Consider the following 144179-nt stretch of genomic DNA (forward strand, 5'->3'; position numbering starts at 1 on the left):
ACATTTCGTCCATCCATAGATCAAATACTCTATGCTTCCATGTTATTGCTTTGTTTTCTGCCATACTTTTCCGGAATTTAATGTCGTAGTTGAGCCAGGCCCATCCCCCGTATTTCTTGTGCGCACGGATAATTGTGTCCAAATATCTGATTAAGTAGGGGGATATCTCTGGCTCTCTTTCTACTACTACACTCATGTATATGTGGAAGGCGGATATCCAGTTAGTTAAGGATTTATAGATTTTAGGTTTTCTCTCTCTCTCTAACTGTATGTATATCCTATCCGTCTCTATGTAGTTGTCCTCCTCAGGTTCTCTCTGTAATAAGGAAAACATGTCTACATAGTCTCTCTTCCATATTTTCTCTTTCACTGCTCTAGGGACTCCCGAAGCGAGAGTGGTTACACCACATGTGATGTCATCCCCTCCTCTGCTAACTATGGGGTCTGTTTGAACTGAAGGCCCTGCGTTAATAGGTTCAGAAGGGGGTATAGCCCTAGCCTGTTCGAAGCTCAACAGTGCCTCACGCATACTACGTGCTAGCGTAAGCTGGTCCTCCGCCTGCCCATTAGCCAACCTGTGTGAAGAGAGAGCATCCCGTGTAACGGGCGCAATCTCATGTGCTAGAGGTGAGTATGTTGGTGTTAGTGGCTCACCTGGGACCAACAGCGGCTGTGCTGGTAACATCGGCTGTGCTGGAGGTGGGTATGTCGGTGTTGGTGCAGCTTGCGGTGGGGGTGGTGCAGCTGGTGGTGTTGACTGGCCACCAATAAGTCGTTGGCGCACAGTTTGAACCCCGTGCTGGAGTATCTGCCTCTGGAACTCGGCCATTAAGTCGACTAGATCTTGCTGAGATAGTGCTGCCGTCGAAGCTGCCGCTGCAGTTGAGGCCGTGAAAGCCTCTGCTGTTCGAGCCGCTGATGTTGTGGCACGCGTAGTAGAAGCTGCCGCTGCAGTTGAGGCCGTGGAAGCCTCTGCTGTTCGAGCCGCTGATGTTGTGGCACGCGTAGTAGAAGCTGCCGCTGCAGTTGAGGCCGTGGAAGCCTCTGCTGTTCGAGCCGCTGATGTTGTGGCACGCGTAGTAGAAGCTGCCGCTGCAGTTGAGGCCGTGGAAGCCTCTGCTGTTCGAGCCGCTGATGTTGTGGCACGCGTAGTCCTAGTCTTTTTTTGACTAGTAGCTGAGGGCTTTTTCTGAGCTGCTGGTTTTGATCGTGGCTTACGTTGAGCCGGCATGTCTATAATAATTACTAAAAGAATAGCGACAGTGAGGTTGGCTCTATAACTAAGCATAAGATGCAATATAGGATTAAAGACATCAGTAACAAAAGCCTTCCGGAGAACCCGCTGGAGACCAGCGCGTTGGTGCCAAGTTGTTGTATAGCATATACAAATAGCACAATAGCATATAATGGCCAATCACATATAATAGCCAGACATAGCATTTAAATAGCATACCGTAGACAAACGCGTTGGTGCCAGAAATAGCATTTAAATAGCATACCGTAGACAAACGCGTTGGTGCCAAGTTGTTGTTGTTGAAGTTGTTGTATAGCATAAACAAATAGCCCACAATAGCATATAATGGCCCATCGCATATAATAGCCTGCAATAGCATTGAAATAGCACACAATAGCTTTCCGTAGCATAAAATGGCACATAGCATAAAATGGCACATAGCATAAAATAAAAGTAATGCAGTAATAAGCTTATAATGTTCTAGCCTAAAGTAAAAGCAAATTAATAGCATCTAAAAGCGTATGCTGGTCACAGACATGCATAAAATGGCCGCTAAGCCTATAGCATATAACATCTTACCTTATTCGGGCCACCAGCACAGGCTAGAGAGGGGCCAAGTGGGTGGTCAACCTTCTGCTGGGCCACTGCGGACGATCAAGCGGGGACCGCCGTGGATGCGCAACACCCCAAACGGCCACAGTCCCGCTGGGCAGGGGGGGGAAGGTGCAGCGCCTCAGTGGCTGGTCCGCCGCACACGCGGCCAGGGGGCGTGCCGCCCCGGAGCACCGGTCGGACTCGATCTGTGCCGAAGGGAGTCGCTGGCCCCGAACGCCGGCACCCCACAGCGCCGACCAAATGCGCTTGGAGCCGCGAGCCACCAACCCCAACGCGGCCCACGAGGAGGGGAGCGCTGGTCTGGTGCGGTCGGCCACATGCTATTGGTGCCGCGCCCAGCGCGGCCCGCGCCGGTCTGGTGCGGTCGTTGCCGCGAGCTGAAAGCCCCCCAGAGGCCAGGGGGGAGGGGAGCGCCGGTCCGTGCGTTCTGCGCCGCGAGCCGCTGGCCATAACGCGGCCCGCGGCCTGGTAGGAGGGGAGCGCCGGTCTGGTGAGGTCGGTGCGGATTCGTTGGCTTTGAACGCCGGCGCCGATGCTGCACTTTTCTTTAGGCACACGCGGGGAGAAAAACCAGCCGAGGGCAGGAAGCCGAGTAGATTTTTTTTTTTTTTTTTTTGGAAGGCGCGACGCTCCCGGACCAGCACGCACGTGCGAGGCGGCCCGCCCCCTTCCACCCCCCCCCAGGTCCGAGGCCTGCAACCCGCGTGCGAGGGAGTGCATGGCTAAGTAGACCTCGAGAAGAGAACCGGCAGAGACCAGCAGGGGCGACGCACCCCTTTTCCCTTCCCGCCTGGGAGAAATTACCGAGAGCAGACGGACCAGCATGACTGTTTGGGGCAGCCCGCCCCCTTTTCGCTTGCAATCCGCGTGCGAGGGAGAGGATGAAAGAACTGTCGCGAAGTTACCGCGAACGGATGGGCAGGCCATAGTATGGCGCGGCGGTTCGCGGCGGCTCGTAGGGCTGCCGACTAGCATCGGGCCTGCCTCGGTACCTATGGGCCTGCATCCGCGAGGCAGAAAAATCTTACCTGGCGAATTGGACGGTTAGTAATCTGTTTATATTTTGTTTTGGTTGTATATTCTTTTGAGGATTGCAAAAGCAGAAGGGTGGCGGTGGAGCTATATGGAGGTGGAAATGCTGCCTCCTTCTCCTAGCTCTGGCGTCGCCGAAAAGGGTGCGTCCCCCTTCCCACTCCTCTTTTATCTACCCCCCCCCCCCCCCCCCCCCCCCCCCCCCCCTGCTAGTGGCAACGGCTTCGGCCGATTTGCCATCGCTCCTCCCTATGGGGATCGGAGCTGATTCTAAACCTCTACTGCATTTTTGTAAAAGGCAGCATTAGCTAGCCATGTTGAAATTCTGCACAGGACAGCTGAGTTTATAGTGGTAAAAGATAGACCAGTTATTTAAGCAGCCTGATTTGGCTGCTTGACTTGGCTGGCCAGCGGTCTGAATTTTGCAGCTAAGTCATGTGACGCGTAGATCTAATCATTCATATACATTGATGTTTTCCTTCCTTAAGGGCATTCATTCTAAAAATTCAATTGGACATTCATTTTCTTATGTGGCAACTTCTCTATGAAATGATATATTTTTCCTATTTGGGAGATTAATTCTTATCAATTATTTCATAGTAACAGTAAATGATGGGTCATCCAGTCTACTACCACTAATCATTTCTATAGTCTGCTCAGCAGTCTCACATGCATCATCTAGTAATTATTTGTGTCATAATCCAAGAAAAAGGGACCAAGTCTTAGAAATTGGCTAAGTAATCAAGAAGAAGATGATTCAAATGCAACAAACCGCATCTTTCTGTCACTTCATTTGCCAGAGATATACCATTCCAATTAACAAAAGGTTTTGTTATAAATGGAATCCAGCCAACATTGTTGCCTCATTTCTCATGTAAGCGTGCACTAAGACTTGGAACCTTTTTTTATATTGTGACACACTACTTGCTAAGTTCCTCTCTAAAATATCCTCCCCTCTCCCCCACAATAAGCAAGACCTGCACTCGAATGATATGAATCTGATATAAAATATGCATTTATTTCTTTATTGTTCTCCCAGGGGAGTACAGAATGGTTTCATGAATTTATTCAGGTACTCAAGCATTTTTTCCCTGTCTGTCCCACAATCTATCTAATGGCACCAAGGCCAAGAGGGGGATTGAGGGACTTGCCCAGCATCACAAGGAGCAGTGTGGGTTTGAACCCACAACCTCAGGGTGCTGAGGCTGTAGCTTTAATCACTGTGCCACACACTCCCTTGCTCCCATGCTCCTGATCCATCTTGCCATATACAGGACACCTTAAGACTTCACTGTTCCAAAAATCCATGGAATGCTTATCTTCGAGTCATTTCTGAACCGCATTAAACTGAATATTTTTAGACTAGTTATAGCTGGCTATCCGCTAGCCACTAACTGTTAATATTCAGCAGTTATCTTGCACTAAATATTAGTGCTTAGTTGACCAGGAGTCACTCCTGGCCAGCTAAATAGTGCTGAATATCAGGTGGACTGTGTCTAAAACTTTACCATCCTTTAGTAAAGGGGCCCCTATATTTTATTTCAGGTTCTTTTAGCTTTAACCTGTATTTATCCAATTCCTAGAAACTCTACTTCGTCCCAACATCGCTTATTAAGACCCTTAATTGGCTCATTAACCACTTAGATTGGCTGCCTAAAGCACACCTAACTTTAGGCATGACTTAAGCACCCTTTATAGAATCGGGGCCATGGACTTTATATGAAGGCATGTGCTGCCGAAACACAGACCACGTTGGGTCCTAACATATCTCCTCACATTGTCTACCATTGATTACAGCTCCTGAGCAATTAGGCCTTCTATATACTTCCTCATCTCATCTACAGTTGATTACAGCTGCAAAACAACCATTGTTCTCATATCCATCCAGACACTGGCTCCTTTGTTCTGCTGTTTTTGTTCTGCGTTCCAAAACATTGCATGTGTTGTTACAGAGTACTGCCTCAACGTACCTCACTTATCCATCAGCATTTACAGCAGATGTCAGCAGGCGTAAGTCTGGCACCTAAATTTAGGCATAGGAGTCAGTGCTATGCATGATTCTGTAAAAAAAAAAAACGCACAACCTTTATAGAATTGTGCTTAAAACCAATTCTTTTCTGGCACTGAAATTAGAGCACTTTGTACTAAATCTGGCCCATAACTGATGCATAAATGATATCACCTGCTTTAAAGAATTACCCCATGTGCTAACATTTATGCCTGCTCCTGAACATGTGTAAATATCTGCACCTTCAATCTAGCTGAGATTTCTGTCAGTTTACACCTAGTAATTTAGAAAAACCATTAGGCTAGAAATAGATACCAATGTGACCCTCATACATAAGCAACCTATTAAATTAATCCCATATTCAGTGGTGCCATTTAAATGGTCTGCACCAATGGACATAAACATAAAGTTAAGTGCTTGCACTAAATGGTCTGGCTCAATATTTGGGCACAACTTTTTCTACATTTTGCAGAGCAGATGTTCATAATTATCCTTGGCAATAGTATCAATAGTTCTAGCTATTCTTTCTGAATATAAGCTCATTTGTATAGACAACATATTACCACGTTGTAGATTGCTAACCAGATGTGGTCTTCAATGAGCAAAAGAGCACTGCCTGAAATGCTGAGTTTCCTGCATTCATTTAAATCGTTTCCAACCTTAGAAGAGGCAGAATAGAGGGTAAGAATACCAGAGGTATTATTTTCAATGTTTGCAAGCCTATGAAAATATCTTCATAATTCCCAGATCAAAACCCAGTGCTCATTCTGCTCTCACAAAACTGTTTTCAGTTAGAGATTGTGCCTTACAGAACCAGCTTCAGCTGAAGAGGTAGTTTGCAGAAGCAGACGACGAGCAACTGCCTTTCTATAAGTTATTGTGTCTATCTATTTGGTTTATATCCACCCATTCAATGAGACTAAGGAATGGCCTCTTTCTTCAGTGTATATAATACATAATTTTTGGATATTAATTACTAAGGCCCGGATTTTCTAAATAATGCCATTGTCGGCAGCCACCTTAAAAGTGGATTAAAATAATTGGTGGAATATTGTGTGTTTATATGCAAAATATGAAAAAAAAAAAATACTTGCAGTTCAGTGTGGCAATTTGAGGAGATATTTGGCAGTAAAGATTTTATGCTAAGAAATGTTTAGTTTTTATTGAATTAGCTTTGATCATTTTTCTGTGTATATTATGTATTTTTGATGATTTAATAAAAATATATGGGGGAAAAAAGTGTCTGCTGATCGCGTGTCAATCACGTTTAGAGAATCATTTCTCTGGCAAAGGTAAGTGCTAGAAATGTAGGCCAGGGTGTTCAAGGCCTACATTTCCGGTGCCTATCTTTGACATGAATTGCACTACCGGAGGTGCCTACTGGCAACTAACACCACTTCTGGCATTAGCCACACCTACAGTGGCATTAGGAGCCAGTGGGCGTGATTCAGCTTCCATTTGTTTAGACACCAGTCGGCACTTTGAAATTTTACTTAAATACTGTTTGAAATGGCATTTCCCTCTTAACTTAGGCACCGGTAGGGTGCCTAGTGGTGCTTAAATTAAGGCACCATTTACAGAATTTCCCCCTAAGGGTCTTCTCCTGGATTCTATATATGGTGCCAAATTTGAGTGCCCAAGATGCCTGTAATTGGGTGCTAACCTTAATCTGACCATTTTTGGTTTGCTTAAAGTCTTCAAGAATTTGAAGATCCTTTAAATCGTTTTTCTGAGGTGGTGCTGTTCCTTGATGCTTTCACTGAATCATTCATTTCAAGCAAGTAACATGTGGCAATCTGGTGAAGCTAAAGAAATGCGATTCAAAGAATTATTAACTACAAGTTGTGTTGCATTTTGGATGTTTTCAGCCTGTTGTCTAATATTATCAACTGCTTTGAAAACCTCTATATGAGTGGCGTCAGGCTGATGAGAATTATCATATTTAATGATCACTGTAGAACCATCTGTCACATTGATATCAAGGTGAGCTCTAGCCTTTTATATCTTATCACCTGGATCTGCTTTTATATCTTATCACCTGGATCTGCTTTATGACTGTAAGCATAACCGTGAAAAATTAGTTTCTGTTTTTTATAAAATTCAAGCTGGTATTAATGACACTGGCTTTTTTTCAAAAAGAATTTAAGTTCAGTGTACTTAAATCAAACGCCACTATTTTTTACACCTGAACACAAAAGGCTTATAAACCACTTTGGTATATAGTTTAGGACGCCTCAGCCCCACCACTCCACCGCTGTAATTAAATTTAGTATTACACCGGGAAGGCTGTGTGGTGCCTCATCATCGGCAGTCCTTTTTTGATATATTTTATTCAATTTTAATTTTGTGAATGTTTCTTAATCAAAATATTTGTGTTTAATACTAAATTTACTAAAAGTATAAATATTGACTTATCTCAGCCGCCTTGGGAGCCAGACCCGACATGTTTCGCACTACTTGAGTGCTGTTTCAAGGGTCTCCCTGCGAGAGTAAAAGGAGAAAAAACCAAGTCAAGAAAGTTCATACTTAGTCTCCCCCCCAGAAAATTTGTTAAAAAGTGTATCAAAAGAACTTTTATCATAGACTAAACCAAAAAACTAAACCAAAAAGGGACTCACCGGGGCTGCCGCTGTCATCCGACTCCTGCTATAAACTTTTTTTCTTTGATGGCGGCGGCGTCTCCCGGGTCCATTTAAATATCTGCTGTAATATCATCTTTAGCCCTCCTACTTGATGACGAACCTCCACACCTCAGCCTATCAGCGTACCCCATTTTCTTGACTTGGTTTTTTCTCCTTTTACTCTCGCAGGGAGACCCTTGAAACAGCACTCAAGTAGTGCGAAACATGTCGGGTCTGGCTCCCAAGGCGGCTGAGATAAGTCAATATTTATACTTTTAGTAAATTTAGTATTAAACACAAATATTTTGATTAAGAAACATTCACAAAATTAAAATTGAATAAAATATATCAAAAAAGGACTGCCGATGATGAGGCACCACACAGCCTTCCCGGTGTAATACTAAATTTAATTACAGCGGTGGAGTGGTGGGGCTGAGGCGTCCTAAACTATATACCAAAGTGGTTTATAAGCCTTTTGTGTTCAGGTGTAAAAAATAGTGGCGTTTTATAAAATTCAGCCATATTGCAGGGACTCTCCAGCATCACAGGGAAGGATTCTGGGCCAGCCACTGCCCAAGGATTTGTGAAGTACACTTGGAAGGAAGAAGAAGGATGAAGACAAGGAGTAGGCCTATGTAAGAAGGAGGAAGAGAAGGATTAGGCTTATGAGAACCATAGGTACATACCCGTTCCAACACCTTCTGACAATTAGTAGATGTAGGACAATTGAGTATGACAATTGTTAGGATGACAGTTGGTAGGAAGATCCTACCAATTGTCATCCTACCAATTCCTATATCCTATGAATTGTCTCCCTATCAATTATCACCCTACCTATTGTCATTCTACTAATTATCTCCCTATCAACAAAGCAATGAGGCTGAACGGTGTATATCCAAGGGTACTGAAGGAACTTAGGGAAGTTCTGGTGACTCTGCTGGCTGACTTTTTCAATGCTTCTCTAGAGTCAGGAATAGTACTAGAGGACTGAAGAAGGGTGGATGTGATCCCTCTCCACATAAGTTGAAGGAAGAAGTAGGGAACTATAAACCTCTAAGCCTGCCTTCTGTAGTAAGTAAATTAATGGAAATACTTTTAAAATAGGATTCAACGCAACATGGATTCATTAGAGGCAGGTCTTATCAGACAAATCTGATCAATTTATTTGAGTGGGTGGCCAGAGAATTGGAGAGAGTGCGCACTAGAAGTGGTGTATTTAGATTTTATCAAAGAATTTGACAATTTTCCACACAGGCATCTAATAAATAGAGTACCTTTGGTATGGGCCCGGAAGTGACTGACCGATTGATTGGAAGGTAACAGAGGTCAATGGCGATTGCTCTGAAGAAAGGGATGTTACCAGTGGTGTGCCTCAAGGTTTGGTTCTTGTGCCTGTTCTTTTTAACATTTTTGTAAGTCATATTGCTGAAGGGCTCTCTGGTAAGATTTACCTCTTTGCAGATTATACTAAAATCTGAAGTACAGTAGAGACCCCTGATTGTGTGGATAACATGAGGAAGGACTTAGTGATGCTTGATGAATGGTCAGAAATTTGGCAGCTAAGATTGTATTCTAAGAAATGCATTTGGTCTGACAAAACCTGAAGGAACGGTAAATTTAGGAGGTGAAGAACTTTTGCGCATTAAAGAGGAGAAGGGCTTTGGTGTGATAGTATGTGATAACAGTTTTATCATGGTTTACCTCATATCTTACAGATAGACAATTTTAAGTATCAATACCCTCTACATCTTTATCCTCTTTAATTTCTTTAGATTGTAGAGTCCCAAATGCTCTAATCTGAGTCCACTTTTAAATATTTTTCTTAGTCCACTTGCTAATTTGATTCAAGATCATAATATTAAGGCTTTTATTTATGCAGATGATATTTTACTCATATCCCCAGTTTCACCATTTAATTTTGACAACTACTCTTCAAAATTGTACAACTTAAATAGCAAAATGATCATCAAATGGTTTAGTTCTTAACCCAGCAAAGACTACAATTTGTTAGATCGCTAGAATGTTTTTACCACCAATGCAAAAAATTAGATTATTTGAGACTGATCTTATTCCTGTTAATTTAGTTTATCTTGGTGTTTTATTCAATTCTTTATTATCTTTTGATAAACAGGTCTCACAAGTGCTTAAAAAAGGATTGTATTGATTGGAATGATTATGATCCATTAGTTCTTTTTTAGATTTTCAGGTCTTACATACTCTTTTGGATGCATTTGTTTTGTCTCGGATTATTGTAATTCAATATACTGTGGTATTTCTTCTGTTAACTTGCATTGTCTTCAAATATTATAAAATTCTGCAGCAAGATTTTTGTGTAAGGCCAAACTTTTTGATCATGTCACTCCATATTTATTCAGTTGCATTGGCTTCCAGTACAGTATAGGTATATTTTTTTAAATATTCTGTCTTACCTTAAAAGCTTTGAATGCAGGTCAACCACTGTATTTAGCCTCTATTATGATTCTTTGCACTCCATCACGAGCACTGCTTCTCTTGAGTCTAATAGATTAGTTTTACCATCACCTAAATTAGCTCATTACAAACCTACTCGTACTGCTGCCTATATTTTTATTTCACCACTGCATTGGAATAATCTTCCCCAGTATATTTGTGGAGAGCTCTCTTAACCAAGATTTAAATCTTTATTGAAGGCATTTTATTTTCAAAAAGCTTTCAATGTTTGCATAAATTGATAACCTATGTAGGTCTAGTTTGAGGTATCGTTTGAGGAACTGGAATTGTGATAATATTTTAGAACATAGAATTTTAGGAAATAGTTAATTAGATTTGTAATTTAAATACATATCCAAATTCCATTAAAATTTTAAATAATTTTAATTTGTTGTTTGTAATTATTTGCTTTATCTTGTTTTGTAAGCCATTGTGCTTTTTAACATTCAGCAGGGTATCAAGTATAATAAATATAAATATAACACTAGGGGGGGGAGCATAATCAAACCTTAAAAACATTCAAAAACCAGCCTAAGTCGGCACTTGGACATCCTAATAGCAAGGACATCAAAGTGCCGATAATCAAAACCAACTTTCTGGACGTGCAGCAGCACTTCTAAGCTCCTGTGCTCCAGAGTTCAAAGGGGGGGAGGAGTGTTACGTGCAGGAATCGGGGGGGGGGGAGGAGTTCAACCCCAGCCATAATCAAAGCTTTCCTAGAGAGAACTTAGATGCTGGCAGTTAGACCTGTTTTAGTTTCGTCTAAGTGCTCCAAAGCTGCCCAATCTGACCAGATGACCACTGTAGGGATTAAGGCATGATCCCCACTTTCTCCCCCAGTGGTCACTGACCCCCTTCCCACCACCCAGAGATAGGGTAAGAAAAAACACATTGAAAGCTTGCCATCAGCTGATTGCAGCAGAGGAATCACCATCAGCTGAGCTGGTTTCAGGGATTCCTGTCGGCTCAACAGAAGGGGATTTCCCTTGCCAGGATCAGCTGGAGCCCTACACTCCTCCCCCGATGCCCTCCAAAATCCCCCCACATTTCCCAACATTCCTGACCCCTCCCACACACACACACACACACACACACACATCACCCAACACCAACCGACATCATTGTAAATTATGTAATCTTTGTCCTGTCTCGATTATATTGTGGATGTACTTTGTAACCCGTCCTTTGGGAGGACGGGCTAAATAATTGAGCAAATAAAATAAATAAATATTTATTTATTTCTTATTTCTCAGTTCTATTGGACTGAAAATGTTCAAATATTTAAATAAAATGTTACCTATCTCTAATAGTAAGGGAAAAAGATGAAAATAGTCTGAGTTTATTTTCATATTTCTGTATTGCAAAATAAACAAAATCCCTGAGTACTCTTCACTGCTGTTTGAGATTTATTTATACCTTTATTATAGAACATTGTATGCAGCCTACAGAGTTGAATGTTGTTTTTCTCTGTGGGTGAAACAGTCTACTTTCCATTCATGGAACATTAGAAATATATAGTTCTGTTGCTATTTCTTTAGAAGACTTCTCTTTTTTTCCCCAAAAAAAATAATTTAAGCATACAGAACCACACAGCAAGCACAGTGAATCTCCCTTAAAAAAAAAAAACGCTCACGAGAATGCATTTTTATGTTCTATTATTTGTGCAAAAAATATTCTGGAAGCCTCCCACTAACAGTGGCAAAGGCAATTAAATATTACTGTAATATTCAGAGTAGTACTAACAAACTTGGAGATGTGGCTGAAGATCCACAAAGTTATTTGAATTTAATTACAAAATTTAGAGTTTTAATCTTTGCAAATCCTTTTGTCCCCCTCACACTTCTTTTATTTTTTTAATGTACATTAGAGTCAATTTTCAAAAGTTTGCATTCTCCTTAGTTCAAACTTTTAGTACAAACCTGAGGGAAAATCATCAAGGTAAAAAACAATCCTCAAACTTCAAATTATCCCTCATCTATTTTATCAAGCTACACTGCCGAGCAGCGTGAGCTAAATGCTGAGCTGCCCATAAAAATGAAATGGGTGGCTCAGCATTTAGCTCGCACTGCAGCTTGATAAAAAGGGGGGAGGGGCTTATATTTTATTGGGATGAGGGAGGGAGGAAGAAAGAGACCTTGGATATCAAAGGTGTAACATCCCCTGATTCAACACAGATGGAAAACATTCCGTTGTTATTGCCACCACCCTAGAACTAGGCAGAATTTTGTTTTACAAATTAAATTCCTTAAAGAAAAATATTCAAATCCTACCACACTCTGCACAGGCTGCACAGTACAGCTCATCTTATCACCCACTGGAGACTTAGAAATATTGATAGGGCTGGTTGCACAGTATACTTAAATTTGATGTCACAACTCATTAGTTCTCACTCTCCACCTGCTGGCGGGAGCACATAAATTCAAGAGTCTGGACTGATCTGTAGAGATAAGGAATACAATATTCTTCTTCATAGCGATCAAAAAGACTATTTCTAAATAAAATAGGACTTTTGGGAAATAAATGCATGATAAATTAGCTCATTTTCAGTAATATTGGACTACTTTCCTGAAATATTTGACTATTTTTCTGAAAATTTTATTTCTTTAACTTCTCGGTACTTTATTTGCACTTTTTTCTAGTAGAAAGGAAGTTTAAGCCATAAAGCAAATTTCAAGTTGATCCATTAGACCTGGAAACATTTCTATGCAAGAATAAATGATGTTTTGCTTTATTGCCGTTCTGTTTAACTTCAATTCAGCAAGAATCTAGGTAAATATGATGGCTGGACTGACTGTCACTGCTCTCAATTTGTTTTATATGCAGCAGCATATCTATTTATTCAAAAAAGGGGAAAAAAAATTGTTCTTAGAATAAATCAGCTTTTTCCAAACTCAGCCCTGGAACTTCTCTGAATAGGTCTACTTTTCATGTTGTGCATACACCCTTGGAAATCTATTGCATGTGAGCATTTAGACTAGAACAATACCAGAACTGTTATGGTAACTTGGGAATCATTACAGGAAACAGAGTGGTACACTGTCTCCTCCCCTGCAAAGAACAGCACCAGAAAAGCCCTAAAAATATGGCATCTGGGGCAATGTACCAGTTGAGCACTACAGGCACTTTGAAAGAAAATAATTATCCAATCTACAGTATACAATGCTCCCCCAACCTTATTTTTATCTCTGTTCTTGAACTGCTGAATAATCCTTTTATTGTGTATAATGGGTGAGAAAATCAAGCTCTCATTGTTCAAATTCAGGACCAGCACATTCATACTGCCCAGAGTGCATTCGAGTTAATAGGAGGAAAACCCTCAGATCCCCATTTATTGCCAGTCACAAACTGCCAGCAAATGAAAGGGAAAATCTTCATTGGTTGAAAAAACTTCCACTCTCCTATTGTCATATTTGTACTACTTCAATACTCTTACTCTTCTAATGTTCATAAATAAGAAGAAAGTGATGTGTCTTGTGGATTCTAAACGTGAAAATCGTGGAGAAGGGAATACTAAACAGTAGTGCTGTCCAATTCAGGAAAAAAATTTTGATTTGATTCGATTCAGTCTATTGAATCAATTTTTTGATTCGATTCAATTTTCCTGCCCAATTGGGTGGTTTTTTCCAAACATCCTGGTGGGTTTATTTTATAGCTTCTTCATCTCCTTTGCCCTCTCCTATCCACACTGGTCCTGTGGTATAAACAAAATAAACAAACAAAAAATACTTTTCCTCTCTCTGTTAATTTCTAGCTCACGTTCGCAGTCCAAAACCAGCTCTGGAAGGATACATATTTCAAATCTGACATATTGTAATCACAAAACAGAAAATAAAATTATTTTTCCTGTCTTTTCTTGTCTAGTTATTTTTCAAATCATGTTGGTCTCATGTTGGTCTGGTTGTCTTCTGATCAGGTTTTCCTTCTTTCTCTGTGATAACCATCCATCTTCCCCCTCTGACCTCCCCTTCTGTTTCCCTTTCCTTCCCCGGAGGTCTGGCATCTTTCTTTTTTTTCATCTCCATTCCCCCACAGCTGCAGCGATGGACTCCACCATCCCCAGATCCACCATCTCTCCTTTTCTCAACTACCCTTTCATCGAGCATTTCTCTTCTGTGTCCCTGTCCATATTCTCCTCTCCAGTACTGTCCCCCTTGTGTCCCTGTTCCTATGTTCCCTCCATGCCCAGCATCTTATCTCTCCCCATATCCAGCTTCTTCTTTCTTCCTTACCTCTTGTATCCCCTTCCCCAGGTACAGGCTTTCACCTTCTATCTCTCCTGCCATCCTACACCCTGCCCACCTTCTTTGGAGCAGTATCTGTCCCTCTTGTACCCTTCCCCTTGTGGTCTTGCATTTCTTCTCCCTCTCTCCTGTAGTCCAGCACCTCTCTTTTGCTTTCCTCCCCCTCTTTATGGTTTGGTCTCTGTCTTCCGTTCACCCCAGGTCTGGCATCTCCCCTCCCCTCTCTTGTTCCTTCCTCCTCCTCCCTCTGCACAGGTCTGCCTCCCCACCAAGAAGGAACTCTTCCTCCTCTTCCCTTTGCACAGGCCTGCCTTCCTGCCATGAAGGCCTGCTCTCCACCGTGAAGACTTGCTCCCCCTCGCAAAGGCCTGCCCCCTTGCAGTGAAGGCACTCTTTGGCCTGCTCCATGCTGCAAACTCCTGCTCCCCCCCCCCCCGCAAGCCTGTATCTTCCCCCAGCTTCCCCGCTCTTACCTTTAGGCTAACACGGCAGCGTACAGGTTCGTTGGTGTTGTAGTGATCCCTGCAGCTGCCCGTCGTCCTCAGCAGCACATTCTCCCTGTGCGATCCTGTCCATGATGTCAGAGCAGGGGCAGGATGTAGCAGAGAGAACGTGCCACTGAGCATGACGGGCAGCTGCAGGGATCGCTATAACACCAAACAGCCTTCAGGCTGCCGTGTTAGCCTTAAGGAGCTAAGAGTGGGGAAGCTGGGGGAGGCCTTTCTGACTGACCCTCCCCCCTCAAGCAGGAGCGGCAGCGGATGGCCAGCAAGAGGCAGCGCTGTAGCTTCTGCTTTAGGAAGGCACGGGGGAAGGGTCGGTCATTGAATCGGGAGGCAAATTTTTTTGAAAACTGAATCGATTTGAATCAATTCACCTGATTCTAATCAGTGAATCTATTTGAATCGTGAATCGGGCAGCACTACTAAACAGTGATTGTTTAATGAGAGGATTATCTGAGATGGTGTGTGTGGTATGGTCAAGGAATTAAGGTAGTCAGTAAGTACAAATTTAATAGCTTTGGTGGTAAGTAAAAGGATTTTGTATTTAAGTTTGATTCAATTGGAAGCCAGTAGTGGTCTTTAATTGGGGAACCTGAGTATATCTGTTAACTTGACAGAGAAGCCAGATTGCACAGTTTTGTAAAGTCTGAAGTTAACGTATAAAACCGTGTGATATTCCAGAATATACTATGTTACAATAGTCTAACTTGGTTATGAATAAAGAGAGAATGAGAGTAGAAAATATAGTGAGATTTGGTAGGTTTCTTATTGTACATAGTTGTCAAAGTGTGATAAAACAGGATTTAGTCAGTCCTGAGATCTCTGGGGTCAAAGGATGAGAATGAAAAAGTATGCCTAGGTAGTGGAAGGTGTTTCCTAGAGTAATGTTAGTGTTTAGGAGGAAAAGATCACCCTCAGGATGTGGTAAGTGGCCTGATAGCCAACAAATGAATGTCATTTTATAGTTTAAGACTAGACGATGATTGAATAGCCAATCTACAATTTTGTTTAGACAATTTTGAAGTGGCTGGAGATAGGATTTGTGAATGTGGTAGGATATAAAAGGAGAATGTCATCTACATAGATGTGAAATCTAAATATTGGCTTTAAGATCTTTACTAATATTTGAGCTTCAGAACTGAGCACTGTATGACACAATAGATACATCCAGATCAAACAGATTAAAGGCAGATATGCATCAGATAATGTCAGACTTACAATAGACTGGAGAATTCATGTTTTAGTACTGCTTAGGGAGTAAGAAAGAGATTGAACTGCATGGGTGAGAGGATAGATCCCTGTGGTATGCCACAGTTTAATTTTTTCGTTAAAAAGGCATACAGGGACTCAATATAAATACCAGTCAGAAAAGGAATTATGTTGATGAATGAGAGACTGACTGTAATAGCATTAAATACCAGTGGGGAGAGAGCAAATGACTCCTAAAAACGCTCAGAAAAGTGAAACTCTGAAAGGGAGGTGGATACCTTCCCTTGAGGCAAGAGTTTACCGTCCAATCATTGCATTTGCTTTGTAGAACATCACTTTCTGACCACTGGTAAAAACTAGTATTGTTTAAATAAACTCTGTTAGATTGACTAAAAAGTTCAAAACAATTATGCACAACTCTTGCTTGGAACGATGATACCATTCACTTATCTGTACCAACTTTAAAGTTTGTAGTTGTAAGGGCTCTTGAGGGTCTCAACGCGGCCCCGTTTCGAAAATTCTGCTTCAGGAGACCCAATGCTACAATGCTACACACTGTTAAATGTATCTGTCCAAGAGGTGATCGTTTGTAAAACTTCAAAAACTTTCTTGAAGGAATGAGGAAAATGAGGAGATGACTCAGAAACAATCTAAGAAAATACTTTTTTTATTTTAAAGAAAGGGTGGTAGATGCATGGAATAGTCTTCTGGCAGAGGTGGTGGAGCCAAAGAGTATGAATGAGTTCAAAAAAGCATGGGACAGACATATAGGATCTCTTATGGAGAGGAGAAGATAGTGGATGTTCTTGATGTGCAGACTGGATGGGCCATTTGGACTTTATCTGCCTTTTTGTTTCTAAGTTTCAATGGAAATACTTTTAAAACAAATAGAAGGATATATGTTTTTCACTCAAAGAATAATTAAGCTCTAGAACTAATTGCCAGATGATGTGGTAGCAGTGGTTAGCACAGCTGCTTTTAGAAATGGTTTGTTCAAGTTCCTAGAGGAAAAGTCCATACTCTGTCACTGAAACACACTTGGGGAAAGCCACCATTTGCCTTGGGATTGGTAGCATGGAATGTTGCTACTATTTGGATTTCTACCAAGTATTTGTAGCCTGAATTGGCCACTGTAGGAACAAGTGACCAGTGACCATAACATGGTATGGTTTAACCTTAAGAAAGGCTTCCCTAGGTCACAAACAAAAACAAGGGTACTCAATTTCCGGGGCACAGACTTCGCACGCATGGGAGATTTCGTCCATCAGACGCTGCAGGTTCAAGAAGTAACTGATAATGGGGAAGCTATGTGGTCAACCTTGAAATCGACCCTTCATGAGGCAACTAAACGCTACATAAAATCGGTAACCAAACAGCAAAGAAAAAAGAAACCCCAATGGTTCACTGATGAGGTCTCGTACCTCGTCAAAGAGAAGAAAAGAGCATTTCTCTCATACAAACGCACGGGGGAAAAAGAAGCAAACATTGAATACAGGACAAAGTCTGCAGCGGTCAAAACAGCTGTCAAGGAGGCCAAACTTCGAATGGAAGAAACTCTAGCGAAGAACATTAAGAAAGGGGACAAATCCTTCTTCAGGTACATTAGCGACAGGAAAAAAAACGCAAACGGGATAGTACGCCTTAGAACGCCGGAAGGGAACTATATGGAAACAGATTCCGATAAGGCCAAACTACTGAATGATTACTTTTGTTCAGTCTTTACCTGCGAGGCACCAGGGCACGGGCCACGGCTGGAAGCAAAGCAAAGCATGGAAGACCCATTTCAGAATTTTGAGTTCACACCAGCTGATGTTTACAGAGAACTATCAAGACTCAAGGTGAACAAAGCAATGGGACCGGACAATTTGCACCCAAGAGTGCTCAGAGAGCTATGCGATGTTCTGGCGAAACCGTTAGCCATGCTCTTCAATCTCTCCCTAAGTACGGGGAGAGTCCCCCTGGACTGGAAAACAGCCAACGTTGTTCCTCTGCACAAAAAGGGTTGCAGAGCGGAGGCTGCGAATTACAGGCCAGTGAGTCTCACATCAATAGTGTGTAAACTCATGGAAACTCTACTTAAAGGTAAATTAGACACGATATTGGACGAGGGAAATCTGAGGGATCCCTGTCAGCATGGATTCACTAGGGGCAGGTCATGCCAATCCAATCTTATCAGCTTCTTTGACTGGTGACAGGAAAGCTAGACTCGGGAGAGTCTCTGGACATAGTGTACTTGGATTTCAGTAAAGCTTTTGACAGTGTCCCGCACCGTAGACTATTAAACAAGATGAAATCGATGGGGTTAGGTGAGAAACTAACTGCATGGGTCAAGGATTGGCTGAGTGGAAGACTTCAGAGGGTGGTGGTCAAAGGCACCCTCTCTGAGACATCGGAGGTGACTAGCGGAGTGCCGCAGGGATCGGTCCTGGGACCATCCCTTTACAACATATTCATAAGGGACTTGACCCGGGGGTTTCAGGGTAAAGTAGCACTGTTCGCCGACTACGCCAAACTGTGTAATATAGTAAGTGAAAGCAATCTCAAGGATAGTATGACGCAGGATCTGATCACGTTGGAAAACTGGTCCTCGACATGGCAGCTGGGCTTCAACGCTAAGAAGTGTAAAGACATGCATCTTGGCAGCAGAAATCCATGCAGAACATACACCTGGAATGGAGAAGCACTAGCTAGGACTTCAGAAGAACGAGACTTGGGAGTAATCATCAGTGCAGACATGAAGGCTGCCAAACAAGTAGAGAAGGCCTCATCCAAGGCAAGGCAAATGATGGGATGTATCAAGAGAAGCTTCGTCAGCCGCAAACCTGAAGTCATAATGCCACTTTACAGAACCATGGTGAGACCTGTGTGCAATTCTGGAGGCCACATTACTGTAAAGATGTGCTTCGAGCCGAGCAAGTTCAGCGGATGGCCACTAGAATGGTCTCCGGACTCAAGGGTCTCTCATACGAAGAAAGACTGGGCAGATTGCAGCTCTATACTCTAGAGGAGCGCAGGGAAAGGGGTGACATGATTGAGACATTTAAATACGTCACAGGTCGTGTCGAGGTGGAAAACGATATATTCGTTCCAAAGGGACCCTCGGTCACAAGGGGGCACCCGCTCAAACTCAGAGGAGGGAAATTTAGTGGTGATACCAGGAAGTACTTCTTCACAGAAAGGGTGGTGGATCACTGGAACAAACTTCCGGCGCAGGTGATCAAGGCCACCAGCGTACTCGACTTTAAGAATAAATGGGACATCCACGTGGGATCCCTACGAGGGTTGAGCTAAGGAACTGAGTCATCAGCACTCAGACTTAATGGGGTGGGTCAGTAGAGTGGGCAGACTTGATGGGCTCTAGCCCTTTTCTGCCATCATCTTTCTATGTTTCTATGTTTCCATTGGTATGACTCAGGAGTATTAGTGACTATTCTTTTGTTCAAAATTCTATGGCTCTTGAGCATGGGGAAAGCTACACTCCTCTGCCCAATAGAAGTTCCCCATATCAAGAATTTGTACAAATATATGCATTTTCAATTGAAAATATGTATTAAAAGCCAACTAATTACAAATACAGCCTTTCCATAAAGTTCCAATAAAAATATACCCCCCCTTTTACAAAAGTGTAGAAAAGGTTTTTAGTGCTAGCTGGCATGCTATGTGCTGTTCTAATGGTCATAGAGTTCTTATGAGCATTGGAGCAGCGTAAAACATTCAGTGCACTGGCTGGTGCTAAAACCTTTTTCGCACTTTCATACAAAACAGTTTCTCTCTATGAGTTTGAATCACCAGAGCATGCTAAAATCTTTACACATGCTTTACAATTAAAAACCAAAACCTATTTTTTTTTAAAAAGGCATGAAATAAAATGAAGGAACATTAGATGTACATTAGACTTTATCATTTGTGTGTGAAATATATGTGATAGGTTTTCTTTTGGGTGCAATTTAGCATGCATTTGTTAAGGCCTATAGTTTATCACCTATATCCAAACATTTCTTGTCATGCATGAAATTCAAACTAGCAGCAAACATTTTGCTTAAAATACAAAGGTGATATACATGATATTATATTGACAAAGTTTATCCACTGGCCCCCAAGAAGTAATACATCATGTTATGCATCTCTTTTGAAAGGAAAATAGACTATCTCTCCTTTTTTACACCTTTCTGCACAAATTCACATTTATTGACAAACTGTCTTTAACAGCAAAAGGTTGCCATATGACAAGTGATTTTTAACTGTTGTATACTACATAGTGTATTAAAAAACTATGATAATGTAATCTCTAACAAAAACAGAGATGAAGTTGCATAAAATGATAAATAGACACTTTGAGTACTTAATCAATTCTGCTTTTTAATGTTGTCTATTAACAAAAATTTCTCATAGATAGAGTCAAAAAGGGAAGCTCATACTTTGCTACTCATGTTAACTCAACTGAGGTCAATTAGAACAGTGTTCTTCAATCGCCTGTGGACCGGTGCCGGTCCGTAAAAATTTCCTGCCAGTCCATAAAGGATTCGGGTCCCCTCCACAAAGTGCACACTAGGCTGGAAGAGATGCTCCGTTGCTGGCATCAGCAGACTTGCAACTTCCTGTTGCTGTCGTATATTCCGGGACTCCTGCCGCATATGCCTTCTGCCTTCACCGGGATTCCTGCTGCTTATGCCTCCTGCCTTTGCTGTGTATGCCGGGCCTCCTGCCTTTATCTTGTCTCCTCACTCCCGGACCAACAGCGGCAGCTCTGTGTGCTTTTAACTTCAGCACACAGCTACCGCTTGCAGTAGTTTAGCTGTGATTTCATGAGGCAGCCTTGGGGCCTTTGCTAGGTCGGTCCACCTTGAATCATTGAAGTGGACCGGTCTAGCAAAGGCCCTGAGGCTGCTTGATAAAACCACATCTAAACTACTGTTAGCGGAAGCTAAAAGTACACAGAGCTGACGCTAGGCTAGAGAGAGGAAAAATTTGCTGGAGAGGGAAGGAGAGAAGGGAGAAGGGGTACTGCTGGACAGGGGAGGAGAGAAAGGGAAGGTAAGAGAGTTACTATTGGATAAGAGGGAGGAGGGAAGGGATAAGGGGTACTACTGGACAGGGGAGGAGGAAAATAGGAAGGAAACAGCTGGCAGGGAGATTAGAGGAGGGGAAGGGGTCAGGATGGAATGGAGAGATCAGATGAAGGAAAAGGGAGAGACAGAGGAATGAGAAAGTAGAGAGAGATTGATGCTGGGAAGGGGGTCAACAGAGAAATAAGGAGAGAGGAACAAAGATGATAGATCTGGTGTAGGAGAGATAAAAATGAAGAGAGCAGAATGAATTGTGTAAAAAGGAAAGAGGGGGCTGGATGAAAAGAGGAGAGAGGCATAGAAAGGCAGATACCATATGGAAGGGGGAGAGGGAAGACAGATGGATGGGGCAGATGCTGGATTGAAGAGCCAGAGGACAGACGCTGGAAGGAAGAGTATGAAAAGATGATGAAAGCAGAAAACAGAAATGACAAAAAGTAGAAAAAAAATAATTTTATTTCTATTTTGTGATTAGAATATATCAGATTTGAAATATGCATCCTGCTAGAGCTGGTGTTCTACATAACTGGGGACTGCAAAGCTCAGGCAGTGCTTCTTTAGCTTCCAACTGGCTTAGGGCTCTCTCTGACCATGGGGCAGTTTCCTAGTTGCACTCCCCTAACACTATTCCTGTCATGTGTGACAGCGCTATTCTGTTAGCATGATATTTCTGTGTACCATTCTGTAATAATTTGGCTTATTCAGTTTTCTTGATAGTAGGAATGGGAGGGGAGAGGAAACAGAAGGTTTGTTGATCCTCGCTCTGTATTATTTGTATTTATAAAATGGCAATTGTATAGAATATTGTTTCTTTTTATATTTTAATAAAATACGTTCAATATAAAATCATAACTATTTGTGAGGCTTGTGCGGATGGGATCAGATGGTTTGTGGGGACTGAGCTCGTGGGGATGGGGCGGAGATGGTTTTTTTAAAATTTCAGTCTTAATAGTTTACCGGTCCACAAGATAATTATTTTATTTCCGCCAGGCCATTGGTGTAAAAAGATTGAAGAACACTGAATTAGAACATAAGAATAGCCTTACTCGGTCAGACCAATGGTCTATCAAGCCCAGTAGCCCGTTCTCACGGTGGCAAATTCAGATCCCTAGTACCTGGCCAAAACTCAAGGAGTCACAACATTACATGCTACTGATGCAGGGCAAGCAGTGGTTTCCCCTATGTCTTTCTCAATAGTAGACTATGGACTTTTCCTCCAGGAAATTGTGCAAACCTTTCTTAAAACCAGCTACGCTATTTGCTCTTACCACAACCTCTGGCAATGCATTCCAGAGTTTAACTATTCTGCATGTACAGTATGTTTTGTATGTACAGTATGTTTTATTAAAGGTTTGATTATCCTAGCAGGACATCAAAGTCCTAAGCCCACCCTAAGCTCGCCCAAAATATGCCTCCAACACACATCCTTAAGATTTAGATGCACTGGAGAGAAATAGATTAGAAAGATGTCTGGAAATTCTGTTTTGAGAATGCCCACTTGGACGTTTTAACTAATAAGACATCCAAGTGCTGGTTTATGCTGTCTTTTAAATGTATGACTTTTTTAAAAATGAGCCTGAATGCATGCAAATCGCTATTTTGCATGAAGTCTGCCCAAACTCAACTCCTGAATATGCCTTTATGTGTATCAGGTAAAAGTATACATGAACCCTGGGGTAAATTTGCATGTCATTTTCTGTACTGTATATTAAAAAAAACATTTATATATGATGAAATTACGGTAACTCCTCATTGTTTTTAACAAATTATAAGCACGTGAGTCATGTTATGTTATTTCATTATGGCAAATGTATGTACCCAATGACAGTGTTGCCCTTTTTTAATGGACCATCTTTGTTCAGCTTAAATATTATGACAATAGGCCTATATGTAATTTCAGCTGTACTTTATTTCACTCAGACAGGTCTGAAAATAAGCTTCCCAATAGACTGGGCACCAAGATACTACAGTCCTATATGAAGGAAGTTGGGTTGATTAAATACTTGGCACACTTCATTCAGAGGAGCGGGACTACACCTATTACTCTGCAGATCTTATTCCCATATTGATCTTTTGTTTCACTCTTGAGATTTACTCTGCACTTTACAGATTGTGACATAGGTCCCATTTCACTTTTTGATCATGCTATACTATCTTAACAGATGACAAAACAGAGAAGGCTCCTCTTAACCATGAATAGAAACTTTCTCAGAGATTCTACATTTTTAGAACAATAAATAACAGCGAGGGAAGAGTTTCTATAGGTCGATAATACTTCTGACATTTCTTTACTTATGTTCCAGGATATAGCTAAAGCTGTTTGGTGTATGTATCACTGTCATGTATGCCTAGAAATTCATGTGATTGGTGGTGTTCCATATAGAGGAAATAGAGGATTCTATTTTTTTTTTTTAATTCTTTATTAGTTTTCCAAACTTACCATTTTTAAAAAAGTGGACTGGTGCATGTGGTAAACTGAATGAATTGAATATAGTCCCTATCAAGGGACGTTTTTATGAACATTCTAATAAATCAAACAGGCTCTTTCTATGGAAAACAGAAAGACTGAGCATTAAAAAATACATCTTAAAGAACAGAATGAAGTGGCGTATAAATATTAAATAGCTTTCTGTTTTACTGAGTATTTGAAAAGCCTCTAGAAACTTCCAGAAATTGGGCCTTTATAACTTATATTAAGCATTCATTTACCTTAACTGAAGTAGAGTGATCACCAGCTTAAAAAATAATATAGCAGCTGGGCCTGATCACCTTACATGCGTTTACAGAACCAGGTGGGCCCTCTGCTGGTGCAAGTCTTTAATGATATTACAATATGATTTCCTGGCTACTTCCTTTTATAAGGCTATAATTTCAGTAAGTCATATGTAGGGTATGGGCACCTTACTACATAGTAATTACAGACCTATCTCCCAACTAAATATTGGCTTTAAGATCTTTACTAATATTTGAGCTTCAGAACTGAACACTGTATGACACAATAGATACATCCAGATCAAACAGATTAAAGGCAGATATGCATCAGATAATGTCAGACATACAATGCAAACCCCAGTTGGCTTTCCTGAGCATACTGCCTTATTGTTTCCTGCCTAGATGCAACACTTCATCTAGTAGGAGGAAAAAGGCTTCAGAAGCCACGGGGGAAAAGAGCTGTGAAAGAAGAAGCTACATCTATACACAAGCTCCCTTGAATGCTTCTATCATTGGCCCCTGGAAAAACCAACTTTTTATATTGGGCATAGATTTCATAGAAACATAGAAAGATGACGGCAGATAAGGGCTACAGCCCATCAAGTCTGCCCACACCATCGACCCTCCCTTTCAAACATGAATTTTATGTGCAAGCATCACATGTACTGAAATTTGAAAAAATATGAAAGATATAGAAAATGCTTACCTTAATGCTGGTCTTTAATGAGGTTCTGCCAGATTTCTGTCTCCTCTCACTGTCACCACAGACTCACCCCCTGTTTTACTAAGGTGTGCTAACTGATTGCACTAATGCGTGCATGTTAGTCTATAGACACATTAGAGTTTAAACTTCAGCTGGCAGGGCTTGAGCATCCATGCCCCACAATCCCACCCGAGGATCTTGTGTGGATTCTCCCCACTACTACCCCTTACAGCAACAAAGTCCCCTCCAAATAGAAAAAGGCAAAAGTAAAAATGTTCAAAAAACACACTTCCTTCAATGTCCCACAAATAAGGCTCCAAATCCAGCCGTGAGCCTAGCACTGCTCACCCTTGTGCTTTCAGACAGTTCAAAAAAAATAACTTCACAATTCAAACGCACACAGTCAGGAAATTCACTTAGCTCTCGTCCATGTGGATTTCATCAGGTTCCATGGAGGTATCCATCAGCTCTATGGCATCCTGGCTGGCTGGCTGGTTTGCCTCAGGGACAGTAGTTGCATCCAGCATTTCAATATCCTGATTCTGTGGGGATTCAGGAGCCCAGTCCCTCGAGCCTCCTTCCTGGGCTGACCCAGGGTAGACTGAATTGTTCCTCCTCAGCTCAGCTTCTAAAGCCCTGAGCTGGACACGCCCTAACCTGTGAGGGGGAAGGGCAACCTGCTGCTTCTGCTGAGTCTTCTGTTTAGCCTTAATTAGGCTTAACAGCTGTGAATTCTCTGAGCTAGGAGCCTGCCTCCTAGGCTGTCCCTTTTTGCAAGGCACCTCCTGTTGCTCCTGGCTGTTGTCCCAATATTCCTCCCCTCCCCAGGGTTCTGGATCATGCTGGTTCAATTTGAACTCAGAACCTCCTTGTTTGTCTGAGTAGAACCTGTTACACTGATCAGCCCTTTTAAGGGTAAGGCCTGGGTTTTGAGGAGATTTACCTGGCACAAGCTTAGCCTTAAGACTGGGGTTGTGACATACCCTCACCTTTAAGGGTTGCCCGTCCCTAGCTTTCAAAGCTATCTCCTTACTCTCCTGCATTCTAGACAGGCTATCCACGTTAGTGCTAAGCTTACCTGGGCGATGCAAAACCTTGAACCGGAAGGTCTGCAGAGCTAAATACCACCGTGTTAACCGAGCATTATTATTTCTCATGGTGTTGAGCCATTTGAGCGCAGCATGGTCCGTAACCAAAGTGAATTCCCGCTCTTGCAGATAATGTTCCAGGGTTTGTATCGCCCACTTGGCGGCCAAGCATCCAGTTCTGTTTCTTAGCTATAAGCTACATCCCAACGAAAGGAAATATGCCACGGTTGAACTGGAATGCTTGGCCGCCAAGTGGGCGATGCAAACCCTGGAGCATTATTTTTGAACTGTCTGAAAGCACAAGGGTGAGCAGTGCTAGGCTCACGGCTGGATTTGGAGCTTTATTTGTGGAACATTGAAGGAAGTGTGTTTTTTGAACATTTTTACTTTTGCCTTTTTCTATTTGGAGGGGACTTTGTTGCTGACCGTATGTAAGGGACCGTATGTAAGGGACTGTATGTAAGGGACCGTATGTAGTGGGGAGAATCCACACAAGATCCTCGGGTGGGATTGTGGGACCAGTTTTGGCAAGCTTTAAATAAAGTGGATTCAGCTACTCCCCTCCCCCACCAGCTGCTTGTTAAGTTGGCTGGGGAAGGCCTGTTAAAAACCGGGCCTAGGCAGCATGTTCTAGACTGTTGAAAAACAGAATGAAGAACCAGTATAAAGGCTGAGTAGTGCTTGTAGCCTGATTTTGCCCTTTTGAACTGTGGGACTGTTAGGGCAGAACTACAACTCAGCCACTGGGGCACTTACCTGCAAGAAAGGTGTGGGCTATGTTTTTGGTAAGCCCGGATTTTCTGTTTGTTTGAATTCAAAGACTAAACTGTAGCAGGTGCTACTTGGGAAAATAAAGTTGGACTCAAGTTTATTGAAAAACTTTAGTGTTCCTGACCTTTTGCTTTATTTTATTCTTAAGAACCAGCAGGAATTTCAACTTCCTTTGAAGGCACGTCGAGTTCGGTGTTTGTTGAGCCCTGGTCCATGGCCATTTGCAAAACCCGGCACCGGTAGGCTCACAAGTGGTGTCAGGAGTGTGATCTTTAGTGCCTCCTGCTGGACATTGTAAGGAACTTTTTTGGAAAAAAAAAAAAAAAGTTTAGCTTTTGTGTTTTTTTGTTAGTTTGTTTTGCTTGTTCCTGCGCTGGAGCGGCTGGTTCAATTTGAACTCAGAACCTCCTTGTTTGTCTGAGTAGAACCTGTTACACTGATCAGCCCTTTTAAGGGTAAGGCCTGGGTTTTGAGGAGATTTACCTGGCATAAGCTTAGCCTTAAGACTGGGGTTGTGACATGGGTCAGATCAGAGGTCCATCATGCCCAGTAGCTCGCTCACGCGGTCCGGAGGGGGGGGGGGGGTTTGAACATCAGCCATAGTTGGCCTAGACATGGAAAAGGCCTTTGATAGTATTTCGTGGGAGTACTTATTTTAGGTCCTGGGGCAATATCGGATTTGGGGCATGTTTTTGGGATAGGTTCGGACCTTAGAGTCCTGGGCCATGATAGAAACCTCTACCATGGCTTAGTAAAAGAGGGCCATAATTAGTTATTGTAACCTGCTACTTCCCCAAGGTGAAATTCTCAACATTGTAGTTGCGTTAGCCGAGATTATAATTTAATTTCCTTAGGGAAGTAACAGATTAACATTTAAAATTTCCTTATCCCAAAATTTTAATACCAATCAATACTGCTAACGGACGTATTCAAATACAAATCTTCCCCTATTTTTTGTTTAACCACATAACATACATTTAGAAGAAGAGAAAAACTAATACATATATGCACACAACATTAATAATTTATTAATCAACCTTACTTTTTTCATAAATATTATAAATATATTAAATATACCACTCTCTGACTTATAACAAACACCTATTTCAACAGACAACCCAGGCAAATGCCTTTGTTGCCCCAAAAACCTGAATAATCAGTTCCACATTGTCCAGTGTTTTATTAAAAATGTCTTTGCCAAACTGCTTCATGGATTCAACTCCTGCTTTCATGATAAGATCTTGTTCTCTCTTGAATAACAACTGACAAAATGTTCAAGCCAGACCAACACAATCTTGCGTTTCGCCACACAGGAGCTGAAGCCACTTCAGGTTTTCACTGTATTTTTCTCTCTACAAGATAAACATCATTCCACTATCATGCTGACCTTAACTTATATATCAAATACCACTCTTTCTTTTCAAAATTATATCAGTATAACACATACCTGTAATCAAATTTGTTAATCATACAGCAACTGCAGCTTAGGCTCAAAAACCACGTCACCCCTCTGGAAGGAATAAACCGAACTACAAGACCAGACAACCTAACAAGCTCTTATGCTGCTTAATCCCTCCTCCCAGTTCCTAGTTAATCCTATCAGTGCACTCACAAGGAGTGGCACTTTTCCTCTTTATTCTTTTTTTTTTTTTTTTATTCTTTATTCATTTTGAAAACTTACAGCAAGCGTACAGGAATATATCATTAGTAACAACAATAACATTTGTAATTCTCATATAATTCTACAAACATAAAAATTATATCCCGTCCCACCCGTCCCACCTTCTTTCAAATATTATAATCAATTATATCATAAATATAATATAAACACATAATTTAGTGAAATTTCCAGGAAAACTCCCACTCACCCCCCCATTGTAAATCCTCTACTCTATGTTGAGCTGCCTGCCAGTGGGTAACCAGTGGGGTCTCCTGTTTTACCAACCTAATATTGCTCAAATGCTGGGCAATACGTAATTTGATTTTTCTTTTTGTGTGGCCAATGTACCACTGCCCACATGGGCATTTAATCCCATAGACTACTTGAGACGTGTTGCAATCTGCATAAGATTTTAACCAAAATTCTCTCCCAGTAGATGGGACAACTACCCGATCACAAATCAGCATATAATCACAATAAATGCATCCACTGCATTTAAATTGACCAACCCTGGCATACCTAGCAGTAGCACTGCGTCTATAAGTGGAGAAAGTCTCCGCTAGATTGCGTCCACGAGTGAATGCAAACCGAGGCAGATCACATATACCCATGTTATGTGGTTAAACAAAAAAATAGGGGAAGATTTGTATTTGAATACATCCGTTAGTAGTATTGATTGGTATTAAAATTTTGGGATAAGGAAATTTTAAATTTTAATCTGTTACTTCCCTAAGGAAATTAAATTATAATCTCGGCTAATGCGACTACATTGTTGAGAATTTCACCTTGGGGAAGTAGCAGGTTACAATAACTAATTATGGCCCTCTTTTACTAAGCCGTGATAGAGATTTCTATCATGGCCCAGGACACTAAGGTCTATAAACGGTGTCCCGAATGTAGGCATCAGTAGGCGTCCAACTGCTGTCTAACTAGCCAATCGGGATGCACATTTTTTAAAAAAAAGCTCCCGGGGCAGGTTGCCTAAATTGGAGGTACCTCAGGGAGCATAGGGAGGTACGCAAGCCCACCTAAGCTCTCCTAAGGCTGGGTTGGGGCATGGTTTTGCCCAGAAGTAGCCTTAGGCAGACCTAGGTGGCTTTACGCGTCTCCCTAGACTTATGGGAAATGTGTACAATGTAGGCCATTGTAAGTAGACGTGGCCGCTAAGCTTATCGCAGCAAGGGATAAAATAAATAAATAAAAGAAAACTATCCACACACATGATAAGTGTAATATAATTTTTAATGTATCTTTGCACTTAATTTTGAAAACACTAGTTTTAAAATGATGTTGTATACAATAGTAACATAATTATTTTATTATTGTTTTAGAACTATTTTAGGATTTTCAATTTCAAGAACTATTTATCAGATAAGTATTTAAAGTTTCTGTTCTCAATTAAATTTATTTCAAAATTTAGTTCCAACTAAACAGTCTCTATGGGAATTGATACTTTGTTTTTCCTTTTGTTTCTTCTCTTACAGGTTTTCTGCCAAATGAATCCAGGGGTGTAGGGGTGATGAAGAAATCCTGCTGCTGCACAGGGAAATGGAGGGAGAGGGAATGCTGTGGCTGCTGCACAGTGAAGTGGGGGGGAGGGGAAAAATGCTGCTGCACAGGGAAATGAAGAGGGAGGGAATGCTGCTTTGGCTTTTGCACAGGGAAGTGGGGGGAGGGAAAAAATGCTGCTGCACAAGGACATGGAGGGGGAGGGAAATGGAGGGGGAGGGAATGCTGCTTCGGCTACTGCACAGGGAAGTGGGGGGGGGAGGGAATGCTACTTTGGCTTCTGCACAGGGAAGTAGGGAGGGAGACAGAAAGAAAGGAAGAAAGACACAGGGGCAGGGAGAGAGACAGAAAGACAGACAGGCAAAGGGGGCCAGGGAGTGAGACAGATAGAAAGAAAGACAGCAGGAGGGAGAGAGACAGAAAGAAACAGACAGGGGTAGGGAGAGAGACAGAAAGAAAGGCAGACATATATTCTAGCACCCGTTAATGTAACGGGCTTAAAGACTAGTGTTTAATATTTATGTTGTTCCAGTCTATAGCAGAAAATGACATTTATCTATTGATGAAATTCAGGTTTCTGCAGTCTCAAAGTGAAATGTGAGTCTAATTTCTGACTGCTTAAACTCCCAATTAGAGTTGCCCTGAATTAATGAAAAATAATAGATATTAACCCATTTCACCAATATATTAGGAATCACTTGAAAGTCAAAAAAGATCATAACAGTTTGATAATAAAATTTGATTTGCTCCTTGGGTGTAATCTGTACTATATAAAACATTAATATGTCTGTGCCAAATTCCCCAGTTTTATGATGTACTTGGAATGGAAGTGTACACAAAAACATAGTTACTATCCACTGTCCACAGGGTATAGGAATACTATGAGAAAATGGAATAAAGGACAAGTAACAACCATGGGGATGATGCTGGAGGACCTTACTGGACTGGCACAAAACTGATTTCTTTTTAAATCTGTAATTCATCAAGTCGCTAGGACTCGAGCATGAGTCGATGGCACCTAAGAAGAAGAACAAACTACAATTTTATAACCAATATCTTCAATACAGGATAGTAAATTTTAAAAACTAGTTAGGTAGAACATTATTACTGAATAAAAGTTGGGACTGTATGTTAATTGTGATTAATGTGCTATAAAAAAAATTTTTTTATTAAATTAATTATGTTGCATAGCATTTCCCCCTTCTCCCTTTCAGCCCAGTGCATGCTCCAGCATTTTTCCCCTTCCTGTCCCACCCCACATATGATTCCCTAAAACTCTCTCAATTTTCTCCCTTCCAGTGTACCATAAAATCAATCTTCGCTTTGACAATGCCAGTGACAGCAATACTTATAAGCTACCTGCAGCCTACACCAGGAGGTTCACTCTAATTGACTCTATCCCTTCTAATGCAACTTCCCATTTTTGCAAGGGTGGAATGGGTCAAAAGGAAAGCCCTGGTATAGGCTGAAACAGCCTATGGGGCTCATAATCGAAAGAGAAAAAATGTCCAAAAACCAGCCTAAGTCGGCACTTGGACGATCAGAAACTAAAGACGTCCAAGTGCCAATAATTAAACTGTGTTTTGGACGTATTTCTAAACAAACTAGGCCTTCATAGTGCCGCTGAACGACCATAGCTAAATGGGGTGTTTCAGGAGGAGTGTCGAGGGCGGGATTTGGGTATGACTTGGGCAGGCTTAGACTTAGTCGTACAGCATGTGTAACCGAAAATTATACACCACAGAATTGACGGAACTTGGACGTTGTGACTTAGACCATTTAAAACATAGTCTAAGTCACCAAAACCCACCTAAAGTGACCAAATTAGCACTGCAAACACATAATACAGACCCCCACACACTACCCCAGTGATCACCAACCCCCCCCCTAAAAATATTAATCACAATTTGAAAATTGTGCCTCCAGAACATCATCACCTGGCAGCCTGTCATAGGAAAGCCTAGTCATGCTGCACAGAGGCATTTTAAACCATCTTGGGGGTGGATTAGGGGCCCATAGAAAGGTGGACCCATGCCCATAAGCCCCTGTAATCACTGCATTGATATTGAAACGTGCACTCCCCTAAACACCCCCAAAACCCTTACTAGCATATAAGTGACTCCTGCAGCCATAAGGGCTATTGGGGTGGTAGATAAGTGGGTCTAGGGGATTCTGGAGGTGGTTTGGGGAGCTCACCATGACCTATAAGGGAGCTGTAGTGAGATGAAGACATGGCACCCTTTTTGTGAAGTTCACAGCAGTGCCCTGTAAGGTATACCACTATTTAGATGCCATGTCTGGGTGTTCAGTCCATCACTTTGCAGACCCCTCCCACATCCAACAGGTCTTGTTCTAGGTGTTTTTAACTTGGACGAAAAGTTGGACGAAAATGTGGTATAAAGATGGATGATTTAGCGACTTGGACGATCAGATCAGCAGGACGTATAGTTAGACGATTTTCGAAACGAAAAAAAATTTGAACGTATTTTTCGAAAATGTGTCCTAAGCTATTTTTTACTTTGGACGACTTGCGACTTGGACGAAAATAGACTTAGACGTTCCTTTTGATTATGCCCCTCCACGTGTATTGCTGCTTCTGGCACTGTTGGAGCAAAGACTTGATTTTAAGGTACACCAAGGAGGAAAGGAGAAGGTGGGATTTGAAAGAGTTGTAGGGAACAGTAAGTGAGGTAGGCCAGGGCAGGGAAGAGAATAAAAGAAGATGGATGATGCATTGGTGGAAGAGGAAAAAAAGGGAAAGCTGCTGAACCATGAGAGGGAGGGAAGGGAGAAGTATAGAGAGAGATATATGTTGGACTCAGAGGGAGAGAGGGAAGAGAGAGAGATAATGAGTCTGGGAGTGGAGAAAGTGGAGGGAAGGACAGAGAGATCATGGACCTGTGTGTGGAGAGGAGAAGGAAGTAAGAAAGAGAAAGATGGACTCTGGGTGGATGGGAAAGAGGGAGAAATAATGCACTTTTGGTGGAGGAAATAAAGGGAGAGATGCTGGAAAATAGTAGGGAGGAAAGAGAGGGAGAATTGGACCTGGGGACAGGAGTGAGGAAAATATTGTGGTCCGAAAGCTGCAGTACCTGTTCAATGGCTGGCGTTGTTGCCATAACCCTGCCAACCAAAAAAAATCACTGCCCGAGCCTAGGACTGCCAGATTTCCTCTATGAAAAAGAAGACACCTGGTCCCGTCCAATTCCGTTCCAGCCCCGCCCTGTTCCACCTCTAGCTCTGTTCCGCCATGTTCTGCCCCCACCCCATCCTCACATGAACTTCCCAAAGCTTGGGACTATGTCTGTGCATGCAAAGACATCGACATGATGATGCCACACACATGTACGCATGCATATGATGTCTTCATGTCATCAGTGCATGTGCCAGATGATCTCCAGATGCGGCCCTGAGGTCAGGGAATTCCAAACTCCGGACAAACTACCAGGGTTTGGAAATCTCTCCAGGCACCCGGACATCTGGTAACCCTGCCCTAGCCTCCCCCTGCCTGCTTCAGCAGCAGAGATATTAGTGATGTGCTGCCAACACTGGTACTTCCTCAAGCAAGCCCATTTAGCGTCAGCATTCTCACCAGAAAAGGTACACCTATTCTGGCAGGAAAGAAAAGGAAATATGTGCATACACAAACATACACACCTCCAATCTTCCCCTGTGCCCTCCCAAAGAGACTGCTGGTTATGCCTCTGCCCAGTGGCGTACCAAGGGGGGAGGCGGGGGGGCGGTCCGCCCCGGGTGCCAGCCCTGAGAGGGTGTTCCTGGCCTTGCTGCTCAGTCCCCCCCCCACGCCCGAAGGACCGCTCGCCCCACTGACCTTCCAGCACACCTATGAAGCAGCCCGCAGCAGGATCGCGACGTCAGCAATCCCTGAGCTGCTTGGGCGCTGCTTCCTGCGCCGTGGTCCCGTCCCGTCCCTCCTCTGACGTCAGAGGAGGGGGCGGGACCGTGGCGCAGGAAGCAGCTCCTAAGCAGCGCAGGGATAGCTGACGTCGCGATCCTGCTGCGGCTGCTTCATAGGTAGTGCGGGGAGGCCAGGGGGGCGAACGGTCCTTCGGGGTGGGTCGGGGCATCAGGCCTTCAGGGTGGGGCGGGCGGGCAGGCAGGCAGGCAGGCTTTCAAGGGGGAAGGGGGTGATAGGCAGGCAGGCCTTCAAGGGGGGACAGGCCTTCAAGGGGAGGACAGGCAGGCAGGCCTTCAAGGGAGGGACAGGCCTACAAGGGGGGGGGACAGGCCTACAAGGGGGTGGGACAGGCCTTCAAGGGGGTGCAGGCCTTCAAGGGGGGTCAGGCCTTCAAAGGGGGGACAGGCAGGCAGGCCTTCAAGTGGGGGACAGGCCTTCGGGGGGGTGCAGGCCTTCGGGGGGTACAGACCTTCAAGGGGGTGCAGGCCTTCAAGGGAGGGGACAGGCCTTCAAGGGGGGGGACAGGCAGGCAGGCCTTCAAGGGGGGGTCAGGCCTTCAAGGGGGGGACAGGCCTTCAAGGGGGGGACAGGCAGGCAGGCCTTCAAGGGGGGGTTAGGCCTTCAAGGGGGGGGACAGGCCTTCGGGGGGTGCAGGCCTTCGGGGCGGTGCAGACCTTCAAGGGGGGACAGGCCTACAAGGGGGTGGGACAAGCCTTCAAGGGGGGTGCAGGCATTCAAGGGGGGATAGGCAGACCTTTAAGGGGGGACAGGCCTTCAAGAGGGGACAGGCAGGCAGGCCTTCAAGGGGGGGTCAGGCCTTCAAGGGGGGGACAGGCCTTCAGGGGGGTGCAGGCCTTTGGGGGGGTGCCAGCCTTCAAGGGGGTGCAGGCCTTCAAGGGGGGAGATAAGCCTTCAAGGGGGGACAGGCAGGCAGGCCTTCAAGGGGGGGTCAGGCCTTCAAGGGGGGGACAGGCCTTCGGGGGGTGCAGGCCTTCGGGGAGGTGCAGACCTTCAAGGGGGGGACAGGCCTACAAGGGGGTGGGACAGGCCTTCAAGGGGGGTGCAGGCCTTCAAGGGGGGGACAGGCAGACCTTTAAGGGGGGACAGGCCTTTGGGGGGACCCTTGTTTAGAAGTACACAGAGGGAAGGGGGTGTTCAAAGAGACGTGCATATGCCAAACTTTGGGGGGGAAAGAAATAATGGGTCTGAAAATAGAGGAGAGAGAGAGAGATGATGGATCATGGGATTTAGGGAGGGAAGGAACAGAAAGGGAGAGAAATTGGTCACAAGGGAGGAGGGATAGAGATACTGGATAGAAGGGTAATTGGGAAAAGAAAGGGAGAGATGGTGGACTCTGGGGTGGTGGGGAAAGAGGGAGAGATGCCGGATGGAAGGGTAGTTAAGAAAAGGTGGATCTATGGAGGGAGATGAAAAAAAGGAAAGATACCAGACTTCCTGGGGAGGGAAGGGAAATGGAAAGGGAGGACAGAGTTGGCAGATGGATGGTTAGCATGCAGAAAGAAGAAAGAAGGAGACCCTGGCAAGCAAGTTATCGGAAGAAAACCAGAGCCTTGGACCAACAAGATTTGAAATATAACCAGACAACAAAAGGTAGAAAAATTAATTTTATTTTCTGTTTTGTGATTATAATATGTCAGATTTGAAATGTGTATCCTGCCAGAGCTGGTGTTGGACTGCAAACGTGAGCTAGGATTTAACAGAGAGAGGAAAAGTCCTTTTTGTTTCTTTATTTTATTTACACCATAGCGCCAGTGTGGTTAGGAGAAGCCAAAGAGGGTGAAAAAGCTATAAAACCCACCAGGAGTTTTGAAAAAAATCACCCAACTGGGCAGGAAAATCGAATTGAAAAACCAATTCAATAGGCTGAATCGAATCAAAATTTTTTTTTCCTGAATCTGGCAGCATTAGTTTGCGCTACTGTCTTAGACTTTAGGACCTGGGATTGGGGAGAGATGCATCCTCAGTACTTTATAATGCAAGTGAAACGAGGATTTGGTCAGACTTTTGAAGGGTCTGCAGAAAAAAAATATTGTATAGGCCGGGGACATGAGACAACAGGAAATGGGAACTTTTCTTCCTTCTATTTTTGTGAATGGAAAGGCTGAGGATGTCAGAGAGTTCAGTTAAAATATGTGCTTTATAAGAAAATATAATAATGTGTTTTATAAAGTTTATAGCATAGCTGGCCTACCCAGTGAGGTGTTCCTAGTGGTGGTGGTGGCAGCGTGTCAATGTGTTGAGAGGAAGAGGTGGTCTGGGAAATTCTGCTGAGCAAACTCCGGGCCCATTTCCACCCCCCAGTTAGTCCACTCCACTCAACTGGTTCACACACTGAGTGGGTCTTTGGGTGTTGTTTTGGAATATCTTCCAGTGGTTTATCAGTATCTCCTTCTGGTCCAAGGAAGGAAACTTTGTTATCCTTAGCATTGACCTACAGAATATGTTTGTACAGCACTGCTTGTGTGGCATTAGGCTATGTAGTGATTGAAAGAAATAAACAGACCTTTGCACATTTTTGCACTATATGGTGGGTGTATGAGGAGATTCACATTTCCTGCACAGCTAAGTCCATGTGAAGTTACCTTGTGCTGTATTTGACATCTAGCAAGGTCTCTGTTTGAAAGGAAAGATCTAAACTTAAAAATGAAGTGGCCAGAAGTTATGGTAAAAGCAGATAGTGTAGCTGGTTTTAAGAAAGATTTGGACAAATTTCTGGAGGAAAAGTCCATAATCTGTTACTAAGACATGGGGGAAGTGTCTGCTTGCCCTGGATCGGTAGCATGGAATGTTGCTACTCTTTGGGTTTTGACCAGGTATTAGTGTCCTGGATTGGCTACCATGAGAATGGGCTACTGGGCATGATTGACCATTGGTCAGACCCAGTTAGGCTATTCTTATGTTATGTTGTCATCTGTAGGGGCCTTTGTTTTCACTTTTTATTTTAATGTATTTTTTTTCTGGGAACTTATCAATGTTTTTTTTATAATGGAAGAGAATTAATGTGTGTGGGATGAGGGGGTAACTAATTTCTTCAGCTAAATAATTCAATCCACCTCAAACAGACATAGGAGAACTCACGCACCATTCACACACCCTCCAACCAAAAACGTCGAAAGAAAAAAACTGTTCGACAACCTCCTAGCCATTCGAGCTGCAACACTCGACCCCCAACTCTACAACCCATTGACATCGACCATAGACTGCAAAACCTTCAAAAAAAAATAAAAACCTTTCTATTCAAAAAACACATAAAACCGAACTAACACAATCAGAACTGTCCCAAGCATCACCTGCAACTACTCCATATGTACTTCTGATGTCATGACAATTCAGACATAATTTATGTTATGTTATGTTTGGAATATAAGAAAATTTTCACTGCCTGTTCTATTCTGACCATTTATTACGTTTCTTGGTCATTACAAAAAATATTTTTTTCCATGGGGGGGGTGTCAAAAAATGATGGGCCCCGGGTGCCACATATCCTAGGTATGCCACTGCCTCTGCCATAATTGAAACTGAAACTGAAATTTGGTCAGCCTCTAGACCCCTTTCTTAATAATATCTTCCCATGGAAACACTATTTTGACCTTTTACTAAGGCACACTAATAGATTTAGCATGCAGTGAGGATTAGCCATCCTATACCTATGGACTTCTTAACATTTAGCATGTACTATTTGTTTGCATGCACTAAATCTATTAATGCACCTTACTAAAAGGACCATTTAATGACTTTTTTCTCAGACTTATCCAATGTGATAAACACCTGAAATTTCAGATACCTATTAGCACAATAAAGACCCCACATCCGGATATCCTTATTAAGAAAAAGCCCAAGAGTATTGACACTACCATTCTTCAAAAACCAACTGATTGTTACATTATAGCCTTAAAGATAATCATCCAGTGAATCAGTGCTCCAGATAAAAAAGGATTCTCACTGCAAGAGAAGACTAATTTAACAAACATGCAGGTGATACGAAAGCAAGATTTATAGAATGGATGCCCAGAGAAGCGTAGAGATGCAGTGGCGTAGCGAGGGTGAGAGGCGCCCATTCCCCAACCCTCATCTCTGCCCCCCTGCTCCTTCCCCGACTCCCCCTGCCATGTGTGCACCCTCCTTCCCTTTCCCCTTACCTCTAGTTTACCGTGCGAGCAACAACTTCAACGCGCTCCTCGCAACCATGCCGGCTCTCCCTCTGTTACTTCCTATGCGTGGCACCCAGAAGTGATGCCAGCGGGAGCTCAAGCAGTCGCGAGGAGCACGCTGAAGTCGTTGCTCATGGTGGTGGACAATTAGAGGTACAGGAAAAGGAAAGGAGGGTGCGGGTGTGGTGGGGGAAGGAGTGGGAAGAGGCGTGGGTGGAAAAGGAGGAGGGGTGCCAGCCCCCCCCTTCTTATTACGCCACTATAGAGAATACTTATCACAGAGCCAGAAGAGCAAACAGAAGATGTCTTTTAAAGGAGATATCTAACCATGAAGATTCAAGAACAGTATGTATGGTTTATTTTTCTTAAATTTGCTAATGACATTAAAAATTAAGAAACCCCCCATCCCACATACAATTTTAAGCTGGCCTTAGAACTTACTACTTACCCCCCTCTTTTACGAAACTGCGATAGCAGTTTTTAGCGCGGGGAGCCGCGCTGCTCCTGACGCTCATAGGAACTCAATGAGCCTCGGGAGCAGTGCAGGCCATTCAGCGCGGCTCTCCGCGCTACAAACTGCCATCGGAGTTTCGTAAAAGGAGGCCTTAGACTTGGGGCTCCTTTTACTAAGGTGCGCTAGCGTTTTTAGCGCGTGCTGCGTTGCCGCGCACGCTAACCCCGCGCTACGCGCCAAGAACTAACGCCAGCTCAATGCTGGCGTTAGCGTCTAGCATGCGCTAAAACTGCTAGCGCAGCTTAGTAAAAGGAGCCCTTGGTGTTTGGTTTGGTTTAGTTTTATTGGTGACTGAGGGAACCATAACATAGCTCCATTTGTGTCTTCTGATACTGTAAACTGCTCTGCTGTAAGTACAAAAAGAGTAGTATAGCAAATTGTGACATAATCATAAAAATATATGTTATCAACAAGTGAAAATTGTAAGACTCTCTCAGCAGCTGCCACTAACAACCTCATCGTTGACATCAGAAAAAAAAAACAAAAACAAATCTCTTCTGGAGTTGTTTTGCTCAGTTCCATGAGTTCAGAGGAAGCAAGCTATTTGATTTTCAAGAAAAAAAATATGGGTCTTTTAATATGAAGAAATGTTTACTACATCATCAAGCCTCAGCTTGGCTGGGAATTTTGATGTTTAAGGGCCCTTTTTATAAAGCCACTGTAATGATTTCCCCCACAGCAAATGCACTGAAGACCATTCAGTTCCTATGGGCTTCAGTGCTTTGCTGCAGAAGTATTGCTACTGCAGCTTTGTAAAGGTTCATAGACAACCCCGCGAAAGACAAAGGCGCTCGCCGACAACTGAGCGCAAGACGGAGGCGTGCGCCGAAGAAAATTACAGTTTTTAGGGGATCCGACGGGGGGGTTTTGTTGGGGAGCCCCCCCCAGTTTACTTAATAGAGATCGCGCCGGCGTTATGGGGGGTTTGGGGGGTTGTAACCATCCACATTTTACTGTAAACTTAACTTTTTCCCTAAAAACAGGGAAAAAGTGAAGTTTTCAGTAAAATGTGGGGGGTTGTAACCCCCCACAACGCCCCCACAACGCGGCGCGATCTCTATTAAGTAAAGTGGGGGGTTCCCACCCCACGCCCCCCCCGTCGGAGCCCTAAAAACAATAATTTTGTGCGGCGCGCACCCCCGCGCTGCGCTCGATTGTCTGGGCGCGCCTTTGTCCCGGCGCGCTTTTGACCTGATACCCTTTGTAAAATGGGTCCTAAATGTAAAGACTGAAGGAGCACAACAGGTAAAATGAATGAACTAGGCAGTATTTTATAAGGTTACCAGATTTTACTCCCGTAAAATCCAGACCCAGAGCCCCGCCCCATTACACCCATGCTCACCCTCCAAGCCCCACCCTCTCAATCTGTTCTCGTCCTCGGGACCGCGACGGCAGGGCATCTGCGCATGTGCTGATGCAATGCATTGATGTCACATGCATGTGTGGATGTGCATGATGTCACCGCATTACATCCAGATGCCCTCTCGGCGTGGTCCTGAGGTGGAAGCTTTTCAAAACCCAAAGTGCCAGGTTTTTAAAAGCCATCCGGACACCCAGGCATGTCCAGGAAAATCTAGACATCTGGTAACCCTAGTATTTTATTTAGAAGTTATTTAACAAAGGGGCTCTTTTACTAAGATGTGCTAAGAAATGAGCTTAGCTTATTTTAGCACAGGACTTTTGCATGTGCTAAGCTCATTTCTTTCTTTTTTCTTTATAATGTTTTATTAATTTTATAAGTTTAGTGAACAAAATATACAAATATTAAGTAAAACAAAAAAAATCATATGTACAAAGCAATAAATATAAATACAAATCATATATACAAATCATTGTGTGCATATAAATCTATATAATTACATAAAATGTAAATAGCAAATGAATATGGGAGGACCAGCACATATATCGTCAGCACATGGTAAGCAGCAATCATATTAAAATGTAATGAAACTTTCAAGAGGCATCACCAGCTAAATAAGTTAAGGATAGTAATATATTCTTAACCTCTGTTTTTCAATAGTCTAAAGCACAATAGGTTTGAACAGGGCTCCATATTTTGAGAAATGTGCTAGTAGCATGATGCTTCCCTGCGATTACACTTAAATATTTGTTAGGGATACATACAGTGTTCCACCATACCATGAATTCTACCTTAGATAAACTCTTCCAATAGTGCAGGATATTTTTGATGGCCAAAAACAATAATATGTTAAGCACGCGAGCATTAGGCTCCGAAAAGGGTTGTATGAGGTCTTGTTGACCTAAAACAATCATTTTGAGATTTAGCAGCTCTTGGATCATTAAAATAGAGGAGATGGTATTCCAAACACTTTTCCAATAGATTTTGAGCTGAGGACATTGGAATATCATATGAGGCAATGTACCCACAGAACTCTCACACGACCAGCATGAATTAGAGACTTTTTGTAAGAATTTAGCAATCTTCTGGGGGGTCCAATGACCGATGTAAAAAGAAGTATATTGATTGGAGTACTGAAGCAGAACGAATTGATTTAAATAATCTTGTCCACACTACTTGCCATACTTCATCATTAGTTAATATATCTAAGTCAGATTTCCAGGGACTCATAAAATTTGATACAGATACCGATAGTGCTCAACACAGTAGTCCATACTATTTGGAGGCAACTATTTCTCCTTTGAGGGGAGAAATAGTAATACTTTGAAGCAGAAGGTCAGGTGTAGACTTTAATTTATTCAAGTCTGGAAATGTTACACTAGCATATTGCTTTAGTTGTATCCATTTAATATACTGGTTAATTTGTAGACTACAGTAAATTTATTACAAATTTCCTCAAAAGACATCCAGTTATTATGGGTAAGAAGATCTTGAAGAGTGTAGATCTCATGCTTCTGCAATACAGACCAGTTCAAGGTGGTATTTTGAATTTTAAAGATGTTATTGTCCCATAATGAGATCAATGAAGTGTCCATCCATTTAGTTTCCATCACACTGTCAAAATGTTGTAGTACACTTTTTGTTGATCGAATGATGAAATTTAACTGTTTTTGTTGGTTTAATGGAAAGGATATTGATGGAGTAAGTGCGAGCATGTTGGCGCCAAGTATACTTTTCTTCAGAAGGGGATTAAGAATGGTTTTATTGAGAATCCATAAGGCACCCTGGCGCATGATAAAAGCCTGGAGGTATTTTAAAAAATCCGTGAAGTTAACGCCGCCATTTGACTTTACATTTTTAAGTTTATGTAAAGCGATTTGTGGTTGTTTGTTATTCCATAGAAATTTACTTAGGACTTGTTCTATATTATTATATATTCTTTTGTTTAAAAGATAGGGCAGCATGCTTAGCACATAATTAACCTTTGGTTGGATCATCATTTTAATGGTGGCAAATCGACCCCACCAGGTAATTTTAAGAGGTAACCATCTATGTGTTAGGTCTTTTATCAGAGTTAATAAATACAGTGTTCCCCCGGTCATTCACGGTTCGCGGTTCCAGTCATTCACGGTATTTTCCGACTGCGACCACTGACCAGAAGAGGACAGCTGGAGAGGCAGGAGAGAGCAGCCAGAGCACTGGCGAGTGAAGGAAATCACTCGCTCTATGCTCCGACCGCCTCTTCCTGCATTAAAGTCAGGCCTTACCAATCAGGAGCTGCGTGTCAAAGCAGCTCCTGATTGGTAAGGCCCGACTTTAGTGCAGGAAGAGGCGGTCGGAGCATATAGCGAGTGATTTCCTTCACTCACTGGTGCTCTGGCTGCTCTCTCCTGCCTCTCCCGCTGCCCTCTTCAGTCTCCCCCATGAAAAAACGTATTCGCGGTTTTTCAAGATTCGCGGGGGTTCCTGGAACGGAACCCCTGTGAATTTCGGGGGAGTACTGTACTCTGTGTTTAATCATTCAGTATCCTTTAATGTTGGACCTATAATAAAACCTAAATATTTCAATTTGCATATCTTCCAGATGAATCCAAAGGGTACAATAGTTTGTCTTCAGTGCAGTTTAAAGGCATTAACTCAGATTTGTTGGTGTTCAATTTGTATCCAGACAGTAAATAAGTTGAATTCAGAAGTGGAGCAGTGGCCTAGTGGATAGAACCCCTTTCTCAGAACAGAGAATGACATGGGGACAAATTTGTTCCTATCCCCACAGAAACTCAATTTCCCCATCCCATCCCCGCATATTTGGTCACTCTTCCTGTCCCTGCCCCTTTCCTGTAAGCTTTTCCTTAACCATACAAGCCTCGAACACTTATGATTTTAAAGTGTTTGAGGCTTGTGCAGATGAGGACGGAGCTTGCAAGAATGGGGCAGAGACAGGAAATGTACTCTCTGGGACAGGTTTGGAAAATGAGTTCTTCTGTGGATAGGGAAAACTTTGCCACCGTGTCATTCTTTACCTCAGAACCCTGAGGTGGTAAGTTTATTCCCTGTATCAATTCCTGTGCCCCAGGTACTGTAGTTAGATTGTAAGCCTGCCAGGACAGGTAGAAATACTTAGAGTACCTGAATGTAAACCACTTTAAATAGAAGTGATATATAAGAAATGTAAATAAAAAAACTAAAATAAAATTAAAATACAGTACACTACTGAACTAAGCCATGTTCAAAACCAGTGCAAACAATGCTAAATATTGTCATCACACTGTACACAATTTTAGAAACAAATGGCAAAAATATAGTAAATCAGTTGAAAGTATTCAGTTTAATTGCAAAAGTTCTCAGCCTTACCAAGAAAAGAATGACGTGGATGTGTTTCAATGAATGATCTGAAACAATGTCAAAACATAGAATTTTGTTCCTGCAAATTGGCACTTAATGAAATAAGATAACACTCTTTTCAGCTACAGTGGCAAAATAATGCTCAGAATTTTTCAGCATCCTCTCGTACGATGCTTGCAACGTATCTCTGAAATACCTATATATCCTGTTTCAATTCAAGAGTTCCATTGAGAGTATTACTTCCTTTCTTTGCTAGAGGCATAGACTAGAATATTCCCTTATGAAAGCAGTCCAAGATATATCACCCATGAAGCCCTTGATGAATGCATCGATATGAGTTAATGATTTTATATTCTGTCATTTTCCATTTCATTACAACTTTTGTCAACTTCATGAGAACATAGTGTTGTCAAGTCATTTTTTTGCCACCTATTCATGATTCTTATAACAATTATTGTTACTTGAATGAAGTATCAGAATTTTAATGTCTCATTTATTCTCCTGATATCCGCTGTGTACAATATTAGAATAACCTTTTCAGTATTCAATGTTTGAACTGACTGACCATTCCATTCTTTGCACTAAGTTTTAATAACGTGAGAGGAAAATTGAATGACCTTAATTTCAATAGCACAACAGGATTAGAAAAGCCTCAAGATCTAACTTCAATAATGCCTTTTGGAGGGATCCAGAGAATAAATATAATAATGGAAATAATGTCTACTTACAATCCAGTTCATTTTCCAGAGAAAAGAGAATACAGTAAAGGATAATAAGAGGAAGAAAATTTGGTTCATCCAGGTTGGTCCTCATAATCATGTCTAAAAAAAATGCATACCATTAGTTATAGCAGGGGTTCTCAACTCAGTCAAGGTTTCAGGATATCCATAATGAATATGCATTAGACAGATTTTCAAGCAGTGGCTACATTATATGCAAAACTATCTCATATTCATTGTGGATATCCTGAAAACCTGACTGACTTCGTGTGTCCTGAGGACTGGGCTGAGAACTGGGAAAGGCTTGAGTGGTCCAGGAGCAGGAGCAACAGAAGACGAAGGGATGAATTAGGGATTACAGTTATTGTTCTCTACTTTGCTCCAACCTACTCTCTAAAGCAGGGGTGTCCAATGTCGGTCCTCGAGGGCCGCAATCCAGTCGGGTTTTCAGGATTTCCCCAATGAATATGCATTGAAAGCAGTGCATGCAAATAGATCTCATGCATATTCATTGGGGAAATCCTGAAAACCCGACTGGACTGCGGTCCTCGAGGACCGACATTGGACACCCCTGCTCTAAAGGATGACACAGGGACAATTTTTTCCCATTTCATCCCCACAAGTTTTGTCACTATCCCTGTCCCTGACCCATTCCTGTAAACTCTGCCTTAACCACACAAGCCTTGAACACTTATGATTTTAAAGTGTGTGAGGCTTGTGCAGATGAGAATAGAGCTTTCAGGAATGGGGAAGGGACAGGAAAAAAATTTGCAGGGACAGATAAATGAGTTCCTGTGGGGGTAAGGCTTCTGGGCCGGCGGCATGCAATGGCTGTACCCACCTGGCCCTTTCCTTCCTCTACTTGCAGCAAGCATCCTTTCCTCTACTTGCAGTGGGCAACCAGTAGCAACAGTGGTGGCAGTGGGCGAGAGGTGGGTGCCAATCTAAATAAGGTAACGGGCCGGGGGGGGGGGGTTTCCAAAGGACGCACCCTTTTTTTCACCCACCTTTTGGAGAGAAAAAAGTGTGTCTTATGGAGCAAAAAATACAGTAGCTTGCCGGACCTATGTTTCCAGACAGATATGCAAAGGCACCAGGCCGCTAAGTGGTACAAACTAATATCTGAATATTTGACTAAAAGACATAAAACAAGCCTAAAAGACATTTGGAGCATTGAAACGAAGCAGCATATTTCTGCTACGCAATGGCCACGGATTTGGACTTGGCGAATAAGATGTACAGCGTCAGCATCTATGAGACAAACTTGGGTTTTTTTGTTATATAGAATTTTTTGGACCCCCAGTTCGTTTACAAAAGTTGGATAGTTCAGAGTCTAATAGATGCTGACACTGTCATCTTGATGTAGGGACACTGGATCACTTGTTATTCTACTGTCCATTGATACTCAACTTTTGGAAATCAATTTGGGGTAAAATCAACAGGATATTGGAAGCTTCTATTCCACTGTCTTATGACACTGTTTTATTTGGGATTTTATTGAAACCTAAGAGTCCAATTGATGAAAAAAAAGCAACCCAGACTTATTATTATTATGACGGGGGTGGCCATGCAGTTAATAATGAGAAATTGGAAGAACTGGGACAGATCGAACATTACTTTTTGGTGGGAAACTCTTTGTCAATATTATAGAAATGAAAGAATGAATGCTGAACAATTGGCACATAATAAAAAGTTTAAAGAAACATGGGGTCCATTAGCGGCATGTGTTAAAACTGATTAATCAAATAAACCTTTAATTCATAGTTGATTTCTACACACATCCAGAGAGGGAGGGGGGGGGAGGAAAGGTACTTTGTATTAATATTTGTTTGGCTTTAAGTGCTGTTTAATGTATTATTTGATTGTATATTGTTTGCACTTGTATTTGATCTGAAAATCAATAAAGATTAAAAAAAATATATTATATCCCGCTACATGCAACAATTCTGAATGAGTAACAACAAAACATACATAATAAAGTAACTGACAAAAACATATAACATAAAACCACTGATAACATTTCAATTTAAAACATAATTCAATACACCTCACAGTAATACTAAAAATAAAATAATAAAATAATTTGAAAATATTAGTTGGGAAAAATACATATTTTGTAAATGGGTCTCTGCCAGAGACTCTAATGTAAATGTAAAATATAAATACTCTAGCTGATGATGATCCTCAAGCTATGCCAGCTGATGTCTTCCTCCAAAGGTTGCCACAATGGGGCAGACAGCCAAAGCATTCACACCAACAAGCTAATCTACACTCATTCAATTCATCTGCTCTCATTTTATCTGGGAACTCAGAACTCCTAGCTCTCTGGTCTGAGAGAAATCTTTCTCTACCTCATCCTTTCTTTGGGGACAAAACTTCTGGAAAGTATATGACATACCTTGCAAGATAGTCTCCACAGCCACACTATGCACTCCACCCCTAGGATCACTTCACATATATACATCCTCTACCTGCTTCCCAACCTAAAGAGACTAAAGATAACAAAATTATACAGGTAATGTACTAGCTGAAATGTTTTACCACCTTAAACTTGTAACAGTCTGCCCCATCATGTGCTTGCTATCCCAATCATCATGGGTCAGGGCAGATATGGTGACCTAAAAAAACTGCCCCCCCCCTCCCAGGAAAAAAACCACCACAACCCCCCAAAATCTAACATCAATCCCCACTTTCCCAATCACTCCTACAACAAAAAACCTATCTATCGCCCTCATAAATACCAGATCAGTAAATAAGAAAGACATCATACAAAACAACCTCCTCACAGAGAAAACCAAAACTCTCAATTGCCTTGAACTGGCATCTCATGAAGACCTAGCAAAAACAATCACCACCCTTCGACCCTCTGGATCCATCCTTAACCCGTGCCCTCTGAACCTCCAGATGGCCACAAAAGATTATTTCATTGAATTGAATCTACCTCTAATAAATTCCTCCCTACATTTGAGAATGGTACCACAAAGCTGGAAATTGGCAATCATCAGACCGTTCTTTTATAAAACTAACCCTGGATCTGAATGAACCCAGCCACTTGAAAAGACTGTACTTTCACAACTCCTGGCCTTTGTCAACAGACAAAACACCATCTCCCTTTATCAATCTGTGTTCAGGAAATTCCTTAGCACGGAAACAGTCTTAGCAGACATTATTGATGACTGCTGGAACATATTAGACAAAGGGAATGATGGGCTACTGGTCCTTCTAGACCTCAGTGTCACCTTTGATATCATTGATCACCCTTGCCTCCTCACCAGACTCTCAAATATTAGAATAAATGATCGAGCACTCCAGAGGTTCTTATCGCTCCTGAGCCAAAGGACCCAAAGTGTCCTACTAAGATATACTCCATCGTGACCTAAACCAATATGGAGTACTGCAGGGCTCCCTCCTGTCCCTTTTGATTTTTAACCTCTATATCAGACTGGTGATAGATATCACCTTAAAATGCCAAATAAAGATCAATTAGTTTGCTAATGATATTCAACTGTACCTACCACTAAACTTAAATCGGGACACTGAAATCTCCAAACCACATAATTGCCTCTCAGAAATAAAGAGCTGTATGACCCAAAACAAGCTGTAACTAACCATGGTGAAAAACAAACTTCTCTGGATAAGAAGAGATGATCCCAAACTCATACAGCCATCGATCTCCTGGGAACCTGACACCCAAAGTACACAGCCTTAAGGGTGATCCTTAATGATGAACTTTTACTCTCTGACCATATCTCCCAAGTAGTATCCACCTTGTTCTACTACCTCTGGCAGCTATGGAAAATCAGATGATACTTCTCGGAGCTGGACTTTGCTCAACTACTACATATTCTCGTCCTCTCCTGTACGGACTTTTGCAACATGTTCTTAAATGGACTCACTACAAAAAACATTCATTGACTACAATGAGCACAAAATGCTGCTATCCAACTCCTGAAGAATCTTCACATATGAGACCCAATCACCCCGACGCTGTGTGCTGCCCACTGGCTAACGCTCAAGAAACAATGTATATTCAAAGGCCTAATAATGGCCTACAAACTCTTCCATGACATGGTACCAGCCTATTTGGTCACCAAACTATTACCTTATGCCCCAAATCAACTACTCTTCCCACAAGAAGAAAACCAATTACAAAAACCCTCAGGATGCAACCTCCGCTTTGAGACCACCCAAAAAAGATCTTACAAGCACTACCTATCGTGCCTCTGGAACAAGCTACCTAACCATATAAGATCATTACAAGCACCATATAAGATCTTACAAGCACTACCTATTGTGCCTCTGGAACAAGCTACCTAACCATATAAGATCATTAGAAGGTCTGCTGAACTTCAGGAAGGCAATAAAAGCCCATCTCTTCCCTTGACCCTCTATGAGAGTGCACAACCCAAATTCCCAAACCTTACAAAGAAGAGCACCAGCCCTCTGCTGTCATGAATCTCAAATGCTGATACATTTCACCCACCGTACATAAGAACATAAGAATAGCCTTACTGGATCAGACCAATGGTCCATCAAGCTCAGTAGCCAATCTTCACAGTGGTCTGATCCAGGTCAATAGAACCTGGCAAAAACCAAAGAGTAGCAATATTCCATGCTACCAATCCAGGGCAAGCAGTGGCTTCCCCAATATCTGTCTCAATAACAGACTATGGACTTTCCCTCCAGGAAATTGTCCAAACCTTTCTTAAAAACAGCTATGCTATCTGCTCTTACCACAACCTCTGGCAATGCATTCCAGAGCTTAACTATTCTCTGAGTGAAAAAATATTTCCTCTTATTAGTTTTAAAATGATTTCCCTGCAACTTCATCGAATGTCCCCTAGTCTTTGTAATCTTTTACAGAGTGAAAAATTGATCCACTTGAACCCATTATACTCTACTCAGGATTTTATAGACTTTAATCATCTCTCTCCTCAGCCATCTCTTTTCCAAGCTGACAAGCCCTAACCTTTTTAGTATTTCCTCATACGAGAGGAATTCCATCCCCTTTATCATCTTGGTGCTCTTCTTTGCACCTTTTCTAGTGCCGCTATATCTTTCTTGAGATAAGGAGACCATAATTGAACGCAATACTCCAGATGAAGTCATGCCATAAATATAGAGGCTTTATAACATTCTTAGTCTTGTTAACCATTCCTTTTTAATCATTCCTAGCATCTTGCTTGCTTTTTTGACCGCCACCGTACATTGGGCAGAAGACTTCATCGTATTGACTACAATGACACCTAGATCCTTTTATTGGGCGCTAACCCCCAAGGTGGACCTTAGCATTCGGTAACTGTGATTTGGGTTATACTTCCCAATGTGCATCACTTTGCATTTGTCCACATTAAATTTAATCTGCCACTTGGACGCCCAGGTTTCCAATTTCCTAAGGTCTGCCTGCAATTTTTCACAATCTGCATGCGTTTTAACAACTTTGAACAGTTTAGTGTTATCTGCAAATTTAATCACCATGAATTGCCACTTTATATTGCCCATCATATAATGTTCTACTCTACCAACTCACCACCTGTGGCAAAATATGTCGAGGGGCATAATCGAAAGGGACATCTAAGTCCGTTTACGTCTATTTCGCAAGTCGTCCAAAGTTAAAAAGAGCCTAAGACACATTTTCGAAAGAGACGTCCAACTTTTTTTTACTTTCAAACATCGTCTAATTATACGTCCTGCTGATCTGATCATCCAAGCCGCTAAATCGTCCATCTTTATACCACATTTCCGTCAACTTTCCGTCCAAGTCCAAAATGCCTAGAACAAGCCCTGTTGGACATGGGAGGGGTCTGCAAAGTGATGGATTGAACACCCAAACATGCCACCTAAATAGCGGGGTACCTTACAGGGCACTGCTGTGAACTTCACAAAAAGGGTGCCATGGCTTCTCCTCACTACAGCTCCCTTATAGGTCATCTTAAGCCCCCCAAACCACCTCCAGAATCCCCTAGACCCACTTATCTACTACCCAAATAGCCCTTATGGCTGCAGGAGCCACGTATATGCCAGTACAAAAGGGTTTTGGGGGTGTATAGGGCAGTGCACATGTTTAAATATCAATGCAGTGATTACAGGGGCTTATGGGCATGGGTCCTCTTCTCTATGGGTCCCTAACCCACCCCCAAGATGATTTAAGCTGCCTCTGGGCTGGACGACTAGGCTTTCCTATGCCAGGCGGCCAGGTGATGATGGTCTGGAGGCTGAAATTTAAAGTTGTGAATAAAATTTTTATGGGAGTGGGGGGGTTGGTGATCACTGGGGTAGTGTGTGGGGGTCTGTGTTATGTGTTTACAGTGTTTATCTGGTGACTTTAGGTGGGTTTTTGTGACTTAGACCATGTTTTACATGGTCTAAGTCACAACGTCCAAGTTCCGTCGATCCTGCGCTGTATAACTTTCGGTTATACATTCTGTACGACTAAGTCTAAGCCAGCCCACGTCCCACCCTCAACACGCCTCCCGAAACGCCCCATTTAGCTTTGGATGTTGAGCGGCACAATGAAGGCCTAGGTCGTTTAGAATTACGTCCAAAACCCGTTTTTATTTTCGGCGCTTGGACGTTTTTGAGAAATGTTCATCCAAGTGCCGACTAAGGCCGGTTTTTGGACGTTTTTCTCTTTCGATTATGAGCCCCAAAACCTCCACTATGTAAGATCCCACCATACTATCTGCTATATACTATGCCCGACCACACCATGCTTTTGTCATATAATGCTTTGCCACTTTTGTCATACTGTCACCTTTTCTCACTCACTCTACAATGTATAGTATATAATCTTTCATACTATATTTGCCACACTGTCTACCGTGCTACAAATTCTCATGCTATGCCCACTTATTGACATGACATTATCTGGCCTATACAATTCTCACAAAATTGCTCAGTGCAAGGAGCATGATAACCTGCTGTAATGTCACATAATGAATTTAAAATACATGATCAGGGCAATTAAGTGCTCTCTCTCTCTCTACTCTTTTCTTTTAGCAGGAGATATTGATTTCTGGTTTTCCACTGTCAATTATAAACAGTACTAGCAAAAATGGAAGAAACAAATGGGTTAAATTCATCAGGGACCTTTTTAAAGAGTTTTATCAGAACCCAGAGCATAGAATATTGAAAAGGAGCATTATCCATTAATGTAAAACTATTACTATGGTACTGAAGTAATAAACATTAAGCCATACACCCCCTATGTATTATTCCTATGGGATGCCTTTGAACATCTCTTTTATAACACATAATCAGTTAATTATTCAAAGAGGATAGAATGATCTTAGCCTTTAAGAACAGTGCTCAGCTTTACTTTGAGGGTTTTGCTGACAGATTTAATAATTTCAACTCATTCTTCAGTTTTATGGAACAGCATTTTAGAATAGAACATCTTACTATGAATAAGGATTGCTAGGTTGGAATAATGCTGCTGTTACTAATTTTTCAGGAAAGGATATGCCAACACAGGCTGTTATAAAATATGTTAAAAATGAATGCCCATTTGCTAGCTGTGTCCATTTTATATATCAAAACATTCAACCCATGAATTGGGCATAAGAAGGGACATAGTAATAATCCACCCAATAGTCACATTCATTTTCAGTTCATGATTAAACTAGAAATATTGCTGTGGTTCAAAAGGGGTATTATGTGCTGTGGAAGTTATGCACTATTAAACCATACTTTGAAATGTCTGCATTCGTAGTTTTAGTCCAGTCATTATTATTAAGCCATCTGGACTACTGTAACATCGTTTATATCACTAGTACTAAGAAAAATAGGGCCAGATTGAGACTTATTCAGAATACTGCGGTGAGACTTATCTATGGTCTTCAGACTTCTTCAGAAGTTCAACCATATAACCCCTTTCTATCATGAACTGCTTTGGCTTCCTGTGGAGGCTCGTATAATCTTTAAATTGGCTGCATTTATTATAAAGTCGCCTCTGGTCCAGCCCCACTTTATCTAGTTGATAGATTTTCAATAGCTTCTCAAAGGAACAGTAGAAGATCTGAAGCCCTTTTTGTATTTCCCTCTGACAAGGGTTATAAAAGTAAGAAATATCTTAGTCATACTCTCTCATTTCAGGCATCTTTCTATGATAAGAATTTCCGACATTGTTATTTACATCTTATTTTTATGCATATTTTAGAAACAATTGAAAACTTATCTTTTTTTCAAAATATTTGGTTGATTAGATCCTGTGGTTTTCTTCCTTTGCCATTATTTAACTTTTTGTAAACCGCATTAAACGTCAAGGTTATGCGGTCTAGAAACCAAATTTTATGTTATGTTAAATACATGTGCTATAAATATATTGATCCTGGTCTTTCTTTGCCTGCTCAGTATAGTCCTTATGTTCTAACTACTGGAGTTGTTGTTATCAAAGTCCTATCCAGCCCATCCTATTCTGAGAGACAGACCATAGAAGTCTGCCTGGAACTGGTCTTTGGTTATCACAGCCAGAGTTACTCTCTAAGCACCACTCAACACATCAACACAAATCCAGTCATTTAAGTTTGTTTTTTTCTTTCTTTCTTTTTTTAGACCATTCATTTTCTATTTAGGGATCTTTGTGTTCATTATTCAAAATACATATTCCACAAAACATGATTGAAAAGGAATCTTATCATCCACAGACAATTAAGGTATCACACAGTCAGAAGATTAGGAGGAAAAGCCTCAGAGCATGGACTGGGACTAAGTCCTCATAGACCTTGATGTGCCACCTCAAAGGCATAAAAACTTCCTAATCACATTCTTATATCATGATACCTTAAGAGTACCTGTATGGGAGAAAATTCAAGATGGCATCTTTTACAGGATGGACGCTGTGAGGCTCCAAGTTCGGGGAACTTTCCTTCCAAAAATTTACATTTTGAAACAGCGATTAGATGGGTAAGAGGAAGGGGAAAGTCAGGACTTACCCATCTGAGTCCTCTCCGATTCCCCTTTCTACCATCGACCGATTTGTGACCCGTATGGCATGTCCCCCCTGATTGGGTGCTGGCAAAGAGGTGGCCTTTCCCGTGCTCGATGTTACACTTAGCCTGGAGGAGAGACTTCCGCCCTTGGATCCAGGCATTGAGCCGTGCACTGAGCTCTCAATGAGCCTGCAGGGAGAGGGAAACCCTGTGGATTTCTCATCACCACAGGGGAGTGCTCGAGGCTTGAGAAGAGACGCTGATGCATTGAGCACTAGTATGGGAGCAGAGTTTGAGCTCCCCTTGGATATCGAAGGTGCTGTGGGATGTGCACAGCCCAGAGAAAATGCCAGGTCTGGTGAGCACAGCATATCTCCAGTGGTAAAACTGCTCATGTCGCTCTCGATTCCATCTGGGCTTGCTGTTGTGCGCTTGCAGAAGATTTTTACTGGTAAAGTTTTGGTAGATAATTCTTTGCAAGATATAAAAACCAGAATTACCATCCAGGAAGTGAAATTTACTGAGTTAGAGAAAAAAAATGGAGGACACCCAGCAAGATCTTAAAGAGTGTAAGACTAACTCACTGATTTTTAGTCAGGGGTTAGTGGGACTGAGAAATAAAGTTGAGAAAATAGAGAATTATACCTGCAGGTTAAATCTACGTTTTGTTAACTTTCCTCAGTCAAAGAATATAGCTCCCATTGAAATGCTTAAGAAATATCTGATGGAAGTTCTTGGGGTTCCTAAGGAAGCGGTACCTCCATTTTCCAGAGTTTACTTTGTTCTGGCGAAAATACGACAACCTCATGTCCAGGGAGATAACATAAGAACATAAGAATTGCCGCTGCTGGGTCAGAACAGTGGTCCATCATGCCCAGCAGTCTGCTCATGTGGCAGCTCCCAGATCAAAGACCAGTGCTCTAAATGAGTCCAGCCTCACCTGCATCAGTTCCAGTTTAGCAGGAACTTGTCCAACTTTGTCTTGAATCCCTGGAGGGTGTTTTCCCCTATAACAGACTCCGGAAGAGCGTTCCAGTTTTCTACCGTTCTCTGGGTGAAGAAGAACTTCCTTACTGGAAACATCTTTAGAGGAAGAGAGTATAAGATCTACGCTGTTGGTGACATTTGTTTTTGAGTCTGACAAAGACTGGGTGATGAGGCTGTATTTTCATAATAATGATAAATTATTTTTGGGAGGAAAAGTATGGGTATTTCCTGATGTCTTGTTAGATACACAAGAGAAAAGAAAACAGATTTTGTTATTGCGTTATCCCTGGGAGCCCATTTCTTCTTACATTTTCCCTGTAAATGTTTAATTTTATATGAATCAAATAGATATCTTTTCTTTGATCCCAAACAATTAAAGGCTTTTCTTGAAAATAAGCACAAGATAGAGGTCCAGGTTAGGGACCCAAAGGAAGAAAAATGAGATTAGCTAAAAGAGGAAGGATGTTTAGTCCTATTTGAGATATTGTCAGTTGTTTAGTATTTCTTAATTTTGTTGTGCCTCTTTTTCGTGACAATTTTCTCCCCCTTTATATAGTGGGCTTATAGGGGATTTAGCTATATGACCATTTTTGATAAATGATTTTCATGATTATATATTTGTATTTTAAAAAGTTTGTATGCAGTAGCTATTTTTTGTTCTTGAGGCATGTAATATGTTGAATAAATAAAGAATTTTTTTAAAAAAAGAGTTTGTGTATGATGACTCATTTTCAGACTTTTGTTGTGGAATGCATATTTTGGATATGCAGTACCCTTTATGTTCATCTCACACCTTTTTGAATTCTCTCACTATTCTCAAGAGAGAGTTCCAGGCATCAGCCACCCTCTCCTTGAAAAATAATATCCTGGCATGCCTCTTCAGTCTACCACCCTATAACCTCAATTAATGTCCTCCATTTTATCATTTCTAAATTTCTAGAAAATATTTGTGTCTATATTAATATCCTTCAAGAATGTCAGTATCATAGTTCCTCCCCTAACCTTCCTTTCCTCTAGGATATACCTATTCAGGTCATCCAATCTCTTCTCTTAAATCTTTTGGCACAAATCCCATATCATTTTCACCTTCCTTTGAAAAGCTTCAAGTCTTTTTACATCCTTAGCAAGAATACAATACTTCAAGTAGGGCCCTGTAGTTAGAACTGAAGTCTCAGTACTCTGAGATTCTGGGTTCAAATCCCGCACTACTTCTTGTGACCCTGGGCAAGTCACCTAATCCTCCATTGCCCCTGGGCAAGTCACCTAATCCTCCATTGCCCCAGGTACATTAGATAGATTGTGAGCCCACTGGGACAGATAGGGAAAATGCTTGAGTACCTGTATGTAAACTGCTTTGAATGTGGGTGTGTAATACCAAAAAGGCAGTAAACAAGTCTCTATCTCTCACCAATCCTGGATGTTTTGCCCTAAGCATTTTTTTTACCATGCAAACCAGGCAAGAGGCTCTCCTGCCCAGTTAAATCACTTTGTGTGTAAGGAAGGCCAATGGATACCAGGTCTATAGATATCATAGTGCTTTCCTAGCCTGTATAAGTCAGTGAGTGATCCAGGAATATACAGGTAACAGTAGCAGTAACATGTAACTAGTCAGTACCACAAAGCTTCTGCTAGAGACCATAGTGAAAAAGGAGACAAAACAGGAAGGAGCAAGTGGGCATCACTTCTTCCTGTAGGACTTGCAAGACCACTAGGGGGGGGGTCCTATGGAGATAGGGGACCCAGTCCTGAGCTTCTAGTCATCAAGGGTGAGAGAGAAGAGAGGGAAACATAAACTCTGTATTGTAACACCTTTACAGAAGCTCAATTGTTGTAACACCATTACAAAGCTCACATAAAGCACTCTGAATTTACTCCCCCAGTCATTAGCAGCAATATAGAAGTTTTCAATAAACAAACAACATGCTTTAACGTATGCAGGTCCTGGCCAATATTTATTTTGGATTGATCCTGACTCAATATCTGCTGGGACTGGATATAGTTACCAGATTTTCTCTTTAAAACAAGAGGAAATCTGGCCCTACCCTATTCTGCCCTAGCCCTGTCCCATTCCACCCCCAATCCCACCCCCACACAGATCTCATATTTCCTTCCCCAAGCCTGGGGCTGTGTCTGGAGGACCTCTGCGCGTGCACAGATATCAGTGTTGATGTCCATGCATGCGCGGCTTTCCAGATGTGGCCTCAAACTCAGGGCCTTCCAAAATCTGGACATACTGACATGTTTTTGGAAATCCCTCAGGGCACCTGGACAGTTCTCTAAAAAGAGGACATGTCTGGGTTTTCTCAGACATCTGATAACATAGGACTGGCATAAACACTGACAGCCAGCACATGGTGGCAAGGCTCTAGATATTCAATGCTGGTGTCCAGACATGGCCTGGTTTATAATATCTGGGACTGATTTTGCCCTCTGTTCTTAGGATTTTAAAAAATGGTAGCTGAATATTGACAGGTATATGTCTAAGATTTTATGTAGAGAATGACATGGTGACTGTTACCCGCGGTGAGGAGTAGTGGCTCTTGGCCAGCAGGGGGTGATGTTTATGGGACGGTAATGGAATGGATGTCAGAACATGATAAGTGCAATATTTTTTGTGGAGTTTTTCTACAAAAGTGCCTGTTTTTCGTATGATTCTGGGTAATTCTAGTTAGATACAAACATCTGTGTCAGTTAAGGACCACGCCCAAATAGAAGCGTACAAAAAACGGGTGAATAAAAATCTGAATAATATGTAGCTAAGGCCAGAAGAAAAACACACTATAGATTAAAATAAGGGAAAGAATGGTGTTCTTTTTATGCACTTTGATGCTAGGCTAGATCATGGAAGAAATCATGGGGGTTACATGGAATCCATTTTGGGTTCTCTGTTTGTACTATATCTGTCCTGTCTTTGGACACCATCTTGTGCCAGTGACTAGTTTTCTGTCTTCTTTGTCCTCTCTGAGTTTTCCCGCTCCCAGCAGCGTGGTGTTAATTAATACCACATGTGCTTGCTTTAGATTGGTAAGGAAAGATGACGTGTCCCAAACTGAATTAGATATAGTTTTGAATGAAAATGATGATTTATTGAATGGAGGCTTGGCCAAGCAAAGAGTGAATGAACAAATATGATTGGAGTGTGTGTATGGCTGTGTATTTTGAACAAAAGGAATAAGTTTTGAAAAACATAATATATATTTGCAACCTAAAGAAATCCTAAACCAGCATCTGGAAGTAATTTAGTCAGAGACTACTCCTGCTCTTTGTGTGTGAGACTGTCAGCTCAGGCTGCCCCTCCCCCTCCTGTAGGCTAAGGCTATATCATTTGAACCTGTCAGATTATTTTCTTTTCCTCCAAGGCTTAGAACTTTTCAGCATCTTTTTAACAAATAATTTCTCTTAATATTTATATTCAGAAACGACTATAAGCAAACAAATGTACTGTTCTAAAACTTTGTCTAACTTTTAAACGTGGAGGAATTTGTCTTTGTCCAACTTTTAAGACCACCCATAGAATTGTTATTGGTTGTTATGATGATGATGTCACGAAAAGCCAACAGTATATAATAGAAAATCTGGTGCTATTAATACGAGAGCATTATTAGAAGGCCAGCATTTGGCCACTATAACGATCTCCCATTAGCGTAACTGTTAAGCAATTATGCTTGATTCTTTTGATCTCATAATGGAAAAATAGAAACAATAACTCAATAAATCTTAATTAATTTTTAAAACCTTGCGCTGGTGTCATTATGCATGTTTTATTATTTTTCAAACCTGAAGCTTTCAAAGAGGCGTCGATGTCCCTTGCTCAGCGGGTAATTTGCAGGAATGAGCGGGGGGGGAAAGACTTGTCGTAGGTATGGAGACAAGGCCATTCACCGTCTTGTGGAGTGGTGAATAGCCTTGTCCCCGCAGTAAAGTATCTTCCGTGACTTGCCTCCTGATTCCTTCCCACCTCTCCTGGTCAGCAGCCCTCCTCGGCGTGATCATATGTCCAGCAGCTCCCTACCCCTTTCACGGGTGCAACAACACCCCCCCCCCTCATGAGTCCAGCAGCCCCTCTCCCTCTCTCTCATGAGTCCAACAGCATCCCCCACCTTGCATCCTCCTGATGGTGGGCATTGCACTTCCTGGGCTGGGCCTACCACTCTGCTTCCTGCATGTAGGGCTGCTCCAATTAGAACCTTCTTGGCACTGACATAATGAAGGGAGGGAGGAAAGTGAGAGTGTGAGAGACACATTGATGTAAGAGAGGAGAAAAGCTGGATAGGGAGATATACAAAATGAGGGAATGGTGGGCATGGATGTGAGCATAAGAACAGGGACAAAAAGGGGACTACTGCATCTGCATGGGAGTGGTATATGGTATATTCAAGTTTGGACTATTATGTTACAAGGTGCTGTTTGGTCTTACGACAAATTATTTAAAGGATCACTTTGAATTGGTAATACCAAAACGGTATATAATAGCTCAATGCCTGGTAATACCAAAATGGTCTATCTTATTTCATGTTCCCTTCTGTTAAGGAATGTCAATATAAATTTTTTTTTTTTATAAACTACTTTCATACCAGGCTATAATCAAAGAAAAGGAATTTAGTCAGCTAATAGCTAACGCTACATCATATAAACATTTCAGGAAACCTTTGAAAACCTATTTATTATATAAACTTCTACACCATATACCTAACCATGACATATTAATTTTTGTTTGTAGTTCCTGAGATTGTCTCAGAATCTTAAAGTTGTGAGCCGCATTGAACTATATTAGGTTATGCGATATATAAATGAATGTAATACTAGACAGGGGAGGGTATATGGACACAGAGAGATGGCTAGACATGGGGAGAATAAGAACATAGAAGAAAGATGCTGGACAGGCGAGGCATAGGGAAATAGAGGAGTGATACTGTACACAGGAGGAGGGGATCATAAAATGGTGAGATGATAAAGGCAAGGAGATGGGCACAGAAAAATACTAGAAAGAAAAGTATAGGAAACAGAAAAGGGAAATGCTTGCTGAACATGGGGGAGAAACATACTCAGAGATAGAAGATGAATGGCGAGCATGGAGAAAGAAGACATGTCAGTGAGTTAAGAATAGACAGATGGAAACAGAAACCAGAGCCTGAAACCAATGTGATGTGAAGAATAAAATGACCTGACAACAAAAAGGTAGAAAAAATGTATTTTCTGTTTTGTGATTAGAATATATCAGATTTGAAATATGTATCCTGCTGGAGCTGGTGTTAGACATAACTGGGGACTGCAAAGCCCAGGCTGTGCTGCTTTGACTTCCAGCTGGCTTTGGGCTCTCTCTGACCAGGGTAGTTGCCCTAGTTCCACTCCCCTAACACTATTCCTGTCATGTGTGACTGTGGTATTCTGTTAGCGTGATTTTTCTGTATAGCATTCTGTAATAATACGGCTTATTCAGTTTTCTCGATAGTGGAGAGGATATTTGTGAAGGGGAGGAGAGAAAAGGATTTTGTTGATCTTTGTTCTGTATTATTTGTGTTTATAAAATGGCAATTATACAGAATATTGTTTCTTTTTATACGTTAATAAAATAAGTTCAATATAAAATCATAATTATTCAAGGCTTGTACGGATGGGATCAGACAGTTTGCGGAGGCGGGGCGGTGACAGGGAACGAGCTCGTGGGGATGAGACAGGGACAAATTTTTTCCCCATGTCATTCTCTAGTTTTATGCTTAAAGGGCTCTTGCTAATGTGTACTGTATGGTCACAGGCAGGAAAGGCAGAAAGCTCTAGACAGTAGATCAAAGATGCCTGTAAATCGGGGGTTTTATACCTGAGGGAGTTTCCTTTGAAACACAGCTCCCTCCCTCGAATTCTCACATTACATTCAGAAATATTCTCCTTTTCTGAAAGAAGCCAGAATGTCCAAGTATATAGCAGTGCTCTGCCGAATAACTACTGGTCAAACAAGGAGGAAATTGTACTGTTTTCAGTAGTGTCTTTGAAAATCTGGGCAGGAACCTTAGTGCCAGATTTTCAACTGCCTTACAGTTGAAAACATATTGTACAGAGAAAAGGACGAAAAGAACTACTGTGAAATGTTTTCTATAAAAGTGAGCAAGTTATTAATAAACACAATAATAATGTCTTTTTTACAGTTAGACATGTTGAAATCTCATTTAGAAATGTCAAATCTCACTGTTCTACTCGAGCAGAAAAATATACAGAACAATATTTGAATGCAAGGCATTTAGGGAAAAGGGTTACTGTTCCTCTGTTCTTTCTGCTCTTTCACCCTTTTGCTTTTTGCATATTGGTAATTTATGCAAATGTGTTCGCCTGCATTAGCAGAGTGATTAAAAAGGTTTTCCCTTTTGTCACAGAATTATTCATGGAGATTAGGTAAATGTAACTTCTTATTGTTTTTGCATTGAAAATACTTTGACATGGCGTTAGCTAGATTTCTCCTTAAATAAAGTAATATCACACTTGTCATCTGTTGCCGAGATTGAATTTGTTTATCTTTCACAATTTGTATGCCCGATGTCCTCTGCCAGACAATTACTGTTCAGGAGAAAATGTCCGCAGTGATGTTCAGGAATCTGATTACATACTTCACTGTGGCTTTTCATCCATGGTAATTTATAGCTGTTCCCCATGGTACGTAAACATTTAAAGTGGTAAGATGATTTTTTTTTTTAAACTTGTACAACATACTGGTACACAGATTAAGTATTTGGACATCATAAATCTATTAGATTGTATATTAAATTAAATAGAAGATAAGGGTTGTCATAATCTACTTTCTCCATGTTTCTCCATTTTGTAGTGACTAAAAGAAACAAGAAATTATGAGTGCCACCCAACTGCATTCTTTCTCATGAGTATTTATACAGGATAAATAAAGGACATATAGTGGTTCAAATTTTATTAGTTTGAGATTAAAAAACAAAACAAACACCATTTTACTAACCAAAAACAGGGTTCTGATGCAACACTTGCTTCAATATTTTTTGTGTGTGTTTCTTTTTTCTTTTTTTTAAATGATAGACTTTTTCCAGCAGGTTTATTTATATTATATCTCAAGGCATCAGGTGAGACAAAACCACTCATTCTATTATGAAAATTATTTTACAGCAGTCACAAAAGAGTCATCTATATAAGGTACATGGTTCAAAGTAATTTCTGTAGGCAAATGAAAAAAAAAAAGGTAGTATTGAAGGCAGGCCAAAAAAAGCAAATACTTGGATTTTATTTTGAATTATTGAGGGCATCACTGGTGAACACTGACAAACATTGCTGCCTGATCACTTTGTTCCTGATAGACCTTCTGGAATCCTGGTGATTGCAGTGTTTCTTGTTACTATTTCTGGTCAGTGCTAGGCAGCTAATATTTCTGAAGCCATGATGGGCAAGAATATTAAATCACAGGTCAGGTACTCCCAACAACCAGTGACAAAGAGGCAAATACAAGATCCACCATCATCAACAAAGATGGATGCCAGCAGACTCTGAAATCACTTTGCAAACTATCTAATATAATAAAATGCTAGGCCGCGCATGCGCAGTTCCTAAGTGTGTGCCGCTTTTCCGTGAGCTGTAGCAACACATAGGAAGTGCGCATGCACGGCTTCTGGTCCGTCCTGCTCCTGCGTGTTCGCGCATCATAAAAGCTTCCCTGCTCTCCACCTACCGGCCGAAGCGCGAGCGAGTTGCGGAAGTGGTGGTGGTGGTGGCCGGCCTCAGGTATCAGTTTCACGTTAGGATGGTGGGGTGGGGAGGCCTGAGGAGCCCAGCAACTTTCCGTTGCCCGGGACCCGAGTCATTTGCCGCCGCCCCCCCTTTCCGTTCCCGCAGGCCCGACTGGCGATTTAAGCAGCGTATGCATCAGTCTTCACACGCTGCTTCGGGCCCTTCCACTGCCCTGATTTGCTCCGGACGTGCCTGAGTAAATCAGGGCAGTAGAAGGACCCGAAGCAGCGTGTGAACACTGATGCACACGCTGCTTAAATTGCCAGTCAGGCCCGCGGGAACGGAAGGGGAGGGGCGGCAAATGATTCGGACCCGCGTTTGTAGTCGCCACTGTGGGAAGGGAAAGAGGGTAGAAGAAACGCTAATGCTGCTGTACAGGGAACTGGTGTGGGGGAGGGAAATGGAAGGGGGAGGGAATGCTGCTTTGCACAGACAGAGGGAGGAAGGGAGACAGAAAGACAAGAAGAAAGACACAGGGGCAGGTGCACAGGGAACTGGTGTGGGGGGAGGGAAATAGAGGGGGAGGGAATGCTGCTTTTGACAGACAGACAGAGGGAGGAAGGGAGATAGAAAGAAAAGAAGAAAGACACAGGGCCAGGGAGATATACAGAAAGACAAACAGACAAAGGGGGCCAGGGACAGAGACAGACAGAAAGAAAGACAGTGGGAGTCGCGTCAGGAGGGGTGCGGGATGGTAGTGGACAGCCAAGGAAAAAGAAAGACAGAAATACAGAAAGTGGCTAAGGAGAGAGAGAGAAAGAAATAAAGACAGACACACACACATATATTCTAGCACCCATTAATGTAACGGGCTATAAGACTAGTAATGGATAAAATTCTTGTTCTGAAAGGTCCAGAAATCATGATGCACTTGCTGATCTCCAGGAAGGCCACAAAGACAAGAGAAGAAGGCACATAGGGAACAAGGTGACTAGAAAATAAATTGCCAGATAACAAAGTTAGGGAAAATGTTTTTATTTTCAGTTTCGTGATTGAAACCTGTTAATTTTGAAAATTTACATCTGTTGTTTTTATATTTTGAACCGTTCAGGAAGAAATGTTCTTTCTATTTCTTTTGTAGTGTACTGTATGCAGAGTCTAGCATATTAAGGTTTAATTTTGTAAATAGTACATGGGTTTGTATTTGAAAAAGCTATTTTTTTGTTTCTGTTTCCTGCATGTGTGACTGAGGCTAGTTGTTCTGGTGGGGATGGAAGACCAGCAACTATGGTTGGTGTTGTGGCCTCAAGTAGGAAGATATTTGTCAGCTTTCCTTCAGTTTTTTTGGACTCGAAACAGCCCCAACTTAAAAATTAGTGAAAACCACTGTCCTACTGCCTATTGTATTTTTGCAGTGATTTGTGTTGAGAGTGGGCACAGATGGACGAAATGGACAGAGATTTAATAGTAGACAATGAGAATATATCTAAAAAAGGGAAAGTTTTACTAATAGGTGATTTTAACATGCTAGATATTGATTGAAGTATCCCTATTGCAGGGTCTTCTAGAAGTAGGGAGATCCTGGATTCTCTACATGAATAACTGTTCCATCAGTTGGTAAAGGAACCCACTCGGGATGGGATCATACTGGACTTAGTGCTTTCAAACGGGGAATGTGTTTCTGATGTTACAATGGGTGATCATCAGGCATCCAGTGATCATTGCATGGCATATTTGATGTTGATTTCCTTGAGCAAACATTTATATTAATCATTTTTGTTATTTTTTTGTATGTGTTTTTTGGACTTACTTGATTGAATTCTCTTGTTTTATGGTTATATTGTTTTGAGAATTGAGTTATATATTTAGATAAAAAAACCTTTTTTTCTCGATTGTATTTATTTTATGATCTTAAGGTGGCCAAACAGGTTAAAAAGCTGACGGCGAAAGCAAGAAGGATGCTAGGGTGCATAGGAAGAGGTATGGCCAATAGGAAAAGGGAAGTATTGATGCCCCTGTATAAGACTCTGGTGAGACTTCATTTAGAATATTGTGTACAATTCTGGAGACCACACCTTCAAAAAGATATAAGAAGGATGGAGTTGATCCAGAAGAAGGCTACTAAAATGGTGCATGTTCATCATCTTAAGGCGTATGGGGACAGACTTAAAGATCTCAATATGTATACTTTTGAGGAAAGGTGGGAAAGGGGAGATATGATAGAGACATTTAAATACTTATATGGCATAAATGCACATGAGTCAAGTCTCTTATTTGAAAGGAAGCTCTGGAATGAGAGGGCATAGGATGAAGTTAAGAGGTGATAAAATCAGGAGTAATCTAAGGAAAAACTTTTTTTACAGAAAGGGTGGTTGTGTCTCCTAGAAGAGGTAGTGGAGATTGAGACTGTGTCTGAATTCAAGAAAGCCTGGGATAGGCACATGGGATTTCATAGAGTGAGGAAGAAATAAATGTTACTGTGGATGGGCAGACTAGATGGGCCATTTGGCCTTTATCTGCCATATAAATATTCTATGTGGCTCATAATTAAAAAGACAATAGTACAAAAAGTGGCCTAAGTCGGAACTTGGACGATCAAAAAGACAGATCGTCCAAGTGCCGATAATCAAAACTAGTTTTAGATGTATCTAAAACCAGCTTAGGCCTTTATCCTGCCTCTGTACACCTAGAGTGAAAAGGGGCATTTTTGGAGGACTGGATAGGGCAGGAGGTGGGCCAACCAAGACTTAGTCATCTGGCAGCCATAACCAAAAAGGTTTGACAGGTTGCCAGACAGAACTTATACGTTTTGACTTAGACCAAGTCAAAAAAGGAATAAGTGCTGATTCGAGCTGCTGAGCTGATCCCCCTGCACCGGTAACGATCACAGCAGGAGAGATGACCAATCTCTCCTGCCAACAAAAACCCAGAACCCCCATGATTACTGGCATGATTGTACGCTCTTTCAAGCAGGCACTGTCTTCTTTGTGACTCTGTGCAGCCCTGTGTACATCTAGTAGCACTCTAGAAATAATTAATAGTAGTAGTAATAGTAGTAGGTTGAAGGAGCTGTGGAAAAAAATGCCCAGTGTCATGTTGATTCTATTTGGGCCTGTCAAGGTCCTGGCAGAACTTTAGGATAAACCATTCAACTGAGCATTCTCTATTAGGGATGACAACTACTTTACTTTAAAACCAAAAAGCAAAAAATTGAATTGTCCAAAGAAGAATGATGTGTACTAATAAAGTGTCCACAAACTCATCTGTAGGTGAAGAGATCTTTATTCTTCCAATATCATCATGGTACAATCAATGATTCAATGACTCGACAAGTACATGTTTCGGCCAACAGGCCTGCCTCAGGAGTCTAAAAATATATATACATAAATAGTGTAAATAACATAATGTACATATAGATAAAATTGAAATATTGAGACAGTAAATAAATAACTAAATGATTTGCAACAACAAATAAAAATTCATGTACAATAAATGAATTACAGAATGTACATAGACATAATACAATGATATCTATAAACAAGATAAAACATATTTAATATAAACAATAACATTTAAACAAAAAAATATATATATAAAATTTAATCTTCAAAACACGATAGCATATAACTTGTATCATACAAAACTGTGAAGTGCACGCACCCCAACTGATACAATGAATATTAAATAGTAAAAAGGCACCAATTTAAAAATGTATGTATATATCATAAGCCACCCAGTAGTCATAGAAAAATCCAATAAAAACATACCTTGACACCCAGTGGTCATAAAACATGCAATAAAAACATACCTTGAGAATCACAGAACAAAAATGAACTCACTGCCAAAGATATGTGGACGCTAGCAATATTCAAATGAAATCTAATTAAATATAAAAGGTAATAAAAAACCTGAAAAAAGAAAAAAGTAAGAAAGAAGAAAACAAGGAAAGAAGGAAGGGGAAAAAAGGGGGGGAAGAAAGAGAAGGGGAAGGGGAAGGGGAGGAGTGAGGTAAGGGGTGTGAACAGGAGTGGTAAGAGAAGAATGGAAAGGGGAAGGTAAAGGGGGGAGGGAAGGGGTGGAGAATGATGGAAGGAGGATGGGGAGGGATAGGACAGGTAAGGATATGAAGGAAAAAAGGGGTAGGGATGTGAAAGAAAGAAAGAAGGAAAAGGGGAAATGGGATACAACAGGAAAGAATATGACAGAGAAAAAGTAGGAAAAGAGAAAATGGGAAGGAAAAGAAGAATCAAAAAGAAAAAAGAAAAAGCATAAAGCAAAAAAGAAGAAAAAAGGAAAAAAGAAGGAGAAACATTATAACATTGTAGGGGTTTTGTTTTATAAATTTGATTTTTGTTCATAGTAATTCAATTACAAGGCTAATTACCACTTTTTGATATTTAAACTAGAGTAAAAACAAGAAGAAAAAAACAAAAAGGCTGTTTTATAAATATGATTTTTGTATATGGTGAATCGTTTTAAAAGCTGATTTACACTTTATAATATTTAGACTGCCCTAAAAACGGAGAAAAAAACAAAAGAGAGAAAAGCAGAAAAACGAACCGTAATGCCGACCAAGAAATATAATTTTAAAAGAAACTTATACTTGCACCCTGAAAGCCTATTAGAAGGCTGCATCCACCATAATAGTGAAATGTTTAACCTTTAAGGCCCATAAAAAGGACAAACCGCCATGTGTTTAATTGCGCTGAATGGAGGCAGAATTCCGCCGCACATTGGGGTGTTAAAAAGAAAAAGATAAGGCAGAAACAAATTGCATATTTAGCATAAATTACCGGCATAAAAATAAAATAACCTGATAAAACATGTAAAAGGAATCTAAAACCAATACTCACTTGCGCGTGGAACAACTCAAGCCGAATAAGATTGGGACGACTCACGTTAATCATTGAGGCTAACGGGCAGCTGTGACTTAAAACTAGCTCAGAATGTGTGACGTGGCACGTCCTACCTAGTCAGCTGGTTTGTAGAGGACGTATTTGTACATAAAGTAACAACAAAATATAAGCTAGAACATACACTAAAACATATTAAATGCCATATGAACACTAAAAATAGAATAAAAACAAATAGTGCCAAGTGAAAAATACCTTAAAAAATGGAAAGATAATAATAAAAACACTAAACCCGATAATACAAAATAATTAACATACTCCTATTGGAGAAAAATGTAACAAAACATTAACTAAATGTATGTAGAAAAAGATCATATAAAGAGACCATCTACTGAAAAAATGCTAAAAAAGTCTGACAAATTAAAAAAATTTATGAATACATATTGGGTACTTACAAAGCTAGAAAAAATGTATAAATACAATGAAGTGCATGCTGACATCTCACAAGATCATAACACTGATATAAAAAGATAAAACATTAAAAATGACAAAGAAACAGATAGAGAATGATTACAAAAATGGTTTCAAATCAAGTTCCATATTCAACCCACTAGGGATAACTGTATTGAAATTATGTATATAATGCTGTTCTTCCTTTAAGAGTAAAGAGTCTAGATCGCCACCCCTCCATCCTGTCTGAATGAGCACAAAGAACTTTAAGTCCTCTATGCAGTGCCCATTCTCATACCAATGCTCAACAATTGGTGCTGACTGGATGTTTCTACTAATGCAGCTCCTGTGTTCTATCATCCTAGTTTTAACCATGCATTTGGTTTTACCAATATACCACTTGGAGCATGGGCATATGGTTGCATAAATCACATTTGTAGTTTTACAATTGCTATGAGCTTTTAAGGTAACATTAGCACCAGTGACAGGATGTGAGAAGTTAGAAATAGTCATGCTATGTTTACAAATAGAACACCGTCCACATTGTGTATGTCTTCCGTCCACATTGTGTATGTCTTCCTGGACCCATGATGTTTTGTCTTAAATCTGGAAGAGTAGATGGAACAAGCAAGTCCCTAAGATTTCTATTTCTGGAGAATGCCACCACTGGTCTAATTTTACTAAAACATTCATGGGTACATAAGATATGCCAATTCTTCTTAATTATATTCTGGATATCATGGGAAAGATGAGAGAATCTAAGTGTGCATACTAGATCTGGTTTGGATTTATCCAATATTGGGTTCAATAATGTTTCTCTATGTTGAGTTTGGGCTATTTTGAAACAATCTTGCACACAGTCCTCAGGATAGCCTCTTGACAAAAAATTCCTTCTCATAATTGGTGCCTGTTTCTCAAATTCATCAAAATCAGTACATAACCTCCATAATCTTAAAAACTGTGAATATGGAAGATTCTTTTTCAAGCTATTATTATGAAAGCTAGTATAATGGAGATAAGTATTTCTATCTGTTTCCTTTCTATAAATGGAAGTCTTCAAACAATATCTTGTTTTAAAAATCTTAATATCTAAGAACGAGATAGATTGATGATCATATTCCATCTTGAATTTCAAATTGGCATCACAGGTCTTAAGCCATTGATGAAAACAAATCAGTTTCTCAAAGTCACCCTTCCATAGGATGAATATATCGTCAATATACCTTTTATAAAGTGCAATGTATTCTTTAAAAGGATGCGATTCCAAAAATTTTTTCTCTAAGTCAGCTACATAGAGATTCGCTATATCTGGAGCCATTGAGGAACCCATTGCAGTACCTTTGATATGTTGAAAAAAAATTTTTTGAAAACAAAATTAATTGTTTGTTAAGGCAATACTGGCCAATGATTAGGAACTCTTCTGTGTGTATCTCTGTCCTTCAATGTTTTTTCAATGACATTCAATGCTGATAATTGAGGGATATTCGTGTACAGAGCCTCGATATCCATAGTGACTAAAATAATATCAGTGAGTACCCCTTCATACTGTTCGATGATGTTAATCTTATGTGAGGAATCTCTAATGTATGATTTAATGCAAGGAACAAAAGGTCTTAAGAAAAAATCAACAAACTTTGACAATGGTTCTAGAATCGAACCATTGCCAGAAATAATCGGACGTCCCGGCAGATTGGTCATTGAGTTATGGATCTTAGGTAGTACATAGATGGTAGGAATTATAGGGTGACTGACAGAAACAAACTTTCTTTCATTGTAATATACCCTGCATCCTTTGCTATAGTTACAAGTGAATCAATCTCTGCTTTTAGTGTTAAAATTGGATCTTCTAAAAGTTGGATATAATAAGTTTGGTAATACACCTGTTTTTCTATTTCTGCAACATAGGACGTCCTATCCATAATAACAATGCCACCTCCTTTATCCGCTGGTTTAATCACTATATCTCTATTATTTCTTAAATCTTTAATTGCAATTGATTCATCCTTAGAAAGATTGAAGAACAACTTCCTCTTATTGTTCTTTTCCAGAACAGCAATGTCATGTGATACACATTGATAAAAAGCTTCTACTTGTGGATCTATAGGACCTGGGGGGATCCACTGTGATGTTGGTTTCAAAACAGATAAATCAACTTGAGGCTGACTATTGGAAAAATAATGAATAATCTGAAGTTTCCTTTGAAACTTAAAGAGATCTATTTTTGTTTTTAGCGGATCATATTGGGCTGAAGGTACAAAAGAAAGGCCTTTCCGTAAGACCATTTCTTGTATATTTGTAAGTGATTGACCAGAAATGTTAAAAATGGGAATCTCTTCTATAGCATCCATATTCAATAGCTGACACTTCCTCTGCTTCTTCCTCTCCATCTTCCCCTTCCTCTGCTTGGATAAAAAGAACTTCCTTGAAAGTATGGAGGTGGGCCAAATCTGTGGGGGTAAGCACAACTACTTTACTTTACCATCTCCCTTGACCTTTCCACCGCTTTTGACACGGTAGATCACTACGGAATCACAGATCAGGTACCCAAATGGTTACAGTCCTACTTTTCAAAACATCAATCTAAAGTCATTTTCAATAACACCTCATCAGATCTCTTTGCTTGTCAAAGTGGAGTACCGCAAGGCTCTATTCTTTCCCCTCTACTGTTTAATATTTTCCAGTCTCCTCTACTCACCCTATGTCAGTCAATCCATTTTTCAGCATTTGCTTACGCAGATGATATCTAATTACACCTGCTAAACCCAGAAAATATTCATGAAATCAATGAAATTAACAACAAACTCAACCAGATCAGATTTTGGCTGAAAGATAATATGCTAGCCTTAAACACATCAAAAACACAAACAATGTTCTTCCCCTGGAAAGAGGGAATAGCACTAAACACCCCTATCCTCCTTGATAATTCCCTCCTGGACTGTGTTGACTCTATAAAAATTCTAGGGGTTATATTTGATTTTAAAAAATTGACTTTTCACAACCATATAAGCTCTGTAATCAAATCATGTTTTTTCAAGTTACAGATGATTTGGTCGATTTCTAAATTCTTAGAACCAAAATCTATTAACATATTGGTCCATTAATTAATCATTGCAAAGTTAGATTATTGTAACAGAATAACCCAGAAAGAATTGAGACACCTTCAGATAATTCAAAATGCTGCAATCAAATTAATAACAAAATCTAGGAAATACGACCATGTAACCCCCCCCCCCCCTGCTTCGGAAGGCCCATTGGCTGCCATTCAATCAAAGAATCTCATACAAAATCTCATTAATAATGTTTAAAATGATTCATTCTAAATTACCCCAATTTATTGATAAATATCTTATTTCATATGAGCCATCTCACATCCTTAGATCATCTGATTGTAAATTGCTTACGGTCCCTTCCCTTCGTATAATAGGAACCAAAAGGCACGACATTTTCTCAGTTGTGGCCCCACAAGTTTGGAATACCCTACCAGCTCCTGTAAGGGAAGAGACTAACCTTGAGCGTTTCAAAGGCCTACTCAAGAGCCATGTATTCAAAGACACTTTCAACATTTAATTTAATTGTTAATGGTATCTTTCTAAATTCCCTCAAGGAACTAAGTAGCAATGTTCCCTTTCCATTTGTTTTTTCCTTATTTGGCTTTTGTTCCTATCCAATTTGTAGTTCTAACCCAATTTCCTTTTGTCTCACGTTTGTCGGTCTCACTTGTCACCTTTTAATATGCCATGTACTAGTTGATGTCTCTCTTAAATTGTACTTCCTTTGTGTACATTAATGGAATTGTTAATGGAATTGTTTTTACTTTTATTATGTTTTTGTTTTCCATTTTATATTTTACATTGTAAACTCGCTTAGAAATTGGATAAGAGATCAAATCAAATTTTAATAAAAACTTGAAAACTTGAAACTTGATATGAGCTGGACTATATGAGATGGTCAGTGAAGAGAGATAATCTGGTGTCCCAAGATGGTAGATCTTGAATGTCATTAGAAGGAGTCTGTAAGTAATCCGTGGTTTAACAAGGAGCCAGTGAAGTACTTTCAACTCAATAGAGACTTTGTTGTACAGATTGGCCTTGCAAAGTAGCCTGATGGCCATGTTTTGAAGAGTCTGTAGGGGTTTTTTTTTATGGTGTAGTCTGGCAGGCCAGAATATATGATATTACAGTAGTCTAGGCTGGACACAAAGAAAGAATAGATTACGGAATGAAAAGTGTCATGGTCAAAAAGATAATAGATTGAGTGAAATTGACTGAAGTTGAGAAAGCTCATTTTGGTTCGAGCAGATATTTGAGGAATAAATTATAATTGTGAATCAAGGACTACCCCAAGTACCAGAAACTATCTATCAGGGTGATCTTGCTGCCTAAAACTAGTGGTTCAGATGGGAGTGGCATATAATATCTGGCCAATTGGAGTCTTAGGCCACTCCCAGTACGTGCATGAGCCTTTGATATGTGTGCTTGGCAAAGCACAAGCCACATCTGACTAGATTGTAAGCTCTACTGAGCAGGGACTATCTCTTGAATGTTTTAATGTACATTTGTATGTTTAGCAGCGCTATAGAAATGATTAGTAGTAGCAACAGGCAAGACTAAGGCAGAAAAATTTGGGACTCTGTTATGGCTAGGCTGGAGTGTTCTGCATGTGTGCAAACTCCTGCACATGTACAGAAGTAACTTCGGGTCTGATGCAGAGCCCAGGCCTAAAGTGAGAGAGCCAGGCTGGCGCTAGAAGCAGGACAGTTGCTGAATGTAATAAAGGGAAGTTGAAGAAGACTCCCCTGAAGATGTATGGTGGCAAAGTTAAACCCCTGTGAAGGATTTGTGCGCATTTGCTCTCAGAGGGAAAATAAGATATCAAGCCCGTGCACAATTGCTCTCTCAAGGGAGCAGAGCTGTGTAACAGGAAGTGTGGAGATTTGAAAAGCAAGGGAATATGAAATATTGTAAATGAAGACTCTGGCAAGGTAATAAAAAAGAAACAAGTTTTATTTGCTGTGGAAAGGTGCTGCAGGGCAGAAGGGGATTGGTGTCTGCAACTTATGACAGGTGACAGCTGGAACTGGCTTATGTCACCTGCTGCATGCATGTCAAGATTCCAAACTGCCATTGCTGGCAGTTAGGAGGGTATATTAAAAAGTGACAGACTCTAATGGGACTGTCTCTGTTTATTGAAATTTGGTGAATTTTTGGATGAAAAGGTATAATTTTTATGATGAATGAATACATACTTCACTAACATTGAGAACCCTCTGGAATTTAGTTTTCCCTTTTAAGTTGTGTGATTGCTGATATCCTGACAGGAAATATTAGCAAGCTTTGGAGTGCTGGAAAAGTTTACAAAATAGTGGGGAAAAAAGCTGTGAAGATAATTGAGAAAAAAGGGGGGTTCAAATTTCTGAAAACAGGGGAAAGGAATTTTTGAGGTCTATAAAAAAACCTGACAAGACAGTTCCATGCAGCCTTATTTATTGAATAACAATACTCAGTTACTGCATTCTTAATCAATTATTCAAGGTTAAGGTGCCTTGCAATTAAAAATTGATACCAATGACTGAAAAGTGAAAGGTTTACTTAAAGTAATCCTAACAAAATTAATTCACTTCCTCACTTTTTGCAAGGATCAGATGGCAGGAGCAATCACTAAGAATTTTAGTATGGTGTATAAGAAATTCTGTCAATGAAAACTGATGCTTAACTTCAGCAAGATTTTCTGAGTGATAGTTTCTGAGGAAGGAGACACATTGGTACCAAGAGTTATATTGATTTCTGTTCAACAAGTATGCTTGCTGATAAAAGTTATCCCTAGGAAGGAAATGAGAGTACTCTTGATTAAGGGGTGCCTGGCTGAAAGCATGTGAAAAAATTAATCTAAAATTTCAGGTTGGTTTTGGTAGGAGACCACCAATCATTTTATTTTTATTTGGGGGGAAGCTAGACAGGAAAAGTACCGGTAAATCCTATGTTCAGGAACAAAATGCTATGCCTAGAATCTCTTAACAGTAAGGAATGGGAACTCTATGGGAGGAATTAAAAGAAAATCCTTACCTGAGATGTCCTGAAGAGACTACGACGGGAACTCCCCACAGCCATTTCCTATTGGCGATCTACACGGGGTAGGCATGTAGGAAGATCGTTCCTTCCCCGAAAGTCCGCTAGACCACCAGGTAAGGCCGGGACGCCGGGGGGAAGGCTAAACTGTGTTTTTTTTTTCTTTTTTCCCCCCTCCCCCCCAAATCACGAATATGTGAAATCGCAATTGCCGAAACCGTGAATGGGGAGGGGGAAGTGTACAGAAAAAGGAAGGCAGGCAAAAAATCTGGAAATATTAAGAGAAGCCAGAACAATAGTCAGGAGAGCAAAGATACAAATGTAAGAAAAAAATAGTCAACACAGTAAAATGGGGAGACAAGACATTTTCTAGATATGTTAGTGATAGGAAGAAGTACAAAATTGGTATTGTGAGACTCAAAGGTGAAGGGAAGAATATGTAGAAGCTAATAAAAATAAAGCTGAATGGCTTAACAAATATTTCTGTTCTATATTCACAGCTGAAGGGGCAGAAGCAGGACCACAAACAGGAATAGAGGTGTTGTAGATCCTGAATGATTTTCAGGGGACTGCCTTAGTGAGGAGCTAGATAAACTAAAGGTGAACAAGGCAATAGGGTTGGATGGCATACATCTGAGGGTACTGAAGGAAGTTCTAGAGGCTCTGTCGACTGACCTTTTCAGTGCTTCTCTAGAGTCAGGAGTGGTACCAGAGGACTGGAGAAAGGTAGATGTGTGTGATACGTATGGGATATATATGATATGAGAGTTGTTTTTAGTAACAATGGCTGTTTAAGAAACCATCTGCCATGCAAAAAGGGATCTTAATACGGAATAACAACTTTCTTTTTTTAAAAGGGGAACTAGAGTTCAGAAAGATAACTTGCACCTGGCAAGACAGGATATGGATGATTCAATCGAGAGAAGGGGGGGGAAAGACAGGATGTGCATAAATGGTTAGTGAACTTGTTTGTGATATGTTCATGTTGGAGCACATACACAAAACCGGATCCTGACCATAATACTTTGAGTAAAAAAGTGCCTATATGCTCATGTTTGAGCACAATACATAAACCGGATCCTGACCATAATATATGCTCATGTTTGAGCACAATACATAAACCGGATCCTGACCATAATCTGGGCATAAAAAGACAGGCAGAACTCAGTGGAATCGGGACTTCTCCACTGCTGATGAGCCGTGTGATGCTGATATGAAATGAATGCGCTGCCTCTGATAGTCGCTGGTCCTCCGATATCAGAGTGATGATGCAATATATGGTAACAAATTATTGATTCCTTACTGCATGATTTCATTATTATAAAATTGTATGAATAAACCTATATTATGCTTTCAGTCATCTGTGTATGCTATTAATTTTCCCAGTCAGAGAGCTGGTGAGGGGAAGGGAAAGTGGGATATAGCTTTACCCTAAGAATAATAGCAGTACATTAATTGGCGTAGTCGGCAGGATCTCCCTAAATAAGACCGAACAATGTTCCGGCGAAAGGAGAAATCTAAAAAAGAACCTGCAGGGATACCTGGCTGGACCGGGGACCCGTATGAAATAATAGCGGCAGAAATGGCCAATCATGGATTGGCGGAATCATGGGATAAGGAATTAAGGGAATTTGAACCAAAGAATGTGGTACAAGTACTTGAAATAATCCCTGTGAAAACAGGTGAAGCAGTTACCCTGGCTCGAAGGAGTTGGGTGTTGGCCTCTGCATACCGTGGGGTGCACAAGCGGTTGCAGACGGCACTTAAACCAAAGAATGGTGTACAAGTACTTGAAACAATCCCTGTGAAAACAGGTGAAGCAGTTACCCTGGCTCGAAGGAGTTGGGTGTTGGCCTCTGCATACCGTGGGGTGCACAAGCGGTTGCAGACGGCACTTAATGAGAAAGGGAGAGTAGAACAGAGTAGGTTAGAATTAGAGGGACGGTGTCTGGTGCTGGAATGTAATAGTAAATTATTAAAGGATAAACTGGAACATTATCAGGATGTAGCAGAAAGAGCAGCTGTAAAAGTGGCACAAAATAAGTATAAAAAAAGGAAAGGGAGGATTAAAAGGGGTTGGGATGATTGCCCCGGGGACCCCACTGTCCGGACCCTGAAATAGACCCGCCATCTGTAATAAAAAGAATGCAGCCCATTACAAGAAGGAAAAAAGGGCTTCTGTACGCTAAGATCAGCGTAGTGAGAGATCAGAGTTTGCATAGCTAAGGGATTCTTGCTGTGTTGAGAACAATAGAGATAACTTTTTTTTTAGTGTTTAGACGACCATGTGGGTTTGCATCCCAGTAAGAATAAAGAGTGAATTTTTCAAACACAGGTATCGATTTATGCTGTTGTAAATATTAGCTAGCAGAGGGATTTCAAATGTAGTAACTTGCAATTACCTTGTTAGCAGCAGGAGGATTTTTAGATTTTTAGAATGAAAACTTTACGAGCACACATAGGGAAGAGTTTTTGCAGTGTAGATCTGTGCTGTTAAGAACAATTAAGGTACTTTAGTAGTTTAGGAGCTGTTTGTCTGAAAGTTCTGTACGAGAACAAGAAAAAAAAAAACAAAAATGTTAAAGAAAGGTAATGCAGGGTCGGAAGGAATCAGGATGTGATATTAAACGAGATGGTTTAGGAAAGAAAAATAAAGGTTTAAAAAGTCTAGCTGGTTTCAAGGCTGGAAATTGAATGCAAAGTATGTTAAAATAAGGAATGTGATTTGAGACAAATAATTTTGTCAAGCCAGATAGTTACGTGTTCTGGCAGTTGTAAGAGTGCCTGCTGGTTTATACAGCACATTTGTTTGAAGGTAAGGTATGTGAAAGCCGGATCTCAGGCATGTTACAGTAAAAGAATACTTTTCTGAAAAGAAGAAAGATTTATTCTAGCAATAGATGCCATGCTTAAAAGAAATATTGTGTTTGTGACGGTGTGCAAAAGAAAAAAAGTTTCCTTGCCTTTATCTCAGTGTTTCAAATTAGTTTTGAATATGACTTTTTGTGCCCCTGCATGGTTTATAAAGTATTTTTAAAAGTATGCATTGCCCGAAATGTATGATTAGGGAGTAATTAAATTTAAATGCATTTTAAAATTAAATTGGGAAGTTTAAAATAAAAAGATTAACAAAAGTAGAGGTTAAGTACCTATACAATTAAAATAAATGTGAAACAAAAGGCTTGTTAACCTTGTTACCGGAAAAGAATAATTATAATAAACTTTTATGTAAGTGGATGAAGTCGGAATTGAAATTTTGCTTACTTTTTACAAGTAAGCTCTTCAGGATAGGAACCTAATAAAGAATATGGATTGAGAATAATTCCCTGATGTTAGGAAAAAGACAGTCTAATTTTAGAATGTATCTGTCTGTTTAAATTTTCCTGTGGCCATATTTGGTGCCACAGGACCCTGAAATAAGTCTATTTAATCTGTGTGTTTTGTGTTTCAGGAAAAAAAACCCTTTTTTGAATCTTTTCAACAATTCAACACAGAGACGGTGACTCTGCGATACAAGAATTAGTCATGTTTGCAGAGGGGAAAACGTGCCATGTGTTTCTTTTCTTTGTTCTTTTATTAATGAACATGTGCTTTCCTTCCAGGATTTACACTGACCCGCAGTACCACATTCCACCACTAGAGCTGTGGAGAACACAGAGAAAAATTCCGAAAGAACATTATGGGCAATTGGTAACCAGATCCAGTTATGCCTCAAAAGGAATAACTGTCTTGGGAGGGGTAATTGATGCTGACTATCAAGGGGAGGTTAGGGTAATACTAATTAACTTAGGTGCGGAGGATGTAATAATAGCACAGGGAGAAAGAATTGCACAACTGTTGCTAATTCCTATATATATAGCTCCGGTGAGAGAAACCACAGCCCCTACAGAATTGACGGTTAGGGGGGCAAAAGGGTTTGGATCCACAAATACTGTAAATGTTGGGGCCAAAATATGGATTAGCAACCGAAATGGTCCCCCCTCTCCCGCTGAAGTGATAGCAGTGACCGTACGCTATTGATAATGAGGCCCGGTGTAGAAAAATGGGAATATGTCCCACAGGAGAAATGTTACCTACGGGAGTAATACTGTGTTTAATTTTACAGGAAACCCTAATCGTCCTATGCGTATTCACAGTCCTTGGTATCGTATCTTTGGGTCACGTAGAAGGATGGACTCCGGCTAGGCGTCTGGTTTTGGATGACAATGCTCGATTTCAATGGGGATGGAGAAGTGCTACCAGCAGACGACAACAGGAAAAGTTTAGAACATAAGAACATAAGAACTGCCATCTCCGGATCAGACCCATGGTCCATCGAGTCCGGCGATCCGCACACGCGGAGGCCCAGTCAGGTATACACCTGATGTAGTTTTACCACCCATATCCCTCTATGCCTCTCATAAGGAGATGTGCATCTAATTTGCCTTTGAATCCTAGCACAGTGGATTCCTTAATAACCTCCTGTGGAAGAGCATTCCAGGCGTTCACCACTCGCTGCGTAAAGCAGAACCTCCTGACATTTGTCCTGGACTTGTCCCCCCTTAGCTTTAAACCATGTCCTCTTGTCCGTGTCACGTTGGACAGTGTAAATAATTTGTTTTTCTGCTCTATTTTATCGATGTCTTTCAGTATTTTGAACGTCTCTATCATGTCCCCTCGCAGCCTCCTCTTCTCAAGGGAGAACAGTCCTAGTTTCTTGAGTCGTTCCTCATATTCCAAGTTCTCCATACCTCTTATTAGCTTCGTTGCTCGTCTCTGCACCCTCTCCAGCAGTTTTATATCCCTCTTTAGTTTGGGAGACCAATGTTGGACACAGTATTCCAAGTGTGGTCTGACCATTGCTCTATAAAGCGGCATTATGACTTTCTCCGATCTGCTCATGATTCCTTTCTTTATCATTCCTAACATTCTGTTCGCTTTCTTTGCCGCTGCCGCGCATTGTGCCGACGGCTTCAGGGTCCTATCTATCAGTACACCCAGGTCCCTTTCTTGTTCGCTCTTACCAAGAGTTGCTCCTGACATTCTATACTCGTGTTCCTTATTCTTACTGCCTAAATGCATTACTTTGCATTTCTCCACGTTGAACTTCATCTGCCATTGCTCTGCCCATTTCTCTAACTGATACAAGTCGCTCTGGAGTTCTTCGCTATCTTTCTGCGTTCTGATTGTCCGGCATAGCTTTGTGTCATCTGCAAACTTAATGATCTCACTGGATATTCCGTCTTCAAGGTCATTGATATAAATGTTAAATAGGATCGGCCCAAGTACCGAGCCCTGGGGCACACCACTAGTCACTTTCTCCCAGTCTGAGAACTTCCCATTTATGCCCACTCTCTGCTTCCTGTTTTACAGCCATTTGCCTATCCACCTGTGTATATCTCCCTCTATTCCATGGCATTGTAGTTTCCTGAGAAGTCTTTCATGCGGAACTTTGTCGAATGCCTTCTGGAAGTCCAAATATATTATGTCCACCGGCATTCCACTATCAATTTGCTTGTTCACGGTCTCAAAAAATTGAAGCAAATTCGTTAAACATGATTTCCCTTTCCTGAACCCATGTTGACTGGGTTTCAGCAATTCGTGTATATCTAAGTGCCGGACTATGCTATCCTTGATCAGTGCTTCAACCATCTTTCCAGTGACAGACGTAAGGCTCACAGGTCTGTAGTTGCCCGGTTCTCCTCTTGATCCCTTTTTGAAAATTGGCGTGACGTTCGCTATCTTCCAGTCATCTGGTATCTGTCCAGTTCTGATTGTCAGATTGGCGAGTTTTTGCAATAACTCTCCGATTTCAACCTTCAATTCCTTTAAGACTCTCGGGTGAATTCCATCCGGTCCAGGGGATTTGTCACTTTTAAGTTTGTCGATCTGGTAGTATATCTGGTCCAAATCTACTTCAACTGTGGTGAGGCTGTCTTCTATTACTCCACTAAACACTTTCACAGTTTCTGGTATTTTTGCGGTATCCTTCTCCGTAAAGACGGACGCAAAGAAGGAATTTAGTTTGTCCGCAATTTGTTTATCTTCCTTAATGTACCCTTTTCTTCCCTGATCGTCCAGGGGTCCCACTGCCTCTTTTGCGGGTTTTTTCCCTTTCACGTATCTAAAGAAGGGCTTGAAGTTTTTGGCCTCTTGCGCTATTTTTTCTTCATAGTCCTTAGTCCTTAGTTGTGAAAAAAGACAGAGATGTACAATAGCTAACATCACAACTAATGTGGACATATGGAAAGGCCCTCACAATGACAGAAGAGGGTATATCTTTTATGCCCTATATCAGAGTCAAGTAGTGGTAAAAAATTACCTTTCCTCCCTCTAGTCGATGTAGATATAGGAGAGCCTGGTATGATACTATTTTGGGAGGATTTGGAACTATTACCGGGACAATAAACAGTTATGATATAGAATCTTTAGCAAATAGGCTGCATAACGCTGGAAGTAAAATTAATGATGCTTTAACTATACAAGCTAATTGGATGCCTACTATTTGGTACCCAATGACACTAGCGGCTGGCGTGGATAATGATATGTTAGATCTTTTTAATGCTAGTAATTCTCTAACCTTCCTTGTAGATACTAATATTACTCACATAATCAATTGGACTATATGTTCTTTGCAAACATTACAGCAGCAACAACAGAAAAATGTCTTTCAAACACAACTTTTGAACAAGTGTGGAGGACCGTGTTTTCTGATGTAATCCGTGCAGGCCATTGGCTACAAATACCTAGTTCGGGGATAAGGTGTGAGGAAACCCTATGTCAGGGATATTTTACCATTTACAATGTAACCAAATAGAGTATAATGTGTAAATACATAGTGATGCCTTTACTAATTGGGTCAGCTCCTAATCAACACTTTTGGACCCCCACCTTTTATGGACAGGTGATAGATATGTATAATCGTACCCATGATTTAACTTTTTGTGATAACACTTTAAGTGGAAAAGTTTTTAAATTACAATCTGCTGTATATGAACCATGTTTATTGAAAAATACTGTAAACAAATGTGAATGGACTATTATGCCAATAACCTATAGGTATATGGTCGAAATAGCACCACAAGTGGTATGTGTAGTAACTGATCAACCAGTGATACCAGGAATGGCAGTGCCTTTTGCGGGATGTATTCATAACATTTCAGTATTGCACTGGGAAAATGACACATTCATATTAACATCCGATGTAGATAAGGATGTAGCTATCATTTGGAATAGCACTAAATGGGATGTTCCAAATTGGGATGTAAATTTGACCAGATTTAAGCAAATATTAACTCAATCAACCAAAATACAGAGTGCCATCCGATACCTAAATCAAAGTATTATGGCTCATCAGCTTACCACCACTATTGCAGCAGACTCGATAGTGACAATAGGGTCAGGAATAGCTGATGCTACTTCACATCATTGGTGGGATATATTTTTAGGATACTCACCTTCAGCCAAAACGACTCTGGATTGGATCATCCATCCTCTGTTAATAGTTGTTATTCTGGTAATAATTTTAATTGTTATGTGGCATATGGCATTTGTTGTAAACAACAAAAAGTGATGATGGTTACATACAACACTCATTGTTAAGGATCGAATGTGATACGTATGGGATATATATGATATGAGAGTTGTTTTTAGTAACAATGGCTGTTTAAGAAACCATCTGCCATGCAAAAAGGGATCTTAATACGGAATAACAACTTTCTTTTTTTAAAAGGGGAACTAGAGTTCAGAAAGATAACTTGTACCTGGCAAGACAGGATATGGATGATTCAATCGAGAGAAGGGGGGGGAAAGACAGGATGTGCATAAATGGTTAGTGAACTTGTTTGTGATATGTTCATGTTGGAGCACATACACAAAACCGGATCCTGACCATAATACTTTGAGTAAAAAAGTGCCTATATGCTCATGTTTGAGCACAATACATAAACCGGATCCTGACCATAATATATGCTCATGTTTGAGCACAATACATAAACCGGATCCTGACCATAATCTGGGCATAAAAAGACAGGCAGAACTCAGTGGAATCGGGACTTCTCCACTGCTGATGAGCCGTGTGATGCTGATATGAAATGAATGCGCTGCCTCTGATAGTCGCTGGTCCTCTGATATCAGAGTGATGATGCAATATATGGTAACAAATTATTGATTCCTTACTGCATGATTTCATTATTATAAAATTGTATGAATAAACCTATATTATGCTTTCAGTCATCTGTGTATGCTATTAATTTTCCCAGTCAGAGAGCTGGTGAGGGGAAGGGAAAGTGGGATATAGCTTTACCCTAAGAATAATAGCAGTACAATGTGGTCCCTCTCCACAAAAGTGAAAAGTAAGAAAGAAGTAAGAGAGCTACAAGACAGTAAATCTGAATTCTGTGGTAAGTAAATGAATTGAAATGCTTTTAAAACAAAGAATAGTGAAGTTTCTGGAATCCAGCGGATTACAGGACCTGAGGCAATATGGTTTCACTAGAGCAGGTGTGCCACGAGATTCTGGTGATCTAAGTGCCCAAAAGATATCTAAAGTAACCAGATAACCACTGAAGACACAAAGCACAGAAACCCACACACTCCCTCAGTGATCACTGACCCCCACCGCCATAAACATCAGAATAAAAACGTACATACCTGCCTCCAGAACATCAGCACCTGGCATAAGAAAGCCTAGTAGATCTGCACAGAGGTGGCTTAAGTAGTCTGGGGAGCGGGCTAGTGAACCATAGAGAGGAGGACCTAGGCCCTTAAGCCACTCTACTGCATTCATGGTGGAAAATGTGAGTCCACCAAAACCGCCCTAAACCCTAATGTACTGCCAAATAGGTAGCATCTGCAATTATAAGGGCTATTGGGGTTATAGACAGTTGGATATAGTAGGTTATGGGTGTGTTTTGGGGAGCTCAACATGACCATGCACCATGCAAGGGATTTGTGGTGTGCTGTTTATGTGGCACACTTTTTGTGAAGTTCATAGCAGTGTCCTGTAAGCTACCCTGTTGCCGTGTCTGGGTGGCTAGTCCATCACTTTGCTGGCCCCTCCCATGTCCAATAGGACTTGTTCTAGGTATTTGGGACATGAACAATTTTTTGAATGAGTATAAAGATATATGTACTAGCGGTCTGGATGATCAAATGACTGGACGTAGAAGTAGATGATTTCTGAAAAAAAATTTTGGACATATTTTTCGAGAATGGATTTTGGATGCTTCCAACTTTGGGCAACTAGAATTCTAGGCCCAAAACGGACTTAGACATTTTTTTTTAACTACACCCCTCCACGTATTCAATGCATGAACCATCTTTATTCAAAGCCTTTACAAATTGTTTCATCAGACCTAGCTTTATATGTAGTGGGGGCAATATGATTCTATCTCATGCTACCAAAGGTTCATTGATTACATTTTGTCCTCCAATCACCATATATTCCTTTGGAGGCCAATCTTTTTTTGACCAATGTTCATGTTTGGCTCTTTTAAATAGCAGTAAAAAAATTAATAAATTTAACCATATCTAAGAAACTAGAGCTAATGTGGTCTATCCAATGCAATTCTCTGAATCAGTGCCCCAAATAACCCCAGGAAACGGTAAAAAAAAATCCAAGGCACCAATAATTTTTTGGGGGGCCTGTGTTATGATGCATTGTTTAACTGATGTTTTCTGTCCTACCCATCAATAATAGGAAGAGCTGTTTAAATAAAGGTAATTTTGACAATTAATGTACGATATGAGTGTGTGAGGGTAGAAAGAAACCAGAGATTAGAGGGAGCTAGTTAGGGAACATTTCCTTTAAATTTTATTTGTGGGGCCATCTAGAGTCATAAACATTTGCATTGTTTAATTAAATTATGCCAAGTGAACATGTATTGGTTTGCACATACACTCAAGAGTCCCTCATCTTGGGAGCTGACTCTCCCTCCTCCTTCCACCTAGGCTGACAATACAGCCCTGACACCCCAACCCTCCTCCTGAGCCAATCAAGGTCTTAAACTCCTCCCACTGCATCATTACTGCTATGAAATGTGGATCATTTATAAGTTGCCTGATCTGTGGACCATTTAAAATTTCTGCATTCAGTTTTTCCATGGTAAGTCCAGGTAACATGCACTATGAGGTACATAATCGAAACGAAAATACGTCTAAAAACCCGCATAAATCAGAACTTGGATGATCAAAAAGACAGGTTTTAAACAAAGTCAAAACAGATATAAGTTCTGATCAAGTTGCCGCTGAGCTGATTGCTGCTGCTGTGATCAGTTTAGGGGCTCAGGTAACACGTTGCCCCCCCCTACCGCAAAGAGTACTAGCAGGAGATTTGCCCAGTCCCTCCTGCCCACACCATCTTGGCACTCCTCCCACCCCCCCCCCACAATGATCATGGCAGGAGGGATGCCCAGTCAGTCCCTCCTGCCCTTCACACACTGCGACACCTCCCCCCCCACAATGATCACAGAAGGAGGGATTCCCAGTCCCTCCTGCCCTTCACACACTGTGACCCTCCTCCCCCACAATGATCGCCGGCAAGAGAGATGCCAAATCTCTCCTGTCGGATACCCCCAAACTCCCAAAGGTTCATCTGCAGGAGAGATGCCCAATCTCTCCTGCCGACACCTCTTACCCCCTCAAAAAATTCACCAGCATGACGGATGCCCAGTACCTCCTGTCAGACACCCCTCACCCCCCAAATGTAGCCCATCTGGACCCCCAAAGCCCACCTCACTGGACCCCTCCTAGCCCACTCAGACCCACTCTCCCATCCAGAACCACCTACCCTTTTTTATAGGGCCAGCTGGACTGGTCCTTCATGTGTCCGGCTGGCAGGCCTGCCTTCACTGAAATGGCGGGCCTGCCCCTTCCATGTGCATCTTGGGACCTAAGGCCCTGATTGGCCCAGGTACTTAAGGCTCCTCCTGTTGGAAGGGCCTTAGGCACCTGGGCCAACAAGAATCTTAGGCCCACCTCCCAGTGCATTTTGGGATGTGCTGGGAGTGGCCTAAGATTCCAATTGGCCAGATCTCCTAGGCCCCTCCTATGAGGAGTAGTCTAAGTGATCTGGCCAATAAGAATCTTAGGCCACTCCTAGCATATCCCAAAATACACTGGGAGATGGGCCTAAGATTACAGTTGGCCCAGGTACCCAAAGTCCTTGCAACAGGAGGAGCCTTAAGCGCCTTAGACCCCCCCCCTCCCCTGTGCATCCCATTTCAGTGAAGATGGGCCTACCGGCCAGACTCAGAAAGGACCCAGCTGGCTATCTAAAAATGTTTAGGGGGTCCAGGTGTGCTTGGGGGGGAAGTCAGGTAGGAGTGGGGGTATCCAGTAGGGGTATGCTTGGGGGTCCAGGTGGGCGATCTTTAGGGAGGTGGAGGGTATCAGGCAGGATGGACCGGGCATCCCTCCTGCTGGCAAATTTTTTTGAGGGTGGGGAGTGTTGGCAGGAAAGACTGGGCATCTCTCCTGCTGATGGTCATTGCAGGTCGGTGATGGTGGGTGCAGGCAGGAGCAACTGGGCATCCATCCTACCTTGATCATTGTGTGTCTGAGAGGAGGATCACTGTGGGTGTGGGCAGGATGGACTGGGAATCCCTCCTGCTGGCAAATTTTTTGGGGGATTGGGAGTGCTGGCGAACTTTCAGGGGTTCGGTGGGGTAGCCAGCAGGAAAGATTGAGCATCTCTCCTGCTGACAGTCGTTGCAGGCAGGTGATTGCGGATGCAGGCAGGAGCAACTGGGTATCCCTCCTACCTTGATCATTGGGGGAGTCACGGTGAGTGTGGGAAGGAGGGACTGGGCAACCCTCCTGCCATGATCATTTTTGGTAGGGGATGGTTGCAGCAGGTTCCAGCAGGAGGAACTGGGCATCCCTCCTGCTGGAGAACTTTCAGGGGGTTTGTGGCAGGTGCAGGCAATAGGGACTGGCCATCCCTCCTGCCGCAATCATTGCTGGGGGTGGGGGGTGAAGGTTACATGATTCTCTAACCGGCGCTTATGTTTTCTGTCCTACCCATCAGTAATAGGAAGAGCTGTTAAAATAAAGTTAATTTTGAGGATTAATGTACAATATGAGTGTGTGAGGGTTGAAAGAAACCATAGCTTGGAGGGAGCTAGCTAGGGAACATTTCCTTTAAATTTTATTTGTGGGGCCATCTAGAGTCATAAAATTTTGCTTTGTGTAATGAAATGCATTGGTTTGCACATACACTTAAGGGTTCCTCATTTTGGGAGCCGACCCTCTCTCCTCCCCCCCCCACCTAGGCTGACTATAGAATCCCTGATACCACATCCACCCTCCTGAGCCAATCAGGATCTTAGACCCCTCCCACTGCATCTCAGGATGCACCAGGAAGGGGAAGGCCTGATATTTTGAAGAAGGGGCCTACCAGCAGGAGGAAGTAGGCATCCCTCCTGCTGGTCTCCCAAATAAAGTATGGTGGTATGGTTGGAGGGGGGGTCAGGATGTCAGCTGTGCAGCCAGACTGGTGGGAGGGAGAAGGGAGAGTCAGCTCCATGAGCTGGTGGGTAGTTCTTTGAGGGGGGCCAAGTCCTCGAGGGGGGCTCGGCCCAACCCATTAGACAACTAGGGAGTTTGGGGGGGAGGGCTCACAGGGATCAACAGGGGTGGGGGGGGGGGCTCCCCATTAGCTGAATTGTGGTTTCCCTCATTGGCAGAGCTGCAATCTGCTGATGGGGGCTTTCCCTGCTGGTTCCTGCATGCTATTTCTGCTGAGCATCAACCATTGGGGAAAAATTGTTCCCGCCACAGCGTTGGAGCATTGTGCATTGGGCCCCTAAGTGCCATCATTTTGCCGAGAGACGAGTCATTTATATTGTTTAATATCACTCAGTCATTTTGAAAAGTTGCACCTATGGGCAGGGGGAGTAACTATATGATTAGTCCACTTTTCTACTCTGCCTCAAAATATTTCTGGAACTTTATCTGTGCACATGATAGACAGACTATAACACTTCCCTTGCAATTAGCAGTCTGCCATTAATTCCTTGAGCATCTACATTTGTAAAGAATATCATTTGCAGACCACCTAGTAGTTATAGTTTAAGCTGTACCATTTTATGTCTGTAGGGTTGTCACAAGGCTTCTAGGATTAAAAAAAAAAGAGTACAAGCTTACCGTGAACCACAATGATCCTAACATTTCTTAACTTGTTAATGTACTTCTTCCAAGAGAAAGCAGTTATGCCCTTTCATGCTTTATTATAATCAAACAGATTTGATTAAACTCTAAAAGGGGAGGCTCTGTGTTTGAAGTATGCAATATGGAACTGGCTGTTATCAAGTATATTTATAATCTAGATTTCTAAGCACAGAAGCATTGTACAAGTACAGGCTGCCTTCCGTCTGCTGAAAAGAACATCATTTGCCTAAGGGCCCTTGGCAGCATCATTTGTATAGCAGCCAATAAAGTAATATCAAAGTATACGTGAAAGATGATATCTCCACAATGAAAACATGGTTGCTGTGCCTCAGTATGTTAATTAGTGAACCTTTGCTTAAACTCACCAACTCATCAGTCTGCTATGTACCCAACACGATAAATTCTGCATGCTCGCAGTGCTTTTTCATGATTGAACTATGCAAAACAACCCCTTATATAAATAATCTCAACACACTGCGATGCTTTCAAAATATTTTGTACATACCTCTTCCTTTCTTATCTTTATCCGCTTTCCATACCCCTGTGACTGTGTGAAACTTCTTCAGTCTGTTTGATTTCTCTTACCGATCCAACATCCCAACAGGCATTACAATCGATAATTCCTGATCTAAAAACAAAACAAAATCCAAAAGCAGAAAAACAAACATAGCAGGATCCTGATTTAATTAATATTGTATTTTTTTCTTTTCTCTGCAGCTTAACTAATGCATGACAGGTACCTTACCTGCTAATTACTACTATTTATTATTTCTATAGTGTTACCAGAGCACGCAGCGCTGTACATTAAACACGCAAGAGATAATCCCTGCTCAAAGAAGATTAATAATTTGAGCATCCTGAAGTTGCCTCTGTACACAGAAAATCTTCTACCCTGTGCTGGAGGCAGGAAACTGAGGGAGAAGCTTTAGTTTAAGCCCCACGCAACTGTCTGTTTTATCTAAGCTTCTTATAGCAAATTGTATTTTCCAAGTTCACATTTCGATAAGAAGATGAACAGGCATGTAAAGCACATGTGTTGTCTTCTATACCTGAGCTCTGCAAGAGAAAATGGTGAACATGTCATACTGAAGTCTGACAATGAGGCTATCCATAGTCTCACAAAAATAAAAAGTGGACATATTATCACACTTATTGTAAGTTTGAAAATGAATAAAGAATTATAAAATATCTCGTGTACCTGCTTGAAACTCACCTTGGGCTTAGACTGGAAAAGGCAAGTAATTGGGGCAGGAAGAGTATTATTAAGATGCAGTAAACATTTGACTTTTCCTATGGGAATAACTAACCTGTTGGAGTTCGGTAGTGGAGGATAGTCACTTCTGCAGTATATGAATAACACTGCTTGTTGATAATAAGGCCAGCAATATTGAGCTTCTAATCTGAAGCCCAATAAAACGTGGTCTAAGGCAAAGGTACATCTTGTTGCCCTATTTACTTAATCTTTATCGCAAAGCTACGTATTTTCAGAAAAGCAAATTTGGAAGAAGAGAGTGCTGGTTTTAAATAGGTGGTCGAAATTTAAACAACCTGCAGTATGCAGATAACACAATGCTCAATGTCAGAAGTAAAGAAGACATGTTGTATCTGTTGATAAAAGTTAAAGCCAAAAGTCATAACATGGGATTAGAACTGAATATTAACAAAACAAAGATAATGAATTTTGAATAAGATTTTGAGCTTGAAGGTGATTGAATAGAAGTAAAGAGTTTTAATCTTTTGGGTACTTTGGTAAACGAGGAAGCAACTAACAGTGAAGAAATACGCTGCAGAATAGCAATTGGTTGCTCTATAATGAAGGCTGTCGACAAGGTACATATTTAAAGGCAAGGAAATACCAGTTAAAAGGAAGATCAGACTGGTCCATGCACTCATTTTCTCAGTGGTCAATTACGGATGTGAAAGCTGAATATTACAGACAGTGGCATAGCGAGGGCGATAGGTGCCTGGGGTGGTGATGCCCCTCCCCCACTCCTACACACTCCTTACCCACCCCCCACCACTTCCCTTCCTCCATACCTCTGTAATGTTCCTGGTGCAAGCAGCAACCCCCAACCTGCTGTTGCACCTGCATGGATTCTGATATGTTTATTAATAACTTTATATACCGCAAAGCAGCTCAAAAGGATCTAAGCGGTTTACAATACACAATTCGTATTCATCAAGAAAAGAACTCCATTAAAAATAGATAAGGAAAGATTAAGATCAAAAGTTAATTTTTTTAAAAATAAAATATCATAGCAAATATCTCAGCAATAACAATTCTAATAGTAAAACAATAAAACACAGATCACAGTCCCAAACTCTGTTCTAAGTTGAGAAAGCCAATTGGAAAAAATGTGCTTTTAAATGTCTTTTAAATTTTATATATGATTCTTCTTTTCTTAAGTCTATGGGCAGATTATTCCATAACCGTGGAACTAAATTAAAAAATGCACAATCTGGAAACTACAGACCGGTGAGTCTGACCTCAGTATCGGGAAAGATGGTAGAGGCGCTGATAAAGGACCGCATCATTGATCACTTTGACGGACATGGTCTGATGAGGACCAGCCAGCACGGTTTTAGCAAGGGCAGACCTAGTTAATGCAAAATGTGCCTTCGAAATATGAGGAACGACTACCCTATTGTCATTCAGAGATCGTAATAAACGCCTTGGGGCGTAGAATAGCACCAAATTAGAAAGATATGAAGGCTTTAACTGGAATAATGCTCTATGTGCTAACATTAAGATCTTAAATTTGATCCTAAATTCCATTGGTAACCAATGGAATTTTAAATACAAAGGTGTCACACGATCACGAATAAACACCCAGCCTAGTAATCTAATTGCAGTATTCTGCACTGTTTGCAAATGCCTCAGCTGTCCCAACCCAATGCCTGCATATACTAAATTACCATAATCTACAAAGGCATGAATTAATGTATGCAATGACTTTTCATCCAAAAAATCTCAAATGGCTCTAAGCTGTCTTAGTGCCCCAAAACCTTTAGCAACCACGCTTTATACCTGTTCCTGAAATTATAAATGACAATCAATTATAACCCCCAAATATCTGAAAGTGTCTACTAGTCTTATGCTGCAATTATTTAATGAAAAATCTAGTTGAGGTGTTGCTTTATTTCCAGAGATACATGTTATGGTCTTAGACATATTTAAAACCAATTTATGATCATTTAACCATTCTTCTATTCTATTTAAGCTAGCAAAAAGAGGACCTAGATCTAATGTAGCAGGTGATAGTCAATAGATTAGTAAGATGTCATCTACATAAATATATGTACTGATCCCTAATTCCTGGATTCATCTTGTCAAAGGGCTCAGGAAAATATTAAATAAAACTGGTGATAGGGCTGATCCTTGCAGTACCCCACAATCTAATGCTCTATCCTGAGATATTGATCCCTCAGTGACTACTCTAAAAGTACGTCCTCGGAGAAATGCTGAAAACCAGTCCCAAACTACTGCTGTTGTAAAAAATTTAATAAAAGACTGTGATCCACTAGAACCAATGCTGACCCCGATCCAAAATGGCTGCGAGCTGTTGAGAGCGAGTAAGACGCTAGCAGAGACACGGACAAAATATTACCTTTCGCTTTATCGATGCCAAAGAGGAGAGGAAAAGGCGCATTTGGAGCCTCAAGGCGCCCGGAGACTCCTCTCCAGACGACCATGGAGGATTTTTTGTGGCGACTAAATCAAGAGATAGTTGCATCGGGGAGTCGCCCGCTGGAACCGCCAGGAAGGAGTGAGGCCGCGGCGAGTTTCCTTGGGCTAGAATCGACTCTGAGCCCCGATGCCAGGACCACGCTCCTTCAACCGTAGTGTGCTAGCTCTCCACGGGAAAGCAGCCAGTCCGAAGAGGCAGACTCCATTTCCCGGGAGGCTGAAATGGGCGAAGCACTTGAGGAGAACGTAACTGCGGTGGGAACAACGAAGGTATTAGAATTGGAGCAAGGCATGCAGCGAGAGAAGACTGCCATCTCAGTGGAAGTTGGGACAATATCTGCAAGTATATTTTCTGTTCCTAAACCCACGAATGTTACCCTAGACTCTATATGGGATTTAGTAATCACTCTGGGACAAACATTGTCACCACAAATTAAAGTATTAGAAGAGAAATTCTCAGAACAAAGAAATGAACTAAATGGACTTAAACAGGAAAATATATTGATGAAAAACAATGTGGAAAAAATAGATAAAAAGATAAGTGAAATAAATCAGGTGCAAACGACACTGATTAAAGATAACCTTAACCTTAGGAGAAAGGTGGAAATGATGGAAAATAACATGCGGTTGAATAATCTTAGATTTTTGAACTTCCCAAAGATTCCTTCTTTATCAGCAAAAGAAGTTTTGAAAAAGTACTTTTGTGAAGTTCTTAATGTTTCAAATGATGCCTTTCCCCCTTTTTCTAAAATATACTATTTGCCAGCACCAAAAAATTTGGAAGAACAACATCCATTAGAACAACAAGGCCAAGGTGAACAGATGGATCTAACAACATTATTGGAATCCTCAATGAGGGAGGTAGCTATCCCATCTACCCTATTAGCTACGGTGGTTTTATCACCGAACAAAAATTGGATATTACAGCTTTATTTTAAGAATAGACATGAAGAATTTCTTGGACACAAAGTTCAAATATTTCCGGATGTGACAAGGGAATCTCAGAAACGAAGGAAATAATTCTTGCTTCTTAAGCCTGGGGTCACTGCAATGGGGGCATTATTTCTTTTACAATATCCTTTCAAATGTATTGTAAAGTACAAGTCTTGCAACTATATTTTCTTTGAACCCTCTCAGTTGACAGGATTTCTCTCTAGGAAGCGCCTTGAAGGGGAGAAAGAAAAACTTAATGTATAAATTTACTCTTGTTTCACTCTCAACTAACCGCCTAATTTGTAATTTGAATCTATCTTTTTTCTTTAAATAGTTTTCTCACTCAGGAAGCACCTTGGATCCTCAAATTTTGGGAATTTAATTTGATTGAGTAAATAGTAATTTAGTTATATTAAATGTTATTTCTTTTGTTAGCTATTATGTTGACTTAATCATATTATGTACAAGAAGTTTATTCTTGATAATTTGTTTAAAATATAAATAAAGAATACAAAAAAAAAAAAGAACCAACGCTGAACTCAGATCTAATGAAACTACCATTGCAAAATTCCCCCCATCCAAGATAGAATGAACCTCATTAAGAAAGTCTGGTAATACTGTCTCAGTACTATGCATTGACCAAAACCCCTCTTGCCTTGGGTTAAGTATATTTGTTGATTCGATGTAAGACATCAGCTGTTCCAGAACTATGCTCTCTGTTAGTTTTGCTAAAAAGCAAAGATTAGAAACAGGTCTATAGCTAGCTAGATTCAACATATCCAAATCTTTCTTCTTCAAAATCGGTTTCATAATCACCTTTTTCCAACATGCAGGAACTCTCCACTAATTAGACTATTCTGCAGCATTATTAAAGCTAAGGCCATTAGACCATGTCTAGAACTTGAGAGCCATTTTGAAGGTACTGAATCTAAATCACTTCATAGGGTGCAACAGCAGGTTAGGGGTGGGTTCTCATCACCAGGAACATTACAGAGGTAAGGGGAAGGGAAGTGGTGCATGCAGAAGTGAGGGGCAGGGAAGGAATGGGAGGGGTAGAAAGGAGAATGGGTGCCACACTCCTATCAAGACGGTTCCTGAAGCGGACCACTCCCTCCGCCCCCCCCTCTACTACACCACTGATTACAGAACAAGACAGAAAGAGGATTGACTTATTTGAACGCTGGTGCCAGAGAAGGATTCTATGGACCATGGACCAGATTCTATGGACCATGGACCAGATTCTATGGACCATGGACCAGATTCTATGGACCAGGACAACTAAGAAATCAATTTTGGAAAAGATCAGACCAGATATGTCACTCAAAGCTCATATGATGAAGTTATGACTATCTTATTTTGCTCACACTGTTAGAAGAGAGAGATAACTGGAGCAGGACATCATGTTTGAGAAGATTGAAGGAACTAGGCAAAGAGTGTGGCTAGATACGTTGACAACTACTATTGGGATAATCCTGGAGAACCTCATCGTACTAGCACTTGACTGACTTCTTTTTGGATCTTTAAATCATCACGTCAATAGAACTTGAACCTGAGTGATGGCACCTAACCAAGCTGAAGCTCAGAGCTCCTGGGCCACTTTGTAAAGGGACCAGCGAAAAGGCAAGGAATCTTCAACTTCCTGCTAATGTTTCCTCTCTCCTGAAGACTTTGTTAATCAAATTCTTCCTAGTAATGCCTTCCAATCACAAACACCCCATCCTGAAGACCCTCCATCAAATTCCTCTTACCCTGAAAACCACCCCTTTTCTAACCATCCTGTAGGCAGCCAAAGTGTCCAGTGGGTTAAGGGAAGAAACAATCCCCAGTCACTTTTGCCCCTGCCAGTACTGGGTTCAAAATGGCACTGGTGATCAATAACCAATATATAATCTGACCACATGGTCCAAAAGTATCTTCAATACAATAGAAACCAATACTCCCCACTATGTAATCATCGTGTTTTGCGACCTTCAAATTCTTTACAGACTTCTTTACTTTTGTTTAAAACAATATGATAACCAGTATGGAGTGTATAACTATGCATTATAATGCTGATGGGGTATAAAGGAGCCTCAGAATATGGAGCTTTCTACCCAATTCGGGATCCAATAGTGCTCCTGCTCTCGTCACAGGCAAAAAAAAACCCCAAAAAAACTCTTAAGTTTATTTATTTTTGTCTTTTTTAAATGTTTTTTCTTACTTCATTATTTTCTGTCTTTAAAACTCAATGCCTTCTTAATCCTTTATGATGTTCATTCTATCACAGCAATGTAACACTGTAGCAAAAACTTATACTTTAAATACAGATTAACTTGGCCTCGAAAACTATCAATGATTTCAAAACCAGCAGTTCTTCAACCGTTTGAAGTCCAAACACTTGTATCTTTTTTCTTGAAACGTTGTATCAAAAATTAAACTTATCTTAAATCCTTCTCCAGTTTTCTCTTAATGTTCCTTTTTTTTCAGCTTTCTATAAATTCACCACTGCTGCATTACAACCAACTTACATGGCCAGCATTTCGCGGAAGCTCTTTCACTCCTGCTGCATCAGGGATTCTGTCAGGCAGCAGTTTTCTTTTCTGCAAACAGAGAAGTTACCGTCAACATTTTATTGCTATCTAATTTTTAAAAAATTTAACTACTTTTCTTTCTTACCTGACTTTCCTCTTTGCCGGTTTTCTCAGATTCAGACATAATAATGGCTCCAGCGTGTTTAAAGGGACACTGTGGGATCACATGTTAGACTTGCCTCCACTGTGATTGGTTCATTAGTGCTCATTCATTGACAGCATCGTCCCACTCACATTCATCTTATATTCAGGCTAATCTTATGGAGACGTTCATCGCTCTGCTTGTTCCCCCTTCCTTCATTTATAATTAACCCATCATTTAGCTTTTGAAAACCATTAATAAAAATGCTGCCACTCTATGTTCTTATTCAAGCCTGTAGGTACCAGAGTTTTTAATCGAAAAACCCATCTTTGCTCCTTCTGATGATCAATAGCAATAGCCTCATAGTACTACTAGGAAATCAGGCTGCCATATATGGCAGCATAATTCCAAGTGACAGTATAGTTATACTACTGCTAGGAGTCACCGTTATGACTCCAGAGACAGCTGATGCAGGAGTGATTGAGGAATGCTCCTGCCCTGACTCCACTAGATTCTATGGATTTGATGAAGTAGGCCCAGGGGGCCTATGAGAGGATGGAGGGCTTTTAGGATGTGGGGGGCATTGAGGCTATCACTGTATATAATTGGGGGGAGTAGGTATGAGAAGGGAAGCCTATATTGGGAAACATGGGGGGAGGGGCAGGGAGGCCATTGGGGGAGGAGGAGCAGTGGGGTCCATTACTGAATTTGTGCCAACCTCTATAAGAAGTGCCCAGGAGTATCAAACCATAGCTTTTAGCTTGTGGGATTTTTTTTGCAGGAACAATGCAGCTTCCAATGCCCACCACATATGTGTTATTTAATATGCATAATATTGAGGTGTTTTGCATGCATTTACATAGTTTGTATCTCATTAGTATGTATTCTGTGGTACTTTAACTTAATATATGTTACAACTGTAACACACATTATTACATTTAACATGTATTAAGCGGCAATAATCTGCATTACGATCATATTGCACCTCGATAACTACCCTCTTATTTTCAAAAAAGGGAAATTATGGAAAGATCTCAGGCAATAGTAGATGGATGGGAGAGGGGAGGTATAGAAAGAAAGGAGAATGGAAAAAAATCAATGGCAGAAAAAGGAGAGAGAAAAAGAATGAAGGGAGGATGTGAAGAAAGAGATATCAGAGTGGGAATAATAAAGAGGGTCAGGAAGGAGGGAGGGATGATCCACTCATAACTCTTCTCCTGACACTCACCACTTACACCCTTTCTGATATCTTCACACCTGCAGCTTTCCTCATGCTCTATATAAGAAAGGGAATGATTCCTTATTTAGATCATGTTGTTTTTTTCAATTGTAGATCAAGACAAGTTACAATCCCAGGTACTGTATATAAATAGTTTATTTGTCCTCATAGGCCATACAATCTGAGTTTGTGATGAGATACTAGAAGGTTAAGTGACTTGCCTAAGATTCTAAAGCTATAGTAGTGTCCAATATTTATTTATTGGGATTTATTAACCACCTTTATGACAAGATTTATCCGATGCAGTGTGCAGCAAGTACAAATCAACATAAAGTTTACAATTTTGTTAACAGTAGTAAAGAGACCAAATATAAACATAAATTCAATGAATAAGGTAAACTCAAAATTAGCAAATTAAAACTTATAGACTGCCATGAAGCAGTTTAAAAATAAATGCTTAACAGCACTTAAATTCAAACAAGAGAGATGTAATACATCAGTAAAATACTTATGAAATACCTAATAAGCTCATATTAGAGCATTCAAATAACATAACCCCCCCCCCCTTTTACAAAACCATAGCGCGTTTTTTAGTGCCGGCCACAACGGTAACTGTTCTGGTGCCCATAGAAATTTTATAAGCATTGGCACTGTTACTGCCCTGGCCAGCGCTAAAAACAATACTACAGTTTTGATAAGGGGGGGATAGATATGATGCTAATGCTTTTTTTCAATATAGGGCTCCTTTTACTACGCTGCGTTAGCGTTTTTAGCACACGCAGCATTGTAGCGTGCGCTAAATTCACGCTACGCAGCTAGAACTAACGCCAGCTCAATGCTGGCGTTAGCGTCTAGCGCATGCGGCAATTTAGCGCACGCTATTCCACGTGTTAATGCACTAACGCGGCTTAGTAAAAGGAACCCATAGTTTATCATAAAGTAGATGTGCACCAAAATACATATTTGAAAATATACGAGCCAATATCCGGCCATCACAGTCAGCATTATTTTAAATGCCAGCCAGTTTTTTTTTAAAAATCTGGATAGTCTTGGACTGTTTTGTCTTTGTTTTCACAGAAGTTATGTTCTTTCATCTCTAATATGTTTGTCAGTTTCCAGATCAGCCATTTCAATTAGGTAAATATGTTTGAAAACTGCCCTCAGGAATGCATTGGAATAGGGCATTCTGTTATTTACATTTAAAGAGCAATACGGTAAGCAAAATATGGCTAGATCATTGCATTTTCTCCAGATAAAAATTATTTTAAATAATTTATTCCACTTGGCAGACAAAAGTTAACTAATGCCTTCCACTGAAAATAGCTTTATGATTTATTTAAAATCTGTATGTCTAGTGATTTTATAATAGTACACACATCTTTAAACTTTTGAATGCATATTCACATTTCACCATTGGAAAGGCTTCCATAGCATGAACTAAAATATATGCTTGAAACCATGCTATGTGTAATTGGGGAAATGATTACTTGAACACAAACCACAGCTTCAAGTTCATTCCTGCTTAATTGTTTCCAATTTAGTTAGTAGTGAAACTGTCCATATGTCCTTGTGCCTTTCCCTGAAGTGTCATAGCTTGGAGTCTCGGCAACACATTGCCAATGGCTTCTTGCCTTTGAGCATGCTTGGGATTAGATACTATAGTTAATGCTGTATTTCTTCATTCATTAACATGCCTTTTTTTTTTTTTAGCTCCTATCTTCTACCTTCTTTCAGTACATGGTTTGCAATCCGGTAAATCATTGATAAAATTTAGTAAATACATCATTAAGTAAGCAGTCCGAGCTGAAAATTGGATATTTTTTATAAAGTGGGGATATAAGTGTTTTGGAAGGCTTATCATCCCTTTAACAGATGGTAGAATCAAATTAAAGAAAACTCTTTCATTAGTGACTGTGTTCTACTCTTAGGTCCTTTGTTAAATAAGAACATGGCAGATTAATTAATGCATTGATGTTACACAGACTGTTCTGACCCTTTGACATTTTCTGCTGAAGCTACAAAAAAAATGTGAATTGAAGAACTGCTAAGAATTATTTGCAATGACTCCTCTAATAGACAGATGAATGGAGGGCAGGTATATAGTCTGAGTTTTTAAGACTGGGCATCTCAGAAGACCACAGCTTCTGCCGTGCTCAACGCGATGCAGCCAACAATTTACTTTTAATGATGGCTATAATCAAGTGGGAGTGAAATAAATTGGTTCGAGTTTTATACTATAAAACACCAGGGAAACTGACATTGAGTCAGGCTCCAGAACCAATAAGTTAAACAATGCTCGAGAGATCAATCTGCCTGCTTTTAAATATCAGCAGCATTGGAAAAACAACTGCTTTTACATCTAAGCAGCAGCGGGTACATCAGCAACCACCAAGAGCCCACAGACCCGATCCTGCCAGGAGCGTGAACTCCTCCCCCTGCAGTCCATTGGAGAGATCAATCTGCCTGCTTTTAAATATCAGCAGCAGTGGAGATCAACTGCTTTTACATCTAAGCAGCAATGAGACCAGCCACAACCACCGAGAGCACTCAGACCCGATCCTACCAAGAGTGTGAACTCTTCCCCCCCTGCAATCCGCTAAGAAGATCGACTGTCGGCTCCGGGCGGCTTTCCCGCAGAGGAGAGAATCCTGCATTCACCGTGGACCTCATCTGGGGCAGCCTCCTTGGAGCGGCTGGGGCACGGGCAGTGTGTCTGGGAGGGAATGCATGGATGGGAGAACATCGCAGGGGAGGAGACATAGGCATCCTGGGACTGTCGGCCAGAAGAAGCCCTTTCTGGATACGTCAATCGCTCCTCCTAAACTTACTTGCTCCACTTCATCACTGACGCTGACCCATTCTGCTTCTATTCCTTTCTCTCCTCTCTTCTACCTTCTAAAGTATTTAGACCAATGCTGTCTTTTTAAAATATTTATTTTATTTTTATTTTTCCTCTAACTCTACTTTTCACTTCACTATTACCCTCCAGGTACTTTAGTTAGATTGTGAGCCTTCGGGACAGTAAGGGAATTTTCCAAGTACCTTTCTTATTTCTAATCTTAATGTATATTTTCTGTAAACCGCTTAGAACCTAACGGATGTAGCGGTATATAAGAAATAAATTACATTACATTACATTACTGAAAGGGAAGCCCTAATCCTTAGATATAGTGAATATATAGTATATCTAACTGAAGTTTGTCCATATAGGAGGGAACTTGGTCTGGGTGTGCTTTGGGCAGGACTAATGTGGGACCAAAATATGAATGTCCAATTCATATTTCAGAAAGGGAAGTGACCTCTATATCCAAAAATATGGATGCTGTTTTTTTAGTCCTGGTACTTGGCATGTCCAGGTTACAGAAAGATGCTCTGATTGAACAGTTATCTACTGGAGGGCTCAAGGCAAGCCAGCACCTTAATTCCCCAGAGTTTGCTGTTTCCCTCCCTCACCTAAACTATAAAGTGATACAAGGCTCTATGACAGCTTCAGTAACTATGGGTATTTATGATACCAAAATCTTTTTAAATTTAATTTCTTAAACAATATTGGAGCAGAGTTGAGGTGTAGATTAATGGTTGATGTAGCTGCCTAAGAACCAAAAATCCAACTTTAGACCTTGTATTTAGCATTTTTAAATTGTGAGCCATCATGGTACAGAGAAATATCTACTGTACCAGAATGTATAATAGACTTGCAAGCCCAGCTGTCGCAGCAATGTTCAGGTGTCAGACGTATATATCTGTTCCTGCAGAGCTCACTACTTAAAAGAAAAAAAAAATCACAAACAGCTGAAGTGGGATTTGAACCTGGGTCTAGCCTACAGCTCTAACCATTAGACTACTTCTCTACTTTGCATTGATATTTTTGCAGCCATTTTATAACATTGACATTTCTATAGTGCCACAAAGTTGGTTGTCTCCCTTGTTTTATCCTGTTCAAATTTTGGATATTTCAGTTTGTAAAATGGATGTGCATCCTGAGAGAAGAGGACTTTTTGCTCTGTACTTTGGTGATTTGAAGATTGGGGTAAAAGATAAAATGTACATAAGAACATAAGAATTGCCACTGCTGGGTTAGACCAGTGGTCCATCGTGCACAGCAGTCCGCTCACGCGGCGGCCTCCGGGTCAAAGTGCTCTAAAATGAGTCCAGCCTCACCTGTGTACGTCCCAGTTTAGCAGGAACTTGTCCAGCTTAGTCTTGAAACCCTGGAAGGTGTTTTCCCCTACAACAGACTCCGGAAGAGCGTTCCAGCTCTCCACCACTCTCTGGGTGAAGAAGAACTTCCTTACGTTTGTACGGAATCTATCTCCTGTTAAAGACAGTTTGAATTGAAAAAAACAACAACTTTATTTATTAACTAGTTTATATAGTTTTTTTCCATAGTTTTAAAATTCAAAATTCTGTCAGAGATAGAAACTTAACTCTCACAGACAATAGTATTAACACCTTCGAGAAGGCACAGCAGAGCCTAGTTCAGTCTTCATTTCCATCTATCCTCCCCAGCTCCCTCCTAGGCACATCACATCTCTTTATTTATAGTCAATTACCATATTCTTATTAGGATAATAACAGGACAGTTTTCATTACAGTGTTTTAATTGGGTGCCATTATTTGCTGAGAAGCAAACACTAAATAAATCATGCAATATACCATATAATCTTAAAGCTTTTTATATTAGCCTGAAATCTCTAGTACCTTAACAAGTTTTAATTAATTAAATAGCTCAGTAATACTAAAGGCCTCTTCTATCAAACTGATCTAGCAGTTTATAGCGCGGTGAGCCACACTGAATGGCCCGTGCTGCTCCCGACGCTCATAGGAACTAGTGCAGTTTGATAGAAGAGGCCTTAAGATGCAGACAGAAGTCCAGCAGTATTTGATTATCTCCCAGCTGGCAAGAGGTTATATGTGTGTGCTTGTTGCAAAGAGCTCATAACTCTCATAGAATGAGTCCTTTCTCTTGAGACTAGAGTAGCAAACTGGGAGGAACTGAGGAAGACAAAGAGGTACATGAAGAAGACAGGGACATTGTAGAAAAGTCCCATTTTCAGTCTAGTAGCTCCCGTACCGTCTTGGAGGAGGGAGTTCTCCTTAAAAGAGATCACTACCATGGTGACGTAGGAAGTAATCCTGTAGCCAGTACATGCCAACCAGTGGATGTAATCCCTCTTGCACCAAAGATGTGTTTCTAGGGGCTTCTGCAGGAAGGGAGAGCAGAAGGAGGCAGGATCAAATCGGGAAATATTCTGGAGGACTGGAAGGTGGAGAATGTTATGCCGATCTTCAAAAAAGGTTCGAAGGGAGACCCAGGAAACTACAGACCGGTGAGTCTCACCTCGGTATCGGGAAAGATGGTAGAGGCACTGATAAAGGACCGCATCATTGATCACTTTGACGGACATGGTCTGATGAGGACCAACCAGCACGGTTTCAGCAAGGGCAGACCTTGTTTGACAAACTTGCTGCACTTCTTTGAGGGAGTAAACAGGCAGATAGACAAGGTCAGAAGGCGTTCGACAAGGTTGTGTACAAACAACTACTTTGGAAAATTGCGAGCCATGGAATTGAGGGTGAACTACTCATGTGGATTAAAAACTGGCTAGAGCATAGGAAACAGAGAGTGGGGGTAAATGGACAATACTCAGACTTGAAGAGCATCACTAGTGTGGTGCCACAGGGCTCGGTGCTTGGACCCATGCTCTTCAACATCTTTATAAACAATCTAGACATAGGTACAACGAGCGAGGTGATTAAATTTGCGGACGATACGAAGCTATTTAGAGTGGTGAAGACGCAGGAGGATTGCGAAGACCTGCAACGTGACATAATCAGGCTCGAGGAATGGGCATCGACATGGCAGATGAGGTTCAATGTGGATAAATGCAAAGTGATGCAAGTCGGTAACAAAAATCTCATGTATGAATACAGGATGTCCAGGGCGGTACTTGGAGAGACCTCCCAGGAAAGGGACTTGAGAGTTCTGATCGATAAGTCGATGAAACCGTCCACGCAATGTGCAGCGGCGGCGGCGGCAAAAAGGGCGAACAGAATGCTAGGAATGATAAAGAAGGGGATCAAGAACACATCAGAGAAGGTTATCATGCCACTGTACTAGGCCATGGTGTGCCCTCACCTGGAGTACTGCATGCAGCACTGGTTGCCATACATGAAGAAGGACACGGTACTACTCAAAAGGGTCCAGAGAAGAGCAACTAAGATGGTTAAGGAGTTGGAGGAGCTGCCGTACAGTGAAAGGTTAGAGAAACTGGGCCTCTTCTCCCTCGAACAGAGGAGATTGAGAGGGAACATGATTGAAACATTCAAGGTACTGAAGGGGATAGACTTAGTAGATAAGGACAGGTTGTTCACCCTCTCCAAGGTAGGGAGAACGAGAAGGCATTCTCTAAAATTGAAAGGGGATAGATTCCGTACCAATGTAAGGAGGTGGTAGAAAACTGGAACACTCTTCCGGAGTCTGTCATAGGGGAAAACACCCTCCGGGCATTCAAGACAAAGTTAGACAAGTTCCTGGTGAACAAGAGTATCCGCTGGTAGGGCTAGTCTCAGTTAGGGCACTAGTCTTTGACCTGAGGGCCATCTCGTAAGCGGACTGCTGGGCATGATGGACCACTGGTCTGACCCAGCAGGGGCAATTCTTATGTTCTTAAGAGGGAAGGCTTAAGACAGCTGTCGTAGTTGTAGTTGGTGATTTGATCATTAGGCATCTAGGTAGCTGGGTGACTGGTGGACATGAAGATCGCCTGGTCACTTGCCTGCCTGGTAAAAAGATAGTGTATCTTATGTGTCATCTAGATTGGATATTAGAAAATGTGGGAGAGAGGTTCTGGAAGCCAAATTTAGATTCATAGGTAGGAAACTGAAATGTAGATCTTCCAGGGTAGTATTTTTGGAAATGTTTCCCATTCCATGCATAGGACCCAAGAGGCAGGTAGAGCTCTAAAATCTAAATGCATGGTTGATATGATGGTGCAGGGATGGAACCAGGTTACTGGCACTAACATATTAAAATGAGATAGAACAACTTTAAAACTACATTGGCAAGGGGTGGGGAACTGACAATTGCCCAGGAACATATGGTTTAGTGTACACAATCCTTGAATGATACTATTGAAACAAGATATTTAGGGACAAATTCTATAAAAGGCGCCTAACTACCTTAATTAGTAAATTGGCCACACATGAATTCAACTGAGTACAGGTAGAGCAGTGCATCCCTAATGATTTTTAGCAAAATTGAGGGGTTATGAAGCAGAAAAAAGAAGTTGAAAAAAAAGACTGGATAAAAATCCAAGATGGCCGCTGCCAGAAAATTTGCACTAAAACATAAAAATGGTAATTTAGGGGTTTTGTAGGTGGGAGACCTGAACCCTACCCCCCCAAAAAGTATTAAAACCCTGTTTTTAGACACACTCCCTCCTTCCTGATTCTCCCATAGGAAACAATGGTGCTGTACTCACAGGCCCGGATTCTGTGTAGGATGCCCGGTCTCAGAAACTGCCTAAGCGGGTTTTGAGAATCGCACACAGGCATCCTATAGCCTAAGCCCACCTAAGAACCTGATTCGCTAACCAACAAAGAACATGCACATGATTTGCATGCTATTTTTGCTGAGCATCACTTGCTAAAGAAAAATTGCTCCCAACCTGGCATTTTTTTTACCGGTTTTCTAGAGCTTTGTGCATCTGGCTCTCAGATTGGGCTAAACATGAATGCATATTTCATTGCATCTTCTCATTGCTAAATGAATGTGCATCGTTACTTGGAAGTGTTGTTGGATTTTGTTTTTTTTTTTGTTTTAAAGAAGAAAAAAAAAGGTTCTCTCTCCCTCTGAATGTCTCTCTCTCTCTGTTTTCTCTCAGAAATGAAATATTTCATTGTATCATTGATTTCTATGTTCCTTGCCTAGGGCATATCAAAACTTTCTACTGAACATTGCTTCTTTATTGTACTACAGTACTTTAAACATTAAATAAATACGAATTGATTGGATGAGGAAATGAAGAAAATTGTGAAGACCCATATATATTCAGTAGACAGAAACATTTATCTTTTGCCTTTATGCTCATTCATTCTTTAAACCTTCTAATTTTAAAGTGTGGTTACATTTTGCAGTTTCTGTACATTTAATGCAACAATTAATGCACATTAAGTAAAATGCATGTTCACTAAATCCAGGGCATATTCTGGGTACACAGTTCACGTACGACCTCCATAGCTGAGAGTGAGGAGGGCTTGCACTATCAGCTGTGACATATAATTCTGTGACAGTGCATAAAAAAACTCTACAATTCAGCTACTTATGGAAGGGCTATTAGCCAACGATGCCCCCCTGATCCTGTACCCAATTCCCCTTGATGTCCAACCCAAACATCTGATCACACACCCCAGCCTCCACTGCCCAATTCCCCTGATCACAAACCTGACCTCCCCAAACACAAGTAGACAGCCCAGAGGGAATGGAAAACATGAAAAAGTATTTTCAACAGTGTGTCATTTTCAATGTGTGTCATTTTTTTCAATATTATATTGCATATGATGATATTTTCATATACCCCACCATAGCCTCAAAAAGGTTCATAGTGGTTTATAACAGAGAAGTTGAACATAAGAACATAAGAATTGCCATTGCTGGATCAGACCAGTGGTTCATCATGCCCAGCAGTCCATTCAGAATACATAATTCCCATATATTCATCATCCATTGATACATTTTTGAAAAAGGAATGATTTCAAATGTTTACGAAATTTCCCTTAATGCATAATTCATTTAAGAACATAAGTATTGCCAAAGTGGGACAAACCAAAGGTCGATCAAGCCCAGGATCCTTTTTCCAACAGTGGCCAACCCAGGTCCCAAGTACCTAACTAGATCCTAAGTAGTAAAACAGATTTTATGCTGCTTATCCTAGGAATAAGCAGTGTAAATAACATGGCAGCTTGATATGTAAACATTGAAGAATATACAGCTTTGTACTTTGCTCATACTTGGACAGAAAAGTAATTTATTACTTGATTGAACTTCTATTTTTCTGTCTGATAAATTTAACAGTGGCGGCATACACCCTGGAGCAACTCCATATAGAATCAAAAATACTAAGGCACAAAGCTTGAAAACAATCCTAACTTCAACTGATATCAAAGAAGTGCAGTGTGATGCACTTGCAGAGTAGAAATCCAAGGGAGTCATAATGTACTGGGAGATAAGAAGTCAATATGCAGAGACAGGGAGATGGACCTTGGAGTAATACTGTCTAAGGATCTGATGGTGATGAAACAGGGTGGTGGATGCTAGTCTGTATAGAAAGAGGTGTAACCAACAGAAGAAAGAAGGTGTTGATGCCATGTACAAGTCAATGGTGAGGCTCCATTTGAAGTATTCTGTTCAGTTTTGGAAGCCAAATCTGGTTAAGATGTAAAAAGACTTGAAGTGATCCAGAGGAAAGTGACACAAATGTTATGGGGCTTGCGCCAAAAGATATGAGAAGAGACAGGAAGATATGAATATATATAGTCTAGAGGAGAGGAAGGACAGGAGAGATATTATAAAGATAGATATTAATATTATACTTGAAATATAGAAACAAATATTTTCCAGAGAAGGGAAAATTGTAAAACTAAAGAACATGAATTGAGGTTGCAGCATGGTAGAGTGAGGAATAATGTCTCCTTTTACAAAGGCTTAATATATTTGTCCTTTAAAAAATGAATCCTCTTTAGAAAATAGAGGACCTTCTGGGATTGAAGGAAATTTATCACAAAGTTTAGATCTAACAGGATGACTGGAAAGTTCAAAGACATATGTGTAACTCTTATAGCAACAATATTCATATTTCTTCTGGATCGAGATCATATCTTCTGAGGTTTCTTCACATTTAAAGATATTGAGTATATGGGACATAGGATCTGGGATTTTCAGGGTCTTACCAAAATAACTCAAGAGAAAAGGAAGAAAGTTTTAACATTGAGACACATATACATGTATATGTGTAGAGGTTATTTCTGCTAAAAGATATGTCTTCTTTTGATCCAGACCAGTTGCAGTTTTTGTTGGAAGCGAACCCAAGTTGAACTTTTGGAGAGTAATGATGTAACTTAGTAGGGGATGAATGTCTGATGTTCTGGAATGTAGTCCCTGTTTTCTCCCTATGTATTCCTTTGTGATTTCATTGTAATTATATTCCCTGTGCTTCAAGGGTATTTTTTCTTTTTCTTGGTTTCTCTTCTAACTTGAAGACTGTGTAGCATAGGGGTGCCCAAAAGGTCGATCGCGTTCGACCGGTAAATCGCAAAGGCAATGTGAGTCGATCGCGTTGCCTTTGCGTTCTACTTGCTTCCCGACTCAGAAGTGCCAAGCTGACCAACTTCCCCCACCCGATGTCAATTCTGGCAGTTTTTAGCGCAGGGAGCCTAGGAGCATTGAGAGCAGCGCAGGGCATTCAGCGCAGCTCCCTGCGCTAAAAACCGCTATCGCGGTTTAGTAAAAAGGGAGGGGGTATATCTGTCTATTTTTGTATAGTTGTTCCTGAGGTGACATTGCATAAAGTCATCTGCCTTGACCTTTTTGAAAACTCACGGAATATAAATGATAATTAACATTTTCTCTGCGTACAGTGTGCTTTGTGGGTTTTTTTTTAATTTTATTGTTGGTAGATCATTTTAATTTGGTCATTTTAAAAGAAGCTCACAAGCCCAAAAAGTGTGGACACCCCTGGTGTAGCACATATTTTTGTGGGAATGGTTATATTTATGATTTTTGTAAATTTTTATTTCTGTGAAGTGTTTTTCTCTCAATGTTTTGCTTAAACTATTAATTATTAATATGCAAATAAAAAAAATTCAAAAAGGTGTGGGATGATCACAGATGATCTCTAATTAGAAAATGAATGATATATATGGATGCATGTATGTTTGCTGTGTTGAGTGATGCTTAGATAGTGACTAATCGCGAAGATCTAAAACCAGAACTGGGCAGATTTGTGTGGTGTGAGTCCTGTATATGGCAATTTGGTTTAGGATGAGCTGGAGAGGGCTTTGATGTAAATTTAAAGTAATTTGGAAAGTGAGGAGTGTCGGGCATACTTCTATGGTCTATGTCCCACAAATTACAAGATAGTTGGATTGGCTGGAGTGGGCTTTGACAGCAACCCCAGTAGCTGGAACCTAAGGACAGTGCCAGGTGGATTTATACAATCCCAGAAATGCCAAAGAAAGACAGTTTTAATCACGAATTAATAATGAGTGTGACTGCTGGACAGACTAGATGGACCATTCAGATCTTTTTCAGCTGTAATTTACCATGTTATTATGACACCTTATATGATTTGTATAAACTATTAACAATTCTAATGTTTAGGCACTCTTATACTAAACTGCGTTAGATGTTTCTACTACGGCCCGGAATTCTATGAGCATCAGAGCAGCGTCAGAGTATTCAGAATTCCAGACCATAGTAGAAACCTCTACTGTGGCTTAGTAAAAAGGGGGATATTATTAATATTATAATAAAAATTCATATATTCTTGTTCATTCCCTGGTTTGAAGTTGAGTTGAATTACGGAAACTGTAACAACAACTATGGCATAAATATCAACATTTCTAAAAGTATAATATCATAATCCACCACCAGGGTTTTACAATTTGTGTCACAGGCAAGATATTTGCCTAGTCATAAGAATAGTCTTACTGGATCAGACCAATGGTCCATTCTCATGGTGGCCAATCCAGGTCACTAGTAGCTTGTCAAAACCCAAGGAGTAGCTACCGATCTAGGGCAACAAGAATTGAACCCTACTTGTTACATTACTTTATGTGAGATTGTATATATGTGTAAGAATTTGGTATCCTTAGGTAACACATCTTCCTGAGAGGCAGATTTCTTCCAAACCACAAAAATGGAAGATGAATATTTGGCATTGCAAAATTGCATGGAAAGGCTAGAACAGATGGTAAAAATAAAAGTAAGAGGAAGAACCGAGAAGACCTCAACAGAGATGGGGGAAAAAGCATTTTAACCTATTGAAGACAAGACACTGGAAGGCCACATCAGAATTAAATGATTCAGTAGAACATGAAGAGTCCAGGCAGTGCAATAGGAGAGTAGGGTGCAATATGAGTTATGTTAGCAGAAGGATTTCATATAAGGATGACCAGAAAGAGAAGGAACCTATTCTTTGTTACCACTGCAGACAACTGAGGCACATCAATTGGTACTGTAGAAACAAACTGGAAGAACAGGAATGTTTCTATTATGAAAGATTTGGGTGCACTGAAAGCCCACATGAACCAAATCTATGAGGGGTGCTGAAAAGTTCTCATCCCAACCAGCTTCCTAAATTCTGAGCATTATTTTGCCACTGCAGTTGAAAAGAGTGTTATTTTATTTTTGCAAAGTGCCAATTTGCAGAATTGTAATGCTATAATTTGACATTGTTTCAGAACATTGATTGAACCATGTCAACGATAAGTGTGGAATTTTCAAGCATGGAACTCCAAGCCATCATGAAGTTCATATTCTTGTAGAAGAAATCGCCAAAGGAAATCCATGAATGCATGATGAAAACATTGAGTGACAAATGCTCACCATACTCCACAGTGAAGAAGTCGTGTGCAAACTTCCAGCATGGAGATTTTGAGATCAAAGATGCAGTAATGTCTGGGAGGCCTCAAACAGTGTCAACTCCTGAAATTGTTGATCATATCCATGACCTGATTTTAGCATATCAGTGAATATCAGTTAAAACAATTGCTGAGACACTACAGATATCCAGGGAACATGTTGGGTGTATAATCTATGAGAATCTGGGTATGCAGAAGCTATCAGCCAAGTGGGTGCCTAAATGTTTGAATGCTGGTGAGAAATGATGTTGAGTGAACACTTCCAAGCTGATTTTGCAGCATTTTCAATGAGATGGTGCCAACTTTTGGGAACGACTAGTTACTGTTGATGAAACATGTTTACACCACTATTATCCTGAGACAAAACAACAGTCCGTGCAATGGCAGCACTCAGGTTCTCCAAATCCAAGGAAATTCAAGACCCAATAGTCGGCAGGAAAGCTCATGGCCACAATGTTTTGGGATCAAGAATGTGTTGTAATGACTGACTATCTTCCAAGGGGCCAAATAGTTAATATAGAATCAGGGCCGGATTTAGATGAAAAGAGGCCCTAGGCTATTCCACTTATGAGGCCCTTTCACCTCCCATTTTTAAGTTTGTAAATTACATGAGAGATAATAAAATACATCATAACTGTGATATATATCAATATGTTAAATGAAACATGTTGTTATTGGTACTAACCTTTATAAAAAATGTGACATGGATAATAAATAAAAAAAAGTCGAGAACACTTATTTGGACATTTATTCTCAGCACTTGTAACAATAACTAATCAAACATAACACACAACATTGCCCCTTCCTATGTCCATAGTGCCCCCAGTGCGTCCTTCCTCACCTCACCCCCCCCCCTCCGATGCCCGCCTGCCTCCCATCCCCCTTCCATTGAACACCCCCATGCCATCCTGCCTGCCTGCCTTCCATTAAACCCCCCCACCCCCCTCCGATGCCAGTCTGGGCCGCCCTGTCCTGACAGATCCACGTTTTGCCTCTCTCCCCGCGGGGCTGGGCTTTGCCCAGCTGTTTCCGAACTGACGTCTTTCCCTCCCCGATCCTCCTCCCAGGGCGAGAAAAAGAAAGGGAGAAGCCAAGTCGGCGCCCCGTTGCAGCCGGAGCAGGTTCCAATCTCGAAGCATAGAATTTCTCCTTATTTTCGGTTCAGTGTTTTAGTGTTCACTGTTTTTAGAATAGTGTCATTTTAATTTTGCTAACAATTTGAATGTAGGCCCCTCTTGATCTTGAGGCCCTAGGCTGAAGCCTAGTTAGCCTATAGGAAAATCCGGCCCTGTAGAGAATACTACTGTAAAAAGAGATGGAAGCTGTGGAAAGGAGTTCTGTTTTTGCAAGTCAATGCACCTGCTCACAAGATTGGTAAAACAATGGATGTTTTGACGATGTTGTGGGTTTCAATGCATATGCCATCCACCCTACTCACCAGATCTTACTCCATCTACAGTATTTTCTGTTTCCAAACCTTATAAAGTGTATGAAAAGGTGACAATTTTTGAGTGATTTGGAAGTGATTGCAGCAGTGGAACATTATTTCATTGACCAGACGTGAGCATTTTTGGAAGGGTTATGGAAACTTCAGATATGATGTGCCAAATGTGTTGAACTTAGGGATGAATGTGGAATAACATAAGTTTCATGGCTTCATGTCATACCCTTCTTGGTTGGGCTGAGAACTTTTCAGCATCCCCTTGTAATTCAGGTAATGCAGCATTAAACTACACTAAATTAAAGCTTAACTTTATGTACCGGGTCATCAACCTAAGGCAGCTCGGCTCGGTTTACAACAATTATATAAAAACTAAAGAAAGTGCAAGTATGGAAAGACAGTGTGAGAGCCAAGTCTGAGTCCAGATAGGTGACATCATATCTATTATACATTAGAGAAAATTAAAGAATGTGATGAAAAATATGAGGAACTTGGAAAAGTTTTTGAGCATGAAAAACAACCAATTGTGCAGTGGAAAGAACAGCTATTAGATTCAGCACCAAAAGAAAAATGGATAGAAAAGCAAAAGTAAAGATGCAGGAAGAGACTATTGAGAGTTGGAATGATTTGGCAAAGGCTGAGAAAAAAATGGATAATACAGGTGAGCAATCACAAGAAGAAATTCAGACAGCAGTAGTAAAAGAATAATAGAGGGAATAATTACAAGTAGAATTGGTTCTGAGGTGGGATTCTATAGACAAACATCTTTTTTCCAGAGCTAATGTTAGAAGAAATGAACAAAATAGAAGAGATGGGAAGAAGAAGACTTTTTAGTTGAAGATCAGATAAATAAAATTCCTTCTTGGAAATGGAACTACAGGAGGAAATTAATGGGAAACTAAAGGAAGAAAGGAAGATTCTCTCTGAAAGTTAAGTACAAATTATTATACTGTTTTTTTAATCTATTTTTAATACAGTTTGGTGAATGCACTGCTCAGCAATATACGAGTTGTGTGGTGGCCACTGGTATGCAATCAGTATAAAATAAAAAAGAGGAGACATTAGACTATTCAGATCTGTGGTCATTCCATTTCTAATCTGAGCACACTATATAAAAATTAATTGTAAAAATTTACATTTTATATAGTTTTTCATTTTGATTTATTTGTTTTTGTGATATAAAATATTGACATTTATTTTCAAGCTTTTTTGAATACTATTTACCCTAAGTTTTGTATGAGTAACAGTATATCATTGAAATAGGCCATAACTATGTTCCACATGCTGGAACTGAATACCCTTAAGAGCCACGTTACCACTGAAACCCAAAAATAAGGGTTCAGTGCCAGGTCAAATAGGAAAGGAGAGAGTGGGCAACCCTGCCAAGTGCCCTTCTGAACAGAAAATGGAACAGGTGCACCATAGGAGTAATCCATATCTTCCTGAAGAAAGTCTCATCTAGCACATACCAGGAAAGAACTGTAAATAAATAGGCCCATTTGACATTGAGGAAAGCCTATTCAGCATCCAAGGATAATAACAGCTAAGAACATAAGAATCGCCTGCCTGGGTCAGACCAACGGTCCATCCAAACCCAGTAGCCCGTTCTCATGGTGGCCAATCCAGGTCACTAGTGTCTGGCCAAAACCCAAAGAGTAGCAACATTCCTTGCTACCGATCCAGGGCAAGCAGAGGCTTCCCCCCATGTCTTAATAACAGACTATGGACTTTGAACCACAAGTAGTAAATTGGACAATAAGGCCCTGATTCTATAAATAAATTTCTAGGCATTGAGGAGTGTAATTGTCAACCATCCACTAGGTGCTGTTTATAGAATCACACCTAGTGATGCCTAAGCTGTCTTAAGTGTTGTAGGCGTTGAAACCTTAGATGCACTCCCATTTATGCCAGAGTTTTCCTGGCCTAAAATGAGTGTACCTAAGTCAAACCATGCCCAGAATCCACCCTTAACTACTACTACTACTACTAGTCACTTCTATAGTGCTGCTAGACATACACAGTGCTGAACATTAAAGCATTCAAGAGACAGTCCCTGCTCAGTAGAGCTTACAATAAAATCAACAAACAAAAAGGACAAGTAGAGGGCTAGGAAGTTTCTCAGGCATGGGTAATATACATGCAAGTGGGTGTAGAAGTTAAAAGCAGCCCCCAAAAGATGGGCTTTTAGTCTGGATTTGAATACTGCCAGGGTCAGAGCTTGATGTACTGACTCAGGCAGTCTGTTCCAGGCGTATGGCACAGCAAGGGAGAAGGAACGCAGTCTGGAGTTTGCAGTAGAGGAGAAAAGCACGGATAAGAGAGACTTACCTGACAAATGGAGTTTCCGTGGAGAGATAAGAGAGGAGAGATATTGAGGAGCTGCAGAGTGAACTACACTTATAAGTCAATTGGAAGAGTTTGAACTGTATGCAGGAATGGATGTGTAAGGTCAAGGTGGGAGAGCCTTGGCCATTGGACAACCATAGATCTTTTATTTTCTTTTTTTTTTGAGGGGGGGCAAGGATGGATCTTCTCTTTTCAGGGGGGAGGGTTTTATTAATCAAGAGGGGAGCTCACTGGACCACCATGATTTTTTAAGTAGAGGGGGCCATTGAGCTACCATGGATTTTTAGGAATTGGGTACAGGTTTCAGTGGGGTGTGATTCCCTGACACTCCTGTCAGTACCCGAGCCAATCAACGCTCAGGCACTGACAGGAAATTAAAGCAGGAGACCCTACCAATAGCTGTCAGGAGTTTAGCAGGAGTTTTTTATGTGCCTGTTGTTCTGGGCATTGCAGGGATCTGCTAATGAGCTCATTTTAATACTAATGACCTCACAGCGTGGGACTTTCCATCATTGCTTCCATATATAGTTGAGCAGTGGCTGAAAACGTCTGTGCAATGGCCACATAATAGAATATCACCAGTCTAAGTGAAACATTGCTAGTATGGTGGGGTTTGTGCATCTAGATTCCCTCAGGAATTTCATCACCTCTCACAGTTTAAATAGCAGATCAGATGACAGTTTTCTAATATGAGCAGTATTATAGGCCTTTCACTCACTGCTTCCCACACACCAGTTTCTGAGATAAAACTACATTATAATTTTGCCAATTATAACGTATCAGACAAGATGAAATCTATTCTGAAAGATTTTCATGAAAGTTAATATACTTCCAATCAGTAATATACTTTCTCACAAAGGGCCCCTTTTATCAAACCATGGCAAGGTAAATGCTCCGACACTCATAGGAACTGAATGAGCATCAGAGCATTTATCTTGCCGGCCTGCGATAAAAAAACTCTACTGCGGTTTAATAAAAGGGACCCAAAATTTGTGAAAAACACAATGCTAAAACTTACTGTCGTACACACTTACCCCCTCTTTTACGAAACTGTGATAGCGGTTTCTAGCGCAGGGAGCCGTGCTGAATGCGCATAAGAACTCAATGAGCGTCAGAAGCAGCGCGGGACATTCAGTGCGGCTCCCCACCATTCCAAACTTTTTCAAACACATCCCATTACTCCTTGTTTTACAGACAAACTGCTTCCACACAACAGAACGCCTGCCACACATGCCTGTCTTTGCACGTCTCAGCCCCTTGTCCCCTAGGATGGACTCTTCTGACATCACTGCTGATGTCACCTTTTCTAAGATAATTTTAATAAATCTTGCATGCATGCCTGACTATGGCCACCTTTCATCAAACTGTGGTAGAGTGTTTTAGTGCAGGCCAACTTGGTACATGATCCGATGTAAATTCAATTCCTATGAGCGTCGGTGCATTTACCTTGCCAGATCACTCTACTGCATTTACCTTGCTAAAACACTCTACTGCAGTTTGATAAAAGGGGACCTATAATGCAAACCAAATTTTAAATCAAATTGACATTCCAAAGTGATTTTTCCAATAGACTATCATTAGTAATATTAGTTGTTTTCATATATATTTTTTGATAGTTTCCAGATTGTGTTTTTTGGGGAGTTTTTTTTCTTTCGTGATTGAAATTTTCCAGAACTTTATATTGGATTTTTGGATTTTGGGGTTAACAGGGAAATAAAGCAGCTGGGGTAATTGCCTCAATGTGGAGCGATTTTTTTAGAATTCAGACACATTGGAAGCTAATGGTAATAAACCAATATTTTGAATTCTGCTTAGATATTTCCATTTTAATTCTAGCTTACCATATTTGATGACTTTCCATCCTTTCTTTAGAAAACTATTTTGTTCTCAAATACATAGACAGATGGGAAAACAAACCCTTTGCCTAATTGCTTTCCAACATAATTCCTAATATGCTAATTTCAACACAAATGTTTGGGTTTGTGCAAGGTCCCTAATTTTTGTTATGTTTGCATCTTTGGTCCAGCTAAAATTTGATTTAATTTTTCATAGCTATTACCGTACTTCTGTCAGAATTTTGCTAAAAGCTGATTTGGTCAATCATATAATAATATGTGATTAATGTTTATTACTCAAGTTTATGTCCAAGTCTATCTTTTTTTTTTTTTTCTAAAGTTCTCATCTGCTAAATTCTCTTGTAGATTACCTAGCCATTTCCATAGTTAGGCAAACAGATTATTTTTTAACTATCCAGAAAATTCTGCTTTTGCGGTGAAGATCCTACATATGAATTATGTAAAATTTCTCTCTCTCTATCTCTTGATTGCTTTCCATTATTTATTCAGTAGATAAAACTTATTTCATAGTTTTTGTTTCCTATGTTCTTAGTTATTTTATAGAAGGCCTGATATTCAATTATGATTTAAATGACCAGGAACAGCTCCTGATTGGTTATATCACCTGTCCAGGGATAACCAGACATTTTCAATGGCACTTAACTAGATAGTACAGCTGATAAGGCGAGTGGTGGGGCATAGTCGAAAGGGATGTCTAAGTCCGTTTGCATCCAACTCGCAAGTCATCCAAAGTAAAAAACAACCTAAGACACATTTTCGAAAAATACGTCCAAATTTTTTTATTTTTTTTTTAAATCGTCTAACTATACGTCCTGCCGATATGATAGTCCAAGCCGCTAAATTGTCCATCTTTATACCAAATTTCATCCAACTTTTCATCCAAGTCAAAAACGCCTAGAACAAGCCCTGTTGGATGTGGGAGGGGTCTGCACCCAGACATGGCACCTAAATAGTGGGGTACCTTACAGGGCACTGCTGTGAACTTCACAAAAAGGGTGCCATGTCTTCTCCTCACTACAGCTCCCTTATAGGTCATGGTGAGCCCCCCAAACCACCTCCAGAATCTCCTAAATCCACCTATCTACCACCCCAATAGCCCTTATGGCTGCAGGAGCCACTTATATGCCAGTATAAAAGGGTTTTGGGGTGTATCGGGGATTGTACATGTTTAAGTATCAATGCAGTGATTACAGGGGCTTATGGGCATGGGTCTTTCTCTCTATGGGTCCCTAACCCACCCTCAAGACAGCTTAAGCCGCCTCTGTGATGATGGTGTGAAGACAGAATTTTAAAGGTGTGATTAATATTTTTATGAAGGGGGGGTCGGTGATCACTGGGTAGTGTGTGGGGGGTCTGTTTTATGTGTTTGCAGTGCTTATCTGGTGACTTTAGGTGGGTTATTGTGACTTATATCATGTTTTACAAGGTCTAAGTCACAACGTCCAAGTTCCGTCGATCCTGAGCTGTATAACTTTCGGTTCTACATGCTGTATGACTACCGGCCCACTTCCCGCCCAATTCCCACCCTTGACACTCCTCCTGAAATGCCCCATTTAACTTTGGTCATTCAGCGGCACTATGAAGGCCTAGGTCGTTTAGTAATACGTCCATAACCCGTTTTTCATATCTGCACTTGGACGTATTTGAATAATGTTCATCCAAGTGCCGACTTAGGCCGGTTTTTGGACATTTTTCTCTTTCGATTATGAGCCCCTTAGCGTCCAAGCCAAGCCCAGCTATTTTGGGAACATTCTGAGGGTGGTGTCGGCACTTAGCCAGTTAAATGTTGATTTTCAACACTTAACTGGCTAAGATAACTGCATAAATAAGACCGTTTAAAATACACTTCCTATCTTTTTGTAGTTCTTTATAGCCAGTTAAGTTCTGAATATCTCACTTATCTGGCTGTTTTGGTATCTCCTTACACTCGGACATTCAATGCCAGAGCCCAGACATGGCTTGGCAATGAGTTTCTGGGTATAATGCTGGTGGCAGTCATCAAAATGGTGATCACTCCTGGCTGAATATTGCGCCTGATATATCTAGCTATAGAAAAACTAACTGGTAAATTTTCATAGAGACCCTTAATACTGTGCTGGGTGTGTGGGTTAAATGCATGTTTAGATTGGATCTATTATTACTAATCTATAGTCTTCTCTCAACTTTTTACAAAAACTATAAAACATAAAGCACAATATTTTCTATTTTTCAGTACTAATAGGGTTAACATTGAGCAATGATTGAGCCTGTCATCCAATGAGGAGAGGCCAACACTCCCCCTGCTGTTGATGTGGAGGGGCGTGGTTGGCTGTTCTCCCTTTGAAAACTGAGACGCTGAGGTTTAGTGTGTAGGACACTGGTGAGATCGTGAGTTGTCAATAAGCAGAAATTTTTAATGTATGATATCTTATAAGCACACGTGGATATAAAGTGATACACATTATTTGATTACTTTTACAGCTCTGTGAGAATCTAAGCAAGGTCATATAGCCCTGAATAAACAGCTTAGTGCCATGAAACGTCGGCAACATATCAGACTGCTTTAAATAATCACAGTTGTTTTAGCTGCATAAAATCTCAGTCCTCAACCATTTTTAAACCTCAACAGCGGATTGTCACTCTATGGAAGTTTTTTTGCCAATGATGTGGTGGTGGTGGTTAGAGCTTGGGCTCTGCTGATAATACCCGAGGCTTTTCTTCCATTTGAGTAGAATCTCAGCTTTATACAAGTGGAGTCATTTGCAGCATTATATGTAAATGTTTTTGTACATCGCTTAGATTTAAGCGATTCATAATTTTAAATAAACAAATACATAAAACATAATACGGGTGGCTTTTACTAAGGTGCGCTTCGTGTTTTAGTACGCACTAAACATACGTGTGTGCTAAACGCTAATGCGCCCATTATTAGTCTATGGATATGTTAGCGTTTAGCATGCCCTAAAATGGCTAACGCGCCTTTGTAAAAGAGGGGAATAGTATTATTAGTGTTTCTTCTTACCTATCTTCATTAACCACCTCCTATACCCTACCTGTTCCCTCAGGCCATTGGATTCTCATCATCTGGTACTTCCCAGCCCTAAGCAAGCCAAATTCAAGTTCAGCTTTCTTTTCTCTGGCTCCAAAACTATAGAACACATTGGCTGAAAAAAAATGTTTCTGGGGCCGCACAAACGAGCAAACACTGCAGCAAGACAGAGGAGAGAGCTGGCAAGACGGTAAACACCCAGAGGCAGCAGAGGAAAACACTGCATCACCCTTGACCGGGGCTGCACAAAATACTTCACAGAGCCGCAGGTTGGACACCCCTTGCTCTAGAACATTTCCCCCTCCGCTCTGTGCTGTGAAGCATCATTTACTAAATGTAAGATCCTATTGAAAATCACTTTTTTTTAAAGCTGGCTTTCAGCAACTGAATCCCAGGGGCTACATTCTTGTTATGCGCATTTGTTTGCTTTCTACAGTACAGTACTCCCCCGATATTCACAGGGGTTCCATTTCAGGAACCCCCGCGAATTTTGAAAAACCACAAATGCGGTTTTTCACCTGTCAAAAGGCAGGAGAGGCAGAAGAGGGCAGCTGGAGCACCGGCGAGTGAAGAAAATCACTCGCGGTGTGCTCCGACCGCCTCTTTCTGTTACTAAAGTAAGGCTGCACCAATCAGGAGCTGCTTTGAAATGCAGCTCCTAATTGGCGTAGCCCGATTTTAGTACAGGAAGAGGCGGTCGGAGAATACCGCAAATTAGTGAGTCCACGAACCACAAATTCAGGGGGGGAACACTATGGGTTCCTTTTACTAAGCTGTGCTAGTGGTTTTAGTGTGCGCTTAGCGCACGCTAGACGCTAACACCTCCATTGAGCTGGTGTTAATTTCTCTGCATAGCGCAGGGGTTAGCGCGCGCTAAAAATGCTACTGCAGCTTAGTTAAAGGAGCCCTATATTTCTGTGTCTCTGAGAATGAATGCCTGTCACGTCTCCTTTAGTATCTATTATTGGCAATCTTTTCTTAACTTTTATTTCAGACCCTTTTCTCAGACAAGATGGTATAGTAAATGCCTAATAAACATAAACATGTGCAATACCATTTTAGATAAGTCATCAATATGTGAAAATTGCCAAAACACAGGATATATATAAAAAAAGTAGTTAAAAACCCCACTTGGGACTGCAGGCTGCTGTGGGTCTTGGACCCTTTTTTTTTTAACAATGTAATGTAATTAATGACCCTTCTTCTCTTTTGAAGCAAGTTTATGTTGTCTGTTGTTCATATCTGTCTTTGTCCATTATACCTTTTCATTTTATATTTATTTTAACTCTTAAAGATAGGCGGTATATCAAATTAAAATAAACTTGAAACACACTTGAAACTTTTTAGGGGGAGTCCATGAGGGGGCTTATTGGCAGGTCCAGTGCTGTGGCCTGGTTCCAGGTTGGTGGCCCAGGGTGCCCTGCTGGAATCTGAGGGCAGAAACCCTTTGTGGAGGAGGTAGTCAGCTGTTCTCCGGCGGCCACATTGTTTTTGAGGTTTTTTTTTAGCTACATAGGCCGCTGGAGGCAGGGTCTGGCGATGGTGGTGGCTTTGTTTCCGCCTCCCCCTCCCCCCCTCCTAGTGGTGCAGCATGGTGATTAGCTGATTTGCCAGCTGCCGGGAGGGGAGCAGGAAGGTGCATGTGTGCATGGCTGTTGTGACAAACCTGTGGCCAGTTTTGTCCCTGTAAGGGATAAAAGCAGAACACGGTCCCTGGTCAGAAGGGCTGACCAGGTTAAAAGTAAAGGTTTGGTTTTGGCTGACTACCCCTCAGACAGTGAGGTAGGACAGGAGAGACAGGAACATAGGTACATCCAGCAGAGAGCGCCATCTCAGGACAGGTACTCTAGAAAGCCTGATGGGACTCTTATTGAGAAGTGGAGTCCCAGTGCTGGAAGGTATGCTCATTACCAGCCTAGGAGAAACCTGAATTATTTCCCTAGGGATTTCCTGCCTAACACAGCTGCTCCTAGGAGAGAGGGGTGGGGCTTTAACCAACATAAAAACAGAGTATGGGATCTCAGTAGGGAGAGCAGGGGGAGCAGGGAGCGCCGGGACGGGGCTAGAGCTAACGAGCTCAGGCAACAGCAAAAGCAGCAAGGCTTGGAGACAGATGAGGGGAAAAGTCTCTCTCCTCCAGCCCGCAGCAGTGAGGACGTGGAGATGACCGAGGACTACCTCAGCTCCACCCCAGAGGCTGCTGAGCAGACAGAGGCTATGGACGTCTCTGAGCCACTGCTGGAAGCTGGCTATTTCCCCACTGACATGGAGGTTAGTTGCTAAGGGGAAGGAACCAAGGCTGTGCTTGTGCTGGCTCCCGTAACCCAAGCCCATCTGACAGTGATTAGGGGAGGAGCAGGAAAATCTCTCCGCTACACTGTATGACTGCCTGGAGAGCATTGTTTGTTCAAGGAACTTTATCTGTAGGGGTGTGAAAGCTCCTTGTGAAAACCGAAGTAAAGTTCACAGCTTACCTATCGTCATGCTGTGTTCCGTCGGCCAGGAAGCCCAGCTGATAGTAACGAGCTGTGAAGCCTGCTCTACAAAACCTATCCGTGTCTCAGTTAGGTAAGCTGAAACGTTTGAGAAATTCATTGCTAGGGTTGGGAACTGTAATTACTCTGGCTGTGTTTGCAAAGTTTGAAAGTTTATTTTCCTGATAATTTTCATTTACCTTTATCCCTGATGAAGAGGACTGTATTTAGACTGAAAAGTCCAGGGTATTGAACTGTATGTGGCATTTGTAGCAAGCCATTCTGACAGCTGCAAGCTACTTTATATTTTATATTTTGCATGACATGCGGGTGGCTGATGGTATTCAGACCCCCGGGTTCAATAAAGTACAAGAACATTCTTTTGTAACAAGACTTACCTGTGTGGTCTTCTCTTTACAAGCTACTCTCAGTGTGGCCTGGCAGACTAGGCAGGCGCCTAGGTCTGCTATAACCTGAAAAGCCTTCCTCCAACCTGAGGAGGCCACGCCGACAAGCCAGAACTCAACACACCTAGTCCCTCTGCTGGCTAGAGCAAGGGATAAGTGTGTCACACTGTGCATATATAGAAGAACCTAAGACTAGGCCAAGGCATCGATAACACGCACCAGTAATGGACATGTTGCCAAGGCACACCAAGGGCTGAGAAGAGCAGACTGCAGACCTGGGAGGATTCCTGAGGGCTGCCAGTAACAGGGGTTATGTGTCAAAGACCTGGTTGGGTGATGGTCAGGTCCCAAAGAGGTAAAGTTAGGCCGTAAGGGCTTGGGATGGTTTAATTGGTATGGCGGGAGCATGCTGGGAGGTGTGTGGGGTGTTCTCTGGGACTGCTGAGGTGGCACAGACATGCCAAGACCCTGGCTGTGGGAGGCCAGGGCCCAAGAAGGTTTAATGGCCTAGCAAGGCCTTAAGTTATTTAGGAATGTATACGCTTGCAGTTATTTAGGAATGTGGTCTGGAAGAACCAGGAGAGATGGGGGACAGAGCAAAATCAGTCCCACAGTGTTCCGAATGTCAGGAGGTGCAAATTTTGCACCTCCTGATTGGAGGAGGGCCCTTAGCAACTGTTAGAGGGGACAGGAGTGAGCTGAACTGTGCTCGTGCACATGGCTGTTTTAATTTTTTTTTTTTTTTTTTGCAAGTCCCTAGACTTGAAAATAGTGCAGAGGCAGTTTAGAAGTGGCATGCAGGTGAAAAAAAGGAAGGAACAGGTAGGGTTGATAGAAATGTATGTGTGATTCTATGGAATGTTATGCCAGTGCGGATTCTGTGTGAAATGTTTTGGCAGTTGGAGATTAGCTTTGATGAGAGATGGATGCTGCTGTGTGAATGTGGTTAGAGAGAGGTTCTTTTTAGAGTTATTTGAGCTAAAACCACTTAATTTTAAATGAGCTGTAAGGGGCTTTATATGAGAAACAACCTGAATGGTTCTGAAGCACCTTAAGGTATTCTTTTGTGACTTTTCTAAGGGTTAGCAGAGTGAGAGTTCTCAAAGAAGGCTTCCAGTGTTAGAAAAAGCGACTGAAAGGGGTTCTTTTGGCTAGGAAGCATCCCCAATCTAGTTTGGTTGAATAATTGGGGGGGATTTTCCTAAAATCTAGGAGTACCAGTTTGGCTGTTTCTGTAGACGGAATTTAGTACTCAGTTAAAGCTAGACTAAAGAATAGATAAGAACAGCTGCTGTCGAATAAATTCCCTTTACTCCCGCTGATTGAAGCTGTTATTAATGAAGACCAGAGAAAGAAAAGAACAGCCGTAGAATTTTGAGACAAGGCTGCAGCACTGCTTTAAATGTAGGAATTTAAAACCACAATGTCCGGCAGTGAATGATAGAAGTAAATGGTTTAGAAGCTGAGTTTAAAAATGTTGTTGTTTTTTTCATTTGAGTGCAGCTCTGTAAAGAGCAGAACAGTGAAAGAAACTTGGAACTTCAGACAGAAGCTGCAGCACTACTAGAAAGGAAGGGTTTGAATTGGCTCGCAATGATCAACGGGGAGAAGGAGAGCTGAGTGTAAACCCATAGTCTGTTTCTAGATATGGGAATGAAAGTGATGAATGTGTATGCTGAAAAAGACAAAGGAATTGAAAACTAGTTAGGATTTTTCCTGAAATTATTTTATGTTGGGGTTTTTTTTGTAAATCTTTATTAATTTTAAAATATAAATAGTGCAATAGTGCAATTTAAACATAAACAAATCAAGAAACGCACTTTAAATATGCAAATAATTCAAAAAACACTCATTTTCTCCCCCTCCTTAACTAATAAAAGTAGATATACATTTATAATTTCCATACAATAAATAAAATAGGAATAACAAACAATAATTCATTTCCCACCACCCTCCCTCCCACCCTGGATGTGTAAGGAGGTTAGATAAAATGAAAAGGTACATGGCATCTATTGTGACTCAATAAATGATGCCAATTGGCTCCATACCATGTTAAATACTTTACTATAACCTAAAATTTCAGCATTCATTCTTTCATATTTATAACTAGAACACAAGTTGCCCACCAGAAAGTAAAATTAAGTCGATCATAACATTTCCAATTGCGTGTTATCATTTGAATGGCTACTCCCGTCATTATTAAGAAAAATCGGCTTTTATAATGAGCCAAAGAAGGTTTAACATGTAATAAAGTACCACAAATTATAGCTTCATAAGTTAGTGGTATCGATGACCCAAGTACAACATTAATTTGTCCCCCATATCGACTTCCAAAAATTAAGTTTCAATGGACAATAATACAACAAATGATCCAGGGAAGTGACGTCACCACGGAAGATGGCCGCTTAAACTTAGAGCTCTGATGGGGCTCGCGGTTCTAAGTTAAACTCTTTGCTTACCGAGACGCAGTGCGCGATACCTGCCGGAGACATAGACCGTGGATTTTATGGCGAGTCGAAAGAAGCTGGAGAAATTCCATTTCACTAGCGCCACGAATGTAAAAACCCGATCGCACGTTCCCGGCTCCCCGAAGGCGTCTCCCAAGATGGCAGAGCAGACAGCACCTTTATCGCTTGCGATTCCCCAGACCAGCGCCTTACCAAACGATCAGCTTATGGAAGGGAAAATTGAATCGTGGTTCCAAGAGCTAAAAGCAGAAATGGTGGGGCTGAGATCTGTTGTGAAAGCAGCGCTGGGAGAGCTTCGTGCAGAAGTGGGTGAACTGGGTGGCAGAGTTCTTGGTGCAGAGGAGAGGTTGAGCCGCGTGGAGGTATCGGTGGCAGAACGCACAGCAGCCGTAGATACAGCAGTGGCACAATTAGAGGACTTAAAGAAACAGGTTGAAGACCTGGAAAATCGCTCCAGGAGAAACAATCTACGTTTTAAAGGAGTGCCGGATCTGGAGAGATATAAAGATGCAAGGGAAGTGGTATCTGACTTTTGTAAAGCTCTGCTTGCTGATGAAGGCCCCATGGTGATATCTGTGATGGATTTACAGAGGGTACACAGAAGCTTGGGACAAACGAGGGGATCTGGCAATCGCGATATAATAGCCTGTTTTAGTGACTTCCAACTGAAAGAAAAAATCTTACAAGCTGCAAGACGTCGCCCTGATTTTGTTTGGCAGGGGTTGAAAGTAGGGGTTTACCAAGACCTGGCCCTTGCAACGCTCCAGAAACGCAGAGCTTTTCGGGAAGTCACTCAACTATTGCGTGCTGAAGGATACAGATACCGGTGGCTTTTTCCCTTTGGTTTGCACTTCACCATAAATGGGACACATAGGAAGGTGGATACTGTAATGGATGCATGGCTGGCATTGAAAGAACTTGGATGTCGGATGCCGCCAGATTCTCCGGCTCGAGATCAGAGTGACCCAGTATCGGGGATCGGAGCAGGGGACTCCCTGCACACCATAGCAAATAACCAACCTTCTACCTTAGCTACTTGAGCTGGATCACCGGACAAAACTTTGACAATTATTTTTTGTTTATCACTGTAATAGTTGGAAATGGGGCTTCTATGATGAAAATTGCCCATGTGTTTTTTATTATTCCACTGGTTACAGTATGTTGGTTGGATGATTGTGGAAACAGTTGTTTACATTGTTTTGGGTGGCTGCATAACATAGAAAATATTGGTTATTTAGATACATAGACTTGAATGGGGTACTTTTAGAGAATGTGGTTTCTTTTGATTGATTGAGAGTATGGCAGTGTGAATGACAAGGTTAAGCATTGAAGGGTGTGTTTTTATGGGCCTTTTCGGTATGACTCACTTCTTATTATGGCTGATTCGAAACTTGGAGAATCAGCTAATTGGAGGGGGGGAGGGGGGAGGGGATGGGATGTTCATATGGATTCTGGCAGGCGGGGGAGTATAGGTACTGGGGGGTCCCCGGGGAAAGTCCCGGGGCTGACCATAGGATCATGGAATGTAAATGGGCTTAATAGCCCGGGTAAACGGAGCATAGTTTTCCGCGAACTTTATAGGATGAAGTGGGACATTTGTCTTCTCCAGGAGACACATTTAAGGCCACGGGATGTTTCCTTGCTCCAACGGCCACAGTTTGATATGCTCTGGACCCATCAGGGAGAGGGAGACACTAAAAGGGCAGGGGGATTGGCTATATTGGCGCGAAAGAGCCTGGGTCTGCAGGTGGACAAGATCTATAGGGATGGAGAGGGTAGGTGTCTAGCAGTACGGGGTGTTCTTCAGGGTCGCCATCTGACTATCATCAACATTTACGGTCCTAATATGGGTCAGGAGGCTTATTATCGGAAATTGAGAGGGGCTCTGGGTAATTTTGTGCAGGGAGCGATATATCTGGGAGAGGACTTTAACGTCCCTCCAGAACCTGCAGTAGATCATTCAGGGGGAGGGCGTAGATCATTACGAAAGCCAGATGCTGCATTTCGGGCTTTAATGGGATCACTTGGCCTAGTAGATGGTTGGCGTCTGCTACATGGTACTCAAAGATCTTATACATTTTATTCACATGCACAAAATACTTACACGAGATTGGATGGGGTATGGATTCACAGGAATCAAGCAGGGGGGCTGCGAGCAGCGGAGATAGAACCGATGCATGTATCAGATCATGCGCCAGTTTGGTTAACATGCGCGGACATGTTAGATACGGGGGGTGGTACGTACTGGAGACTTAATGAATCCCTGCTGAGTTCCCCTCAGGTGATTTCTGCGGTGGAAAATGTTATCACCGACTATTTAACATTGAATGATAATAGGGAAGTATCTGAAGCTATATTGTGGGATGCTCTTAAAGCGGTAGTTCGGGGTGAATTTATTAAATGGGGGGCTAGATTTAAAAAACAAAGAGCCCGAGCCTTTCTTCACTTAAGAACTCGGTTGACCCAGCTGGAACTGCAACATCAGAATAAGGGGGATTCCCAAACATTGGCACAATTGCACAGAGTCAGGGATGAATTATATCAGCTTCAGGTAGAAGAAACAGAACGTATGCGCGAGAGATTTCGCCTTAATATCTATGAACATAGTAACAAAGCTAGTGCGCAATTTGCTAGATATATACGGATAAAACAAGTTCGGAACACTATTATGCGTATTAAGAGAGATGTAGGGGGGGAAGTACGTGTCACGGACTCTGCTATTCAAAAGGAATTCAAAGCTTTTTATTCTGGGCTATATGGGCATCCGGGGACCTTGGAAGAGGGAACACAGACTGGATTTTTGGACTCACTGCAGATACCTGAGTTATCGGAGTCGGATAAGGAGTATTTAAGGGAACCGATACAACTTTCTGAGATTCTTGGGGTGATTGACGGATTGAAGAATGGAAAATCACCAGGGCTGGACGGGTATACTAGCCGATACTACAAACAGTTCTCGATGCACTTGGGGCCTCTCCTGGTCAGAGTAGCTAATGGAATATCTACGGGAGGTAGGCTACCTCCTACGATGGGAGAGGCGGGGGTGGTTATACTGCCTAAACCGGGCCGCGACCCTCTACTTTGTGAGTCTTATAGACCCATATCATTACTAAATCTAGATGCAAAAATTCTGGCCAAGGTTTTAGCTCAACGGTTGGGAAAGGTATTGCCATCTCTGATCCATCAAGACCAAGCGGGGTTTATACAACGGAGACAGGTGAGCGATAATATCAGACGAACTCTAAATTTACTGTGGGAAGCGGGTAAGGGCCGAGATAAGGCGGTCCTGATATCGGTTGATGCCGAGAAGGCATTTGATTGGGTTATTTGGGGGTTCTTATGGGATGTGATGGATAGGATGGGATTGGGAGGCATGTTCGGAGAATGGGTTCGGGCTCTTTATGCTGAACTGAGGGCATGTTTGCGGATAAATCAATCGTACACTGATTTCTTCTCCATCTTCAGGGGAACTCGGCAGGGATGCCCACTCTTGGCCATTAGACATCATGCAACCTTGGTTGGGGTTGTTAGTGGGGGGGTAGAGCATCGAATAGCGATGTTCGCAGATGATATCCTCTTATATGTGGGACAACCTGAGCTCTCTATACCTCATCTTTTAACGATATTTGATACTTATGGGAAGGTTTCAGGGTTCAAAATAAATCTAGCGAAAACAGAAATTTTGAACCTGACATTGACACGGAGCGAGGTAGATAAGTTAAGGGATACTTTTCCCTTTAGATGGGCTGAGCAGGGGATTAAATATCTGGGAATCTATATCCCTTCGGATCTTCAGAGAATTTATGAAAAGAACTATTTGCCTATTTATCGCCGTATCCAAGCTGATTTACAACGTTGGCATGGTCTGTGGTTGTCCTGGTGGGGCAGGATAGCGATCATTAAAATGAATGTACTTCCCAGGCTGCTATTCCTTTTTCAGACCTTGCCTATATCGGTTCCTTTGGGAGAGTTGAGGAGATTGGGCAGGGAAATACGTAGTTTTATTTGGCAACGTAAATCTCAACGACTCTCCCAATCTTTGTTATGGGCTTCCAGGAAAGTGGGGGGGAGGGGGTTGCCCAATTTGGTGTGGTATTATCAAGCGGCGCAGCTGAAATTAGTGCTAGAATGGGAATTGGGGGAATATAAAAGTGGGGTACAAATAGAACAGATATATAGTAATGTAGAGCCTTTGAAAGCCAAGCTGTGGTCCTCTGGGTCGCAGCGCATGTGGGTCCAGGGCATATCTAACCCTTTTGTGCAACATTTGGTACGAATGTGGAGTCAAATGCGTAAACAGATGGGCGGTGGGACTTTGGTTTCATCCCTGGCAAGTATATCTACTGAATCTCTGTTTCCAGCAGGCCGAGATAATAGGGTCTTTCAAAGATGGTCTCAAAGGGGGATCAGAGTATTTCGAGATCTAATGGGGAAGACTGGGATCATTCCATTTCATACAATTCAACAGAAATATGATTTACCAGACAGTGATTATTTTGCATACTTACAAATCCGACATTTTATGGCGGTACAGGGTTGGGGATCTGGACTGCAACCTGATATGGAACCATTGGAAAATCTTTGGTTGTTGCTGCAGAGGGTTCCTAAACCATTGTCGGTGATATATCAATATAGGAAGGGATACTTACCTGCTACTTACCCTTTTCAAAAACAATGGGAGAGGGACCTAGAAACAAGATTGTCTGTTAAAGAATGGGAGACGGTTTGTAGGGAGACTTATAAAGCCTCATCCTGTGCTTTGGTTCAGGAAAATGCTTATAAGGTATTAACACGATGGTATTATACCCCTGATCGTCTGCATAGAATGTTTCCTGGAGTACCTGAACATTGTTGGAGATGCGGTTTGCATGTGGGATCTTTTATGCATATATGGTGGGAATGCAGGATTATCCAATCATTTTGGAAATATGTGACTAGCACACTATCTGAGAGTCTGGGCGAATGTGTGGCTCTGTCTCCTCAGAGCTGTCTTTTGGGATTACATAATAACAGGGAGCACTCTTGGCAAACAAAAATTATGAGATGGGGTTTGGCGGCAGCGAAATGTCTTATCGCCAACCAATGGAAAAATGCTGAGGCTCCCTCTCAAACTGCATGGGTAAATCGATTAATTTCGATAGGAAAGATGGATAGCAATGGCTAAGAGGCGCCATATTTATACCACTTACTTTCCAAATTGGAGTAAGCTGCAAGAAATATTGGATGCTCTTTAGGGGACCTCCTGGTGTCACTTGCTCTGTTGTCTGCTAGATGAATGGGGTTCGGGGGGGGGGGATTGGGGAGTGATGATGGTGGGGATTTGGATTTAGGATGGGATTTTGGGATGAGAATACTTGATTACTGGAATTTGATTTAATACGATTTGGAGCTTGATTTATTTGCTATTTCTAAGGTATTGTTTAACTGCTGTTTATATTTGATGTTAATCGGTTTATGTGGTAATGTTGATATTGTACTACATCTGCAACATGTAAAATATAAAAGTTTCTCAATAAATATTTAAATATTAAAAAAAAATACAACAAATGATCCAAAGTCCCTATATCAATATGACAGTGCCAGCATCTATTAGATTTAGAACTGTCTAACTTTTGCAAACGAACTGTTATTGACATTAGAATAGTACACAGTAAGTTCCTGAACATAAATGGAGACAGGTTTTTTTAAAATTTTCTTTAATGACAGGTGCTAATGCTTACCTGATAGGTGTTCCAGTTCCTGGTTCTGGTTCTGGTTCCTGTGCTCCTGGTCCAGTGCTAGTGTGGTGATCCTGCTCCTTATCCTGCTTCTGTGATTCCTGTTTGGTTCTTAACTTCAAAGCTGTTCCTGGTTTGCTGGTTTTTCTGGTTCCTAAGCTAGCCACAGCAAGAAAGCTATGAGGGCCGGAAGATAGTTTTTTATTATTTGTAGTCTGCATATATCTAAAACATCTAAAACATGTTATATATTTAATAAAATTGGCATATTTTCATCTGACCAAGATATCGAAAAGCTCATCCAAATGGCAATGTCTCAAAATATGTGAAAGTGAATTGTATACTTAGAGAAATGGGTCCAAGGGTGTCTAGGAAGCTGAAAATGGCCCACATGAGTACACAGCAGCATGCCCTATCCTCATGGGACAACAACATAGAGGGTCATTTTCATTAGCACGTCTAAGTCTGAGTTTGGATATCATGAGAAAGATGTCCAAAAATTGACTGGAGAAAATGCCCATTTTCAAAACCTCAAGACATCTTTTTTTGTGTGTGTGTGTGGTGACCTGCTAGACGTCTTGGCCTAGTGAGGCATCTATAATTGGCCTAGCAAGATGCCTATCTTTTTTGGTCATTTTTGAAGAATAGGATGTCCTGATGAAACATGTCCAAAAATCCATTTGCATATAAGAGGGGCTAGTATTTTTAATGGATTGGCCACACAGACACACCAGCAGAGCAGTGGGGCACCTTAGAGGCACTGCTGTGAACTTCACATAAAGGATGATATCTCACCATAACTCCCTTATAATGTGTGGTGAGTTCTCCAAACCCTCTCCCCAACTTAAAACCTGCTATACCCATCTGTCTACTACCCCCAAAAGCCCTTATAGCTACATGTGTCATCTATAAGGCAGTACAGTAGGATATTGGTGGGTATTGAAGGGCTCATACTTTCCACCATAAATGTAGTGGTTAGAGTGGGATATGGGCCTTTGTCCTCCTCTCTATGGTTCACTAGCCCACCCACAAAACTATTCCAAACGCCTGCTTGCTGTTCAATTAGGATTTTCCTTACCATGTGCTGCTGTTATAGAGACAGGTATGTACTGTTTCATTCTGATCTTTGAAGGGGGTAGGAGGGAATCAGTGACCACTGGGAGAGTGTGTGTGTATAGGGGGAGGTGTCATGCCTTAATCCCCCCAGTGGACATCTGATCAGTTTGGATACCATTTTGGCCCTTATTCACTTTTAAAACGGGTCTAACTCCAAACATTTAAATAACATCCTAAACTTCTTGGTAAATATTTGATTATTGCCATAAGGTGTCCAAGAGTTAAGCATGCCCTAAGCTCACTCATAACATACCCCTTTAAACTTTGGATGCACTGCAGACAAGAAGTATGCCAAGATATCTAGAAAGTCAATTTTGAAAATGACTACTTGGACATCTTGGCATTTTTGAAACATCTTTCTTTTTTGAAAATTAGCCCCGTAGAGAGGCATTTTCAAAAAAGAAAAAAAAAAAAAAGTCTAAGTCCTACTTGGATGTTTCCAGCTGGTTGTCCAGTGTTGGAGGAACAAAAATGGCCATTTTCAAATGGCAAACTGCTGGACGTCCAAATATACTGTATATATTTTTTTTGAAAATTGTCTACTTAGACATTTTGACCACCAGGATGTTTAGGCCGCATGAACGTCTAATTTTATACCTCATTTTTGATCAGAAAAACATCCAGGCTACTTAAGACACCTGTGTGCAGCTCTACTAGGTTTCCACATACTAGTTGCTGCTATTTTAGAGACAGGTATGTACCTTTTTGTTCTCATTTTTGTGTGATGGAAGGGGTTCAGTGAGCACTGGGTGAGTGTGGGGGTGTCTTACCTTGATGCATGCAGTAGCAATCTGGTCAATTTGGGCATCTTTGTGGCACTTAAACACTTCTAAAACAGGTCTAGTTCCAGACATTTAAGTTCAGTCCAAGACGTCTTGCAAAATGTTCAATTATTGCTGCAAGACATCCAAGTCAAATCCTCCCTTGTTATGAGCACGCCCAAAGCCCGCTCATAACATGCCTCCATCATGCTCATCTCAAGGTCTAGACGCACAGAGGCGGGACACCTTGCTAGACATCCAGAAAGGCAGCTTTGATTATCGGCACTTGGATGTCCTGGCAATTAGGACATCCAAGTGCTGATTTAGGATGCTTTCTGGACATTTATATTTTTTTGATTATGAGGATAGGGATGGGCAACTCCGGGTTGTCGAGGACCAGAATCCAGTTGGGTTTTCAGGATTTCCCCAATGAATATGCATGAGATCAATTTGAATGTACTGCTTTCAATGCATATTGTGACCGGGTGTGGCCAAGCTGGGCTCAGCAAGTGGCCTTACCCAGTGCACATAAACCTCAGCTGAGCGGTTATGCGATGTTCTAATGGTAGCTCGGTATTGGAATAAAGGAAAAACTACCAGTTCAGAGTCAGAGATGTAATTTCTCAAGAATACTTTATTGAACAAAAAATCAAAACAAAACCTTCAATAGGCTTCTTCAGGTTTGTATCACCTGGTATCCTGGCAGCATTTAGAACCCACATAATAGTCAGTTCCCAGCTTACTGTCTCCAAAAGAGAAAAACAAAAAAAAACCTGGTTCTTAATGTAAAGCTTTCTTCAAACACAAAAACTTTCCAGCCTTGTCCTAAGGTAGTGCACATTCTATATTTTCTCCCAGCTGCCATAACAGGAAAAGATCAGCTTGTTTCCATACTTTCAATAATGGGCTGCTCTGTTTCCTCTATCTCCATATCATATGCAAAGTCTTCATCAGCTAACTCAATGTCCTGCCCAAACACAGTTTCACCACTCTCTGTGACTTCTGTATCATCCACCTCTTCCTGGCCTGGTAGCCAGGAGGTAGACTGTGGCTTCTTAATTCCTTGGGCTGGCAATCTGTAACTTGCAACCAGCTGACTTGCTCTGGTTTGCTGGGTTGGGAGCTGGTGTGTACTCTGAGGCTGGTGCTCCCACTGCTTCTGGAGCTGGCTCCCCTGCTTTGAGAAAGTTACTCCCTTTTCTCTCACTGCAGGAAGCTGATTAATCCTTTCTGCAGGTGTGTTGGTTTAGCCTGCTCTCAAAGAGCTCCCCACCTGGCCTAAACCAATTTGGGACTGATTGGAAGTGGTTTGTATTCCAGCCTTGCTCTTTCCTGCCCCTGGCTCTAGGCCTGCTGTGAAATGTAGTCTTTCCACTTGTTTCTTTATATTTTGTTTGGTTGTCTTTATTTTTGCAAGAGGACTTTGCCTATTATAGTGGTTAGGTAAAGCTAAACCAGATCTACCCGCTTTAGGCAGGGCTTTAAAAGGTTTAAGTGTTGGAAGGCTTGGCTTATAAGTGTTCCTAGGGGCTGCTTTGGGACTCTCCCTAGCCGGTTTAGGAATACTTGCAAGGGTTTTAACCCTATTTCCCTTCTCTGGCAAGGCTTCCTCACTAGGAACAGGGGCGACCCTGTGACAATATTAATTGGGGAAATCCTGAAAACCCGACTGGATTCCGGCCCTCGAGGACCGGAGTTGCCCACCCCTGGTCTAGGAGGTTTGCACGGTATCCCATGTGTCCATTCAGTGCCTGCAGAGGAAAATGTCTAGCGCCACCTGCGCAGCAGCACAAAACATATAGCTCTAGACAGTGGCATAGTAAGGGGGACAGGGGGCTGTCCAACCTGGGTGCCTTTTTGGTAGAGGCATGGTACCTGTCCTCCTCTCCATCCCCCTGCTCCTTCCCTGCCCCCACCTCCACCCCATATATACACACACACTGTTGCATACATGTGCCGCTTCCCTTCCCTCATACCTCTGTAACATTCCTGGTGGGAGCAGCAACCTGTTGTCGTGCCTACATTGGCTCTTCTTCTGAGGTCACTTCCAAGATTCGTGCCTAGGAAGTATCATCAGAGGGAGAGCCCACATAGGCGCGACAGCAAGTTGGGGGTTGTTGCTCACACAAGGAATGTAAAAAAGGTACAGGGGAAGGGAAGCGGCTCACACCCGCGGGTGGGGGTGCAGAGAAGAGGGTGGGGTGCCACCACCCTAGGGGCCTCTCAACCTCGCTACACCACTGGCTCCAGCCTCAAAATGTATAGAGGTAGCCTGTTACAAAACATGGCACTATCCATCGTATGAAAAGCATAGAACTAGATGTTTTCCAACTACAAACAGGTTTGCTATGTCTTGCATTAAACATTTTGGACCACACCTGGTGCAAGGCATTGAGGGCCAGTAAATGGCACTGAAAAATAGGTCAAAAACTAAATACAAACAAGCTGAATACCAAAAATATTGCAACACACCAAAACGTATCCAAATATCCTCGGGACTGATCACCCACTTATTAAGAAAATACAAAAAAATGGAGAAAAAGACCTCAGTACTCCTAGGATTTAACAACACCTAGAACTTTGTCAGCTTCAAAAGCTGTAGACTTCCCCCTCCATATTCGCGGTGATAGGGGAAAAATAATTCAGCGAACACAGAAAAACTGCTAATAACTTTTTGTATGTTATTTGCGGTTTTCTGTTAAAAACCCTAGAGAATATGCTAAAACCGCGAATAACCTGACCTGTTCCTGTGAAGAAAGTGCAGCGATTTTTTCTGTGCAATGTTGGGAGCAGCAATTTTCTCTGATGTAATTGGGGGGGCGGAGCCTGCAAACGAAAAACTGTGAATAGTCGAAACCGCAATTGGTGGAACCACGAATACGGAGCGGGAAGTGTAATAGACAATAAATCCTTAGTCAAAAAACTCCATACATTTAATTAAGTTCTCTTAATTTCAGTTATACTCGCTTGGTCTTTATAATATATGCTCAACAAATCACTACACAAATATCAAAAAAGTATCAATCCAGTCAAAGAGAAAAATAACCAAGCACTTATCTGTGAGTGTAGTTTCAGTCAGTTCCGCTAGACCAGTGTTTTTCAACCTTTTTATACCTATGGACCGGCAGAAATAAAATAATTATTCTGTGGACCGGCATCGGTCTGTGGACCGGCGGTTGAAGAACATTGGGCTAAGTCGTGGGCCAGACCCCGCCCATCTCTACCCAATCTCCACCCAGACCCCATGATAGTACTAATTGCACCTTGCACGTCCCGTGCCTCATCTGGAAGCCTTCTCTCTGACGTTGCAATGTCAGAGAGAAGGCTTCCGGTTCAAGCGCAGGATGCCCGTAGGAGCCACTGTCCGTGGCTTTGTACACTGAATCAGTTAGGAAGAGGGAGCTGGCTTGAAGATAACACCGCATCGATTGCACCGTGGACTGGCGGTTGAAGAACACTGTTTTGGGCCTGATGCATGTGCTGGCCCTGTGGCCTGGCAGGAAATTTCTGTGGACCGGCACTGGTCCATGGACTGGTGATTGAAGAACACTGCGCTAGACAAAAGTCACTGCAGAGATCCACAGAATGGAAAAAGCGTTCAGTATCAGCTGAAGTCCACTGTTTACATAATCAAATAAATTTCCCAACAAGACCCTGTTTCACAATAACACCGCATCAGGGGAAACTCTATGAAAAATTAAAAAAAAACAGAAATCAAAAGAAATTATTCTGTTAAACCAGGGGTGTCCAATGTCGGTCCTCGAGGTCCGCAATCCAGTCGGGTTTTCAGGATTTCCCCAATGAATATGCATGAGATCTATTAGCATACAATGAAAGCAGTGCATGCAAATAGACCTCATGTATATTCATTGGGGAAATCCTGAAAATCCGACTGGACTGCGGCCCTCGAGGACCGACATTGGACACCCCTGTGTTAAACCTACTGAATCACATCCAATCTTGAAAAAGTGCTCACATTGTAAGAAAAAGAGCTACCGCCTTCATTGACTTTCTCTCAGGAAAATGGCTACTCGGTGTCTGGATCAGTTTTAAGGCATGGTGGAATCGTTTTGAACCAATCAAATTTCATTGTTTAGAACAGGGGTAGGCAATTCCGGTCCTCGAGAGCCGGAGCCAGGTCAGGTTTTCAGGATATCCACAATGAATATGTATAAGATGGATTTGCATGCACTGCCTCCTTGAGATGCAAATCTATCTTATGCATATGTGGATATCCTGACAACCTGACCTGGCTCCGGCTCTCGAGGACCAGATTTGCCTATCGCTGGCCTAGGAGGAGGGCATAATTTTTTTTAAAAGCCCACCATTCTACCATAGCATTTAAACCTGCTGGTAGGTAAAATGGCGGGCTTGGTTCTTTTTCTTTTTGGCTGGATTGATGCTTTTTTATATTTTGGCAGCAATTTGTTGAGCATATATTATAAAGACCGAGCGAGTATAACTGAAATTAAGAGCACTTAATTAAATGTATGGAGTTTTTTAACCAAGGATGTATTGCCTATTACAGCCTTTGAAGCTGACATAGGGCTCCTTTTACTAAGCTGTGTTAGCGTTTTTAGCGCACGCAGCATTTTAGCGCGCTAAACCCATGCTACGTGGCTAGAACTAATACCAGCTCAATGCTGGCATTAAGGTGTAGCTCATGCGGCAATTTAGCACGCACTATTCCATGCGTTAAAGCCCTAACGCGGCTTAGTAAAAGGAGCCCATAGAGTTCCAGGTGTTGTTAAATCCTGGGAATACTGAGGACTTCTCCATTTTTTTTGTATTCTCTTAATAAGTGAGTGATACAGTCCTGAGGATACTTTTTGGTGTACTGAAAAATAGGTGCCGGGAAACATCAGCACTCAGTATTGTTCTATAAAAGGCACTTTGGGATGAGTACCCTTTATAGAATAGTAGAAATTCACATGCCAAACTTTGAGCACGAGGACTTACACCAGGGATCTCAAAGTCCTTCCTTGAGGGCCGCAATCCAGTCGGGTTTTCAGGATTTCCCCAGTGACTATGCATTGAAAGCAGTGCATGCACATAGATCTCATGCATATTCATTGGGGAAATCCTGAAATCCCGACTCGATTGCGGCCCTCAAGGAGGGACTTTGAGACCCCTGACTTACACCAAATGAAAACTGGTATAAACAGCTTGCAAGTTGGGTGCAGATTCCTGAAACTTTGTAATAACATGTGTATCTTTTCTGAATGCCACTGACTCACCCATGTCCCTACCATGTCCTTTGGATTACAAGCAAGAGAATTTGGGCATGGATCGTTATAGAATAGTGCAATAGCCGGATCCGCAGGCAAATCCAAATTAGTGCCAATTAACATCAATAATTGCTTGTTGTTTTTTTTTAAACATTTTTATTATTTTATTTAGTTACAATAGTGTAATACATTTAGATTGAAAATAACAGAATATAACAAATATATAACAAAGAATACACTATACCCAACCCCTTTCCATCAATTATTAATATTGACAATTTTAAACATCTTTAATATGAAGAATTAATATCTATATTTTCATTACCTTTCCCTACCCTACCTCCCATCCCATTCCAGATGTGTAATGAAAAAACTCAGAAGGGAACATATTATCTTTTAATGTGAAACAGCAAATAATGCCAATGGACTCCATATTTTGTTAAATAAAACACTAAACCCTAAACATTCAGCGTTCATTCTCTCATATTTATATGTATTACATACATTTGTCCACCAAAATGTATAATTTAACCTGTCATGATTTTTCCAGTTTGTTGTGATCATTTGAACCGCAATTCTAGTTAAAATCAAGAAAAGACGGCTTTTAAATTTATCAAGGGGAGGTTTAACATGTAAAATAGTACCACAGATTACCGTATTTTCGCGGATATAACGCGCACCTGTGTAAACCGCGCACAGGGGTATAGCGCGCAGAAATCACGATGATATGTACCAAAACTTTTCTATACCGCGCTCAGGCATATAACGCGCATGATGCCCGACGCTCCTTTCGCCCGCCCTGACTTTCCGTGCGCTGTCCCGACTCTCCGTTCACCCCCCCTGACTTTCCGTGCACTGTCCCCCCTTGAAGTCCTGTCCCCCCTTGAAGGTCTGTCCCCATCCTGAAAGCCTGATGCCCCCCCCCCGACGTCCGATACATCCCCCCCCCCCGGCAGGACCACTCGCACCCTCACCCCGAAGGACCGCCGACTCCCCAACAATATCGGGCCAGGAGGGAGCCCAAACCCTCCTGGCCACGGCGACCCCCTAACCCCACCCCGCACTACATTACGGGCAGGAGGGATCCCAGGCCCTCCTGCCCTCGACGCAAACCCCCTCCCCCCAACGACCGCCCCCCCCAAGAACCTCCGCCCGTCCCCCAGCCGACCCGCGACCCCCCTGGCCGACCCCCACGACACCCCCACCCGCCTTCCCCGTACCTTTGTGTAGTTGGGCCAGAAGGGAGCCCAAACCCTCCTGGCCACGGCGACCCCCTAACCCCACCCCGCACTACATTACGGGCAGGAGGGATCCCAGGCCCTCCTGCCCTCGACGCAAACCCCCCCCCCCCCCCAACGACCGCCCCCCCCAAGAACCTCCGCCCATCCCCCAGCCGACCCGCGACCCCCCTGGCCGACCCCCACGACCCCCCCACCCCCCTTCCCCGTACCTTTGGAAGTTGGCCGGACAGACGGGAGCCAAACCCGCCTGTCCGGCAGGCAGCCAACGAAGGAATGAGGCCGGATTGGCCCATCCGTCCTAAAGCTCCGCCTACTGGTGGGGCCTAAGGCGCGTGGGCCAATCAGAATAGGCCCTGGAGCCTTAGGTCCCACCTGGGGGCGCGGCCTGAGGCACATGGGCCAAACCCGACCATGTGTCTCAGGCCGCGCCCCCAGGTGGGACCTAAGGCTCCAGGGCCTATTCTGATTGGCCCACGCGCCTTAGGCCCCACCAGTAGGCGGAGCTTTAGGACGGATGGGCCAATCCGGCCTCATTCCTTCGTTGGCTGCCTGCCGGACAGGCGGGTTTGGCTCCCGTCTGTCCGGCCAACTTCCAAAGGTACGGGGAAGGGGGGTGGGGGGGTCGTGGGGGTCGGCCAGGGGGGTCGCGGGTCGGCTGGGGGGGCGGGTCGGAGGTTCTTGGGGGGGGGCGGTCGTTGGAGGGAGGGGGGTTTGCGTCGAGGGCAGGAGGGCCTGGGATCCCTCCTGCCCGTAATGTAGTGCGGGGTGGGGTTAGGGGGTCGCCGTGGCCAGGAGGGTTTGGGCTCCCTTCTGGCCCAACTACACAAAGGTACGGGGAAGGCGGGTGGGGGTGTCGTGGGGGTCAGCCAGGGGGGTCGCGGGTCGGCTGGGGGACGGGCGGAGGTTCGTGGGGGGGGCGGTCGTTGGGGGGAGGGGGTTTGCGTCGAGGGCAGGAGGGCCTGGGATCCCTCCTGCCCATAATGTAGTGCGGGGTGGGGGTAGGGGGTCGCCGTGGCCAGGAGGGTTTGGGCTCCCTCCTGGCCCGATATTGTCGGGAAGTCGGCGGTCCTTCGGGGGGGGGGGGATGTATCGGACGTCGGGGAGTCGGCCGGGCAAGAGGGCTTGGGCTCCCTCTTGCTCCGATCGTGGATGCGGGTGCGGGTGGGAGCGCGTGCGAGCGGTCGTTCGGGGTGGGGGTGCGAGCGGTCCTGCTGGGGGGGTGAATCGGGCGTCGGGCGGGGTGGGAACTATGTTTAAAAACTTTTCTATACCGCGCTCAGGCATATAACGCGCGAGGGGTATGCGCGGTAGGTAAAATTGCGTATAACGCGCGCGTTATATCCGCGAAAATACGGTATTGCTTCATATGTTAATGGAATATCTGATTCTAAGACTATATTTATTTGTCCCCAAATTGACTTCCAAAAAACAAATATCAGCGGACAAGAAAATAACAGATGATCTAAAGTCCCTATGTCAGTATAATAGTGCCAGCATCTATAAATAATCACTTGTTAACAGCCAATTATTCATTGTCAATGGCTTGTTTTCTAATTTATTTGCATATGGATCTCAGAATCATGCACATATGGGGGTATCCAACTTTAGGCACCATTTATAGAATCCAGGAGTTAGCGCTAAACATCTCGCAGACGTAAACAGCGGTATATATTTTGCATTTAGCACTGTGCTAAAATATCCTGGTTTGTGGTAAAATAACTCAGCAGAAGTCCATGTTGATAATTTTCATCCCCTCCCCCCTCCCTTTACTCTGGACCAGTATGGCAGTTCTTTTTTTTTTTTTTTCCACTTAATTATTACTATATAAAAAAGACCATCTTGAAAAATGAGCATTGACAAAGGCAAGTTCATTAGATGAGCTGGAAAAATTCACTCCGATTTGGGAGACATATCTTTCTCCCCATAGTCAATTATAGATTAAATCATGATGGGATTAACATCAACCGTATGTACTCACTGACAACTGATGGCATTTTTAAAAAATTGTCTATCTTTAAGAGTGTTACCTATTTTAATAGGCTTTCACTGTTGACATTGCAGTCAAATCATCTCTTGTATTATTATCCATATTATGCAGTTATAACTTAATATGATTTTAGTTTATTTTTATCATCAATATTGTATGATATGTGATGAAATTTTTTCTGATAAAATAAATACAATAGTTTAAAATATATTTGTGTCTCAGTGCACAGCAATTAGATTGGGGGGGAAGAAAAAAAAAAAAAAGAAGCTATGAGCCAAATGTGTGGCATGGGATTGCCATAAAAAGTGCCAATTTATTCACTTTTCAGGGAGAGACAAATGAGGAAACATTTTAGCATACACTTGATACTCAAACTTTGGCAAACGGCAATCTGTTCTGTGCTGCTGTTTGTGTTCCCTCTCACATGTGGATGTTTCCATTGATTAGACCTGCCAGTGTGTCTCCATGAATATGCAGAAGCACATTATTTTTAACAGCCTGGCATAAACACAGTAATCTAATTGTCAGCCCTCCAACATTATAAGATATCATTTCCAGATAGGAATGACTCCAAATAAATGATGTTCTTCTAGACAAGAAACAGATTTTCCAAAGTAAGTTGAAGCCTGTGAGCCAAGGACAACACGTAATTGGAAGAACTATGATCGACTTAATTTTCCTTTCTGGTGGGCGAACTTATGCTCTAGCTACAAATATGAAAAAAATGAATGCTGAAATTTTGGGGCATAGTAAGGTATTTAACTTGGTGTGGGGCCAATTGGCATCTTTTATTGCTTCTATATAGTTGTCATTTCTCTTTTATTTTTGTCTGATTTCATTACACATCCAGGATGGGACTGGGGTATTATTTTAAATAATAATGGGTTATTGAAAGAAGAATTGCATTTTTATTATTGATTAAATAAAGGGGTGGGGGAAATATTACTTTCAATTATATATAAGTTCAAAGTGCTTTTCTTGATTTGTTATATGTTCAGCTTCATAAGTAATGCACTGTTACTACTTGAAAATCAATAAAGATATATATATATAAAAAAAAGAAACAGATTTTCCAAAGTAAGTTGAAGCCTGTGAGCTAAGGACAAGTAGTACTTTCACTGGTTACAGTTTTCCAATTTTTTTCATGGCCAAATATAATATGGCAGTCTCTCAGCTTTTTCTGACCTCCTCATGAGTCCTTGGAGAATTTTCAATGTAATAAAATGGTCAGGAGAAGAGTAAACAGTGGAGTGCCGCAAGGATCTGTACTGTGACTGGTGCTATTTAACATATTTATAAATGATCTGGAAATTGGAACGAGTGAGGTGATTAAATTTGTAGATGATATTAAACTGTTCACAGTTGTTAAAACACATGCAGATTGTAAAAAATTTCAGGCAGACCTTAGGAAATTGGGCATCCAAGTGGCAGATGAAATTTAATGTGGACAAATGCAAAGTGATGCACATTGGGAAGAATAACCCGAATCATAGTTACCAGATGCTAGGGTACACCTTGGGGATCAGCACCCAAGAAAAAGATCTGGGTGTCATTGTAGCCAATACGATGAAACCTTCTGCCCAATGTACAGTGGCGGCCATAAAAGCAAACAAGATAAATGTTATAATGCCTCTGTATTGTTCCATGGTGTGACCTCACCTTGAGTATTTTTCAATTCTGGTTTCCTTATCTCATGAAAGATATTGCGGCACTAGAAAAAGGTTCAAAGAAGAGCAACAAAGATGATAAAGAGGATGGAACTCCTTTCTTATGAGGAAAGATTAAAAAGGTTAGGGCCTTTCAGCTTGGAAAAGAGACGGCTGAGGGGAGATATGTTTGAAGTCTAAAAAATCCTGAGTAGAGAAGAAAGGGTAGAAGTGGATTGATTTTTCACTCCATCAAAAATTACAAAGACTAGGGGGAGACTCAATGAAGTCACAGGGAAATACTTTTAAGACCAATATGATGAAATATTTATTTTGCTCAGATAATAGTTAAGCTCTGGAATGCATTGCCAGAGGTTGTGGTAAGAGCGGATAGCGTAGCTGGGAGGGGGGGGGGGTGTTAGTGCAATAATTTTTATTGAGAATTAAATAGATCATACATAAATGAATACAAAAGTATAAGATAACAGGAGTCCTCCACCCACAGTCTCACCAATAGAGGGTGCTGTTTTACTGTCACATTTTTCAATTGTGAGGGACAGGCAAGTTCTGCAGGACTCCAGGGAACATACCTGTCCTTAGCGACTGAAAATATTCCACCCCCTAGTGGTAGCAATGCAGCTGGAGGACACCTGCTCAGCTTAGAGGGAACACTGACTGGCTATGTTGTATAGCTGGTTTTAAGAAGGGTTTGGACAATTTCCTGGAGGAAAAGTCCATAGTCAGTTATTGAGAAAGACATGGGACAAGCCACTGCTTGCCCTGGATCGAAATATTGCTACTCTTTGGGTTTTGGCTAGGTACTAGTGACCTGGATTGTCCACCGTGAGAATGGGCTACTGTTCACACAGTTTGAGATACACTGTTTTATGTAATAGCACTCAGGGCGTTTATGTGCATAAGTGCTAATTATCTTGACATGGCCCGATTCTATAAACGATGCCTAAAAAATAGGTACTGCTATAGAATTGTGCCTAATGGCACTTAAATTGGACTTAAGTGTCAGTAGGCAGAAACATCTTAGGCACCCCCTATTTATGCCCCCCCCCCTCTCTTGGAACCCTTTGCCCCTACATATTATGGAGGAAATAAACCTGGAAAAATTTAAGGGGGGCCATTGAAATGTTTCCTGCTCAAAGATTTGAGCACTTATGCTAGTCCATCTTCCCCAAACAAGTAAATGGCAGCCATAAAGAAGTTTTTCCCTCTTCCTCTTGTTCTTTCCTCTTTATGTTCTCTTTTCTTGATTTTATTGTAGCTCTGCCCTCTCCCCTCTCCAAGGACACTTAGCCGCTCAGTGATATAAATTAGTATCTGGATTTTTGAATAAAAAAACAAAAACTGGTCTACGTGACATTTGGAGCATTGAGATATAGTATCAAATTAATGCGTCTCAATGGTCACAAATTTGGTCTTGGAGGATGAAATGTACATTGTCAGCATTTATGAGACAAATATGGTTTTTTTTGTTGCATAGAATTTTTTGGACCCTAGTTCGTTTACATAAAGTAGATGATTCTAAATCTAATAGATGCTGGCATTGTCATCTTGAAGTAGGGACACTGGATCAATTATTATTTTATTGTCCTTTGATAATGGAATTTTGGAGATCTATATGGGATCAAGTTAATAATTTATTAGAAAATCCAGTGGCTTTAACATATGATACTATCTTATTTGGAACATTTATGAAAGCAAAAAGTCAAATTTCAGTAAAAAATAAACTTTTGCTTATAATGACGGGGGTTGCCATGCAGCTTATCTTAAAGAATTGGAAAAATTGGGATAGATTAAATTATTTATTCCGGTGGGAATCACTATGTTATATATTTAAAATGGAAAGGTACATTGCCATTCAGAAGGGATATTATAAAATATTTATGGATGTTTGGGAACCATTAACCAAATATTGTAAGGATTGATTATTTTTATATTGATAAGGAAATATACACATCCTGGGGAGGGGGAGACGATATGCTATGGAAATGATTAAAAGCATGATTGAATTGTTTATATATATTTTTAAGATTTTATTGTTTATTTGATTGGGGAAAATAAGTTTTCTTATTATCTTTAAAAGTGTATTATGTTATAAAATTAATTTTCTATGTAACTATATCATTTTTTGTGCACAATTGTAGTTTTAAAAATGAATAAAGAAGTTTAAAATAAATAAATAAATAAATTTTGTATACCCCCATTATATATTGCTTAGAATCCATGATAGGCGATTAATCAAATTCTTATTAAACTTGAAACTTGAAATCCTAGAATCTAAGTCCAATTGAGGCATATACACAGAAAGCACGCCCAAGATTCACCCATGATCTGCCTGTAACCACGTCTACTTTCTAGTAAGCGCATTAGACTAGACACCCACCTGAAAGTTATAGACACCTACCCAATTAGACGCCTACCAACCAATTAATTTTTAATTTCTGCAAATTTCTGCAAATTATTGCTCATTAGACTCCAGAACCTTCACCGTATCACAATATTTATTGAACAATAGGCTAAAATGGGCAATAATATATAGATAGTGGCTCTGGGCTTGGCATCTCCTCCTTTAACGAAGCAATTTCTCACTTTAACATACATCCATTATGACCAGCAAATACAGTAACATCTGAATGTAATGGACAGCTGTGGTGTTTGTCAAACATCCCTCAGAGAACTGATGAAATGCTCCCAATGTGATTTAACTGGCGCTGGAGCAGAATCAGGAAGCACTCTGCATTATTACCTTTTGAAAGTGCAAAAGGGAATTAAACAAGCCCATAGTACCAAAGCACATTGTCTTTCAAGGTACATAGACAGTATAAAAGACATACAATTGCCAAACATTGCTGCTATCCTGCTGTTCTTGACTACCAAATTGATAGAAACTCAATTTTTATGCCAGAGAACCATCGAACCTGCTGTGGAGTAGGATAAAGAAAAGAGGTTATATCCAGAAAAAAAGAATCCCTTAGGAACATTTGCTGTCTGAACCAGTTAGCTTGCTTCATCATGAAATACTAGTTATGCAATTAGCAAATTCAAAAGCCTAGAATCTGTAATTAGGTATATTTTAACAGACATTAAAAAAAAAAAAAGCCAGATCATAATCAAACATAATATCCCATAACCATGTCAGAATGAAATTTAAATATGTTACCATTATTTTAAAAAATATGAGTACAGCACATTCATATAAGCTGACAGCTATGTGAGTACTCTACAGGGTGATATTGATCTGAATTTTTAGTTTGATTATATATTCAATATACAATAGAATCTCAGTTATCCGTCACCCACAGGGATTGGTGGATGCCAGATAACTGTTTTCCTGGTTGATTTAGAGTGCTGTATTAGAACATAGCCCTCAATACCCCCCTCCCCCCGACGTCCCCTTCTACGAAGCACCAGTGTAGCAGCAGTCCTGAGTTACAAAACCCTCCTCCCTCCCTCTCTCCCTCAAATCCCAAAGTGGCAGAAGCAGGCAGCGGTCCTGAGCTGCAAATTCCCTCCTTCCCTCGCTTCCTTCCTTACCCAAACTGTTAACTGGTCAGCAGGAGGCAGCCGCAAAACAGGCCTTTCTTATTAATGGTTTCCGATATAGAACTAGTGGTGGTGCAGTGATGGTTCTTGTGAGTTCAGCGGTTCAGTTATGCAGGTACTGGGCACTGAGCACATCACAATATTTATAATGTATTTATTTAAAACATTGATAACCCGCTTAATATCTAAGCGGTTTCCAACAGCAAACACACATAAAGCACACCAGGTTCTGAGGGAACTGTGTTTTCTTTTGTCTCTCCCAACTGCTGCTCTTCCTGGGGATTCCATCAGTTGGCTCAACACAGCTTTCCCATTCCGGGCTCTTGTCCAGCAGCAGAAGGGGGAAGCCATTGGCTTGATGCAGCACAGCCCCGACGTGGTCACCAGCGGTGGATTGTTGCCGGCGTCGGAGGATCTCCTGTGGCCTTCCCTCTCTCCCCCTCTCCTCGGCGGACTTGCACTCCTGCAGCTGCGTTGTTTGACACATCGAAGGGAAACTGAACGTCACTACAGGAGTCTGCTGTCGGCAGCGTCTGGCCTTGTCGGTCCGGTGACTGATGTCATGGTGGTCTTCATTGGCGTGATTCCTGGTCCTGCATATTTGGTGGCGGCTGGTTGACCTGGTTCTACAAACTGAACTCACTTTCAAGCTGCCTCAGAGACTTTTCTAACTCTTAAATTTGTTTTATTTTATTTTTATCTTCTTTCATTATTCTATTTTCTATTTCTTTGATTTTTGATCTTGGAAATATATTACATATTTTTATTTTAATCAGGTACTTTTGCTAGAGTGTGTGGACCTTTGGGACAGATAGGGTAGTTTTTCTCAAGTACCTAATTTCATTTTAGTTAGATACATTGTAAACCACTTAGGTCAGTAAAATGCAGGTGTGGTATATCAAATCTTAAATAAACATAAACATAAAATTTGCCATAAAACATTTTAACATAAAAGACCAACATTCTCAAAATCTCATCTTCTATGGTGACAATAAATCAAGGCAATTAGAATGAAATTAGCCTCATTATAAATAGGCCTCAACAAAAAAGTTGTGTCTTTAAGAGCTTCTTAAAGTTAATACAATTCGTACATAATCTTAGGGCTCCTTTTATCAAGGCGCGCTACAGGGGTTAGCGCGTCGGACATTTCATCACGCGCTAACCCCCACGGCAGCCTAAAATCCTAACGCCTCGTCAATGGAGGCGTTAGGTACTAGCGCGGCAGGTGGTTTAATGCGCGGTAAAAGGACCCCTTAGATGACCAGGTAAATTATTCCATAGATGTACCCCAGCAATACTAAATATGTATTTGTAGATGATTGGTTAAGTTACAAAATACAAAAGTCAATTTAATTGCCCAGTCTTGTCCAAAACTATTTTTTTAAACTCACATAATAGGTGTTTTGCAGAAAATGTCCAAAAATCTAGTAGCAAACATGAACATATTTTAAACAGAAAGAAATCTATCTTTTTATTTCAAAAATGACCTTATCTTAGATGTTATTGTGCTCCGTGCGTCTATCTTTTTAAATCATTAAAAAAAAAAAAAAAACACCCAAAACCAACACATCCACAAGAAAAACACACACACAAACAAGTCATTGGGAATATAGAAAGGGCCAGTGTTCTTAGTGGACTGGCCACACAGACATCCTAGAAGAGCAGTGGGACAGCCTAGTCCTCCAACATGCCCCTTGAGATTTAAATGCACTGCATTCAAACAGTAGAGAAAAACATCTACAAAATGGGTTTCAAAAATAGCAATTTGGATGTTATGGGGAGAAAATCTTCATCTGCAGGAGTGGGTTTTTGGCTTGATTAGAGGAAGGGGAAGGGGGCTTGTATACTGCCTTTTTGTGGCTTTGGCATTCAAAGCGGTGGGCACTGGAGGATTAAGTGACTTGCCCAGGGTCACAAGGAGCAGCACTGGGATTTGATCTCACAACCTTTGGGTGTAAAGGCAACAGCTCTACCAGTGAGCCACAGCAAAATAGCTGAGTAGCTTTTGGTTCAGCAGATATACCTGGATATTCAGTGAGCATTGAATATTCTGGGTTAGCTCAGCCTACAACTGGCATACAATTTGCTTACCATTGTGGGCTGAATATTCTCCCCATAGATGTACATCTATATTTGTTTATGAAATTCTTGATATTACACCTTTCTCTATTTAACCCCCAGTCGATATATGTA

This window comes from Geotrypetes seraphini, chromosome 4 (assembly GCF_902459505.1).
Source record: "Geotrypetes seraphini chromosome 4, aGeoSer1.1, whole genome shotgun sequence".
Classification (NCBI taxonomy): domain Eukaryota; kingdom Metazoa; phylum Chordata; class Amphibia; order Gymnophiona; family Dermophiidae; genus Geotrypetes; species Geotrypetes seraphini.